Source organism: Trachurus japonicus, chromosome 2, assembly GCF_045865225.1.
Source record: "Trachurus japonicus isolate A0001 chromosome 2, Traja_1.0".
Lineage (NCBI taxonomy): Eukaryota > Metazoa > Chordata > Actinopteri > Carangiformes > Carangidae > Trachurus > Trachurus japonicus.
This window is the reverse complement of record NC_140908.1, coordinates 3,759,143-3,871,278: the sequence shown is the minus strand read 5'-3', so window position 1 is coordinate 3,871,278 and position 112,136 is coordinate 3,759,143. Positions and strand designations below refer to the sequence as shown.

The 112,136-nt window shown below is 42.1% G+C and overlaps 5 protein-coding genes across 5 annotated transcripts; 2 read left to right on the top strand and 3 right to left on the bottom strand.

Annotated features, from left to right (window-relative positions):
* Nucleotides 1–1,775: 1,775 nt before the first annotated feature.
* lig4 (ligase IV, DNA, ATP-dependent) lies at nt 1,776–7,381 on the bottom strand. The gene is made up of 3 exons (XM_085796018.1): nt 7,300–7,381; nt 4,561–6,634; nt 1,776–2,802 (listed from the first exon to the last, which is right to left on the bottom strand). The coding sequence occupies exons 2-3, from the start codon at nt 6,624–6,626 to the stop codon at nt 2,121–2,123; spliced, it is 2,748 nt and encodes a 915-aa protein (XP_085652144.1). The 5' UTR covers nt 6,627–6,634; nt 7,300–7,381; the 3' UTR covers nt 1,776–2,120.
* Nucleotides 7,382–26,517: 19,136 nt separating this feature from the next.
* On the bottom strand, nt 26,518–39,939 carry LOC146990617 (insulin receptor substrate 2-like). Its single transcript, XM_085796005.1, has 4 exons — nt 37,043–39,939; nt 36,189–36,700; nt 28,560–29,691; nt 26,518–27,950 (listed from the first exon to the last, which is right to left on the bottom strand). The coding sequence occupies exons 1-3, from the start codon at nt 39,661–39,663 to the stop codon at nt 29,687–29,689; spliced, it is 3,138 nt and encodes a 1,045-aa protein (XP_085652131.1). The 5' UTR covers nt 39,664–39,939; the 3' UTR covers nt 26,518–27,950; nt 28,560–29,686.
* A 4,329-nt stretch (nt 39,940–44,268) lies between these two features.
* On the top strand, nt 44,269–53,321 carry acp2 (acid phosphatase 2, lysosomal). Its single transcript, XM_085795992.1, has 13 exons — nt 44,269–44,437; nt 46,738–46,833; nt 47,555–47,641; nt 47,938–47,998; nt 48,422–48,513; nt 48,629–48,727; nt 48,958–49,047; nt 49,911–49,994; nt 50,097–50,145; nt 50,629–50,717; nt 50,872–50,978; nt 51,217–51,392; nt 52,256–53,321. The coding sequence occupies exons 1-12, from the start codon at nt 44,348–44,350 to the stop codon at nt 51,239–51,241; spliced, it is 969 nt and encodes a 322-aa protein (XP_085652118.1). The 5' UTR covers nt 44,269–44,347; the 3' UTR covers nt 51,242–51,392; nt 52,256–53,321.
* Nucleotides 53,322–56,484: 3,163 nt separating this feature from the next.
* gpr137c (G protein-coupled receptor 137c) lies at nt 56,485–68,856 on the bottom strand. Its single transcript, XM_085795978.1, has 8 exons — nt 68,000–68,856; nt 62,540–62,589; nt 62,103–62,210; nt 61,848–61,986; nt 60,778–60,927; nt 59,137–59,262; nt 58,916–59,040; nt 56,485–58,822 (listed from the first exon to the last, which is right to left on the bottom strand). Exons 1-8 carry the CDS (start codon nt 68,372–68,374, stop codon nt 58,537–58,539), a joined length of 1,359 nt encoding a protein of 452 aa, XP_085652104.1. The 5' UTR covers nt 68,375–68,856; the 3' UTR covers nt 56,485–58,536.
* Nucleotides 68,857–69,375: 519 nt separating this feature from the next.
* txndc16 (thioredoxin domain containing 16) lies at nt 69,376–88,321 on the top strand. Its single transcript, XM_085795964.1, has 20 exons — nt 69,376–69,826; nt 70,255–70,435; nt 71,050–71,132; nt 71,239–71,312; nt 72,009–72,083; nt 73,029–73,150; nt 73,330–73,420; nt 74,189–74,357; nt 74,853–75,022; nt 76,731–76,791; nt 76,886–77,015; nt 77,109–77,255; nt 77,396–77,455; nt 77,546–77,750; nt 80,438–80,574; nt 81,613–81,697; nt 82,693–82,831; nt 84,172–84,359; nt 84,452–84,642; nt 87,569–88,321. The coding sequence occupies exons 2-20, from the start codon at nt 70,282–70,284 to the stop codon at nt 87,820–87,822; spliced, it is 2,535 nt and encodes an 844-aa protein (XP_085652090.1). The 5' UTR covers nt 69,376–69,826; nt 70,255–70,281; the 3' UTR covers nt 87,823–88,321.
* The last annotated feature ends 23,815 nt before the right edge of the window (nt 88,322–112,136 follow it).

The following is a 112,136-nucleotide window of genomic DNA, read 5'->3' as shown; positions in this document are numbered from 1 at the left end:
ATTTCTGAACCTCATGTCCTCTTGTTTATGGAGCTATGAAGTGACTGATTTTATTTATTTTTTCTCATTGAGACTGGGCCGTGGCTAATTGCTGCGGACAAACCTTCCCTGCAGCCATGAGCCAGTGTTTGGTCTCTACAGGAGCTCATTTATATCAGCTGAGAGTGCACACCGCTCACCGTTCTCCTGCTTCTCCAAAAGCTTTGGCCAGGCTAATTAGGGCATTTATCTCATTAGGACGTAGAATTTCTGCTATGCTAGCTTTCAGCGGCTGTTTCTGCTGCTGCCTTTTTTTCATATTGGGACTAATAATTTGCGAGTCCCTTCAGAGCACTTGGATTATTCAAGACAAAACAGTTGTGCTGTGGCAACAGAATGCTTCACATTCAAAGACGACACAGGAATAAACACTGGTTGAGCACCTCTAATTAAAGCCTGTCAATCAAACGCTCACACTGCATCACCTGGAAATAGTCTAGAGTGGGCGACGGATTACAGGATGCTTAGTGAGGACATTATATTATCAGAAAAACAAACAATAAAGACAATTTGGGGCATTTTTGACAACTGACATAACTTTTATCTATCTAAAATTTTAAAAAGTAGAATGAATTAATCTAACGATGATGTAAAAATCTCTCTATAACAACTCAATAAGAGCCATTACTCACAATGCATGATCAGGAAGAGGCATCTCATTGCTTCTACTTTGAAAATGTATTCATACGACATTTGGGCACAACAATGCCCAGGACACTTCAGGTAGCCACCTGCACCCCAGAGGCAATGGTAATGAAGGTTATAACATATCAGTGATTCCCATGGCACATTGCTGACATTTTTCCAAGACAGGAAAACAGGAGGGCCTTGAGCTGAACCGGTTTTAACGTACCCCTGTTGTGTCCAACAACGCAGTCTTGAGCAAAACGCTACAGAGCCGACTAGGCCGTCGCTTCACACAGACGCTTGTTTTAGCTTAATTACCAATTTTAAAAAAACAAAACAAAACAAAACAAAACCCATTCATCACACAGACACAATACATGTAGTTGTTTCTGGTATTTTTTACCATCACAAATTATTTATTAGAGTTGTATTAATATGTAGTTAAAGAGACATACAATAAGAATGGACCTTATTTATGGTGGATTATTCCCGAGCCGTTTCACACTTCCCATCTGCTCCCCAGGCTACTGATTTACATCAGTCCACAGTGGATTACTGGATAAGTTCAAATCTAAAAACAGTGTAGTTCAGATCATTCAAGTTTTATAAGAAACAGTAGTTTCACATTCCCAGAATTTAAATAAAAGTTTAAATGGTGATGAAACCCTGAGAAAAACAAAAACGGATGACCCAACCCTCCTGTTTTCCTCCTGGGTCAAGGAAGGAAGGAAGGGAAAAACGAAGGAAAGATATAAGGAGGGAGGGAACAGATTGGGTCAATTGGGTCAAAAAGGAAGGAAGAAGTAAGGACGGAGGGAAGGAAGGAAGGAAGGAAGGACAAAGGGAAAGATGGGAGGAAAGAAGGAAGGGGGAAAGGAAGGAAAGATAGAAGGAGGGAGGGAACAGATTCGTTCAAGGAAGGAAGAAGAAGGAAGGGAAATGGGAAGGGAAGGAAAGAAAGATCGAGGGAGGGAGAGGGAACAGATCAGGTCAATTGGATCAAAAGAGGAAGGAAGAAGAAGTAAGGACCAAGGGAAGGAAGGAAGGAAGGAAAGAAGGAAGGATAAAGGAAGAGAACAGATTGGGTCAATTTGACCCAGAAGGACAACAGGAGGGTTAAATGCCATAATGCATTTCTAAAAAAAGCTTTCAGGGCTGAGAAAGCAATAATTTCCTTCTTGACTGTTAGTGGCCTATAAGTTAAAACCCATTGAAAGCAGCTTTATTTACCTATTGAAAAGAAAAGATAAAACTCGTCAACCTTGGATGAAATTAAGTGATGTAACATCGCTGTATCCCACAGGACAGTAATGTTCTGAATCAAACCTCTTTATGTTGACATTTAGTATTCAGTCTATAGCTTATTTTTAAAAAAAAGACTAATCTTATGAAAGGTTAATTAAAATTCTGACTAAAAAAGAGGTTTTTGTGTGTGTGTGTCACAAGAACCTCCATTAAACCAAGTAGCTGTTGTCGTCCATCAGATGCCCTGCTGCGATTGAATCCGTCACCCACGAGTCTTTTACAATCTTGAACTTCTTTCTAAAGCACCGTCGCAGAGTCTTCAGATCCAACAGTCTCGTTTCCTCGGCGATAACCACGTGAGAGACTCCCTCCTCCATCCTCTCCACCACGGTGCCTCCGTGGTAGCGAAACTCCAGCTCCCTGATGTGTAAACAGCTGGCCGGTATGGCACTTTCAGGCTGGCCTATGTCGGCGTAGCGATCCATGTAGACTCTGAGCGGTCTGAACATGCTGGTGGGAAGGTCGTCCCAGCCGTAGCGCTCCTCCACCCGCGCTGCGTCCACAGCTTCCGCCGCCGCCGCCGCCTCCTCGCCGCCGCCGATCCTGCCGAACACCTCTCGCAGCTGCTGCTCGTCCGTGTCCACGAAGTAGCTGTCGCCGTAGCTGTCGTACTCCTTGGCGAAGTGTTCCCTGGTGGACGGCGACATGTGGATCATGTGATGCGGTTGCCACGGCACCACTTCCTTCTGGCCCAGACACTCCAGCAGCCAGGAGGCCCAGACCACGTCGTGCTGGTTGGACGTGACCAGGTTCTTCACGCGCATGTTCTCCACTCCCGCGATCACGCAGTAGGTGTCCCGTCCTGGGTTCTGCACCACGATTCCTCCGCACCTAACATGGAGATAAATTCATTTTTATTTTGAACGTGACTAAAATAAAAAAATATGGCTGTTCGATTTTGCCCAAAAATAAAATCTCGATTTTCTTCTACGATAACGATTTTTTTGTTAAATGACAAATTATTTTGTGTGCTGTTTGTGTCTTTTTAAATGGACCTAATGGACCGTGAGAGCTGTAACTGTGTAGTGGAAAAGGGCCGTTGGTCTTTTTGGCAACAAAATCCTCACTGGTCTTAGCAAAATGCCAACATGCTTGTTTACAGTGTGTGGGGAGAAGCAGTGGGAGAGCGTGATGGGAGGAAGGAGGCAGCAGTCATTACCATAATTCAGCGCAGCCCAGATTCATGAACGGGGGCTTACCGTAATTACCCTAGTTAGAGTAGAAAATCGATTTTTACAATTCCAAAAAATCGATTTTTACAATTCCAAATAATCGCGATTACGATTTTAAATTGATTAATCGAACAGCCCTAATAAGTAAAATAAATGTTAACGACAAAGAAAATGCATGAGGATGGTTCTTGAACTTGTACAGAATATAAACCGTCTTTGCTTTTATCCTTCAAGTAGTTCAACAAGACACTTTCAGGCTGTTTCCACACATGCCGGTGCAAAAATGGCACCAGAAAATGATTATTGGGGGGGCGATGAGGGGGCCGGATTGTTTATAGGAGGTGCTAGTGAATTTTGACAACAAACGTCAATAAATAATACTATATGGATTTACTATTCCCAGGCTAATACACTACATATTGTGAAATGAATGTTTATCACATAACACTATACATACAGTACTATATAAATATCCATATCAATATACACACATATATACTACTGAATATCCATATCAATATACATATAATATACATTTAAATGTATAAAACATATACAGCTCTGGAAACAAATAAGAGACCACTTTCACAAATGTTTCTTAAAATCATCTCTACATGTATGACAGTCATTCTTTTCTTTTCTTTTCTTTTTTAAACACCAACACAAACACAACTCATTCTACTTAATGAGACACTGATGAGGTCATCACCTGAACCACATCTGGTTTTATAGGAAGATTATAAATAAAAACCACTGCTGGGATTAAACATTGATGTTATCCCACAAAAACTGATTCATAAACTCTTCCTGAGTTAAAATATTCTTGCTGTGTTGTTGAGGAATAAATATGAACATGTTTTCTTTGCATTATTATTATTATTCAAGCTCTGAAAAGACTTGATATTTTTTTGTTATTTAGACTAGTTTAGTCATTTTCAACCAATAAAAGCTCTAAATGACAATATTTTAATTTCAATTTTGGGAGAAATCTTGTCTGTAGGCTAGTTGATAGAATAAAACAAAAATAATTTAATTAAATTTTACTCAAACACATAGGCCTACCTATAAATAGTAAAACTAGAGAAACTGATCATTTTGGGAGTGGTCTCTTTTTTCCAGAGCTGTATATGTATACATACTATATAAATATCCATATCAATATACACATATATATATATATATATATATATATATATTTGAATGTATAAAACATACACTACATAAATATCCGTATAAATGTATAATATATATACTACTTAAATGTCCACATATGTTTAGCAATTTATTTTTATCCCTCATCTTCCATATATCTATTTAGCAATATTTTTTTATACCTATTTATGACATCAGTTATATAACATAAAACATTGATGAAATGAATAAAAAGTTTATAATTCATTCACAGTTTTCCTCTTACCTGGCGACGCCCTTCTCCAGCTCGGCCTTGGGGTGATCCTCGGCACCGTTCAAAATGCAGAACTCCACGTCCTCGAACATGTCCGTCTCCTTGGTAACCCCCGAGAGGTCCTGCGGTTTGAAGTGGTCGATGACCCCGACCACCTTCTTGGGCTTGGCCACCGCCTTGCGCTTCTTCTTTTGCGGCTCGTCGTCGTTGCCGATGCGAAGGTGGCGCGAGGCGAGCTTCCCCGACGCCTTGCCCCGGAACCGATCCAGCTCCGCCAGCGTCATGCACTGGTGCCACTCCTTGTCGTCGCGGATCTTCTCGATCCTGGGGAACCGGAGGGTGCAGTTGGTTTTGTACATGTCGCTGCCGACGATCTCCGCGGCCCTGACCTGTATGATGACGGAGTTGCACGGTTCGATGTAGACTTCGGGCTTCTCCGTCCCGCACAGGATGGACGCCGGCGGGTCGTTCTTGCGGTAGACCTTCCAGTGCTTGGCGAGCTTCAAACCCAGGTCGTACAGCTCCTTCATGGTGTAGCCGGAGCCGATGCGGCAGAAACTGTGGAAAACCGACGGTTTCTCGTCAGGCTTTGGGGCTTCTGCGATAGCACACAGGAAATGGGACATCATGCCGCCGCGTCGCCCTTTTCCCCAGTAGCCACCGACAATCAGCAGATCGAGCTCGTCCATCAAGCCGTCGACGTACTCCGGCTTGATTTTCAGCCATCCCTCTCCGCGTTTGTCGGGTTTGTAGATGGACGAAGGATCCTTCACCATGATCCCTTCCTCTCTGCTGTCGATGGCTTCGTTGAGGGCGTTCACCACCTCCTGCATGGTCCTGGCTTCGGCCTGTGGAACCAGGTGAATCCTTCCCTTCACCGGGGTGAAAACCGTCTGAATGGTCTCGTAGCGTTTCTTCAGCGTTTCTTTGCCGAGTTTCTGGTCGTTCACCAGCAGCACGTCGAACACGCAGAAGCACGTCTGTAGCTCCGAGTCGTCCATCAGCTTCTTGATGTCGAACTTGCTCCCTTTCTGCATGAAGTTCTCCGTGGTCGGGTTGTACGCCATCATCTCACCGTCGAGGATGCAGTTAACAATGTGGCTTTTGAAAACGTTGTGGATGTACGGAGTCAGCGAGCCCTCCAGTGGAGATCCTCCAAACTGCTGCGTGTATTCAAAAGCGTTTCGGGTGAAGTATTTATACACATCTCCGTCTTTATGCAGCTGGATACGCTCCCCGTCCAGTTTGGTCTGGATGAAAAAAGGGCTGTTGCCCATTTGTTTCTCCACACTGCGGATGTTAGCCACAGCGGCTAACATGGGCTTAAAGGCGGAGAAGAGTCCAATGGAGACATCGCTTAGAGACACAGACGGGTTGTGAAGCTGCTGGCACACTTTGTTCAAGTCTGTGTTGACATTGTAGAGCTCAGCGGCGTCTGGGTGGAAGACTTGGAGAACCGTTTCTTTGCTGACGCCGAGCTTCATGTCCTTCAGGATCATTCTGATCAGCCATTTCTGCTCCAGAGCCGAGCTCTGGGTGATGAGGTGCAGGAGACTCTTTTTCACAAGATCCTTCTGCTTGCTGGCGTTGTTGATAGCCACCGAGTCCAGAAAGTCATTGACTTCTTTAATGCTGAGGTTTCCTTGGCTGGTGCACCGTTTCTTCAGCACGAAGTAAGCCATGCCTGCAAAGTCTCCAGCTTCTCCTTGGGATGTGGTTGGAGCTCGGTAGTTCAACAGTTTATTGGCCTCTGGGCCGTTCTTTGGGAGGCCCAATACATCGATGTAGAGTTTAGCCAACATGCTCTCTTTGATGCCGTATGCCATCCGCTCTCGTTCAAAAGGGGGAACTATGAGGCGCATAGCTGCATAGAAAGAGTCTGTTGTTTTGGGTTTGTCTTTGTGCAGAGCAGTATGAAACTTCCTCCAGGACGCAATGAAATCCGCAAGGATCTTATATTTATCTGGACGGAGTTTGCACTTTTGGATTTTCTCCAAAGTGGTGCACAGGTGAAGAAAAGGAACTTGTGCCGCAACAGACGGCTGACCAGCAGCATCACCTTTAGAAGTTCCCTCCATGTTGAAATCTGTGGTACACATCAAAGATAAGAAAAATGATCCCAAAGGAAATTAATGAACATTTTACAGTTTGACCAAAGTTCATATCCTTCAATATACATGAATCGATGTTATAAAGCAAATATAATTACTTGGTTAATGAGAAAAACACTCTTATTGCTCTTATTGTTATTCCTCATCCACCCAAGTGAACATGTTGTGACATGTCTCAGTCTGTTTCAGTCAGACAGTAGACTTTAGATTTACACAATTAGTATAAACTCGCCCATGTTTAATCCTAATCACAACTTTAAATGGATAAATAGTAAATAAACACTAAAACTACCGTATGTGACAGGAAAAACCGACGAATACAACACCAGCTAATTTTCAAAATAAAAGTAGGCTATCTGTTATCATATGTGTTATCTCGGGGTATATCAGTACAGATAAAATACGTTTTGTTTTTTGTTTTTCAACAGGCAACACAACATTTACGGTTAAATTATACATTTTGAAATAGCGTTTAAATGTCACAAAACGTGAATGAGTAAAGAGTTCAAAGATCTCGGTGCTTTCATTTTGAAAACAGACCCCACTAAACTATTTAAGGTGTCATTCTACTGCTTCATTTGATAAACAGTAACGAAATGTGACAACTTTAAATAATAAATATAAAAGATTTCGCTGTTACCTTTACCTTTATATCCTCCAACTCCTCCAAGCTGTGAGCGACATGAAACACTTCCTTGTTTTCAAAGCCGCCGGGTCCGTGTGGGAAAACGCTCCGCCGGAAAGAAAGAGCGGAACCTTTGTTTTCCACACGAGGGAACTTTTACTTATCAACTAAATTAGAGTCACACCATATTTTAAAGACGTCACATTTTGTATATTTAATCTGGCATGAAATATTTTCACTGCAGTTTAAATGAACATTGTGTGGGTAGTTTTATACCTATAGTAGTCCTTTTTTTAAATTATTTTTTGTGTGTGTCTTTTTCACTAGTATCTACATAATCTAATGCTGAAATTCTACCATAGCGAACGTTTTATGATTTAATATAACATTATAACAAAATCTTTCCAGCATACATGTTGCTCTTGTATTCACCAGCAGGTGGCGACAGTGAGACGCTGCATGCAGTGAAGTTGTGTACATCACTGGATCTGTAGTATGAGTTTGAAATGCACACTTGTTGACCAAAGGAAGGTGTTTCTCCTAACAACAATGATCTTTGTAGGACATATCTGGGTCAAACAGGGAGTATTGATGTCTCATAACATTATACAATAACATTGCCATGACAATAGTATTAACATTTCCTCCAGCTGCCCCAGTTTCCTTCACATGATGCACAGGTGCCACAGAAGTCAACTTCAGCTGTGGGTTGTGTGATGCTTTGCAGCAGAAGAGATCATTTGCAAGCCGCTGCAATGTGAATACATCATGAATTTGTACAAACAACAGTGACCTGAATATATAAGTTGTGTTGACATGTAATGGATTCAGTTATTTAAGGCTGTGCAGGCTTATTTGTTGCCTAGACTGCCATGACTTTTAACTTTGTTGTGCTTTGTTGCCATTACAAACTTGTTTTGACAGACATCATTACTTGCCGTCTGGGGTAATTCCAAGTACATGCTATCGCTTGTGTAATCAAGGGGTAAATCATTCCAATGATGTCTTGTTACCGATCATAAGTATCTGAGGCTTGTTCCGACTTAGATACCACAAGACACAGGTCACATTCCTAACGGAGGCAGGGCCAGTTACACAAACACAAAAACAATACCTGATCATGATTGTTTCTCAAAAATGCGATGTTGAGTGAGGAAGATCTGTCTGCAATCATGTTTACTGGAATAGTTAATTGCTTTTTTGTGTGTACTGTAACATTCAATTTGGTTGTGAGCTTCTGTTTTTGATCCATCAAGTGTAATTTATCTGCAAATTACCATTACCTGTTTCTCTGCAAATGGACACCACACAAAATAGGAAATACCAAGAACACAGGCCTATATGTAAAACTATAGGTTATAAAAATATGTACATTTCAAAATAAGAGCATTAAAAAAAGAGTGAAAATGACCCACAAATAAGCATCTGGCCTACATATAATCACACTCATTACAGCCACTCAATTATTGAGCACAATGTGAGCTAGTAGTAGGATGAGTGGAGCAAAGCAGCAGCCACATAATTATTTGACAAACATGAATTAATTTATTGATTGCAGATACAGTATTACGGAAATGTTTTTAATCTAATCTAGGTGTAATGAAAAATACTTTTCCCCACACAGAATCCATATCAGTAAAAACAAAAAGTATAAACTCAACTCTTATGCCATTATGTCACTGGAAGGTGGCAGGCTTTGGGTTCAATCTGAAAAATAAAACACACTGGCTGCTTTTTTTTTTTTTTTTTGCCTCATCAGCAGCCCAAATTTGGTGCTGACTGTTACTTCCTGCTGCCAAAAGGGGGCACCACGTGTCTGTGCAGAGGGAGCGTGGACAGCAGTCACACGGCCAGCCAGGGTTGTTTACGTCTCTGCTGCTGCAGTGGAGGATCCTGGGATATGTGTGTGTGGGGAAGGGAGGAGGAGGAGGAGGAGGAGGTCCACTTGGAGCTACTATGTGCTCCAGCAGTGAACCCACTGTGTTTTTCACTTCACGCTCACAATGCAAGCGAAAGAGCTGCCTGTTTTACACTGTGTATGTCTGCACTGCACTGCACGTTGACGCTGCAGCAGCAGAGACTGTAGTGTACTGCTGTCATGCTGCAAGGCAGAGAGGGTTACATAAGCCCTGCTGGATGTGCTGCTGCACTGCAACGAGCCGCGACCTACAAGACAGTAAACAACTGACGTCACTGCTTCCGTGGCATGCATCAGCTCGCACTAGGACTGAGGGAGGAGGAGGAGGAGGAGGGATGGGGGGTAGCTTGTAGTGTACTCTGGTGGTGTAGGACTGAGTGAGATTTTGGCATGGAGGCACGGAGGGAAGGAGAGAATTGGGCCGCGTAATGGAGCTAAAATCCCTCTCGACATGGCCGATGATTAAGCAGAACATCAGCCTCTCCTCATTCAGAGAGTGATGACTGGCTGCACAGACTCATAGTCATAAACACTTCCTGCTGCCTGCTGGTTGCTGACACACTCACTGAGAGATGTGTTTTGCCAAAAAAGAAAAAAAAAAAAAAAAAAAAGCGCAGGGATTATTTACACAACCGACCGGTGTGTACGGGGGGGATCCAGGAAAGAAAAGAAAAGTCAATATTGACTTTTCTTTTTACGCTTGTTTTACAAATGCGTATCAGTCAAGAAGGACTCCTCAACCTGTGCGCAAACAGCTGCGAAAGTAACCCGGATGACGTCAGAGTGATGTCATCAAGGTGGGGTGGGGGTACACCTTTGACAGGTCAACCTCACAGCTCAGCTCCCGACATATTATATTATTCACATACATTATTATGATAGTTTGCATAGCTTTGTTACATACAGTATTATACTATTACATAACATAGATATTGTGTAATAGTTATTATAACTATAAACTATTATGTATAGTTTGTTCTTTATATTCTTATTCTTTATATTCTTATACTATATGTTGTTATCATCACTGTGTGTCTGTGTAATGCTGCTGCTGCACTGTAATTTCCCAGCTTGGGATCAATAAAGTATATCTATCTATCTATCTATCTATCTATCTATCTATCTATCTATCTATCTATCTATCTATCTATCTATCTATCTACTTATAATATTTAGGTCTATTCTGCTTTGCAAAGGCAAAGACTGTGTCCATCCATGTTGCTGCGACCTCTGCATTTCCCTTCCAGATCGATAAAGGCTCAGCTAATCCTTTTTACTATATATATCAAAGTGTACTATATAATAAGAAGAGCAACATGTATCCTTGGTGTGAGGCAGAGCAACGCACCAGCTGCTGACAACCACCTAAAGGCTGGGGCTGACACACATTACTGACAAGCACAGTGTTCATGTGTTTTCAGGAACAGTTTGTACGCACATGCCTAATGTGTGTTCCCTCGCTGTTATTTTATAAACAGTACAGAGAAACTTGTCAAAGCTGCTTTTGATGCACGCGTCGCCTCAAGGCATGATTGAACTTCTCACAACATAATCTTACAGCAAATGTGAAGAGATGAGGACAGGGAGATCCTGTTCTCCTAAATCACAGAACACATAATATTGTGCTGGGGTTTATTCTTTTGTTTTTTGTTTTTTTTTCAGCTTGCAGTGAACACCAGACAGCACCCAGTGACCTTCGACTAAAATTAGCTTCATACATCACTGCTATTTTCTTTTTCTTTTTTTTACCTGTTTCATAGCTGTCCATCTCTGTGTCTGTCTCCTGCCTTCACTCACTCTCTGTCATAACATGCTGTGTCATAACAGCTCTCTCTCTCCATCTCTCCCCTCTCTCTATCTCCCTCTCTGTGGTTATGAAATGAATTTCCGATAAAATCCTTGAGCGTTCTCTGTTTTGGCTGGACAGCCGGCTGACCTGTGCTGCTGCGTCCTGGCTGGGTTACATCATGTGGCGTAACGGCAACGGGGTCGAGAGGCTGTCATGGCAGCCCTTCGGTGACCCCCGACTCAGCCTTGGTTTAGCTTTGGGTGTGAGATAACAGCCTCTGAAAGCAATAAAGTGAAGCAGATGGACTCAACGAGAAGGTCAGGGTCAGATTATGAGCATCTCGTATGAAATAAAAATAAAAAATAGTGCTCTTGAGGTAGTTCAAACCAACGAGTCTCCAGATTTTAGAATTTAAAAGCCTTTTATTTACTTATTTGTTCATGGGACAACTGATAATAGACAGAAATTAAATTGTTTTCCTTCCTGAGCATCCTGTGTCTGTCATCGCTCCAACATAGAAAGCCTCAGGTTTCACTGGGGCTAATTAGACCAGGGAAGAAAACCTCAGATGTTATTGAATCCATTATTGGCACAGCAGATTTATATGTGAAAGAAATGTATGGCCACCCTTCCAGCAGTCGGTGTTAAGTTAAGTAGTTTGTGTATGGGCGGAGTGAGATCTCTAGCTGCTTTCTTTCATTATCAGTACCTGCCTATCCTTGGCTTAATATAAGATTTAATAAATGTAAACTATAGCTTCATATTATCAAGAAAAAACAGTTTGGCAAACCTTCACTATTAAGGTCCTTGTTGTTGATCCTCTTGGTTGATTGGCTGGATAATTATTTACCCTCATGAGAAAGTTCAAATTGACCTATAGGTTAAAAAAACTAAACAATTAACAATGAAATAAGACATATAGCGACCCAGATTCATACTATATCAGGTCACGTAGACTTTGAGAGTATTTTCAGAGCAGCTGCCTCATGTTACTGAACATGGGTTCATATGTAAGTAATATGTAAGTGTCCTAAGTCGACTCCATGAACCATGCACTTGCAGCGTTGGCATCGACACTGTGTGGTAATAAGGCTTCCCTTCCAGTAAGCTCGTGTTATTGATCCTACCGCTGCAGCAGCTATTATCTACCGTGGTCTCATTTTCAGACTGTTTTTCTTCCAACGCCGTGACTGATAATAACTTGGTGATAACTGCTCCCATCTCGAACTTTGACCCCAGCAGCACAACACCTACGCTTATACTGTCAACATGTGGCATCATCACACGCCGAGGAACGCTATCAGTGGTGGACAGTAACGGAGTACATTTACTTGAGTACTGTACTTAAGTACATATCCAGAGGATTTGTACTTCACTTGAGTATTAGATTTCTTTGGTACTTATTACTCTTACTTGAATACATTTCCAAGACAAATATTTTTACTTTTACTCAAGTTAATTTCTAGGAAGGTTGAAAAGTACTTGTTACTTTCAGGTCTGCTCTTTTTTTTCTAAAATCCTATTGGACACAAGCTGTGTTTGTCTGTGAAGGAAACCCTAACCCCTAAAAGCAGCACATCAGTGCAGCTGCTTTCAAAGAGTTCATTCTCAGAAACAAGAGTTAAAAGCTCCTTAAATTCATTTAGAAAAAATTATAGTAATTCATTGATGTGAAAAATAAGAAATTTACTCTTACTCTTACTTTTAGTAAATTTAAAAGTATGTACTTTTGGATACTTAAGTACCTTTAAAAGCAAGTACTTTTTTACTCTTACTGGAGTAACATGTCGACTGAGCTACTTTTACTTGTAACGGAGTAAATTTTGACCAGTAGTATTTGTACTCTTACTCAAGTACTGGGGTCGAGTACTCTGTCCATCTCTGAACACTATACAGTATCAGCAGTGACGGAGAACACAACAAGACTGCACCCATCATCTTATGCAACGTTACACTATCACCAACCCTGCATTAAGATATGGAGGAAAAACAACTCCTTATATAACAGTCAAATTAATGACATCGCAATGTTCTGAGGGAGTGGGACATCTTGTTGGACACCGGGGCCAAACTGCGATTCAAACCAGGGAACAATGCCAAGACAGTAAGCTGTGAAGTGTCATCTTAAACGCTGTTAAACGAGTCTTTTTCATCCTACCTGATGATCCTGACAACCAGTCAAACAACTGCACTGCTGTGTGAAAAGAACAGCATTTAGTTGACATTAACAATGCTTTGCAAATTAAATGACAGGGCAGTTTATTTTTATTGCACAGTGACTATTTGTGAATCACTAATGGACTCTTGTTTACTGCTGTGTGTGTTATCGTCACATGTTTTTGTTTTCTGCAGGCCAGCCAGGGACTCTGATCCTCCGTGTGTGGTGCCAAACTGAGACAATCAGCACTCACGATAATCCAATGAGCAACTGAGGCGACTACGGTCTGGTCATTTGTAAACAAACACAGCTCACAGCCTCTCCCTCTCCAGTCTGACCGCCTGAAGCAGCAGCAGCAGCAGCAGCACTGTGTCCACACTCATCTGCTGTGCAAGTCCAACACTTTATGATCACAGCCTGCACCAATCGATAAAGACAAGTCAAAACTATACAAACCCAAACTTGAGTGGCAGATGAAAAAGACTCTGTTAAAGGGATAGTTCACCCAAAATTCAAATTTCACTCATCTACTCACCCTCATGTCGACTAAGGGCTGGGAGAAGTTTCAGAGTCCTTCGTGCCTTCTCTGAGTTACAGCGGGGCTCCGTGCAGCACTGCATGTCCATATGACGGTTGCGAACGGGGCTCACTTTTCTTCATCCAAAAAGACACACCAAAAAACATCCAAATACCTCCATAGTGCTCGTCTGTAATGTCCCTCTTGTATTGAAGCTCCAACATGAGAAATTGTTCCGAAAAAAATTAAATAAGACTATATTTTAAGCTTGTTTGTAGTGGAAGCTCCCAGTGTCTCAGTTCACTGCTCTTCCTGTGTCAGTGCAAATCTCGCATGATTTGCACTGACCGACGGAACAATTTCTCATGTCAGGGCTTCAATACAAGAGGGACATTACAGACGAGCACTATGGAGGTATTTGGATGTTTTTTGGTGTGTCTTTTTGGACGAAGAAAAGTGAGCACCATTCACAACCATTATATGGACAAATACTGCTGCGCGTACCCCCCCGTAACTCAGAGAAGGCACGGAGGACTCTGAAACTTCTCCCAGCCCTTAGTCGACATGAGGGTGAGTAGATAATGAGTGAAATTTGAATTTTGGGTGAACTATCCCTTTAAAGGTAACAAACCTACCCCTAAAACTATAGGGATTATAGCAATGGGCATATCTGCCAAAATGTTGAACTATCCCTTTAACAGGTGACTTTTTGAAGTAACACCTTTTTGCTTTAATGGACATGCATTGATTTAACCAATGATGTGTTGCAATATAACCATAAATCCTAATCCAGTTCAGTGTTGGCATCTTGTTCTCAGAGCTGTAAACACAAAACGACTTCTGTAGTAAACTTTAGAGAGATAAGATAAGAGGATAGTACAGTTGGTGAGGATGAATGAATACAGTATTAAACAACAACAACACAAAAAGCAGACTCAGAGTATCAGGACTACAACAGCAGGCTCTGGTCCTCGTGGGGCTGAGACAACTAGTGTCAAATCCATGTTTGGTTGGAAAAGAAGTTTGCTAGTTGACAGCAAAGCAACTTCCTAACAGCTCTGCTCATAACATAACATATCACAGAGGTGTGTCTCATTAGTTGTGTGAGCACGGGGCGTGAACTGAAAGGTCACACTTTGTGTACAGTACACCTGCAATTAATTGTATGATGATAATCTAGTGTTTATTTTGTTCGGCACACCTACAGTATCAAAACTACCGGAAGGAACGTCTAATTTGCACCTGCTTGTTGATGTCAGGGGATCTTCTCCTCTTGTCCCAATTCAACCCCGTTTGGGTAGAGCACAACAGTTAATGCGGGTTTCTCTTTGCTGGATTTTATTTGGTTGTAAGGTTTTGGGGACAGCGTCTTTGCGTGCTACCACTCTCCACTAAGCCCCTCTGAATGTGTGTCTCCCTCCGACTCCTGTCCTGTTCTGTAAGCTTTAGCCCCATGGCTGGCATGTTTGACGGATGATTTACTTGGCTGCTGCGCACGCAAACATGCCCCTGGTGTGACCTCGGTTTGCTGAGTGTTGTTGTGCTGCTGACTAAGATTCCTATAGGCACAAAACCCATTCCTGCTAACAGGATTGGGCCTTGTTTCAAACTGCTGCAGACAGCTGCTGGTGAAAAGTTCATCTAGGGCATTTAAGGGGGTAGTTTCACCACCCCTGTCCCTACAGTATGTGGTGCAAAGAATTAAACTCATACCGGCTTACAGGAAGTAGGTGACTCAAGTTTTTTCTTAACTAACTAAACAGAACGACCTTGTATATCAGATCTGACAGGAAAATATGAATGAATTTAAGGTAATTAACTCAAATATAAAGTTATGTAATGTTCTGTAGAGTATTTTTATTACTTTACTTTTTATTTTTGCACAAAGTTAAAAGAATACAACATAAAACATGATAGGTAACAATAGGACAGTGCCAGGGAGAGGCAAAAAGCCACAATGGGCTTATTTTTAAGCCTCCACCTTATATTACAGTTTACTGTAAAAAAAAAAAAAAAACCCACACACACAAAATATCATGAAAAAAATGTATTTAAAAAATGACTGACAACAATAATATATATATATAAAAACATAAGTGTGTGTGTGGATGTGTGTAGTACATGTGTCCATTAGTAACTCATGAGCAATAATAACAATAATAGTGAGAATAATAATCAGTATTAAAATACCAACATAGACTATACATTACAAAACAGCAGTTAAATGATCTTTTAAACATTTTTTTAAACATTTCACAGAAGAACATTTTTTTTGCTAAATGGGAGAAACTGTTCCATAACTTAGTACTTCTATATCTAATTGATAATTGACCTCTGGTAGTGAGGAGTTTAGGGAGATGAAGATTTGCAGATTGGCATGTTGAGTAAGAATGAACCTTTGAATAAGTCTTGAATTGTTCATTGGAGAGTATCTTATAAAGAAAAACACATATTTGAAAAATATTAACGTCATAAATACTGAAGTCTCTGAAATAAATCTGAAGTCTCTGAAATAAAGCAGCAGATGAAATGTTGAACAGGAGCTCTGGTTTTATGTCTTTTATTGTGTTTATCACTGGTTCTGTAACAGCACACAACATGTTCTTTCTGTATGCACATGTCTATTTTTGTTCAATACACTGATATGTTTCAGGGTAAACATAAAAAGCCACATCCCATTGATTGTGGATGCGGTGGGTGACGGGCTGTCTAAAGGGAGGAGGCCGGCCGCAGACGAGGGGGGGGCACGGGGGCAGGATGAGCTCCACGAATAGAAACCTCTGGAAAGAAATATTGACCTCGTCTGCACGTCAGTAACTCACAAACATACAACGGAAATCACGTCAGAGGGCAGTTTTTAGCAAACATGAGAGGAAAATTTCCATATAATGGCCAAACACTCACAGTGGTTTTACAATGTCTGAGGTGTGTGTGTCTCTTTGCTTCAGTATGCGTAAGCTGAGTGGGTCTTTATCTTTGTTGTGTGACCATAAAAGCCTGGTTATTGGTCATAAAAGTGCACGCGTAAGGACACAGTGAGCCCAGAGCTCGGCACACGCGTTCTGCACCGTGCATGTGTGTATGTCATAAAGCTTAACGGTGTGTGTACACAGGGTTACGTCTCTTTATTTGAGCACAGTTTGGATATAGTGTAGTGTGTGTGTGACACCAGAAAGGCCGTGTCATTAAGCTGTTTGTCTGCGTCTGTGGACATTTGTGCGTTTGCTTGCTGTGTTGCCCTGTGGCCCAGGTAACCGAGGGACACGTACCTTCTGATAGATTAAGCCTTACATAACTCCACATTCCACTCAGCAGGTAAACAAGCACCGGGACTAAGGTCAGAAACAGCGAGACTATACAGAGCCAGACACCGCAGGCTGGAGCAGACCCGACCCGCACTGACCCACATGCTTACTAACTCAAGCTGTCATTAGAATCTGAACGGCTTAGAAACTCAGCAATCAACGACAACTGTAAACACCCATTTGTGTAGTCAGTTAATCACCACTGTAGCACACTAACTAACAGTCTCCACTGGGGGTCTACTGTACTGTAGGTATATGCTGGGAAATATGCTGCAAACATGAGGCCCAATACAGTTTCAATATGCAAAGTTAGAGCTGCCACTGTGCAGTTAATGTAAAGTAGCTGCAGTTGCATCTCTAAAAGTCAACAAATCTGCAGTGTTAGTCAATTAAGAGGCACAGTCAAGACAATACAGATAAGTGAGGCCCAAAACTATCTTACAATTTTAGGAGCGCAAGCAGGAAATCTAGGGGTGCACGCTGTAAATTGACTTGCAAAGCAGATTTTCTCTCATTATTCCAGATTCTTCGAGTCGCCTCTTCCACGTTTCACCACTGTTAAAAGAAAAATAGCAAATTTACTGGTTGCACATGCGCAAGTAGATGAAAAAATTTACTTGCACCGTCTCAAATTTTAAGATTTTAAGTAAATCTGTACGTTTTATTCAACGCATTAGGCCTATTTACTACACTGAATTGAGGAAACTTGCTCATATTCACCAAGGTTACTTAAAATGGTCTGTCAATTCCAATAATAATCATGCCAATACTAAGACGCTTAAACGACATCTCGTTACAATTGATAACTTATTATGACAATGACAATAAACTATTGACCCCCTGTTGAAGATCTCTGTATTAAAGCAGAAGTAAGTGATATATTTGTGTTAATATAAGTCTTAAATAGTTATATCTTCCAACAGTAATCACTTACATAGAGTGTTTGGACTGAAACACGGGTCTGTCAGTCCCTCTGCTCTGCTCTGAGCCGAGGAGAAAACATTTATCGTATCCTACAGTTTTTATCCAATGAGGAGAGAGAACGGCATGCAGGGCTGTGTGTGCAGCCAAGGGATGCGCCTGAATGTGGCGACGTAGGGACGAGGACTGTTATGGTGCGTTCAAGGCAACTCGTATTTTTCCGACCATGAAGTGGTACCAGTTCGATCTGGTACGAGTTCACCGGTCGGAAGTTACGAGTGGCCGTTATAGTGACTTTCACCGGTAAAACAGGTCGGAAAAACACGAGTGGGTTGCCTGGAACGCTACAAAGTCCTAAGTTGTGACTTGAAGCTGTAATTTACGATTTCAAAAGCCTGCATGGAACGCAGCATTAGCGAAAACGCCCGGACCACTTACTTCTGCTTTAAGTGTTCAGAGGTACAGCAGGCTATGCTCTTGTCCTGCAGGCAAGTAAAAGGTTAAGCACCAGAGGTTCATATTATAATAGCGGGATTTGGAGATTTTGCCTCATTTGGCAATGCGGTGAGAGCCAAAACATTTAGAGAAAAGTTCATAAAAATCTGGGGTTTAAAGAGGAATTTGAAAGGCACACATAAAATCCCACACTCTTGACAGGAGTGAACATGAAATGAATCCTGAAAAGTTTAAACATTGACGCCAATGGCAAGATAACATAAGCTTTTATTGTATCCTGAGGGGTAAACCGGGTTCAGACCCACTTAGCTGCTGCTAAAACAAACAGACAGACAGGTTACACTTCAAGAAAACAAGCTGATTCGCCCACATCCCATGCTTCAGTGTTAATGCTTAAATGCTTTAATGCATACTGATGCAAATCACATTTTGTAGGTGTTTAAATAAAGGTCGGACACAGAGGCAGCTGTAGTGAGAGGCTGCCTCACTAATATATTTACAGAGATGAGATTAGAGGAATGTAGAGGGGTTTGGACTCAGGCCAAAACTAGCAGGATAGCACAGCAAAGCAGGCAGTGCATATCTCAAGCAAATGAATTTCAGTTTCATTCTTCTTTTTCTTTTTTCTTTTGATCATTTTTGAGCAAAGTCAAATACTGTGAGTGCTAGGAGCTCACTGTTGAAGCTGAGTGGTTTAGTTTTTGGTGGCCTGAGCAGGTCATTCTGCTCCTGCAGGCTTCACTTTTCATCAAATGCATCAGGGGAGAGAGACAGCCACCAACTACTGCTAAAGCTGGGAGCTATAACAAAAGTTGAAAGTGCTTAACTAGTAAGTACAGTATTCAGTTTCTCTCTCTACTGCTGTGTTAACATGAAAAACAAAACATGGTTGATGCATGACTGAATATGGCCACTGTTATCCCTAAAGCAGTTATAGGTAATCAGTGAAAATAGGCTCATGCACGGGTTTCTGAAACCAAATTAAAATTGTGCATTGAGTTTAAAAAAAAAATGTAACTGTGATGTGTAGCTTTTAGGTCACCAGCAGCAGTATCATCCCAAATCCAGTGAGTCAGATTGGTTGTGTGCTGAGGGCCGCCCTCAATGTTGAACTGCCATGCTCCGCATTATAGGCTTAAGCTAATGCTTCATTAGCATCAGTGTCTCACTGACTCCACTCTGAAACAGCATCCGTCTCCACTACAGACCTGTTAGCATCACCAACGACGACGACGACGATGCAGGGCTGGAGGCTGAAGCATCAATAGTATAAAAGACATAAATTTAAATATATTTTGTTCATGTTATTACTCATCCAACCCGCACAGCAAAAAGGTTTGGAAATATTATACATGGCACCTAAAAAGTACTAATGTGTGCTGTCATTCATCTACATTTTTTCCCACATTGCTGGAGTAACTTAAGGGCGTGTTCACATCAAGCATGTTTGGTGTGGTCTGTTTAAATTCCTCAGTTTCCCCCATGTGAGAGCAGAGCCTGAACATGTGTCTCCAAACTGAGTCATGCAATAAAACTGCAGTATGTTAGAAGAGAGGCTGTATGCAACTTTTATTTACAAGGCCCAGTGTGACAACAAGAGAGAACAGACTGGTCGCACACAGTCGTGAAAATGCTCTTTATCTTTTTACAGCTCTGTGTTGGTCTTTCATTTTGTTTACTCTCAGGCGGTAAAGGTCAGACGAACATACAGATGGAAGCATGGATAAGCCGGCGTGTATGTGCATGACTGTATGTGTGCATCAAAGTCACCATTAGTCCTCCTAATCTCCCTTTGCGTGTTTTGGTTTTTGATTGTGACAGAAAACGCTGTGCTTAAAACTCTGATATCATGCAGAGGCAGTGTTTCATGACACGTGTGGATTACATCTGACTACACACATGATTCTGTTGGTTTTCCATGAATTTGAAGAGCTTTGTATAATTACAGGAAATAAAGCAAGAAATCTGCATTTCATGGTAAATATTGGATTAAATGACATAAAGACTAATGCAGTCCTTGATCTTTTTATTCATGCTGCGGTGTTGAAATATTAACTGCAAGAATTGACATAGTGAATGAGCCCTACAGACATTTTTAATGTAACGTCTAAATGCATTTTTAGTCTTCAGCTTAATGTAATGCCTCAATGGCATTTTTAACCTTTAGCATTTAGGTAAATGTCCAGATATTTTTTGCCTTTAGCTAAAAGCAATGACAAAAATTGGATGGGAAATTTGCTACACACATTTATTGTCACTAGAGGACATATTGAGTGCCATCCTTTTGTTTGTTTTTTAATTAAATTAATTTTCTTTTTTATGTTTATATCTTTGGCCACAGCTTTACTTTGTGTTAAGTGCTAATTAGCAAATGTTAGCATGCCAAGTTAATGCATTAGTGCAGTCGTGTAAATTTGAGTTCAAATTATGTTGATTTTTACGCCCTGAATGATATGAAAAACAAGAATGTGTTTTATGGGACTAATAGCGTTTGGTTTAGTAACACACTTCATGCTGTTAATTCTGTTCTGGATGAATCTGAATGATGTGCAAGGCAGAAAAACATCATGACATGGTGTTTTTGTATCATCAAGTATTAAACCTTAAGCAAATATCCATGTTTAAAGAGATCAGTTCAGAAATGCAGATGATTCTCATAAGCTTAAGGAAATATTGGATTACAATATTGGATCTGGAGAAAGAGAAAATATTTATCTTTCAGACGCTCATCATGATTGCAAACCATTATATCAAAGAGCCTAGCTAAGTTTCAGCCTAAGGTTGTACAGTGTAGTATATAATAGTTTTACCTCAACTCTTTACCCTCCAAACATTTAAAGCACGTGCAAACTCTTTGAAGACAACGCAGAGTAAAGGTTACGCTGTTTTTGTGAGACTGTGAATTTGCATATTTGCTTATTGGCCTGTGCAACCAGTGTGTGTTCACATGTTGAGCCCGAGGCCTTCAGTGACTTGTTTAACCCGACATGCTTCTGCTTTTCTAACCTGTTTGTCTCAGCAAAGCAAAGGCAGTCGCACACAAAAACATAAAGATCAGACTGAGCCTGCAAGCAGAACAATCCCAGACAAACCAGGACGTCTGGTCACCATATTTGACCCAACCAATGAGGGGAATTCTTCCTCCTGAGCAGCTTTGCCTCAAGAAACAAACACAATACCAGACTGAGTTTCCAGCTTGATAGGAATGGAGCCGAAGAAGAAAAACATGGGAGGTGCAGGTGGCTGTTATCTGTTACAACAACTGACTCCAAAACAGTAAATTCACACATATTGTTTCCTGCTTCCTTTATACTTTCAGCCTGCTCGTTATCATGCCAGCTCATCGGAGATATGAAAACATGAGTCATTTTATGTTTGGATCTTTTACAACAGTGTTTTCCTCCAGAATCATTTGTGCAAAACATGTTTATGAGCTGTGAAAGAGCATCGACTCACTCGGCTAATAATACAGTGTGTGTGTGTGTGTGTGTGTGTGTGTGTGTGTGTGTGTGTGTGTGTGTGTGTGAAGCAGCAGCAGGTTGGAGTCTTCCACTCCACTGCCAGCGTGGTAAACAGCAGCAGGAGTGTTTGCGAGCAGTGGGTGGGACCGAGGTTTCCACATGCTGTCCAAACACGTGGAGTCTGACTGTCATGGTCCAAGAGATACAGAGCTGCAGAGACTTGAGTTTTCCATTCACACACACACACACACACACACACATGCACTGAGTTTGAGAACTTTTTGACAAACAAATAATACTTATGAAGCATTAGTTATGATTAACTGTAGTTTTCAACAGCTAAAACTGAGAAGGCACAAGTCCAAGACAATTACTAGTGTTACCAAATGTGGTCCGGTCTCCGCTTTCAAGACATTTTTTATTAATAGCTGACAACTGAATCAAAGTTTCCATGAACCAAAATGACACAATAAAATGTTTTTTTTTTTAAAGTGAGGGCTGATAAAAGTCAACAGGTTCAGAGAGAAGACATGAATGCAGCAGAGTTGTTGTAACCTGTGAGACCTAAAGAGGCTGCAGGACATAATGGGACACAGTGTTCCCAGTCTTTTTGTTAGGATTTTTTTATTTCGAGACTATTGATGTTGATGCCTATATTATTTATATGCTCCTATTATTTACATGCACCTGTATTGGATTCAGTAGTGAAAGTCATTGATAGTGAACAAGATGGTTTTTCACTGAATATTCATTGTGTCTATAACTTTCCAGCTCATTATACAAACTAAACACTACAGTGAACACATTGAAAAGTGATGAGACAATCTCACTAGTTAGCATGTTAACTTTATTGTAGGAAAAGAAGTAATGCAAACAGGGCCGTTGCTAGGAATTCTGGGCCCCCTTAAAGAATACTAAAGTGGGCCCCTCCCCCTAACTTTTCCTTTTTTTTTCTCCTTAGACTACGTATGTATTATCGTTATTATTTAGCCTACTTTGTTTTGATGCTAATGCAGCATTACACTGCAAAAACTCAAGCATCTTAGCAAGAATATTTGTCTTATTTCTAGTCAAAATGTAATTTCTAGTCAAAACAAATCTCATTATACTTAAAATAAGACACATCATATTAAAAGTAGCTTGTTTTTAGACACTTTTTTACTTCTTTCAAGCATATTTTCACTTGGAATAAGTAGAAAAAATCTGATAGTGGAGCAAGTTTTTCTTCCAAAAAACTTACTTTCACTGGCAGATTTTTCTATTTATTGTGAATTTAAGTAAAAATTATCTAAAAACAAGACATAACAAAACAAGAAATAAGACAAATATTCTTGGAAAGATGTTGAGTTTTTACAGTGTACTATGAGTATTAGTCTTACGTAGAATAAATCAGTCATACAAAGATGGGCCCTACTGGGCACTGGGCCCCTAGAATTATCATCACCTTTCTCCCCTATACAGCGGCCCTGAATGCAAAACAAGGGTTTTAATTAGTATTTCCACTATCTCTGAAGAGTCTGCACTGGTAGATGAACAGCAGTTGATGCTAACCTAATGTAACAGCAAAACCTTCAAATAGCTCTAATAATATGGCTAAACGATAGTCTATATGACCTCATGGAGGTTAAAACTTCTTTATTTGCATGACAAACGCTATATATTTGATTAAATATGGTATTCTAAAATATATGTCAGTGTGTTATGTTTTCATGTGGGCTCAGCAGTGCCGTGCGCCTCTTTCCTAGCCACTGTGAAGAGCCAGAGCTGGCGAGTGTAAGTGGGTCACTGCTCCGCCCCGCTGCTGCGTGGCGGAGTTCAATGAGCCTGACTGAAACCCTCCTTAGGCTGATTCAGGGAGAAATAATGGGGCCAGCGACTCCCAATCCCCTCAAGAGCAGCAGCACAGCACGGCAGCAAGCTGGCAGGGAGGCCCAATGGAGCACAGGGTGGATGAGGAGGTTGCCAACGGAGCAGCTATTCTCCCTATAAGACCCACTCACATGCTCATAATAATCTATGGTGCATACCTCACATGCTGTTCTGGTGCACAGTACAAGACGTGCATTGAGTGCATACTTTTTATGAAGAGCATCGCCTTCTAACGCTCAGTTTCACGTGATTATTTGCTGCTAACCCAATTTCCCAGAAATGTCAGATTTCATATGACTGTTAAAACGTCATATAGGGAAGTTGTAGCTTTGTATTCCCATTGATAATGACATTTACTTCAGCTTGGACCGTTGTAATCAATGCTTCTACTGACTCTACAATGTGGTGCACATGTTCTTCTTCAGTAAGGGGGGCGGTGAAAACAACTCTAACTAATGAAACGTGATTGTAAAAGCAATAGCAGGCTCTGTGATCAATATCATTAATCACATCCAGCACCGTGATGCTGCTCCTTCACGTAAATGGAGGAAAACGACGGTCTCACTGTGTTTCACTGCTGTTTTCTGCACATTCATATCTGTTTAAGTCGGTGATTATAATGCAGTTGTTGGGTTTTAATATTGTTACGAACATCGCTTCAGCAAATATCTCATACAGACAGAGATGGACAGAGTACTCGACCCCAGTACTTGAGTAAGAGTACAAATACTACTGGTCGAAATTTACTCCGTTACAAGTAAAAGTAGCTCAGTCGACATGTTACTCCAGTAAGAGTAAAAAAGTACTTGCTTTTAAAGGTACTTATGTATCCAAAAGTACATGCTTTTAAATTTACTTTAAGTAAAAGTAAGAGTAAGAGTAAATTTTCTTATTTTTCACATCAATGAATTACTATATTTTTTTCTAAATGAATTTAAGGACCTTTTAACTCTTGTTTCTGAGAATGAACTCTTTGAAAGCAGCTGCACTGATGTGCTGCTTTTAGGGGTTAGGGTTTCCTTCTTTGACAAACACAGCTTGTGTCCAATAGGATTTTAGAAAAAAAAAACAAAGAGCAGACCTGAAAGTAACGAGTACTTTTCAGCCTTCCTAGAAATTAACTCGAGTTAAAGTAAAAAATATTTGTCTTGGAAATGTATTCAAGTAAGAGTAATAAGTACCAAAGAAATCTAATACTCAAGTAAATTTACTCCGTTACTGTCCAACACTGCATACAGACACACACACACACACACACACACACACACACACACACACACACACACACACACACACACAAGCAGCCACTGAGGGCGCTCCTCTGGCTGCTGTGTATTAATTAGCAGTATGACACTGTAAGTGGGGCTTTGCTCTGCTGCCAGGCAGAAAGCAGCCTTACATAAGACCCCACCACCGAGCCACCAGGAGGGACACAGTGTTCCTCACCCCCCGTCTGCACTGTCTGTCTGCCTGGAAAAAACAAAAAAACAACCACTTTCTCTCCCTTTTTTCTTTAATGAAACCTATTTCAGTGTGGAGGTAAACAACAGAAGACGACATAGAAAGAGGAGTCACTGGGTCAGGGACGTGAAAGTGAAATTTTCAGGCTTGTGCAGCGACAACAGTTGAAAAAAAAAAAAATGCAGTTTACAGGATGCTGCTTTGAAGTTATTGTGTGTGTTTGTATCTGATCTATTCTTGGATGTCCTAAAACTATTCCCCAAATTTAGAGTCACAATGAGAGAGTTCATCCGAGCTGTGCTGCTGCTCGGATGCAGACATGAAAAACCCTGTCAGCATCATATGATTTGGAAGTTTGATTGATTTGCTCTGATTTCTCATTTCAAATAACAAGCAGGATTGCTGTCCGGCTCTGGACAAGAAGGGTCTTTGTGGTCAGAGACGGGAGGTAAACGAGGGCAAACTCTGATAAAGCTGTGACAAAATATGTTTGGTTTGATTTAAAAGTGGAGTTGATGTGTCGTATTTCACGCACGTGCTGTTTCTTTACATAGCACAAACAAAATTCCCTTCACATGGGAGAAAGTGAAACCAAAATAATCTTAATGTGTGACTGGCTTGGGCTCTGTGCCATGTTTTGACCATTAATAAGTAACCATTGAGAATAATAACCGTCAGTGGTCAATCGTGCACACTAAGATAACTCCATAGGATCCCTGATAGCTGCATGTTGAGTGTGTGTGGGAGTCTGGACAGGTGAAAAGTGTTGTTTACTCCACCATGTGAACCTCCTGACCTCCCTGCTCTCAGTAACACAGTCTTTTGTGGAGACGCGTGGCTTGGCAGGAAGTCATTGGCTCAATGTGAGCTTCCTGCCTCGCTCTCCGTCGGCAATAAAAAACACTAACGGAGAGAGAAAGTGTCGCCTGGAGAGTCGAGCTCCTCGCTCTCCACAGGCCAAATGTATGATATTACAGTATGTTCCAAGTATTATGATACTTTTATGTTATTACATCAACGTATTTGAGTCTTCTAGAGAGAAAAATGAAGTGGCATATAGTAATATGACTTAAAACATATACAAAATAACATCGCTTTTACGATTTAAAACATAGAATAAACCCTTGTCCAATAAAATACACTTGGGTGGTGTTGCCTTACTTTGCTAATTCAATTTGCAAACTACTTGTGATAACATTTTACTGTTTTAAATTTGCCAATACACATTACATAGGGTTGTATGAACAATAATTGAATTAAAAATGTATTTTTTAATCCTAACTTCAGTGGATGAAATGTAATTCTGTAATGAAAAACACTGTATTTTTATTATGACAGACATAATCCTACTTGTGGAAATTGAAAAGTGAAGACAAGATTGTATCTCTTTAAATAAATTGATTTATTTCTGTAGGTTCCTATCCATAATCAGTACAGACAAAAGCAATACTTGACTACCAGATTTTTAAAAATCAGTATTATCATCTCTTGTGAGCATCACAATATATAACAGTATATTGATCTATGTACAATGGAAGACAACGACACATTCGAACTGAGTCAGTCCAAGATCGCTCTGTAAAAGAAGAATCTGTCCATGGACACAGAAGAAAAGGGAGAGGGAGGGGGGAGAAGCGCTCTGAGACATGTCAAGAAACAAAAGAGTTCCCAGCGATGAAAACAAAACACTTGGCAGAAAGAGAAATGTACAAGGAGCAAAAGAAAAAAAAACAAAAAAAACAACTTCTGCTCACCACGAAAAAAAGAAAAAAGAAAAAAAAATCATCGATGCAATGTTGCATTTGGTTCCACAGTTGTAAACTAGATTGTTTTTATGTCACTATTGCATATGCCATTAGGTAAAGTGTGTCAACAAGGCAAAAGAGATCTCTATAATAAAATAGACAGTTGTTTTTTTTCAGATAGTGAAGGAGGAAAGCATACAATACACTGTACACCCCAAAGCAAAAACCCCCGTCCCCTTCTTAAAAATCGGTAGCCAAAGTCTTTACACAGGAATATCATTGCAACAGGTAAAATCTAAGTCCATGTATTCTCAATAATCTTTTTTAGTTAAACTCTTTCTATTTACACAATATACACATTCAAGACTCTGAAGATAAATAGATACCAGCGTGGTACAAACTCCTATATTATTCACCTTTGTCAAAAAAAACAAAAAAAACCCATTTCCCCCCATGTTATTTATTTATTTATGTTTCTGTGGTGTTGCCACCAGCTCAGCGATACATTCAGACATGGTTTTAATTAAAGTTTTACAATCTAATGTACACTAGAAGGGTTTGTGAGCCAGGTGGAGTCGGCACAGAAGGATGTTGATGGAGGAGCTTTAAGATTTATACTAGTTAGAATTTAAAACAAACAAACAGTGGCAGCCATCATGGAGGTTGTGAGCTAATTTATGTGAAACCAACGTTTTACATTCATGTGATTTATCACATGTGGACTGGACACAGTTGCTGCTGTTGAGTTTACAGTTTCACTTTAAAAAGAGACTACTATGTAATGTTTAAAAAGAGGAAATAACACCAGTTCAATCTGATTGTCTGTGTCTCTTACAGTGGTTACATCGTGCGACTTGAACTTGTTGTAACATTACATAATTCTCTTCAGCCGGCTCTCCTTTCTTTACGCCGTCTCGTGTACAGTTCTATTTTCCAGACAGCTGAACCTCCATGATGGCGCCAGATGTGGCTCTTGGCCCCTCTTCTTCTCCTTCTTCGTCATCTACTACTATTTTTTTTTCTCGCTCCTCCCCTCAGTGCTTGTCCAGTACATGCTGATACCTCTCTCCCCTTAAAGGGATAGTTCACCCAAAATTGAAATTTCTCATTATCTACTCACCCTCATGTGGACTAAGGGCTGGGAGAAGTTTCAGAGTCCTCCGTGGCTTCTCTGAGTTACAGGGGGTCTCGGCGTAGCAGTGCATGTCCATATAACGGTTGCAAATGGATACCAACTGTCTTCGTAACAAAAAGACACACCAAAAAACATCCAAATACCTCCATGCTGCTCGTATGTAATGTCCGTCTTGTATTGAAGCCCCGAAATGCGAAACTGTCCCGAAAAAAATTAAATAAGTCTATGGTTCGTCCAAATTTGACGAACCGGGAAGAGGAGCTTCGAGAAGCCTCCGCTACAAACAAGCTTGAAATATAGACTTATTTAATTTTTTTCGGGACAATTTCGCATTTCGGGGCTTCAATACAAGACGGACATTACATACGAGCAGCATGGAGGTATTTGGATGTTTTTTGGTGTGTCTTTTTGTTACGAAGACAGTTGGTATCCATTTGCAACTGTTATATGGACATTCCCTTTGGACTCTGAAACTTCTCCCAGCCCTTAGTCCACATGAGGGTGAGTAGATAATGAGTGAAATTTCAATTTTGGGTGAACTATCCCTCTAAATTCGCCCGCTTGTTGACCAGAAAGTCGTCTGGATTGTGCCCTTTCTCACTGGCTCCACCCCTCTCTCCCCCCTTTTTTCCGTTTTCTCCTCAGCTCTACAGTTGTACCATCCTATGATATCACAGCAGGGCAGCCGGCGCTCAGCAGAGCAGAGCAGAGCAGCAGAGCAGCCGGCTGTAGGTTTGAAGGTAGGAGTGTGTGAGGTTTTTAGGCTCAAGTGACTGAGGAACTGTGGGAGGTACAGTGCATTCAGATGCCTGGTAGTTGTGGGGTCTGAGTTATAAAGACATGCATAACTCTTAAAAGACATTTAGAAATATACTTCTTTAAGTCCAGCGTTTTGATTGGACGAAAAAATAAACTAGGTTAGAATAAATAAGAAATTAGTAATTAAGAAAATACTTTACGATAAATCAGATCTGGAGCAGCCGCGCTTTACTGTACATTTCTGAAATAATATATTTTAATGGTAAACTATAGGCTTTTTACTTTCCACAGAGAATAACAATATAGAGATGTCGGTCCAAATAGACATACCATAATAGAATATTTATCTGTCATTTCATAGAAAACATAAGGACAATATAGACATTAAGGCATCGGGTAGGTCTTATCAGACATTCATCTTCCAAAAATAAATAAAATATCTAATCTAAATATTATTATATACTCAGTGTACCGTGGTGTCCTCGCTCTATAGTCGCTTTGATTGTTCGCTGACACACCAGTCGCTCGTACTTTCCCACACACGCACTCACACAGGTGGTCGTGAAAACCACCCTCAAGTAAATAAATAACGTCCGTGGTACCGTGTTATTGTCTGACTATCTTTGCTTCTGTGCTTGCGCCAAAAAAATGAGAGCGCAGGAAACATGACACACACACACACACTTGTCCTGCCTTTAGCAAACTCAACAACATGCATAGATGGTGGCATGCTTGCTCTCCAAGGTGTGTGTCTCCATGTGTGTGTGTTTGCCGAGGGTCCAGACAGTCTTTTAGGGGCAGCGTTGATCTGAGTTCTGTCTTTCTTTCTTTTTCTTTTTCTTGTTTTCCTATAAATGGAGCAGCAGCAGGTTGGTGAAGACGCCGAAGCCAGAGGACGGTGTCGTCGCTCAGTCTGAAAAAGACAAGACAGAAAGAAAAAGGGAGAGTTAAGACTCACGTTGATGCAGTTATTTCACAGATATAATCCCATAATGCGCATTTGTAGCCATTTTTTTTTAGTATACAAAACGTCATCACACAACATTTGCAAAGCCTAATTTTTAAGATATTGTGAAATCCCTGCTGCACTCGTCTGAACTATTGATAAGAGCCGGGGAAGCTGCTGAAGGACGGTGGTGGGGGGAGGATGGAGGATGGCCCCAGCAGTTGTTGTAATTACATAATCTGGGATGTGGATGTGGATGTGGATGTGGAGTGATGGGGGTTGGGTTAAGGGGGTCTCCTGTCGCGCTGCCGTGTTGCTATGGACACACGGTGAGCAGGGGAGGACCAGTTAGCAGCAGCAGCAGCAGCAGCAGCAGCAATAAGCCGTGCAGCAGCAGATGATGCTACAGACAGAGAGAGAGAGAGAGAGACTGCAGTAGCAGCAATGTGGATAATTACGTATAGGGTTGATTTGCTGTGTGTGAGTGTGAGTGGAGGAGGGGGCAAAAGAGCTAAGAAGGAAGGATTTACTTTAAGTCAAAGGGTGAGGACGGGGCACCAAGAGACGTTCAGGGCTCTCGTCTTCAATGTGAGACTAAACCTGCATCGCACTGGGACACTTGTATCACTGCGAGGCTGATGAAAAAAAAACATCGCTTCACCAAAAAAATGTGCAGCGGTCACAGGCTGAAAACTGAAGCTGTAAATTCCTGAAAAACTGCTGTTTTTTGTTTTTTTGTTTTTTCAGCCCATTCACTTATATAGAAAAAAGAAGGCAAATCCACATTTCTCTTTTATTATAATTACAGTACAGGTTGTTTTTTTTAATAGATGTGACGCAGGAATGACGGCTGAAATGCAGTGATGTGAAACCTCCTGTATCTTTTATATTACACTGTTTAACCCTCCTGTTGTCCTTCTGGGTCCTTCCTTCTTTCCTTCCTTTCTCCCTTCCCTCTTTCCACAATCCTTTTCCCCTTCCTTCCTTCCCTTCGTCCTTACTTCTTCTTTTGATCCAATTCACATGGTCTGTTCCCTCCCTCCACCTTTCTTTCCTTCCCTTGTCCCTTCCTTCTTTCCACAATCCTTTTTGCCTTCCTTCCTTCCTTCCTTCCTTCCTTCCTTCCTTCCTTCCTTCCTTCCCTTCGTCCTTTCTTCTTCCTTCTTTTTTGACCCAATCTGTTTCCTCCCTCCATCTATCTTGCCTTCCTTTTTCCTTCCTTCTTTCCCTTTGTCCTTCCTTCCTTCCATCTTTCCCTTGGTCCTTCCTGCCTGCCTTCCTTCCTTCATTCCCTTCATCCTTCCTTCCTTTCGTCCTTCCTTCCTTGACCCAGGAGGACAGCAGGATGGTTGTACTGTTACTATGTGGTTGATTATTGCTGTTATATTCTATCTATCCTCTTAGATTTCCATTGATTTATGAGTAAATTGCAATAAAACCAAACATGGACATGCCAAAGTGAACAAATGCCGACACCTTGAATTACGCAGACACCCCCCCCACCCCTTCCCCAGCTGCTGTCTGTGGAGTAGCCGCTGGCTCGGCGCTGATCTAACCTCCCCTGGCCGTCTAATCTGGCCTGCAGAGGCTGTAATCTCATCTGGAGCCGTGGCTGGCTAAATGTGGGGAACGCTGGCCACGCAGTTATCTCACAGCTAGCGCTTCTGTCTGGAACATCCCGGCCTACTTTAGCCCCCCGCCTCCCTGTGCCATGACACACACACACACACACACACACACACACACACACATAACCATATAAACACACACACACCGCCTGGAAACTCTGACACAGGAGCCTGCGGTGTTACGTGTGCATGTTTGTTCTCTATGTATCAGGCAACATGGCATTTCTGGATTTCTTTGTGGCTTTGACTTCCCTTTGTAAGAACTCAGCTTCAGTGCATCTGGATGCGAATAAACCATTTAACAGCTTATGTGTGTGTGTGTGTGTGTGTGTGAGAGTGTGTGTGCAACGGTGCAACAATCACTGGGTTTCTGTTAAATGTCATAAACTGATGGAATAAAGTGACGATTTCCTCAAAAATTCATTTTAAATGGATTTATTGTGCGTTTTGTCTATTTTTCATGTCATTATATTATCATATCTGCACTATTAGCACAATATCAATATAACATTTTGTAAATAAAGTTGTAATTGTAAGCACAGGTGTCACTATTCTGCCTCGTAAATCAGTGATGGCGCGATGACGTAAGAGTCAAACACACCTTCGTATCGCGGCCTGGTCTACTGAGCATGCTCAGAGCCGGTTAGGGATGCATGGCTGCTCAACTCGACCCCTTTCGCTCATTGCCTCTGCTGCTACACACACACACACACACACACACACACACACACACACACAACACCGGAAATGCATGAAGCATAAATAAATAAATAAATATATATAACACGAGCTGCCAGTAGGCTGCGTGCATCATCTCTGCAGTGACATCATCCAGTTGCGATACGAGAGGCCGAGTGACGTTCAGAGGAAGCAGGATTTGAGAAGATGGGCACGAATGTTTTTAATCTGGCCGATGAATTGCGTGCACACACACATACACACACACACACACACACACACACACACACACACACACATACAGAAACACTCACTGCTGATGGTCATGCATGCTCTCTGCAGCCTGTGGGCGCGGCAGATGGTGGACCGTCATTAGTGGAAGGATAGTGAGTAAGTACAAGAGTGTGTGTGTAGATGGTGTGTGCATGTGTGTGTGTGTGTGTGTGTGTGTGCATAAGAGCCATATAGTGGCATCATGTATGTGCTTACATGCGAGCGTGGGCACAGGCAGGGAAATCAGTGTAATGAGAGTGTTTGTGTGTGAAGATCAACCCGAGTGGCAGGTGTTTAACCCCCCCATGGCCATCTGCCATTATCACTAAAGAGAGACCCTCACCTGGTTGATTTATTTTTTAAAGGGATAGTTCACCCAAAATTCAAATTGCACTCATTATCTACTCACCCTCATGTGGACTAAGGGCTGGGAGAAGTTTCAGAGTCCTCTGACCAACTGTCTTCGTAACAAAAAGACACACAAAAAAACATCCAAATACCTCCATGCTGCTCGTATGTAATGTCCCTCTTGTATTGAAGCCCCGAAATGCAAAATTGTTCCGAAAAAAATTAAATAAGTCTATATTTCAAGCTTGTTTGCAGCAGTTCGCATGTTTTTTGGTGTGTCTTTTTGTTACGAAGACAGTTGGTATCCATTTGCAACCGTTATATGGACATGCACTGCTACGCCGAGACCCCCTGTAACTCAGAGAAGCCACGGAGGACTCTGAAACTTCTCCCAGCCCTTAGTCGACATGAGGGTGAGTAGATAATGAGTGAAATTTGAGTTTTGGGTGAACTATCCCTTTAAATACTTCATGCATCCATCCACACTGAGAATGATCTATGTTGGAGTGGTCACAGAGCAGAAGCAGGAGGCGAGATAGCGGTATTAGTCAGACGACGACGACGACGACGACGACGACGAAGGGGCTGGAAACTGAGACGGCTGACTTGGCTAATCTGGGTCTGGTACAGAACATCCACCTGGCTGAGCTGCTGCGAGCCGGGGGCCGCTGGAGGAGGAGGAGGAGGAGGAGGAGGAGGAGGCGGACAGCTCGGGTTAGGGCGGAGGTAAACAGAGTCACATGGCCTGGCTGGCTGGCTGACAGGACAAGAGGTAAACAAATACCTGACCCTTATGCCAGGCGTTAAGACATCTAAGCTGACCTGCAGGTGGAGCAGAGAGGAAGAGTGTATCCAGCTGTCAGCCGCTTTTTGTTGACCGGGGAGCAGCTCAGTCACGTTTCACATGGGTCTTGAGGGGGCGAGGGGGGGTAAATGCTAAATTCCACGGGGCAGCAAGGGGCTTTGATCCTGACAAACACGTCTTCCTTAGTCGGCAGCTTTTCATTCCAGCCAAAACTGTATTTTCACTAACGGTGGAGCTTGAACCTGTCTGGCGGTCTTCCTGCTGATTTTATATTGTTTTTTATTATTATTTCATATTATTTTTGATTAATTATTTCATTATTTTTCAATTAACTTTATTTTTCACCTCCCTAAGTTGTCATTTTGGAAACTTGCATTGTTATACTGTTGCTGTTTGCTGCAGCACAAATGTAAATGTCCCCACTGTGGGACAAATAAAGGAATCTTACTTACTTACTTTACTTGTGCAGTGGATTTTGTTTAGGTAAAAAAAAAAGAAAGAAAGAAAAGCAAAATAAATAAAAAGTTTCAAGAAAAAAGAGGAGGTGGAGAAAGAAAAAGAAAAAAACAGCGCACTTTGACCTGGTTCAACCCGCCTCGCCACACAAGCAGAGAGAGGGACTGAGTGTTCGGTAAACAAGCGGCCCCGGGTTTGCCGTCCCATAATGCACCTTGGCTGAGTGGAGGTGGAGGTTGGGGCTTCACCAACGAGTTTGTTTGTTACTTTAAAAAGCCCTTGCTGCCCCTACCTCCTCATTCTACTGCCCCCCTCCCCTCCTACCTCCTCCTCTGCTTGTCTTACTTCTGCTAAGTGAACAGCCTAATGAGGCGGAAGGGCAGCGGAGTGCACGTGCCATCCTGCCCCATTATGCACGCATTCATTCGCTCCCCCACAAACAGTCAGGGCGAGCGAGCACTGGAAAACAAAACAGGCCTCTCTCTCTCTCTCTCTCTCTCTCTCTGCACATCCCTGCCAGATTCACGGATGCGAGCTCAGCTACGCCACTGGAAAAAAAAAAAAAAAAAAGAGGCCAAGAGACGGAGAAAAACAGCCCCTGACTGCTCTGCATGTGTACGTGCTGCAGTCCACATGTACATGTATGTGCCTCGCTCTTTTTTCCTCTCTTCCCCTCCCCTTCCACATGTTCAAAGAGTTTGGAATGTGGAGACAGTGTGGAGATAAACAGACAAACATGTAATGTAACTGTATAATTAATTAAGGCAGTGCATTCCTCTTAATTATTATTATGATGATGATTATTATTATGATGATGAGCATCCTTTTCTGTCCCTGTGTGTTCAAATGGAAACTTGAGGCCTTGTGGTCGAAATAAAAGCCGCTTTCTATTCAAACGGCCCTGGAGCTGGTGGTAGGTGGGGTGGGTTTGGTGACACACACACACACACACACACATACACATACACACAAAAACAGCCCCTCCCCTCCCTCTCTGCCTGGAATGTGGACCGTGACATCCAGTTACCTGATGGCCGCATAGCAACTTGCCCGCTTTGTTGTTTTCCCTCACTTTCCCTACAAGGACACACACACACACATACACACATACACACTTGTGCAGGGCCTCACATGTCAGCGTACAACACACACACACACACACACACACACGGCTGTAGGTGCTCACAAACACACGTGCTTTCGCTTGCGTCCAATAACTGGCATGAGGGTCAAACTTGACTTTAATGTCAACACTCTGGCGTCCCTGTGTTCTCTGTTTACACCGTCTGCCTCTTCCTCCTCCTCCTCCTCCTCCTCCTCTTGCTGCTGCTGCCACGGCTTCAATTTGCCCAATTGGGATATTCTGGGATGTGCTATTGATCATGGGATGGTGGGAATAAGGGGGTCCACAGAGGTCACATTGATGTGCAACACACACTAATGCCTACCCAACTGAAAAACAACAGCCGGAAACGCCCGCAGCTCTGTGTGACATTACAACTGACAGGAAGCTTTGACTAGTATCAGCCCAGAGGCATTATGCTAATAACAGGCCCTAGTTAACCACTAGTTAAAGATAAACTCTTTTTAGGGCTTATTATGCTTATTTTTTTTGTTATTTTGGATTTAAAAAAACTTGAATTTCCCACTAGCGTCGGTGGAACGCTGAAGTCCACTTGTGTATTTTTGGTTGATCTGCAGCCCACAACAGAGGCAGCGAGCGAAGGCAAGGCAGCGTCCTGCTCCGTCATAGTGCTTGTTGTTTACTTCAGAGAGCCCTCAGCCCGGTCACGTTTCATAGCAGCCTCGTGCTGCGTTCACGTGTGCCGGAAAATACCAGGAATTAACAAATACAGATGATCAGAAGAGCGGTGAAGAAGAGCGACCGCATCTCTCCTCCTCCTCCTCCTCCTCCTCCTCCTCCTCCTCCTCTTCATTTGGACTCTGACTCACTAGAGTAAACACAGGGGCACCGCTCTGTTTTCAGGCGTTCAGGGGCAGGAGATTACGAGGGGCACCTGAAGGCAGCATCAGCACCACCTACTTGTATTGTGTGCTTTGAAAAATCCCCAGTTAGTTTGCATTTGAATCTATAGAGGAAATGCACGTTCGTTCGCCTCTCGTATTTGCCTGCGAACTGTACAGACAGCTCTGCGTCCATATGAAAACACTCTAAGACCTCCTTTAAAATAACAATACCCACAATGCAGTGCACAGAGCTGAAAAGTTAAGGTGAATTACTCAGCAGAAACACATCTGACATCGATTTGACTCACCTTTGGCAGTAGTGGCGGCCTCTTTGAATCCCAAGCAGACATATGGCGAGCTGTGTAATCCATTGATACCCCCTTTACAGCTGCTGGTGGGTTTGAAGCCAACCAGGTCTTCGCATTTCTCCACGTCCCTGTTGTCCAGCAGGTTCAAGGCGATGTAGTTGAGTCCGTTGGGGTAGCCAGCTGCCGCCGCTGAAGTCTGCCGGCTCACGGGGCTGCAGCCGTACTCCTCGTCGGAGCCCTCGCTGCTCCGGGACGAGATGTTCTCCACCGAGCTGTGCCTCTTCACCGCGTCGCCCCGGGCGAACGAGGGGAACACCGGCGTCACGGTGGCGGTGGAGGAGAAGGTCTCGGAGCTGTGGCGCCGGCGGCCCTGAGGGTTGGCCCGGATCACCTTGGCGGAGCAGTCAGGGTCGACCGTGGAGGACGAGGCGGCCCCCAACAGGAAGACCCCGATGCTTTCTGGGACGCCCTGGTCCTCCAGAGAGAGCCTCCTCTCCCTGCCACTCTGGTTGCTGGTGGATTTTCAAAATAAGATTATTATTATTATTTACATGTATTATCATGTAGTTTCCACTTTCTTATTGTGAATTCACACAAAAAACTGAACTCATCAGCCTCTTGTTTCCATATCTGAAGGATCACATCATCAGCGTTTATAGTGTTGACGCTGAGGCTGAGCAAAGCAGTCTGGCTTTTTTTTTATTATTCAGAGGAATTAAAATGCCTGTGAGCTGTTCTCCTAGTAATCGACTCACTATTTTCAGCCTGTGATAAATCCCACAGCCAGACTGTTGTAATAGATGATAATAAATCAGAAGACTTTCCCCCCTCCCTCCCTCCCTCCACAGACATACCTCACTGCGCTCTGAGGAACGAGCTGTGGGGGCGAGCTGGTCATCCCGAACGTCATCTCGGTGTAGTCGTTTTTCATCTCGTTGCTCAGGCCCTGCGACCCCTCCTGGTAAACCCCGTCTTCCTCGGAGCAGGGGCACATGGGCAACACCGGAAACGCGGCCAGACGCTCGGCAGCAGGAGCGCCGCCGGCGGAAGAGGAGGAGGAGGAGGAGGACTGGCTCTCCGTGGAAGCAGCAGCAGCGGCGGAAAGCGGCGGGGGGAATCTGGGGCCGCTGCTGAAGTCGATGTTGATGTATTCCCCGGGGCTCCTCGGCTCTCCGGGGGGCAAGGGGTGCTCGTGCATGCTGGGGAGGGTCCTCAGGGTGTCGAGGGAGAGCCGGTTGGGCCGCCCCAGCCGCCCCCTGTACGACAGGTTGTCCACACGGCCGTGCCTGACGGGAGAAGGGACCGAGGGGCTCAGCGGCGAGGTGGGCTGCATCACCGAGTAGTAGTCGGACTCGCCTCCGCCTCCGCCTCCTCTCTGCCTCAGGCTCTGGGGGCTCATCAACACGTACTGGCCCCCGCCGCCGCTGTCGTCGTCTTTCCTGGAGGCCTGGAGTTTCGCAGGTAGCGTGGCCGACCTCACCGGCGCGGGTTCGGCAGCAGCGGTTGCGGCGGCGAGGAGGCCCAGGTAGTAGTCGGGAGGCGTCTGGAGTGGAGGGGGGTTTCCAGGCGACATGTTCATGTATTCGCCGTTCCTGTCCGGGCTCTCGATGGAGGATTTGGAGCCGCACCACATCCGCATGTAGCCGCTGTCCTCTAGGGAGCTGCTGCAGGGCGAGTTGGTTTTGTAGCCACTGCCGCCACCGCAACCGCCGCCCCTGGGGTTCACGATCTGTTTTGGCGCCGAGACGCACATGGGGCTCATGGGCACGTAGTTGTCTCCCTTCCCGGACTGCGGCCCGACGCCGGGCGTCATCGGCATATAGCCGTCGTCGCCGAGGTTGCTGCTGGAGCTCCTGGAGGAACCGATCTCGATGTCGCCGTAGTCTTCGGGGTAGCACACTTTGGGCGAGGCGGAGTGCGAGTTCTGGCCGTGCGCCATCCTCATGAGCGTGTACTCGTCCAGCGAGGCAGAGGACAGCGGCGCCACCACCCTCTGCTGGCGCGGCGTGGTGAGGGAGTGCGTCCGCTTCCTGTAGGCCTTGTCGAAAGCGAGGCCACCATTCGCCCCCTCCATGATCATGTAGCCGCAGGGGTCGCTGATGTCGCGGGACGGCGGCGTGCTGCTGCACAGCGAGTCGGGGGTGTCGCTGCGGGTCAGCGGGAGGAACTTGGGGTCGCCCGGGCTGCAGCTGTAGTCGTCGCACAGCATGAAGCCGGCGGTGTCGCTGAGGGAACCGGAGATGGAGGCGCTGCAGCTGAAAGGCCGTCTCGCTTTGTCCGGAGTGGAGACCCCGGCGCCACCGCTACCTCTCGGCGACATGCTGATGGGGCTGGAGGCGACCGGCGGCGAGTTGGACACCGGCATGGACCTGCTGTGGTGCAGGTTGGAGGACGACTCCAGCATCCTGCAGGTGCGTCCGCTGCTGCTGAGCGTGTGCGACCGGCTCAGGTGGTTGGTCGGGCTCCCGTTCATGTCCACGGATATGGACATGGACACCGGCCGGGTCACGCTGCCGTCGCCCTCGCTCGCCGTTCTGACCCGGCAGGACGTGAACTTCCTCCCCGGGGACGTGGCCACCGCCATGCTGTCCGTCCTGGACCTCCGCACCAGGCCGGTCTGGCTCGGCGGGAGGTTGTTGAGGTTGCGTCGTGTGGGGACGGAGATGGGGTTGGTGCTGGCCGACTGGCTCTTGCTCCTCGGCCTGAACTCCGACAGCTCCTTCATGGCCTTCATGGCCTCCAGGATGGTCTCGTGGATGTTCTGGGCCACCACAGAGTCCTCCGCCTGCATCCAGAACTCCCCCGGCCCGGTGACAGCCGACCGGCCCACCTCTATGAAGAAGAAGCTGTCCGAGTGGCCACATCTGCGGATGTTCATGAGCTGCAGACTGACAGCTGCTGTCTCAGAGTTCAGTTTGACGAAGCTGATGGTCCGGCTGGACAGACACAGCCTGTACACTCCGGTCAGGTTCTTGATCTGACCCAAGCCCTTGGATTTCAAGTTGACCTGCCATACCTCCTTGTAGGCAGCTATAGCCGGGGTAATGAGTCCATAGCTGGCCTCCTCGAAGCCCACCAAGGAGGAGGTGGATGCTGGGCTGTCGTACACCTTCCCCTCTGCTATCAAATCAGTCAGCACCGTGTACCAGCTCTCCTGCTCCTGCTCGTTGTCCGCAGCCACGGCAAAGTACTCGTCCTTGGTGTAGAGGGCGATCAGGTGCTTGTGTTTGGCGTCGGCTCGTTTGTTTACGCACAGACACGAGTCCAAAGTTATCACCCGTTTGGCGGCGGACTTGTTTCTCCATTTCTTCTCGCTCTCATAGTACTCCAGCCGGGCAGGGCAGCGCTCCGTCACCTCCCGCAGCACGAAGAAGCGCCTGTGTCCGTGTTTCTGCTTCCTCAGGTACCCGCACTTCTTCACCCCGGTCGTCCCATTTGATAACAGGTGTCCTACCGTCGCCGGAGGACTTGCCATTTTCGATCCACTTCTCTTCTCAAGTTCAGATAAGCCTTTCCTCTCCTTTTTTTTCTTCTAAATTGTCCTTTAAAAAATATATATATGTAAGCCTATAGGCTATCGCAACAAAAACAAACTTAAAAGGTTATTATTTTCTGCAGCTAATCCATATCAGACAGCGATGTGAGTGTCCGCTGTCCGAGGAAAAACCGCAGAGCAGCCGGGGAGCAGAGCAGAGCAGAGAGCGATCTGATCCTGGAGAAAAACAACATGTGACGCTGCTGCTCTAAATACAGAATAAAACACAGAGTCATAAGGGGGCGGGGCTTCCTGCAGGGGCCGTGCCTGTCAATCATCAGGCTGCGGCGATGCCCATTGGCTGCTTTTCGTAAATTCGGTGCACGCAAGCCCCACCCCCCCTCCCCCTTTTTGCTTTGCCCAACTGTTCTCTCTCTCTCTCTCATGTAGAAACTGAAATAATGTGGAGCCTCATTGAATAACATTGAGTTTCTGTTTTTCCTACTGTAAGATAAAGGCACAGTGCACACCCACACAAACACACAAACACACACACAACTCTTGTTTATATTTATCTTATTGCATCTTAATTCAAATACTCTTCTTCTTTTAATAATAATAATAATAATAATAATAATAATATAATAGCCTGATAATTATTGGCAGTTTAAGATGAGGCCATTTGGATCAATGAGGCTCTGAAATGTGCAGTATAATGCTGTATTGTATTGTAACCCTTCATTTCTCAGGCACCAACATTGTAAACAACTCTGACGTCCCACTTGTTATATAAGGATTATTGTGGCCTATTTTTAAACCTGTGGGTATTCCTCTTCAACTGGAACCTGGCGTTGCCTCTTTCATTACCTCACTGTTTATTCTCTGCTTCAACACTACACGGATGCCCACATTAGGTAATGATGATAATAACCATTATCTAATCAAACATGTTGATTGTTTTCTATTTAAAATGAGAAAATATTAGAAGAGAGGCCACATTTTTATTGTGTATGGCTTTATACTATTTCAAAATTAGGCTGCACCTTTACACCTTGCACCTTTTTATTTCTAAATGTTGTTGTTAGATGAAAAACAACCATCTCATAGAAGGGGGAATGACTCGCAAGTGCGTCAGAGGCTTCAATGGAGCAAGAAGCTGCAGAAATGCTGCCATCATCTGGCTGCTGAGGTTCTCCCTGTGGATACAGTACAGTACCTGTCCCTAAACTTGATTTAGCCATCACAACAGAACTTTATTTTACAACAAAGCATGTGCACATCGTTGTCGTCGTCGTGTGAGGCAGGGAAGGGGCCCGGAGGAAGCTAACAGACATCTGCTCATCAGATCATCTCGGTAATTATGTGTTTAATTCTCCCTGTGATCTTCAGGATCATCAGTCATGTCCATGCTGGGGCAAAAACATACACTTGGATTGTTTTTTTTTTTTTTTAATAATCTCCCCACAAGCAGATTACACCTCCACCATTGAGGTGTCAGTGTGAATTAGAGTGTACAGAAACAACAGGGGTGGATTGGGGGGGTTTGCTTCTTAATGAGCATATCTACCCCCTTAAACAAACACATAGATACCCCAGATTAAGGGCAATCCTTTCCTGCTATAATCACTATTGTTCTCATTATTGTTATTGTCACTGTCAGTGTGTGTGTGTGTGTGTGTGTGTGTGTGTGAGATCTTGGGGGACATTTGGCCGCTGCTTATTTTTCTGTTGTTGCACAAGTGTTAATTTATGGGGGCTAAGCCCAACAGCAGCATGTGTTTTCAGCATTAGCAGTCACCTATAATCTGAGATATGAGCAAAAACACAAACACCTCCGCCAGGATTTAGCTGTGCATAGCATTTGACTGCAGATATAAACAGCCTGGGGGGCAAAAACAAGGGAATGAAAAGATTATTTCTGACATTTAACTGGCAAATATGTACAGTGCAATTATTTGGCAAAGACACGGTGGGAATATCGCTGAAGATTTTTGTTTTGCTGTCGTATGATCCATGAGATGTTGCGTACGGATACATTCCCACAGGGTTTATTTCCACACTAATCTGCATGTTTTCTGCCCCCTCCCCTCCCTGCAAGCCACAACTCAGGACTTTTTATTTGACTTATTACAATCTTCCCAACAATGATTTTATTATTTTTGCTGTACTTGTACTTTAACTTTTTGTCCACGAAAATAAACTTTCTGTTCCTTTTATGCACGTGGATTCAAATACCAGCGAAGTGAAACATCAGCAAATTAGGAGCTCTTCTAGCTAAGCGGGATATTTTTGGATTCTTTCCACTGTTGGTTAATTTTCAACTCCAGTGTGAATACGCCTGAGGACAGACGTAGGAACAGTTGTAGAATAAATTGATGTAATGACTGTAGTGGGCTTATTAGTACAAGTGGTAATAGCAGAGTTGGTAGTGTGAGTATAGGACATAAAGTACCAGTGTTATTTGTAGCCCAGGTGAAGAGTTTGCTGGCTGGACAACAGCAACAACCACAGGCCTGCATATGTGTGTCAAACTTCCTGTATTGATTGTCACTGGACCGACTCCAAATGAGCCTACCAAGCCACCACTGTTACCACCACTAACATAAAGCAATTCAAAATATTAATAAAAAAGTATTTAGCAAAATAGAAAACCATGGTATATTTATATGTATAATATGTTGTATATTTTTATAGATATATAATTATATATGTGTTATTATAATGTGTATGCTGCAGAATTAATCTATATGCTGTAGAATGAATGTATATGCAATATGATATGAAGTGTAAGTGATTGTGGAATAATGTATACATATATAATATGTAGATATGGATGTAATATGGATTAGTATGTGATTAATTACTAACAAAAAATGGATAAAGCACAGTAACGAAGTGGAAACGCTCACTTGTTTTTTGTTTTCTTTGTTTTTAATTTTTATAATGTTTCTGTTTTTGTATTTTCTTTTACTGTATAATTGATATTGCTGGACCCCAGGAAGAATAGCTGTGGCTTTGCTGCAACTAATGGGGATCAGAATAATGAACAAAACAAACCAAGCAGATGTTGGAGTGGTATAAGTCTTTAGCCAAGGGGGGAAATGCACCACATGCACCACCACCACTTGAGGAATCCAAGAGAAGTTGAATTGAGGGCATCTGGACTTTATCTCGTCACGGTTTCTGTGATTACTGAGATTATTGAGAATCTTCACAGAGACATCACAGCGTTCGCATAGAGTTAAATCATTTGATTTGTCTGGGAAAAGATACGTCTTACGCTGTAATCGCAGCGCTATAGAAAGGTCACGCCAGGGTCCTCGCTGGTGACCTCAACTGGTAACGCAGGCTTCCAGCTCTTCTGAGGATCATAGTAAAACTCTTCCAGGCTTAAATGCTTCTACGTTGCCAGATCCTGACACAACAAAGCTGCTTTTCACTGTGCACACATACAGATAAGCGAACCAGGGGTCATGAAAAAGGGGGTCAACTCGAGGTTTCCATGTTAGCCGCCTCTCTTGAGACACAAAAAGCTTTTCATACCTCAACTCTTTCACACATATGGTTTTAACTTTTAACACCTCCAGGATTATTATTCTCTTTAACAAGTCTGTTTATGACCGAGTGCTTTGTGGCACCTGTAAACCAGATTACTGTAGGATGAAAGGTCTCAGTGGTAAACACCCTCATGCATGTATGTAAACATAATTACCTGATCCTTTCACTATAACTCTGAGAGTGGATTTACACAGACTGGCAGACTTACTTACTGTGTAGTGTTCACATATGCATTTTTAAAAAACACCTCCTTTCCACAGGTTTGGGCTGAGGTTGAGAGCTTTGCATGTGACCGGTTACTTATTATTGAGACACTACTGATATCTAGTGGCTGAAGAGAGGAACTGCAAGTCCTGCAAATGAATGACCTGCTAATTCTGACCGGCAGTTTTGTGTTGAGTCACTAAATGCTGAACTAAATTACCCAATAATAACCTCTCTCTCTCTCAACCCTTATGAGATTTGATTACCTTTGTATTTCAAAGTTAACCTACTGGGACTGATTGCGTCACCAGGATCTGACAGCCAAATGAATAGGTTAAATACATAGCTACTATTGGCTTTATATTATATGTCATTTTATAACTCTTTTTGGGTTAATCTGCAATTGTTTTTTTGTTTTTTTGTCTTTGTGTGTCGCTTTGTGGTTTGTTCTGCCTCATTTTATTGTCAGTGTGCAACAACCCATGATCCATCTCAGTTATGTGTCGTATAATTTGTCATTGTGGGTCATAATCTAACACTACATGCTTCCTAAGCAAAAACACTGCGAGTACATTACCTTTGCAGACGCCTCCTGGATGTTCCAACACTTCCGTTTCCCATCTTTGTGTCCTTTCAGAATAAATCGAGCACTAAATAGCGTGTCATTTCATACGAATAAAACTGGGCAGGTGGCGGTGAAATATATACATACGATTTAAAATAACATATTACACATTGTCTTTTGAAAACTTTAAGCACTCTGGGTGTCGTGTTTAATTTGTTCGACTCGGCCGGTGTGTTTTATTTTTTCAACTTCCGGTTCCCACAACTGACAGGAGGCGACCTGGGGAACAACAGTTATCTGCTCTCTTTTCTTTTAGCCGTATGCTACGTTTAGCTCGTAGATAAACGCAGCGGAAACATGGTGCCCGCCGTGCTGCTCTCTCTGTTAACGCTGGGCTCCGTCTGTGGACAAGCTGGGGCCGAAAAAACACTAGTTTATGTGACTGTGGTGAGTAATTTTTCAGGTGGAGGTTGAGTTGAGTTGGACTCGCTTTAACGTTACGGAGTGCGTGGGTCAAAAACGAAGAGCGAGAGTGAGAGTTTTTTCTTTGTGTCAGTGACATTTATTATTTCTCTGAATGTGAAACAAGCCAGACAGAAAGTGTGGGAGTCTTTCAGCAAATTCGGCATCTTAAAATATTAGTCAGCAACACTTTTTGTTTCAAAGAAGCACCGTGTTTGTGTTGTGTTGTTGTCATGCTGCAGAAAAGCAGGTGAACCAGTTGATGTTATGCCCATGGACTGTATAGGTTTTACCTGACAGCACTGAGACAGCTCTGTAGAATAGGCATTAAAGGAATAGTTAAACATTTTGGAAAATTGGCCCATTGCCATTACCTTTATTTGTCGGTGCAAGCTATTTTTTAGAACGGTGGAGCAGAGCCGTGAGCTGCTCAGAGCTACGCTACGGAGGCTCATGGGATTTTCACAATTTGTCCACCAGAGCGTTTTGGAGTTGTTGGATTGTGTATTTGATGAGTTTGATGAGGGAAACCAAGAAATCCCATGAGCCTCCATAACGTAGCTCTGAGCAGCTCCGCCGTTCTAAAAATAGCTTGCACCGACAATTAAAGGTAATGAACCTACTGTTATGATTATAGGGATTATGGCAATGGACCAATTAGCCAAAATGTTGAACTATCTCTTTAACTGTTTTACATGATGCCTATACACTATTGAAGTACTTTCACTGAGCTACATCATTGTCCTCTAAGGTCAGCTGTTTCTACTTTGGAGGAATAACTTGCCTGATTGCAGTGTGTAAATACTGTTTTTCTTTATTCATATCTAATCTCTGAGGCAGAGCAGGTCAAACAATGATAATGCTTCGGGTCATGCAGAAAAAGTCAATTAATTCCAAGAAGACAGGAGCTCATATTAATGAAGGACTCCCTGCAGTATTTGCAGATGCAGCTGACCTGTCCTGAACCTGTTTGTCATTCATCAGGAGAACCAGGGGGGGAAGAAACTCAGTGTAGCCAAGCATACAGAACTTATTGTCTCGTCTCCTACTATTGTAGCTTTTTGGGGGGTGTAAAGGTTGTTTGTCCTTGGTTGCTAGAGTCACATGTAGTTAAAGCATTAAGTTACAGCTATTAAGTGAAGGCCAGAGAGCTCCACATGCCTGATTATTGTCTGTGATGGGCCTCAGTTCACTCCAACTTTGGACAAAAATCTCACAATAACAACTTCAACAGTGATATTTCATCACTTTTGAACCGTAAGATAATTTTAAGAGCATCCTGTAAATATATATAAAAAAAAACGCCACAAAATTGCATTATTAGTTAGATATTATATTATATGTAAGCCTCTTTATCAACCCTTGCTTGAGTGTGAGTTCATGAGGTTTACTGTTTTCTTAGCATGAGAGACATGGAATCTGCCACGGATGTGAGAATTGGAAAAAGCATTAGACACCCTCATGTTTACCTGTGTTAAAACCATGACACCGATAATGTTGCCTGTCACAGTTTTAAAATATGCTGCTGAGGTGAAGGCCAGTTATAGATTTACTTTACTTTCATTTGGTGACAGCTATAGAGGCAGCTTAAGTTCAGTTGTACTTCCTAGAAACCGTCACCCACTTCCCCACTCGAGTCGATAGCCATTCATGGATTGTGGAGCAGATAAGATTAGGAGTTGCAAAGGGATTATCCAACCTCAAAATAGTTTACACACTTTTTTCAGCTATTTTAGATCATGATCAGCCATGCATTCTCCTCATACCACAAAACCAGGCAGAAACACACACTTCTCTTTATTGGCTTCGACGACTGGAACTGTTCAACCTGAATAGACAACCATTGTGGTGGCATTGAGTCACAAGACCAAATTGACTTCTTTCAACCTATAACAGTAATAGTAGTGTTAGAGGTGAGTATGCTGTGACGGTTTCCTGCACTGTGGATCTTTAGTGTCCTATGTTCGGTTAATTGTGTCACAAACGCTCTGCTTTAGCTGTTTAGATAACTTAAGGATTACATTACAGTGGCTGAGAAACATCGTCTATCAGCTTACTGGGTTTTATAATCAACAATGACATAGATAAAAGAAGAACCAAGGGTTTGGCGTCATTGTGTTCACATAAGAAACACAGAGCAGCTTAGATAAAAGTCACATAATGGGGAAAAAAAAGAGGAAAATGTCCAAATTGTGCAACATTCTGCTGAAATCAGTCATTGCTTGAACAGTGTGTGTGTGTGCGTCACTTGTGCTGAGTTGACAGACTCCTCTCTTCCCCTCCAGTTGTTTCGCCATGGTGACAGGTCACCAGTCAAAGCCTATCCCACGGACCCGCACCAGGAGAGCAGCTGGCCACAAGGCTTTGGACAGTTATCACAGGTACGATGCCGGCTGACCTCACCTGTGTGAAATACATCTTCTAATGGATCAACACTCTAAAAAAACACAGGAAGGAGGTCAAATATGGGACCATTAAATTCTGTCGAGGCCCATTCAGTTCCATTTTATTTATAACACAGCACCAGTATGTCTTTATATGCTCAGTGTTGCTCACAAAATTTGGAAACATTCAAAATTGGAAAAAAAAAATCCATGAGAATTATGAAAATTTATGGAAATTGACTGGACAAACATAGATCAAAAGCAGACATCTATGCAAAAACTTTCAAAACTTTATTTGAACAGCAAAAACATGACAGTGGACCTGAGTAAAATATTTTAAATTAAAAAATTTAGTTCAGTTTTTTTGTTTTTTGTCCTGTTATAACACCCAGTTCAAGCACTTACATCATACAGTAAAGCAAACCAGCTGTCAGGTGTTGAAAGAAGAAGTAGTGCTGAGAAAAGGGGCAAATGCACAAACTCATAGCAGCTTGTAGCTAAAATACCAAAATAAGTCCAGACACACTGTCTAATATTATAGGTGTTAAAGGGTTGAAAAAAACATCACTGTGTTACTTTGCAAATGCTAAACTCTCGCTTTAATCAATCCGACTCACATTTTCTGCTCTGCATAAGCACAGACCTGTATTAAAGCTGCTCCACGCTGTGATGTCATCAGTATTGTAATGTGATGTTTTTGTATAATGTTTTTTTCCAGGAGGGGATGAGGCAGCACCTGGAGCTGGGCCAGTTCCTGAGGAAACGTTACGCCGGATTCCTCAACGAATCCTATGACAGACATGAGGTGGGAAAAGAGATGCGCTGTCACAGCATATGACCCCTCAGTGGCCTCTTTCTTTACACACACATGTTGATTCATTAATATTTAGGAGAAAGAACCTCTTGCCGTGTCGGTGTTATACAGAGTTCCCACTGTTTTCTAATTGGAGCCATGTGCATCTGTGCCGCTAATTATCCACTGTTTGCACTTGTATATGAACAGACGTCTTGTTATTATCACCTCCGTTCAAACTCTCAGAATATTTGATGTGGTCTATTTCAAGTCTGTGATGACCATGCAGCTCTGTCCTCTGTCCTCAGATCTCAGTCCGCAGCACAGACTACGACCGCACGCTGATGAGCGCCGAGGCCAACCTGGCAGGTCTGAGCAACTCCTCTTCCTCCCCTCTGTTTGTTTTCCCCCTGACTCTTCCTCACCATAACCAGGGTATCCGCGGATCCTTAAAAAGTCTTAAATTCTGTTGTGTGTATCTAAAATTAAGCCCAATTAACGGACCGCTGCACAGACATGCCCTTCCTTTCTTCCTTGGTGCTTTTTCTAGTTTTGTATTGATTATCAGTATGTTTATTAATAACAGACAATAAGTAAACTTGACTGATTGTCATTGAGGTTGTAGTACAGTGGGATCCCCAACTATCGCTTATATTTATAGGATTTTTTAATTCTTTTTTTCGATCTTAAATTTCATTCAAGGTGGCCTTAAAAAGGTCTTAAAAAGTCTTAAATTTGACTTGCTAAAACCTGCAGATACCCTGTTGTTCTAACCCCCTGTTGCCCCTCCAGGTCTCTACCCCCCCAGTGGTCAGCAGGTCTTCGACCCCAAGCTGAGGTGGCAGCCAATACCCGTACACACCGTGCCACAGCGTGAAGAGAAGGTATGGAGAAGGAGGTTTTTTTTTTCTTATCAGTGCAGTGAATAGAAAGTGATACAAAGAACTTTGTCTGAACTTTGTCTGTCTCTCTCTCTCTCTCGCTTTTTTCTTTTTTTAGCTTCTCTCGTTTCCTCAGGGAGACTGTCCTCGCTACAAACAGCTGATGAATGAGACTGAGCACACACAGGAGTTTATCAATATCACCACCACGTACCAGGTATATTTCTTTTTCTTTTTAAATTCAAAAAGCTAAATGAATAATGATGTGGTTTTTTTTAAATGTAACAATTTTATGTTTTTTATAGTGATACTTTCAACGGAAAAATAGTCAGTAACGGATCAGCCATGTGTCTAGATGGGTGTGTTTGTTTTAAAGTGGAAAGATAACAGACAAAATAATGAATAACACACTCAATAAAGAAAAGCATATTGTGTTCTTGGCTCAAGGACATCATAGAGCTGGTGAGGAACAACACAGGCCTGAATAAGACCAACGTGGAGTCAGTCTGGAGCGTCTATGACACACTCTTCTGTGAGGTGAGAGCACACACACACACTGGTGAAAACCCAGACTGTTGCTCTGTCTGGCGACTTGTTGCATTCAGAGAAACACAAAAAGTCCTAGTTTGTATTTCTCAAACTGACATTTCAGATGTGACTTACAATGGAGAATAGTTATTTAAATATTAAACTTGAAGCTCTGACATAATTGTATTGGAACAATCAAACAGACATCTACTTTTAAATAAAGATAAGTTTCTGAAGATTTTGTCAAGGCCAGAATATGTTTCAAATCAAATTAAATTGACTTCATTAAAAGCTGGTTTACCGCTCTCTTTCCCTGTAGTGGACAGGATTGACAACCTATCTGAATTTCAACAGGAGGGTTTATTGAATCTAAACTTTTGACGAGCTGATCTGTAACAAACCTCACGAGGTTTTGTTGGTTTTTTTTTTTGGTCTCGTGACTGTGCTTTGCCTCAGCAGTTCAGAGAAACACACGGACGTTGTGAAACCGCATCTGGCATCACAGTCTCGGTCTTATCTGGTTCACAAAGGAAACGGCGCTCAGATGTAATAAATCTATCAGAATACATTTAGTGGTGGTTTTACACCGAGATCCCACCACACTCTTGTTTATTTACACGCCTCCTTCCATATTTTATGTTAATAATTAATACCTTTGTATGGAATAAAGACGAGACATTCCCGCCTTTAACATGGTGTGTAACAGTGTTTAGTGTGAGCTGGGTAACTGAGTCCAGCTGCAGAATAATTAAAGCAGAGGTGCGAGGGAAAGGAAATGAAGGAAGAGAAGGTGCTGACACAAAAAAGGAACATTTGTCGACTTAATTAAAGCCTTTGTTTTTCATGATGTGTGTGTGTGTGTGTCTGTTCAGTCTCTTCACAACATGTCAGCTCCGGACTGGGTGACTCCCGATGTGATGGAAAAGCTCAGAGTGCTCAAAGACTTTGGATTCCAGGTGAAACCAGCGACACCAGCGACACTTTTATCCAGTTTTCTTTTGAGTCTTTTGATCGTTTTGTAATGTAATTAATTATAATTTAACGTTTGATTTTCACAGGTCATATTTGGGGTTTATGAACAACAGGAGAAGAGCCGCCTGCAGGGAGGTACGTGTCTGCAGTTCAGAGAAAGGAAGTAGATTCTCTTAAAAAAGACAAAGTATGTCATGTTTTGATGTTAATGATTCACAAACACATAGTTTCATTTATAAACAAAGCTCAGGAATTTCCTAAATGGCCGGTCGGTCCCGTTTCCTGCTAACGTAACTCAAACAAGACATTGCACATTTGCTGGGGGACTATTTTAAGCAGTGGATTAATCCACATTTGATGCCCTTGTGCTTTCGGAAGCAGCATGTGTTGCCATAATGAAGGGAACATGTCCTATTAAAGCTGTGGTGTGACTCATTGATTTGCTTTGGAGCTCTGTGGCACAGACTAATACATAGATCAGCTTTTCACACAGACACAATACACATCACAGGCAGCGGTTTATCAGGTTATTTGGTGTCTTGTTGACACTTAGAAAGCACCAGATTTGACTTTTAAGTCCAGGATTAAAATGGGGGGAAATTGCTCTCACGTTGCCAGGTATGCTGCTGGGGGAAATAGTGAAGAATCTTTCCAAGATGGCCGTCCCAGACCCAAACCAGCAACTCAAACTGAAGATGCTGTCAGCGGTGAGCCACGCAAAATACAGTACTAACATCAGTGTTTGAGTTAATACAGTAGCTGTTTGTGCTGTACTAAGACAACTAGCTTCATTTTTAATGTACAGACATGAGAGAGTGACTGGAGGTTATGATCTTGTGTGTGTGTGTGTGTTTTCCACAGCATGACACCACTGTAGCTGCTCTTCAGGCCAGCTTGAATGTGTTCAATGGGAAACAGCCACCTTACGCCTCCTGTCAAATCATCGAGCTGTACAGAGACGACAACGGGTAAAATACACATAAGTAGACACATGCTCAAACATAATAATGTCACAGAAGAATAGACTTTTACTTTGGAATTTACCACAACTGGATACTACCGTGTCAGAAATAAAAAGCATTTACTGTATGAACCAAGTGCTACCACGGCTCAGAATCAATCTGTTTGTACTTCTCTATCGTGGTTGTAACAGTGAATATTTATAGATTCATGAACCTGACATCTGGTTCCTCTTTCTGCCTCCAGCTCCGCCTCTGTGTCTATGTTTTAACGGAACGACAGCACGGCGGCTCCGTACCCACAGCAGTTACCAGGCTGCGCCCTTGACTGCCCCCTGCAGGACTTTGTGAGAATCACAAAACTCTCTATCTCGGACGACAGGGACAAGGAGTGTCAGCTGCCGTCTGCAGGGAGAGATAAAGGTGAGCTTTTCAGAGATACATTAACCTTCCTGAAGAAAGAAAGAAAGAAAGAAAGAAAGAAAGAAAGAAAGAAAAAAGAAAAAAGAAAGAAAGGGAACAGATTGGGTTAAGGGAGGAAGGAAGTGAAAAGGATGGTGGGAAGAAGGAAGGGAGAAAGGAAGGAAGGATGGGCAAAGGGAACAGATTGGGTCAAGGAAGGAAGAATAAGGAAGGATGGAGGGAAAGAAGGGAGGGAGGAAAGAAAGAATAAAAGGGAACAGATTGGGTCAAGGAAGGAAGAAGAAGGAAGGATGGAGGGAAAAAAGGGAGGGAGGAAAGAAAGAATAAAAGGGAACAGATTGGGTCAAGGAAGGAAGAAGAAAGAAGGGAGGAAGGAAGTGAAAAGGATGGTGGGAAGAAGGAAGGGGGAAAGGAAGGAAGGATGGGCAAAGGGAACAGATTGGGTCAAGGAAGGAAGAAGAAGGAAGGATGGAGGGAGGAAAGAAAGAATAAAAGGGAACAGATTGGGTCAAGGAAGGAAGAAGAAGGAAGGATAGAGAGGAGGGAGGAAAGAAAGAAAGAAAGAAAGGGAACAGATTGGGTCAAGGAAGGAAGGGGAATGATGGTGGGAAGAAGTGAGAAAGGAGAGAAAGAAGGATGGAGGAAGGGAGGAACAAAGAAAGGAAAGGAGTGGAGAAAGGAGGGAGAAAGGGGGGATGGAGAGACAGAAGGAAGGGGGGAAAGAAGGACCACTCGAAACAGAACAGAGGACAACAGAAAGATTAAACTCAAGGCTGCAAGAATGAGGAGAGGGGAAAAAAGTTGAAAGATTGTAACTGTACCACCATTGATCATCAGTTTCCCTCTTTTGCCTCCGTCCTCAGAGGTGATCATCAGCCTGGCAGTGTCCGGCTGCCTCCTCTTCGTCCTCATCGTCCTCCTCCTCGCGGTTATTTGTTGGCGGAAAGAGCCAACCAGCAGCCGGGGATACCACCATGTCATCAACCACGAGGGGGGAGACGAGTCCTGACAGAAGCACAAGCTCCTCCCTCGGAGATCCCCAAGCCTGGTGTCGGGGGACAGCTGCAGCGATGACGACGAACTCTGACAAAACCTTTTCCGATGTCGGCGTCAGCTCTGGTTCGGGACCTACAATGTTTTTTTTTTCTAAATAGGGAACTAAGAAACATTTGAAATTAAGTCTTTTTATCATCGCTCTGAACTAACATCGGCTGCTACAGGTGAGAAAATAGTGGGAGGACCGAGACGACGCAGCAGGGAACTGTTTTGAATCCAACTCTTTGTCCTGTAAAGTAACTGCTGCGCTCCCACGTGGTTATGAGACAGATTGCTGCTTGGAAAGACGCTTCATTTTGGGCTTTTTAAACACAATTTTCCTGATTATCGTTACACAGTTATGGTTTTAAATAATGTCACAATGATCTGGGAACTTCTTGGGAGTTCTCAGTTTCCACAACTGCTCCGTTTCTACTGGTTTTTAATGGGAAAGATTACATTATCTTTTTTTTTTTTAACTGCAAATTCATGTGCAATGTTTGTGTATCAACTTATGTGCACAGATTTACCCTGAATCTGCGTGTGTGATGGTTTCTCTTGTTCCTGTGCGTGTGTGTGTGTTAACTCTGAAGCCTAACGACCAAGATGCCTTAAATATTTTTGATAATTCTGTTGTCGTTATAAATCTTTTATAGGATTTTTTTGGGCCTTTTTGTCAGGTGGTGCTATTCATTAAGAAAAAGCTGATGATGAAAGCTTCTCCTCCCTGGTGTCCTGTAGCAAGACAGTAAAACACCAGCTCCGTGCGCCAAACCCACTGGATATCATTTCAGTTTTATTCACTTGTGAATATCTAGGGACTTTGGAAACACTGGAAACTCTGACATGTGTTTTTAAATCTGCCTTTTTAAAGAGTCAGCTTTTAGTTATTTGAAAAATAAAAATCTGGTACTTCTTTTTAATTTGGCATCTTATACTAAATGCTTGAAGTGCGCTTTTTTTTTTTTTTTTTACTATAAGCTCATGCAGCTGCTGAAAAACTTTTATTTCTATACAACAGGAAATGAAGGTTGCTTTTTTTTTTTGCTTTGGGACCATGATTACAAAACTGAAAAAAATGTAATATTACAAATCAGTATAAATCCTAATGCAGCCATAGAGGTACTAGTCAGATCCTAGACTGACTGAATTTGCACATGTTGTTTTCAGTTACATCAAATATGCAGAATAATTATCTGCTGAAAATGAAATCAAAACACTTGAACACTCGACTGCAATATTCAACACAACTGAGGTTATTTATCATTATGCTGCCGCCCCACTTTGGATTATCATGCTTTGTTATTGTCCTTCATGCTGTAAGAAATGATTGATCGGACTTCGAGGACGTGCTTGTAAATGTTATTTTGAGAAATAAATGATCAGTCTTTGCAAAGCTTGTCTGTAGAAACACAGTTTGTCAGCACAGAACTTCTTTCCCTGTGAATCACAAGATGGAACAGATGTAAAAAATCTATTTAATTAGTCAGCCAATCGCTTCTTCTCCACAGTACTGGTCGGTTTCTTAGTGTGTCGTTAAACCTTGGTATTCCTGCTTGAACTATTACACATAACTGAGGACAAAATTAATAACTAAATATGTAATTTATATGAGAAATAATGTTATGTTGTATTTTCTGTCACAGTGCCCCAAATAATGCTTCTGTCTAAAATGAAACAGCAACAGGACCTGGTCGTGTTTTGCAGTGAGCTGGCCAGCTGCTGTCTTTGACTTCATTCAGATGTTCCTCATAAACTTGTTAACTGGTAAATTCACCCACATGACCAGGGTTGGTGGGAAAAAGTCAGAGCAAGTCAGACCCACAGTAGCAAATCCATGTCTGCGAGTAGTCGGGAGTTGCATTTATATAAGTGCATGAATATTCTGGTTCACGTTTGTCTTAAAAACAGTGCAGTAGGCCTTTATTTAATCATGGTAGTGCTTTTCTTGCATACATCATTAGTGATCTGTCACACAATAGGTTACATTCAGTATGGCCACGGATAAAACAATTCATAACATGAAACAATTACCACTGCCTTTTCATAGCAGAGAGAGCAAATAACATTTCCACACAAATAATATCACCTTGAACGGAAAATATGACACTGAGTTGTTGCACTCTGATTCAGAAGCATGCACTGCAGATGTTGCTTCTTTGTTGTTTTATATTAAGTCAGAAGTGTACATGGTCATTTACAGATTGAGTACCACGCTGTTCAAAAAGAAAATTACTTAGCATGGATGCACTGGTTTTGGTCTGAGAACTGGGTCATATATGCAAAAAAAAAAAGAAAAGGTCAATTAAAGGATCATAGGGCAGGATTAATGAGAACGGCCAGTGACGCGACGGCCGCTGCGCGTAACTACAGCAACCAGCGAAGCCACCGGCACGGGAGCGCGCACAGACTTTTCACTGTTTACTTTACTCTTTACAGTCTTTCCTATCTGGGGAGGGAGGGGGGGTATTTTACTGTAGGTTCTCTCTCTCACAGACAGACAGACAGACAGACAGACACACACCCCTGCCTCTTCACTGTGCTGCAGCAGGAGGCTGCTTGTCTGTTCCTCTGAGCTCCTCATGGATCTGTATGGGCTCCTACTCCTACAGGCCGGTACCGAGAATTAACGCGCCGGGTCCGGGTGTCGGGCCGCATCTGTCAGGGTCCGCGGTCCCATGAAAACCAATCAACACCGGACATATTCATGATTTCATAAAAAAAAAAAAAAACGGACGCGTCGCGGACACGCCGGCCAGGACGTGAAAAGTGGACGTGTCCGGGCAAAAGAGGACGTTTGTCCACCTGCCTGATAACGTTGTTAAAGTTATAACGTCGGCTTTTAACCGCTAGCTGCGGCTAACGGCTAATAATAAGACAGTAGTGAAGAGGGAGAGGGTGTGTAGGTTAGTGACCTGCCTGCTGCTGTGTGCGTGTGTGAAGGGAGGGGGAGAGAGAGTGGCGGCGGGGGGGTTAACAGGGCTTTCAGTTGTGCTGGGTGGTTTGCTGGCAGTAACAGTAGGCCTAATTTGGATCCACCGTGGTTCAGAGCGATTGATATAACGGAGTGTCGCCACTCTGTTACTATATCGGCTCTGCCGCGGTTGCCCTCTTCTTCATGTCTCCATTCCATTGATCCATTCGAAGGCAGTCGTGGACGCGCTGACGTCAGGTCCGCCGGCCAGCGCGCGAAATTCACCCCCTGAATTGCAGCGCATTTTGCAGCACAGACCCCGTTCAGGGCAATGGAGAGATATGCGGGTGGGCTCGTTCTTTTTGGTTTTGAACGCTTCCTCACCCATTATTATTTAAAAAACGTAAAACGCATGGGTATTTTCCGGTATTTTCTCACAAATCCTGCCCTATGATCCTTTAAAGTAAATATTTCTTACAGACTGGAGTCAGTCATGAGATTAAAGCTTCAGTTGGTAACAATTATTCAGTCATATTTGCTGGAACTGTCACTATATTCTGATGGTCAGACATTAAATGAGTAATTTAGGACAAAATCCAACTCCTCTGGCTCCACCTACAGCCTGTAATCGTATTTGCCAAAATCCACCGCGCCCGACGATTCTCCACCAGTCAGGTAGAGGGAGCAGGAGGAACAGCCAATCGCCGCTCCTACACGTCGTGCTATGGATACGGTACATCTTTTTTTTTTTTTTTTTTTTCTCTGTGGGTGCGTTTATGGCTACTTTGTGTGTGTCTGTGTGTGTGGGGGGCGCTTGGCAGAGGTTCATAAAGGGACCTGACGGAGTATTGTCTTGAAATTTCCGACCAAGTCGCGGAGTTTACTTTCACTTTCGTCAACTTACCAACTGGAGCTTTAAGGAAATGTGTGAGATTATGAGTAACAACAGGAGGAGAGGGGGAGTGAAAAAAATAAACTATAAAATCTGTTAGACAGTAAAAATCAACGTGAAATAATAAAAAATAATGTATAAAACCATACTAAACTAATCTAAAATCACACACATACTGACTCAAAGTGTCACAAATCTCACACTTGGATTAGAAATCGATTAGCTTGGAGACACACAGACGATTCAATACATACATCAGCCCACCATTTCTTGTGCAAAAATATTGTCCTCAACGAATGAAACTCTTCGATATGGCAAAGTGTGATGGCACATTGATATTTCCTTTCTCAGAGGATAAATAGTAACATACAGAATACATACGACAGTAGAAGAAAATACATAAAGTAAGGAGATGAAATCCTACATTCAGGCTCCCGAAGCCTTTTTTCTCTGAAGGTGAATTTCTTTAAGTGCAATTTGTCTCACAGTTCACAAATGGATCTGACAACATGAAGAGTTTTTGGTCAAAAATATTGTTTCAGAGACTCTTTCACCCTGTCAATAAACAACAAACAATCTCAGGGTTTATTCTCAATGTAAATTAAATATTGCAACTTTAAAATGTGTTTTGACAGTGTAGACTAATGGTATTGGGGAACTACACTCAATTGCCGGGTAAAGAAACCTGCATTTGGCTGTTGTTGTTGTGTTTGCATTCAGTTAACATCCATAAGCAGCTACACGTAAATTACATTTAGGGCTGCAAGAAATTCACATGGATGATATTTATGAACAGTGAAGTAAATTGACCTGTATTTAGTTTTCTGTCAGTTATGAATATTGGAAAAAAAAAAAGAAGAAGCTTATTTTACATGTCAAATGTACAAGGATCCAAAGTACACAGTAGGACTGAGAGGGCAGGCTAAAGGTAAGCATGTGGCACCAAAGTTAAAGGGGCTATGTGTAAGTTTTCTCTGCCATTGAGCATCGTTTCTTATTGGAGGTGGTTATGGGTTTGCAAAAGCTTCAGCCACTGTTGCGTTTACAAGACGAGAGGTTATAATATGTCCTCAGGACAGACTGGAGGCTGCAGAGAGTTGCTATCGCAGAGCTAAGAGATGGGCTGGAGCTAGCTTGCTGGTTAGCATGCTAACTTCAGTAGCTGGAGAGATGTAGGTTAAAGCTGTGGTTGATTTTCACCACTAGAGGAAGCTCTTAGTGAGTGAGTAAAGCAATGAAACCCGGTGAATGAACCTGATGAACTTGCATCTTTTCTTCTGGTAAGTAAACAGCTAATGCTGTGAATGCTAATAATGCTACTACTAGAAAGCAACAGTCAAACTTACAAATAGCTCCATTAACTCAGTTTGAAACACATTTGTGACCAACTACAGCATATTGCCAAGCAGCCAGTGATGGATAACTGTCTACTGCTTTTTGTATTTGTATTTCAGTTTTGTTGGGTCTCTTTTTTGTTTGTTTGTTTAGTTAGTTAGAGAGACTGTGAGTGTGAGCTAACTGTTAGCTTTGGCTAGAAGCTAACCCCCAAAGGCAAATTAGCATGAACTAGGCTAATTCCTGTCATAGCGTGAGAAACACCATAAAAGTTGAGGTTCATAGTAACAAGTGTTTTTAAGGATAAAGATCAAGCTAGGACCCAGAATCCTTCACTACACAGCTTTTTTTTTTTAATGCTAATTAAAATGATTGTAGCTATGTGTACCCATTAAAAACAGTAACAACCCATTTTTGACAACTCCAGGTTTGACAAAATGCTGAGAGTTTACAACTTCCTGACTGACACATTGAAGCATTTGCCATATTAATGTGATAAACCCGCTACATTGGTCCTACATTGGCATCGCTGTACCTTCCGTAGAAGAGTAATTGATTAAAATTTACAAGGAATGCGAGAAAAGAGAAGATGAGAGTGATGATTATCTGGTCCCTGATGATTCCACATTTAAAAATGATAAACCGACCAAAACATCTATCAGAGATGGCTTGGTCTTAGCAGTTTTAGGTTTATTAGCCATATTTGTGCTAAAACTCTGGTCCATGGACTGCGTTTGCTTTTATTCTGGTCCGTTCTCGCCATTGAAAAGACAGTGCAAGTCCTCAAAAAGCAGTTTTGTCATGGTCCAGCAACTTCCCACCACATTTCCCATCTCCCACCCAACTTGGTCCTGCAGCAATCTTTTCAGATTTTCCCTCAAAAGTACCTGCCTTGATGTAGTCGGGGAAGCAAAATGGTGATGCAAATGCAGACAACCCTTTATGATGTTGTTGGTCTTTTTGTACGCTTAATTCTGTGGTGTGCAGAAATATGTTTGCGATCCACAGTAATAATTCTGCGGTGTGGAGTAGTAGTTACTGTGATGATGGTGGTGGTAGTTGTTGTTCTGCTGCGGGGTCGAGTAGTAGTTATGGTGGTGATGGTGACTCTGGATGTTTCCGTAGGCGAACAGGACGGGGGCGGTGGAGGATGGCGGCTGCTGGGCTGATCCAACACCTGCTGCCAGGGTCCCGTTACACTGGATGGAGCCGTACCAACTGGACGCACCCAGCTGAGGAGTTGTGGAAAGAAGGCTGAGAGGTAGGAAAAGGAGGACAGATAAGAAATGATTAGCCACAGTAGTGATTAATCCGATTTATCGTTGATACTGCTCTCTGTTCTCCTACCTGGCCCGATCAGCCCTACTGGTAATGCTTCTGGACAGGTCGTCGTCGCTATCATACCGTCGAGGATTGTCGAAGAAATAAGCTCTGGAGCTGAAACTGTGGCTGTTGATCATCCCTCCTGGAGCCTTATATAGATACAGAGATATTACAATGTCATTTAAAACATTCAAAAAAAGAGAAAAAACACAGCCCATTTGGTACTTTAAACGTGTTGTTTTTACCAAGTTTTGATTGGGTCTCTGGACTCTGAAGAAAACCACCACTAAGCTGGTGGGAAGCAGCTCCCAGAAGAACAAAATGATCCCAAACACAATGTAGGCTTCACCGCTGATCTCCTGCACGTCCGCCTGTAGCACAAACACACCGCATTCAGTGCACAGTAAAAAGCTGGATCATGCTGCTGACGCTCTTCTTCCCCCACGTCTTCTTGAATCTTTTTAAACTAAGCCAATCGCCTTTCATCTCTTGCCATTCAATTAAAGGGATATTTCACCCAAAATTCAAAGTCTATATTTTAAGCTTGTTTGTAGCGGAAGCTCCCAGTGTTGCTCTGCCGGAATCTCGCGCAATTTGCGGAGCCGTGAACTGGGTGTCAATGCAAATCGCGCGAGATTTGCACAGACACAGGCAAAGCAGTGAAGGAGCTTCCACTACAAACAAGCTTAAAACATATACTTATTTAATTTTTTTCGGAACAATTTCTCATGTTGGGGCTTCAATACAAGAGGGACATTACAGACGAGCACTATGGAGGTGGATGTTTTTTGGTGTGTCTTTTTGGACAAAGAAAAGTGAGCTCCGTTCGCTACCGTCATATGGACATGCAGTGCTGCACGGAGCCCCACTGTAACTCAGAGAAGGCACGGAGGACTCTGAAACTTCTCCCAGCCCTTAGTCGACATGAGGGTGAGTAGATAATGAGTGAAATTTCAATTTTGGGTGAACTATCCCTATAACAAACAAGTGTGTGATGTCAGTCTTATCATGTAACTCATCATGTTACAGGGAAATCAGGTTCCTGGCGTCAGCTCAGTAGTTACAACACACACAAGACAAGAGCAGCCTCAATCTTCCAATCTCTCGGCCACAAAGTGAATTAGTGAAATCTCCCAAACGTCAAACTTTTCCTCCTATCCTACCACGGCAAACAATGACCTGACCTTTTACCCTCTTGAGTTTTATTACCTAACACTGGCGATTCGGCTCTTTTGAAGTTGTGCACAAACTAAAGCTGTTTGAATTATTTTTTATACTACTTTTACTATGATCCTTAAATCAAACAAACAGGAAGTTGCAGTAGAGAAGTATATTTTTGAAAACATTACAGGCTTTTTACTTACTACTACTTATAGTATGTGACATAATAGACAGGGTTTGTTAACATTCATGGACATAAAAGCAAAGAGCATGGACATAATGAGACACTGGGCTCTCACAGCTGTTGCACAGACAGATTAAAGGAATAATTTGTAATGTCAGATTATACCCCACACCCCCGGCGTAGATGTGTGTGTGTGCACGTGCACGCCGAAACAGACACGATGGGAGCCCTTTCAGATGGGCTGCCCATCTCAAGGCCTGAGCTCTGATGTAGGTCAGCACACACACACACGCGCACACACACACACACACACACACACACACACACACACACACACACACACACACACACACACACACACACACACACACATAAACACACTCACACCCCCATAGTTATTTATAGCCAAACAAAGCCCTTTACCCCACTAAGCATTGCTTTCCCAAATCTCCTAAGATGGATTGTCCACACACAGACACACACTGGACTCTGGCTTTTTCAAATAAAAATCTTACTTTACACGCTCTAGTCTGTGCATTACCTGGTCAGACACGCTGTACCAGCCGTAATTAAAGGGGATGGGTCTGTCCTGTGGGGACAGAGCCACCACCACCAGGTTGTAACAGGCTCTGGACGTGTAGAGGAGAATCACCATGGCTCCGATGGCGGTCGCCTGGCACACCGACGTACCCTGGAGGAAGAGTTACTGCGCTTATTACAGGCTAACACTCATGTATCAGACTATTGGCCTGTAATTGAATGGCAGATACGGGCCACAGATGTGATCCACCAGTATGACTCAGGCTATAGGCTCGAAATTGAGTTTTAGGCAACGTAAATTTAAATTTACTGTTTGTTTCTTTGAAAATAGATGACAATGATTTCCAGTTTTTACATTGTTTTTGGCACATATGTAGTCTCTGGTGTATTTTAATAGTAAACCACAGCTCATGCTGATAACACCAACATCCACAGGCATGTTTTTGTACTAGGGATGTCACAATTACTTGTTTTCACAATTAATCGCGGTATTAAATGCCACAATTAATTGATCGCAAAGATTCCTAAATACCGTCACTTTCAAAAAAAAAGATCATGTATGAACCGTGTTGGCAGATGTGCGCCAAAGTAAAGGTAAATGCACAGATACTGGTCCATTTACCTAATTGAATTGGTAGGAATTTAAATGCTAGAGTGTCATTTGTAATTTTAAAAAAAAGGTTAAAATTAACTTAAACATTTGGTATCGATGACACTTCCCCTGGCGGATTAATAATTGGTAATATTTTCGTAGATATTTAAAATATGTTATAATTAGTAATGTATATTTTAACTGTATTTGATTTTACACATTAATAGTGTTGTGAAATTAATTCATGCATAATAATCGTGATAATCGTAACACCGTGATTATTTCTCTGACAATTATCATACCAAGAAAATCTGTAATCGTGACGTCCTTATTTTGTACTTTTAGCTTGTGCATGCAGCTGCAGCACTTATGTATGAGATTCAATACTAGGGTTTGCAGCAATGAGATGCATTATTATATACAGTATATATCATTCAGTTATTTTGCTATTGAGAAATACAGTCTAATTCTGGTTTTACCTTTGATTCAAGGTAGACGTTAGCGGAGGACATCTTGGCAATTTTGAAGATGCAGACAGCCAGAGAGACGGCACACAAGACAAACAGACTGTCGTTGATCACGACGCGGGCCAAGACCGCATGTTTGATCCCCCCATCGCTGCAGACATAAAGGTAAATATAAATAACATGTGGTAATAATAACAACACAACATCTTTGTATTCACACACCAATGTGCAAGAGGAAATGTTCAGTTCGTATTTTTTTTTGTTTACCTTGGTGATTCGGAGCGCTCCAGAGCTCCTTGAACTAACAATGCACATGTCAGATTCACCACCAAGAAAAATATACTGAGAGACAGGAAGAACAAACGTAGAGGAACCCTGGAGAGATGGAGATAAAAGGAAATACAGTCAGAAAGAGGAGGGCCAAAACAAATTTATTCGTATAGTTTCCAACAGCTAATTAAAATTCATATTATTCTGTTAAAGCTGCAAACAAACTCTGCGTGTGTGTGTGTTTGTGTGTGTGGGAAGACAAACAAAGTCTGGAGATAGCTTATTAAAATCATACAACCACATTCTGAATTTGTTTTTTAACAATAAAAGAAGAAAAAATAAAAGAAGGAAAAGAAGATGACATGGTATGAGATAGGAAGAGTTCCTTTGAAAGTCTAGTGAACACACAAAAAATAACAAAAACACAGACTTACTTGTATTTGTTGAGCTCTGGGGAATACTTGGCTTTAGCTTTAAACATCACCTAAACAAAGAAAAAAAAACATATACATCATTTTAATTATATTTTAATAGGTGGTGTTGTTATAATTTTATCACAGGGTATTTGATTAGTTCACCAAAAAAGACCAAATGAAGCATGTGGAGATACGGTAGAAAGACTGAGGACAAAGGGGCAGTGGATTCTTTTAGGAGCAGAGTGTGAACTTAACACAGCCTGAGGAGATTCCTGTGTGTCAGTGAAGTACACACAAACACACATTTATGCAGCCGCATTCAAATAATACAGGAACAACAAAAGAGCCCAGCAAGAGTCCACTTTATATATAGCAGCCAGTGTGTTTCCACAGGATTATGCATTCTGCATAAAAAAGCTCTTGGCTGATAGATCGCAAATGTTCCTTCAGCCCCTAGGCCTGCAGCAACAGGACAGTGTGTTGTACAGGCAGCTGAACCAGGAACAGTGGCAGAGACGATGTAAAGACATTTTAATCAGTCACAAGCTGAACTGTATGAGTGATTACAAGAAAAGGGGCAAGAAGGGAGAAGAATAAGAGGGTCGTATGAAGGACACAAGCTGCTGCAAAACAATCAAACTATAATCAAAACACTCATAATAAAGAACATTTTTTGAAATTCAATTCAGAAATTGTTCATGTGAAAAATAACCACATAAAAATGTCTGTTTTGGGCTAATGGAGTGAATCAAATACCTCTCCAACAAGGCCCTTAAATGAGTTACAAGTGAACCAATGCAAAAAAGAAAAAAAAAATCCTTTAAATCCAATAATATCATTAAGCGGCTGCATGTGCTCACTGTTTTGTAACGTCGACCATAACGTCCTTATACACTTGCATTGACATAGAAAACACAAGTCATCTTCCTGGTTTCCCAGCAGCCTCTTCTTCACATTGACTTTCATTTGCTTCCATGCGGACAAAAGAGACACTAACACGTATATATGAGGTCTTTTATTGTGTTGAGAATAAAATGTAATGTGGTAAAATGGTAAATGTCATGTTGCCAGCTGTGGATGTGATGAAGCCTGCGTCGGTTATGACAACAGTGTTGTTCCATTAACTTGTTCTTATTGTTGTTGGGTTTTTTTTTAAATTATAGATGAATGTTTTTGCGTTTTATGATTCATCGTTATCTCTGAGCCAAATTACCCATCTGGCAGAATAAGCAACCAGAGCCATTAAAAGGGTTGGCAGGAACATTTAAACAAATATCATCTACTATTATGTAACATCATATATCACCCAATATGAAGCGGGTATAAATCAGAGGCTGGTGTATAATTGTGGGTTTCATTTTGTGATTAATAAATATATGTTTTGCTACTTTTTCCCTCCGTGACTTAAGCAAATTAACATCCTGTTTGTTTGCTGAGCTAAGGAAAACTGCTGGATGCAAAAATGCAATGTGAACTGTGCATTTTTCCTCTTTAATTTAAATATTCATTAATCCGTTCATTGATTATTGTGTTTTTTTCAATACGATATTAGCAGATTTAAGGTTTAGGGTTAGAAAAATGATCTAATATTCAAGGCTGGCCAATAAAAACGGCCAGCTGCCTCGTTGCCAAGGTGTTATCAGCTGTGACCTTAAAACAACATCAAACTGTGCTCAAGTCCAGTTGAAGTGTACAGAAGCCGGGGCAGTGGCCTCCGCTGCTCTGGTTAAACACCCACTTCCTGGAATCACCTTTTTTTTTTTTTTTTTTTCCCTTGTTGTGTAGTTGTGTAGCTTGTTCAGTTGTGAAGCAGCAACAGACAGACTCACAACGCACACACAACTACTATACCTCTCACTCAGTCTGGATCAAAGTCTCTTGTCTGTTAGAGACCTCAAATGCTCTAAATTACTGCTGATGGTGGTTCAGTTTTGATATTATATTGCAGATGCAACGGCCACGGTGGCACGTACTCGTAGCGTTGCTCAACATTCAGTTTGAACACACACACACACACACACACACACACACACACCTACACTCGCACACATCAACACTCAGCCTTTTGTGAGAGAATGTAGGCCATGAGGAGGTAATTTGCAACCTAGAAATGAAGCAACCAGCCAACAGAGACCTACCAGATTACACACTGAATGTACACTTGTGTGTCTGTGTGGTTGTTTAAAGGGATAGTTCACTCAAAATTGAAATTTCATTCACTCATTATCTACTCACCCTCATGTGGACTAAGGGCTGGGAGAAGTTTCAGAGTCCTCCGTGGCTTCTCTGAGTTACAGCGGGGCTCCGTGCAGCAGTGCATGTCCATATGACGGTTGCAAATGGATACCACTTTTCTTCGTAACAAAAAGACACACCAAAAAACATCCAAATACCTCCATAGTGCTCGTATGTAATGTCCGTAATGTCCCCGAAATGCCAACTGCTGCAAACAAGCTTGAAATATAGACTTATTTAATTTTTTTCGGGACAATTTCGCATTTCGGGGCTTCAATACAAGACGGACATTACATACGAGCAGCATGGAGGTATTTGGATGTTTTTTGGTGTGTCTTTTTGTTACAAAGACAGTTGGTATCCATTTGCAACCGTTATATGGAAATGCACTGCTATGCCGAGACCCCCTGTAACTCAGAGAAGCCACGGAGGACTCTGAAACTTCTCCCAGCCCTTAGTCGACAATTGAATTTTTCGTGCAATTTGAATTTTGGGTGAACTATCCTTTTAACTACACATGCATAGATAATGCAGCTAAATCAACATTTTTATCCAAGTAGAGATGGATTAGGGGTCCAAATCTGATCTTTATCCTTATCTGAGTCTGCAGGGAACAGGGAACTCGCACCAAAGGGAACTAAATCACAGGTCAGGTCTGACGCCTGACTCATCACAAAACAAGTATTTCCTCACAAGCATGAGTGTGTGTGTCAGATGGTGTCACATGTGGCCTGATGTTTTTCAGCTCTCGGCTCACAGCGGTTTTTATTACTGTCAGCGGGTTCAACATTCAACAGTGCCGCCGTTCAACAAGTGGAGCTCTAATGCAGGAAGGAACTGTGCTGTGTGACATTGGGTAAACTAATTATTAATCAAAGTGGGGGGGTACAGCTGCTGTGCCGAGGGTCACGGTTTCAGTTTCAGACACAGAACAGCTCTGCACTCTTTGTGTTTAGCTTCTGGAGACAGAAAGTGAGTGATGGTGCTTTACGCTCTTTGATCAGACGGCGAGGGCACTTTAAGTTCCCCCCTACATTAATTAAAACAGAGTGCAGCCTCATTCTGCTTCATTGATTAACTAGAGTTTAAGACAGTCGTTCCCTTCCCAACCTTTCTGATGTGTCTTGTTATTTCAATTATTTTGAGTCCTAGAGGAGTAAAACAATTCAAGAAACTAAAAAGTTCCAGCAACTCTTGAGTTTAACAACAATTATTCATTGATTGCCATGCATTTTTACATGATTTATTGTAAAACGTTCAGACTTTTGATGTGGGTCAAAGTGTTCCAGCTTTGCATAGTTTCTATTGCAGAGGAAAATATGACATTTCTCAGGTCTGACCGGGCCAGACACAAAACCACAGGCAGGAAAACTCTGTTCACAGAGCTGGCCAGTCACATGGTTATCCCTGCCATAGATATAGATACATATTTTTAAACCTATAATGATAGGTTGAGCAGATATGGAAGAACACCATTTTGTCGGACATGGTGGAAAGAGGAAAGGCCGCATTCATGTGGTGCATTGTTGTGCACGGTAACACAAAGTGCAAAGGATTGCTATTCAAATGTAAAGTGTAGTTGCTTTGACTGGCTTGATGAGCTTATGTGCCACACCGGTGTTTATTCAACAGCGCAACATGACACCACTGGTTTCATTAGCTAGTCTCCACCTTAATGTGTTTGAGATACAGGCTGTGTTTTCCTTTGTTGGTGGTGTCACCAACTGGAGGTCTCAGAGTGTGTGTGTGTGTGTGTGTGTGAGGGACAAACAGGTCTTTGACATTTGGAGCAGGCAGGTGTTAAACTCCAGCGACTGACCAACTGTGCTCCTCACACACACACACACACACACACACACACACACACACACACACACACACACACACACACTGGGACAACATACGCCGACAGGGACATTTGCTTGAGTCTTGTCCACTTATTGAGCAGAAAACATCAATGGAGGCTGAGACTGAGGAGAGCTTCACATCTCTCACCCCAGCATACAAGCAGTCGATTTGCAGAGGTTTCTAATCAAAAGCAACTCCCCTCCCCAAAAAAAAAAAGAAACAGACAAGTCAGTAAACACATCACATGTTCCCATTGCATTGCTGCAGACACGCTTGGCTGAGTAATACTGCTACGACTCAATCTGTATGCGACATATATTTAGGTCGAGAAATGCACCCTCATGTCAAAGACTGAATAAAAATATCAATAACTGCTCATGTCCGTCCATTAAAGAGCCAGAAGATGTTATCCAACTACCACCACCTCAAAACCTCAGTACTAACATGTTACATCTTGTTTGTTTTGTATAAAACCACATTGAAAAACAAGTTGTGCTTAACCCTAACCCTTACACAGGGGTGTGTACATGACTATTTCATGGACCACTACGGCTAAAAAAAAAAAAAAAGGTATTCAGTTTGTAGTAATGGATGACCATGAACACAACATCCAAAGAAAAAAATTATCACATTTGAGAAACTGAAGAATCTTCAGAAATATACTTAACATTTTATTAAAGATTTAATTGAACAGGAAGATATTTGCTGATTAATCTTACTTAATCAGCTAATTAATCAGATAATTATATTATATTAAATTTCGCCCAGTGTTTTCAATTACTGGTAGTCTAATGGTGTATTCAATTTTAACCGGGATGCTGGTAATTCTGAGTTCCTAGTCCTGGCACGAACACCTACTAAAGTCAAAATTCCTGACTTGGATGGTCAAAAATCAACCTCAAAATCCAAGTTGGCTGCTCTGTGCATTATTCAGAAGTGAAAACTGTCGTAATTATACAATTTATTTTGCATTAATTCAGCCTTACAGATAATAGTGTGCATCTTCTGTATGTGATACATCATTTTTCTAGGATTGCTAAAAACAAAGTGCAAAAACAAGTTCCTCTATCTTCAAAAGAACAACTTGGATTAAACTAAAGGTGTACAAATCGATATAACAATAATTAATTCTTCCTTTAATGCTAACACAGTGGACCTTTAACCTGAGTTGATGACGTAGCTCTTGCCCACATTGTGTTGGGTGCTGATGAGTCAATAGAATAGACTAGAATAATAGTGGCATTTGCTTGCATTGGGCTTATATTGGTGTATTAGCCTACATGTGAAATGAATTAAAAATGAAATGAATACATTGGGAATAAAATTGCAGTGTCAGCTACTTTATGAAATCAGGTCACAGACACACAGACACACACACACACAGTCCAGTCCTACCTGTGTGAAGTAGAGGTTGAGCAGGCAGAGTGTGAAGAACTGCAGGCAGACGGGGCAGCAGTAGAGCAGCCAGTAGGCCAGAGGCTGCAGCTGGTTGGCCTGCACCACATTTTTAAAGTAGAAAGAGAAGAGGGTCGTCCTCAGCGCTGCCCACAGCAAGCACAGAAACAAAAACACACTCTGGTAGCTGAAGCGCTTGTGTCCGTAATGCAAAATGAGCCAGAGTTGCAGGTAAACGAAAACAAACAGGAAAGAGTAGAGGACAGTGTAGATGGTAGTTAGACTGAGCTCCAGTGTTGGGGAGATTGCAGCTCCAGGGGACTCCTTCAGTGAGGTAAACAAATGGGAATTAACCTCCTCTCCTGCCGAAAACATCTCCACTGACGGCTCGCACTAACACATGGGATGCTGTGAAGACTGGAGCACTAAAACTGGGTCAGACCTGGGCTAAATTCACCAAAAAGACGAGGATATTCGAGTGAAAAATTGCGATAATAGCAGTTTATTCTGAAAACAAGTGGCATACTGAAGCTGCGCTGGGCTTTAAATCCGACACGGTGCTGGAGGAAAAATAAAAATATAGCAGTCTAGTGTTGAGAGACGCTGAGGTTAAAGAAAAAAACAAAACAACAACAAGAAGGCGAGAGAGGGAACAAGAGAAGAGGTCCCCCTGTGATTCTCTGCAAAGCTGCTCACTGCAAAAAACAACTTGAGGGGGGAAAAACCTCCCGATCAGCTGTGATGCAGTTCAAGACCCGCCCCTTGCTCTGAATTAAAGCGGAAACTAGCGCTTCGTAAGCCGCCATCTTGGCTCAACACCAGTATCTTTTGCATGGGAACCAGCTGACTCCGGAGACACAGGCTGCAGCCAGTTTCCGAGCTAAATCTCACCCAAGTGAAACGTCTGACCACGCCCACTTTTCCCAGTACGCCCCCTCCCCATTCGTCAACCGCGCCGCCCAACCTCCACGGCTCTCTCACGCCATTGGTCAACGATGATGTCAGCTGTAGAACTGTCCGCCCATTTGTTCAAGTCGAAACGGCTCCCTCGTCTGATTGGCTCACGGAAAGCACGTGGGTCGTTTCTCGCGGAGAGCGAGGCATCAAAACAAGTTGCGAGCAGTGACGTCAAGGCGGTGAGAGCGTGAGCTAGCGTTACCGGAAATATGATGTAGTCGTCAAAATAAAAGCGTTACGTGATGCAGATTTGGGGCAACAGCATCGAAGATTAAAAACAAATTAGATCTATAAAAACATCTTAAATCGAATTAACCTAATTTTACTTACTGAATTATTATTGTTCTAACCCCACCAAGTAGAAATTTGTCAATTGAGCATTTTATTTTTTAAACCGTAACCGGAAATACAGCTAACTGCAGTAATGTGACACTTTATGGAGCATCATTCCTTTAAGACACTTTTCCCAGTTTCAGTGAGTGCGCAGCTTGCCGAAAAATAACCTCTCAAACTAGCAATGTCTGTGGCCTACATAGACAACAGACATAGGTCGATATGTTCATTGTCAAGTTAGAGGTGCTAATGCTAATGTCGGCTATTGCTAAAAACCCAGGGACGAATATAAATCACTAGGCAGCTAACAGGTCTAGCTAATGAATTAGCACCACTTACATTCCTATAACTAAAGCATAAAAAGCGCCATTTGTGGACTTTCTATGGGATTTTACATGACTAGGAAAAGCTCCAGCGCGTACACTTAGCGTCATAATGTATTTATGTCCTTTCACCAAGGCCGTAATTGTGGGTAATTGCGTTTTTACCACATGGAAAACCAAAGTTAAACCTTAATACCCACCTCGACTTTCTCAGGTAACTGTCAGCGAGCATCTTTGTTTTCACTGCTTTCTCCTTTGCTCACAACAACTGTGTTCCTATTCAGTTCCATTTAAAAGACCAACATAAAAACCAATCATATAGTAGTAAAATATGATGTGATTATATAGCCATTTTTAGTTTGTTTTGCACCCATAATTGGACATTCATAGCTGACATTACTGCAGCCTGTGCATTTTGATTAGACAATGGGGCCTGCTGCTTCATGTATAGAGATCCAGCTGTGTGACAGAGCAACATTTAAACACAGGGATGATAAGCATGTGTCCCAGCACTTATACAGTTTCTGTTTCTGTTATAAATGTTGGTCTTAGACATTTAGAACATGCAACATATCATTTTCCCATGATTTGTGCTTGTTGTTTATTCCTTGATGCTGATAACACGTCTGCATCTCTTCACAGAGAGAACAACACAGCCTGCTCTGCATCATGTGGATGTGTATCGCTGCTTTCCTGCTGTGGACAAGGTCTGGAGGATGCACAGAGAAGGCCAACACGTCAGACCTAATCGAATACACCGCTGCAGACTTCTATGAGAAACTGCAATCTGGGAAGATGATGTTTATCTACTTTGAGCATAAAGGTAGGGCACGTACGTACTATGTGGCACAAGTAAACAACTCACATTTGTATTGAGAACAAGTTCTTCTGCAGTGGTGCAGGCAGGCATATTGATATTTCAAACATATTCAAACAACAAAGGCAGCCACCAAACTCACATGACATCTCTTGACTGCATTGTGGAAATGTCTCATATCAGAGAGTTGACTTTGCTGAGCTGGATTAACTGTACCTTCAAGGGATCTGATGGGCTCTGTATATTAACTTGCAGGCGAGTGGAACAGGTTTTCATGCATGCAAAGACAATACACTCATATGTTAGGTAACCTGGCAGAATAATATCTTGGTGCAATTGGGCAGCAGGTGATGATGGATTCTTTTCAGCTTTCCTTTTGGACAGTCGCCACTAGAGCTCGTGTTTATCTGATTTTAGATTGTGCTGCAGGAATCAGACTGTTGTCAACTGAAAACATCAACGGGAATGATGTCTCATTTTCTTTATTCATTCACATTAAAATGCCATATAAGTGATAATCTTTATTTAAATGAAACAACCCTTTACCTCTGTCTTGTATCTGCTATTTAAAGCAGCTCGTCTCACTTATCAGCACCCGTCTCCGCCCTCTCTGTCTGCAGTCTCTCCGACCATCTCTCTCTTCTTGATGGAGCTGGAGAAGTCTGCTGAAGTCCTGCAGGATTACGGGGTGCTGGTTGGCAAGGTAACCATAGTTATATATCCTGCTCCACCCTTCAAAGACACAAACGTGAATCACTGCATTTAATGAACTGAAGATGAGACGTTTCTTTTGGTTCTTACTGTTTCAGGTCAACTGCAATAAAGAGCTGGTTCACACGTACTGCAAAGACGAAAGGCTGCTGCACACAGCTTTTCTCTTTAGGTAGGTTGTGTCGACATGAAGCGAGCGCTCAGCGGTGGTTAGTCACAAAATTCAAAAATAACCAGAGAATATATAACAGGACAGTTCATACACTAAGGATGCAGTAGGTTACACAAGGGGCTGCAACTGGAGCCATGTTTTTTTTCTTTTTTGCTTGCATTTATTTACATTTTGGGAGCATTAAAAGCAGATACTAGCATTTTATTTAACAACAATCATTAACTTTGATACTGGAGAGAAATGTAAAGATTTCTCAGGCAAATACATTAGTAATATTGTGTGTTTTTATCTTATTGTTATGTAGATTTATGGCTGTTGTATGTATGTATAACACTGAATATTAAGGCATGTCTGTCTGTTCAGATTGGAGTCATGACTCATTTATATTCCAGTGCTGCTGTAACTGCTGCCTGTCTGTAAAAAAAAACCCCAACACAATAATGAGTCACAGTAAAATCAGAAGTAGGCGTCACAATAGACACAGGAAGCATTATTTAACCTCACTGATAGGAACGTGGTGAACTAAATAACAGAAGCACCTGTCGGTACAATGTGATACACCCCCACGGCACCACAGACTACTCTGAAGGTGAATCAGCATGTTCTGTAAAACAGCAGCTGAGTGAGTTTGGTGCAGTGTGTTGTTGTTGCTGTTGCTGTGTCTCTTCTAACTCACCCACCACGTCTCTCCGTCAGGGCCGGCAGGGAGTTCTTGGGTTTGGATCTGGACACTGTGTTTGATGTCAACTCTATAGTCTCTGAAGTCCTGTTGTAAGTAAAGCAGCACTCCCTCAGGAACAAGGCCACACAGCTGGAGGAGATTTAAAGGGATAGTTCGCCCAAAATTCAAATTTCACTCATTATCTACTCACCCTCATGTCGACTAAGGGCTGGGAGAAGTTTCAGAGTCCTCCGTGGCTTCTCGGAGTTACAGCGGGGCTCCGTGCAGCACTGCATGTCCATATGACGGTTGCGAACGGAGCTCACTTTTCTTCGTCCAAAAAGACACACCAAAAAACATCCAAATACCTCCATAGTGCTCGTCTGTAATGTCCCTCTTGTATTGAAGCCCCAACATGAGAAATTGTTCCGAAAAAAATAAAATAAGTCTATGTTTTAAGCTTGTTTGTGGCGGAAACTCCCAGTGTTGCTCTGCCGGAATCTTGTGAGATTTGCACAGACACAGGCAAAGCAGTGAACTGAGACACTGGGAGTTTCCGCTACAAACAAACTTAAAATATAGACTTATTTAATTTTTTTCAGAACAATTTCTCATGTCGGGGCTTCAATACAAGAGGGACATTACAGACGAGCAGCATGGAGGTATTTGGATGTTTTGTGTCTTTTTGGACGAAGAAAAGTGAGCTCCGTTCTCAACCGTCATATGGACATGCAGTGCTGCACGGAGCCCCGCTGTAACTCAGAGAAGGCACGGAGGACTCTGAAACTTCTCCCCACCCTTAGTCGACATGAGGTTGAGTAGATAATGAAATTTCAATTTTGAGTGAACTATCCCTTTAAGCTTTCAGTTCTCACTTGTATCTAAACTAGTGATACAGACCGTATGGAGTGTAAATGTGCTATAACACCATTATGTAAATGATATTTCTCCTCTGCTGGATGAAAATATAGATTTATTTTTGTATCATCTCATTGAAATGCAAATAATAACCCCGGCCTTTATGTTTACATGACTGTCTTTCCTCTGTCTTCCAGTGCCATCCTGCGTGAGGAGGTCAAGTACGTCCACACAGACGCTGATCTCTTGGCCATGGAGAAGGCAGCCAGGGGCCAGAAGGACATGGTGCTCGGCTACGTCCGCAGTCTGGGAACACAAGGTGAGAAGAAAGGAGGAAAGTGAATATGAAAGTGGTCGTTTACTTTGTTAGTAACAGAGATAATGATGCTGCTGACGCATTTAACGGCTGATTAACTGGCTCATGTTGCGTGTGTGACGTGATTCTCTGATTGACTCATCACAGTAACTGTATTGTTCCCACTGATTGTATCACTCCAGAGCACCGGTCCATGATGGAGACGGCCTATGTGTATGGGACCAAATACCAGTTTATCCTCATAACAGGAGGACCGGTCCTCAAACATCTAGGGTAGGCTTTTCTTTTCTTTTCTTTTCTTTTCTTTTCTTTTCTTTTCTTGTGATATACAGCACAGGTGCATCTCAATGAATTAGAATATCATAGACAAGTTTATTTATGTCAGTAATTCAGTTCAAAAAGTGAAACTAATACATTTCATTTCATAACCTTTATTTAAACCCGGAGATACTGTTTATTGAGGAGTAACCTCATTTACAATATAACCGAGATGAAACACAAAACATATACATTTGAAACATACAAAAACATAACAGAATACCAGAATTTAAAGGTGACTAGGGTAAAGTGAAACATAGTTAAAAGCACGAGCAGTTAGAGGTAAAATAAGATGTAGTTATGGTTTTAAATTGTCCTATTGATAAAAGTGAGGTAAGTTTCAAATGATTTTGCAGAGTGTTCCAGGTTGTAGATTCATTATATAGATCCATTTCACACAGAATGAAACATTTCATGTCTTCATTTATTTAATTTCTTTTAAGTGTATTGATTATAGCTTACATTTAATGAAGACCTAAAATTCAGTATCACAATCAATTTAATATTACAAAAGACAGATTAAGAAAAGCATTTTTAAAATGGAAACGTTGGCTTTCTGAAAAGTGTATGCACAATACTTTGAGTTGGTTGGGGCTATTTGACTTGAACTACTGGAAATGGAGCGCTATATAAATGTAAGCCATTAAAATATGGTGTCAGTCAGTTTCCAGAAGTATGAAAGATTCGTAATGTTTACATTCACTCTCTGTCTCTCTCTTTCAGTGTGAATGAATCGTCTCACTCGTCTCAGGTGTGGTTCCTCCACTGTAGAGTTCACAGTGGGTTCGTGACCCCGATGACCTCGGAGCGCTGCCCTCTGACCCGCATGAGGAAACCCCTCTCCATCCTCAGCCTCCACTCCTTCCTGCAGCTCATGGAGGCTCCACTTGTGGTAAATAGCAAGTAACAGCAGCAGCAGCAGCAGAGAGAACCGAATACCTAAGCTTCAGAATAATTACAAAGCTGATTTCCTACAAAGTAAAGTCATGTTGGGCTTTAGGGATTTTGTCATGAAACAATAGATGAATTCAGCCTTTATTTAAAAGGATAGTTCACCCAAAATTCAAATTGCACTCATTATCTACTCACCCTCATGTCGACTAAGGGCTGGGAGAAGTTTCAGAGTCCTCTGCCTTCTCTGAGTTACAGGGGGTCTCGGCGTAGCAGTGCATGTCCATATGACGGTTGCAAATGGATACCAATTGTCTTCGTAACAAAAAGACACACCAAAAACATCCAAATACCTCCATGCTGCTCGTATGTAATGTCTGTCTTGTATTGAAGCCCCGAAATCTCGCGAGATTCTGAGGGTGAGTAGATAATGAGTGAAATTTCAATTTTGAGTGAACTATCCCTTTAATATTATATCGTGTGTCTCTACTTCCAGTCTGAGGTGTACGACGACCCCTCCGTGGTCCCGCCGCCACAGTTCCCCTACCAGCAGACGCCCCAGGTCTTCCTGTTCTCTCGTCCCGAAACCGAGCACCTGGACCTGGACACGGCCGCTGCTCTGGCCCGGCGGCTGCGCGGCTTCGCCCTGCTGCTGCTCGTGCACAGGTGTGTGGGAGGTAAAGGTGCACGTCCTGTACGAGCCTGGATCATATTTGTCTGTGCAATTTGGGGTCACAGCATTCACTTACTTTGTTAGACTCTTTTACATACAGTACACTAAAATAAATATATTCCATACAGTGTTTAAAGCAGTACTAAAGAACTTTCAGTTTTAGTTGAGTTTGGCGGCGCCAGTGGCCCAAAGCGGTAGTGTTTTGCCTGAAGGAAGAGTCCATTTCCCATGAGCACTAGCACGTAGCGCCGTAAACATCCTGATCTCCCGGTGAATGGAAATTAACAGAAGACGTCCAAACTAAAAGTTTCTGTTACCAGCAGAACATTTCTCAGTAAACAACACACATACACAATCCGACGGAAAGGTGCTGCATTGCCTGCTCCCTCCTCGTCATGACTCGCAAAAGTAAAAGTGAAACTTAAAGCAGAAGTAAGTGATATATTTGTGTTAATATAAGTCTTAAATAGTTATATCTTCCGACAGCAATCACTTACATAGAGTGTTTGGACTGAAACACGGGTCTGTCAGTCCCTCTGCTCTGCTCTGAGCCGAGGAGAAAACATTTATCGTATCCTACAGTTTTTATCCAATGAGGAGAGAGAACGGCATGCAGGGCTGTGTGTGCAGCCAAGGGACGCCGTGAATGTGGCGACGTAGGGACGAGGACTGTTATGGTGCGTTCAAGGAAACTCGTATTTTTCCGACCGTGAAGTTGTATCAGTTTGATCTGGTAGGAGTTCACCGGTCGGAAGTTACGAGTGGCCGTTATAGTGACTTTCACCGGTAAAACAGGTCGGAAAAACACGAGTGGGTTGCCTGAAACGCTACAAAGTCGTAAGTTGTGACTTGAAGCTGTAATTTACGATTTCAAAAGCCTGCCTGGAACGCAGCATTAGCGAAAACGACCGGACCACTTACTTCTGCTTTAAGTGAGAGCCGGGTTCCTACCATGCTCCTCAAAGCTGCTTAGTGCCAGTGAAGGCGATACAGACCCCCTCAGGCCATGACAGAGGTGTCATTCAACCTGTTGTAAGTCGATGTACCATCACAAAAGTTCTGAAAATATTATATGAAGGTTGAAAAGTTCCTTAGTGTTGGTTTAAAGGGATAGTTCACCCATAATTGAAATTTAACTCATTATCTACTCACCCTCATGTCGACTAAGGGCTGGGAGAAATTTCAGTCCTCCGTGGCTTCTCTGAATTACAGGGGGTCTCGGCATAGCACTGCATGTCTATATAACGGTTGCAAATGGATACCAACTGTCTTCGTAACAAAAAGACACACCAAAAAACATCCAAATACCTCCATGCTGCTTGTATGTAATGTCCATCTTGTATTGAAGCCCCGAAATGCGAAATTGTCCCGAAAAAAAATTAAATAAGTCTATATTTCAAGCTTGTTTTGTAGCGGAAGCTTCTCGAAGCTCCTCTTCCCGGAGGAGCTTCCGCTTACGAAGACAGTTGATATCCATTTGCAACCGTTATATGGACATGCACTGCTACGCCGAGACCCCCTGTAACTCAGAGAAGCCACGGAGGTCTCTGAAACTTCTCCCAGCCCTTAGTCCACATGAGGGTGAGTAGATAATGAGAAATTTAAATTTTGGGTGAACTACCCTTTAACGTAAACACACGCTGTAGTCTTCCAATTTTATTATTCCTGCAAAACTAAACTAAATCTACTGTGTGTTTTCAGGCAGAGTCCTGCAGTGAAAACCCCTGATGAATACAATGCTGCTTACAGGCTGCCTGAGAAGGTCTGATGCTCATTAACTGTATAAACAAATTGAATTGCTTGTTATTTTTGCCCACTTGTGCTTTACTTTCCTGCGTCATCTGTGTGTGTTTAAGAGTTTAGATGTGAAGTATATGACCTTACACAACCTGGATGAGGTGTTGGAGCTTTTTACGAATGAGGAGAAAGAGGGAGAGGAGGAGGAAGAGGAGGACGAGGGTCTGGAGGACGAGGAGTCAGAGTTTGGTAACGCGTTTCATTGTAAAAATGGAGTGGAAAAGAGGAAGCTAAGGAGGGATATGTTTCTGTGTGTGTTTATGTTTCTGTGTCTGTCTGCAGGAAATCTGGACGACGAGATCGCAGCATCTGTTTACAAAAACCGTGGCAACCTGCTGGACATGGACTCAATAACCCAACTCACCTCTGACAACTTCCATGCTGCAGTAGCACAAAGCAGCCTGACGGTGGCACTCTTCTACCTCAAATGTAAGACACAGTGGTGGACATGTGTTGTCTTTTGCTTTTCAATTCGTCACACATGTTTTAATCAAAAAAGGAAGCAAGTGAAAATAATTAAATGAATAAATGTGGATTGAATTAATTGTAGTTTGTGTGCTCACCACTAGGGGATGCTGTTTCCATGGCGTTTCTCAGCTCCTTCATTGAAGTTGCAGAGAGACTTGCAGGTAAAAGTAGGACTTTTTACACCTCTGTTATTGTCAGACAGAGTGATGATGGGATGTTGTTTGATTGATGAACGAACGCTCTGTCTTCAGACTCTGAGGTCGATGACGTCGACATGAGCGCGGTCGACTGCGGGGAGTGGACCGACCTCTGCGCCGCTCAGCCCGGCGGCTCCCTCCCGCTCCCGTTTCAGCCAATCACGGCCTTCCCCACCGTCTTGGTGCTCCGTCGCCAGGAGTCGGCCCAGCACTACAGAGGCATGCTGGGTAGTGGGGCGCTGCATCGCTTCATCATGCTGTGAGTTCTCGTCATCAGTGTGTCTAATCAGGAGTTTTTCTCATATTAAATTATAGCCATTACATTCTCCGCCTGCACTCCTTCAGCAAAGCATTACCGTTTCTATGGAAACAGTTGAAATATAGTGACGTCAGAGTCATGTTATTTCCTCTGGCCTGGAACATTACAAACACAAAGTTTAAAAAAAGAGTCGTATATAAAAGGAGTATCCCCTGAGTTACATATATTACAATTAAATTCTGATTTGATCTTTATCTGGGTTACAAATGTAGACAAACACAGTGTCTCCAAGCTAAAAACACCTAGAATTTATTGTGTTATGATGGTGCTGGTTGAAAAAGTAAGCAAACCCATAGATTTATAACTGGTTCAACTCTCCGTTGGCTTCAATAACCTGACACCAGCTCTTCCAACACCTGTTGGTCAGAGATGCACAGTGTTCAGGACGAATTTTTGATCATTTTTCTTGAAGAAATAGAGTTCAGTTCATTCCACAGCATCTTTGTTGGATTAAGGTCTGGGCTTCGGGCCGATCCGACAGGTGGATTTTCTCTGTTTGAAGTGAGTTTGGAGTTAAACTTATTCACTCACTTTGATGTTTAGCATCCTGGTCCACCTTCACATGATCCAGGAGAGACCGGCTTGACGAACATGAATTTATTGTGCTTTATGATGTGGAGCCACCACACATGTTGCTTCACACAGTTCAACCGAGGATCCGTCTGCCCCAGCGGTGTTGTTCAGGGTTCAACTGCTCTTTGACGAAACCTCAGGAGCGGCGATGTGTTTTTGGCTTCTTCTGTGTGGTTCGTGAACCAGCTCCTTTAGCCGTCGCTCTGAGCCTCAGTGAGGGAACTGGTCTGCTTCATGCTCTGGACTCGTTTCAGCTGGACGTCCACTTGGAAGCAGAAGTAGCCAGATAATTAAATCATCTCCATTTATAGACAGTTTGTCTCACTGAGGATGCATGATGATGTAGATTCACCTCTAACACTTCACTTTTTCTGTGAGACATGTTTCTTGTGAACAGGAAACTAAACATCTTTAGGTCCAAGAAAAAACTCTGATCCGACTGGACTCAATAAATTCTGACTCCAGTTAGATTGTGTCAGAGCCATTGGCCGAGGGGTTCATGTACTTTTTCCATCCGAATGTTTGCATGGAGAGCAATCTAATGATCAGTGTGTCATTTGAAAGATTTACAGATGAAGTGAGATAATGTTTAGTTACAGAGCAGAATAAACAAAAGAAGACTTGATCACCATCAGCAAAAAAACAACAAAAAGCACAGCGTCCGAGGATGTTGTAAATATTCCGATGCTTCCAAAAACTCTCCATGATAAAGAAAGTGAAGGAAACATCCTGCCCTCCCCTGCAGCGGTTTGTTTGTTTGGTTTGGACATCAGTGCAGCTGCAGGACATAAAAGAAAAGAGCAACTGATGGCAGAAAAAGACGGAACAAAGTAAAAAAGATTGACGATGATTCAGATTGACGTCAAGGGGCAGCGCGTTTTACCATAACCCTAAAAAAGATATTATTCTTCCACAATACCACAAAGACACAGGAAACACACTCATCAGAGATTGTCCACATGTTTAGCCGCATGCTGCCTGGAACAGCAGAGCAGAGAACAAGAACATCCATCCTGGAGAACATGCTCTGAATATCTGAAGTCGTCGTCGCTTATCTTCATGTGCAGCCATGTTTGTCCACTTCAGGCCCGAGCCCAAACACTTTATCACGTCTTGATTGTGAAGCCTCTCAGACCAAGCTGTTGAAGCCGTTTCTCTTGAACCAGCTGTTTTTTTTCTGATCATCAACATCCAGCAGGTCCAAACACAAAGACTAGAGACTTATGCCCTATTCGCACAGGATTAGTATTACCTGGGGACGTCTGGTAATTTGTAAATGACCCCCCCACGTCTGTGTTTCTTGCGGTGCATTTGCACGGGATAAGTGAAGTCTGTATTTTTACTTGAATTTACTGACATTAAGGCTCCGATATGACGTCAAAGCGGTGCACGTCGTAACATCCGCTGCTGTCACATCCATGTGCAAATGAAGCTTAATGTAAATAAAATGTCAAAGCAGCAACGTGACATCGCAACAGTGCAGTTGTTGTCGCAGTAACGGGCCGTCATGGCATTTGTATTAAGTCTGTTGAAAGCCGCCGTCATCCATCTCAATATCCTCCTAAATTTCCCTCTTTTTGTGGATCTGAGCTGTTTATTCAAAACAAAACGCCTTTGAAAATGCCGCTCATTAATTCATTAATTAATTTCCACCGCGGCCTCCATGTTTCTACCCGTACAGTATGGTTTCAACCGGGGAAGAAGTAGAAAAGGCGCGCAATAAAAACAATAAAAACAACAAAAACAACAAAAACAACAAATGCCCCTCAATTACTGAGATGCAGATTTGAACGGGACTAGTTTTACCACGGGACGTCGGTCTTTGGTGAAATATAGTAGGTCATTTGCGGGGGAATTTTTACTTTACAAATTACTGACATGGCGCATTCGCACGGGATTAAGATCACAGACGTCCTCCGCAATTATTACAAATTACCAGAGGTCCCCAGGTAAAACTAATCCCGTGCGAATAGGGCTTTATAGTTTATTTCTTGGTGTTAAAAACCTGCCTGTATGTCATGTCTATTTACTGACATGTTTTGTTCTTCAACCAGGAGCCGTCCTGTGTCTCCCGCTCTGCTGTCCACCCAGGAGGAAGTGATGTCATTTCTTCAGGAAGTGCCTCACCCTGAGCTCGCAGGTTATAAACCCGACAGAGTCTTGGGACTGTTCAACACACCTTCACATGCAGGTATGAGGCCGGAACATTAAAGGGATAGTTCTACATTTTGGCAAATTGGCCCATTGCCATAATCCCTATAGTTTTAGGAGTAAATTCGTTACCTTTAATTGTCAGTGCAAGCTATTTTTAGGAAGGCGAAGCAGAGCCGCGAGCTGTTTTGGAGTTGTTGGATTGTGTATTTGATGAGTTTGATGAGGGAAATCCCATGAGCCTCCGTAGCGTAGCTCTGAGCAGCTCACGGCTCTGCTCCGCCGTTCTAAAAACAGCTTGCACCAACAATTAAAGGTAACAAACCTACTGCTATGACTATAGGGATTATGGCAATGGGCCAGTTTGCCAAAATGTTGAACTATCCCTTTAATAGTTATTGCTGATCTGACACCACAATAAGTAGAGTTCGTGTGTTGTTATGTACTTGCATACACATTTGTGTGAAGCCTCCAACTGTCGTGCAAATTGTAAACAGCAGGTCACGAATATAAACTTTATTTCTCATTAAAGGCTCAGTAGTTGGCATCAAAAATCGCAGCAAATTTTACTCAACTTGTTTTTTTCAGCTGCAGATTTTCATTTTAATCCTCAATTGGAGCATTAACAGAAGTTCACATCTGCATGAAAAACAACACCACAAGCTGTGTCTGTGTGCAAAAATACTGTGTGGGTTTTTAACAGACACATTGAGAGGTTGTGGTGGAGCCAGGTTCATCTCGGCACAGTCTGGGCCTCAGTGAGTGTTCCTGGCACCAGGTGAGTTTTAATAGTCTCAGGAGGACAGTGGAGCTCTGAGGCCCAGAGCAATAAGAGACACCAGGCACACACAGTTAGCACGTGTCAGCAGAATGAATGAATTGTTGGTTTTGAGCTTACGATGTGGACGAGTAAATGTTATCAACTTTATCTTTGGAACTGGGAAGATATGAAAATAAAGTTCACATTTTAATGGAAGAGATAAAACCAGACAGAGAAGGCCAGGTAGTGAATGAAAGGAAAACGTTGCAGTAGCAGTAGTGTCTCTAACGGTGATGCTCCTCTCCTCTGTCTCGCCAGGAGTCCCAGTGTTCACCGAAGTAGCGAAGGCCCTTAGAGGAGACGTGCTGGCCGGACTGTTGACTGACAGGCTGGCGGAGAAATGGTAACAGCTTCGAAAGCCAAGATCCCAAATGTTGTGATTTATGTGCTCTGGTCTGAAGTGTTTCCAACAGCGTTTTCAGGAAGAGAGCGATGGGAACAGAGAAAGAGGTTTTGTTTTTGATCGGTAGAATTGACTCCAGCAGATTTGTGAAGACAAAAACATTAATGCATCATTAAAGGGATAGTTCAACATTTTGGCAAATTGGCCCATTGACATAATCCCTATAGTCATAGCAGTAGGTTATTTGTCAGTGCAAGCTATTTTTAGAACGGCGGAACAGAGCCGCGAGCTATGAGCCCATGAGCCCATGAGCCTCTGTAGCATAGCTACAGAGGCTCATGGGATTTCTTGGTTTCCCTCATCAAACTCATCAAATACACAATCCAACAACTCCACAACGCTCTGGTGGACAAGTTGTGACCTGCACATTCACCACGCTATGAGATAATAACACAACGTTACCAGACAGAGTTGTTTTAGAGGTAAATTCATGCAAAACCGCTGATGCGTGTTGCGTTCAGGGACAGTTTTTTATCCAGCAGTCTCTGCATTTCCCTCTAAAACAACTCTGGTAACGTTGTGTTATTATCTCATAGCGTGGTGAATGTGCAGGTCACAACTTGTCCACCAGAGCGTTTTGGAGTTGTTGGATTGTGTATTTGATGAGTTTCATGAGGAAAACCAAGAAATTCCTTTAGCCTCCATAGTGTAGCTCTGAGCAGCTCGCCGCTCTGCTCTGCCGTTCTAAAAATAGCTTGCACCGACAATTAAAGGTAACGAACCTACTGCTATGACTATAGGGATTATGGCAATGGGCCAATTTGACTAAATGTTGAACTATCCCTTTAAAAACTCCTAAACTGGCTAAATTAATAATTTTTAATGTCTTAAATTTTCATTTAAATTCTCATTATTTATTATAGTACAATTTTAGCTACATTTTTTCCACGTGTCATGTTGTGTAATGTGTGTGTATGTGTGTGTTTGCTGCTCAGGGCTGCAGATCTCTCTCTGGAGCTTCCCACAGTCTTGGTGTTTCCATCTTGGAGGACACACACTCGTCCGTCCACGCTGCCTGTGTCATCTGCCGAAGAGCTGCTTACGCACGTCAACACAGCACTGCTGCATCCAGTGGTAAATCCAGCCGTCTCCATTTGTCTTCCAGTGTTTGTCTAGAATTAAAAAATTCCAAAGTCTCAGCTCGTCGTTTAAATCTCCCGAGATGAAAATCGCCTGCTGTCAAAACTTGGTCTGTGTTTGTGTTTTTGCTGGAAGTTCCGAGAGAAACGTTCACAGTATGTCACAGATAACAAGCACCATATGGGAATTCAGTGTGTGTGTGTGTGTGTTCGTGTGTGTGGTTGCCCAGTACGTCCGACCGCAGCGGGATGCATGACATCTTAGTCATGTAAACATATGGAAGTGGGAGCAGCAACATTTCATCGAATGTTGCGCAACAAAACAACCTCTCTCCCTCTTCTGGTGCTGCTTTTGTCTTCATCTAATCCAACCCAGAATGCAGTGGGGCCTAATGAACCCGTTGGAGGAATCGTTTCTATTACCGTATAAAACAATTTGGCCCTCCTTCATGAGATTTATTAAATAAAAAACGCTCAGTTCCATTGATAAGATGCATATCATGTGTCTTGAAGGTGTATTTGTCCATGTGTAAAGGATAAACAAGCAGAGAAAACTTTATCTGTCTTTATCTGTCCCTCATCCTGCATGGTAACAGTTATAAAATATAACCTTACTATATAAAATGAAGTACGTTCAGACAGAGACGCATGTTGACAGCTGCTCTCATCATCCAGCGGCGGTCACGCTCTCCACGCCAGCTAATCATGTAGCCAAAAGTCTTCCACAACAACCACAGCTCTATAAAACACTCAAATCAAAACCACGACATAATTCACACAAGACCTACCCCAGCTCGCTCGCTGTGGGGTTGCCATGTTGGAAGGCCTTTCAGCCGCAGACTTAGATATTGAATTAGATGGAGTAAAGTAAAGTAAATCACTAAACTGGCAACTATCTGTTTTTTTTTTTTCTTCCCCCACTGCAGAGTCTCATGCGAACAAACATGTGGTGCATAAACAAGAAAATTGATTCTATGAAGTCTAGTCATAATCATAAAGTTAAAATGAAAATAAAAGAGCAGAGCAGCAGCTTATATTTATCCTCCATGGGTTCAACTTTTTGTTTTTCACAGTGGCTTCAGTAAACACCACTGTACTGATCACTGGCTCATCTTCAGCTTATGCTTACACATGCTTTAAATGATTACCTCTGCATTTTTCCAAGTGGTTTGTGTTGGTATTTACACACAGGGTTGATGCTGTAACGGCAGAAACCACTGGTGTGTAAATCTCAGTTATTTAGCAAAAACCCTCTGTGTTTTATTTTCACATATGTCATCAATCAAAGCATACTTGTCATCCGAAATAATATGAAACTCCTTTCTAACTCTGCAGCCGGAGCTGACGGTGGAGAACCTGCCGTCCTACCTCTCTCTGGGGAAAGCGCTCCTCCTCCTCTTCGTGGGAGAGGAGGAGGACGAGATCGGACGGAGGGAGAACCAGGCGCTGGTGGAGGAGATGAGGCGAGTGGTGGAGCTGGGGAAGAGGAGGACGGAGCAATATCTCTCCTGCTGGATCCACCTGTACGACGTGCACTGCTAACCGCTGCCGATCAGTCGTTTTTTCTTATGAATTGATGAATAACTATATGTTTTTGTCGGGTTTTGTCTTCCAGTGGCCGTACTCCAGCAGGCATGTCCGTCCTGGGGTCATACCTGGGCTCCATGCCCCCCCTCCCTGCTCTGGTCCTCACCCATCTGCCCTCCGGAGGTGAAATCTACCAGTACCCCCCCAACGCCCCCATCGTGGCCCGCTCCGTCCTGCAGTGGCTGCAGAGGGTGGAGGACGGAGCGGCATCACCTGCAGGTACAGAGGAGGAGGAGGTTTGCTCGAGAAAATAGGATGTATTAACTGTGCATAAGACATTTCAACTGATATAATTATGTTACATATTAAAGGACAATTCCGGGCAAATTCAACTCGGGGCTGTATTTTCCTAACATTTTAGGTCTAAAAGAAGGAATTTGAAGATTTTCAGTTTAATTGCTCCTGTTTTGTGGTAGTTGTGTCTGTCCCTGCATCGCCACAGCAGCGATGAATGGGAGCGGATGCAAGTTCCGCTGCTTAGGCTGTTTACATCCCTCAAAGCCACAGACAGCGTCAGATGGCTACTCAAACATGCACCGAGAAGTTTGTTCACTTCAAGCAAGCCGACATGTTTGTAAAACTAGATCTAATTCAAAGTCTCGCGCGAGACCCGAGTTGATGCGCTCGGTGTGTTCATATGCAGTTGGAAGCTCCCGTTTGTGTCATAAACACAGGAATATCAACTCTTGACTTGCTTGAAGTGTACATTTTTTTCCACAGACAGCATCAGATGGCTACTCAAACATGCGCCGAGAAGTTTTTTTTACTTCAAGCAAGTCAAGAGTTGATATGTGTGTTTATGACACAAATGGGAGCTTCCAACTGCACGTGAACACACCGAGCACGGCAACTTGGGTCTCGCGCGAGACTCCGGGAGACTTTGAATCGACCATTCAGTTGCACTCTGGTTGATGCAGACAACAGGTTTTTGCTTCTGTGTTGCAACGTTTTAACCAGTGACTAACTTGGCTGAACTTCTTCTTCCTCTTCTTCTTTTTTAACCCACAAGTTAAACCACAGCTTCTGAAAGTGGTTTCTTTGGAAATCGGGAAACTCCTCTCAGTAAAACCTACATACAGGGACTAAGTCAGCTGTGTTTATGGCTCTGGACATCCCTCCACAGGCCAAATAGATTCCCTAGATCAGTGATTCAGTTCACACTGTGACACAGGGTGCTTTCTGAGAAAAAAACAAAAACATTATCAACCTCCATCTTTTCTCTCTGACTCATTCCCCCCTTCGTGCTCATTGTAATCGCTCTATAAAGTCAGTAATTTGTTTCACAGCTTGATTCTTGTCGGCGGTGAGTTCCCGCTCGGCACCTGCGGTCGACATGCAGTTTGCTTCTGAATGTGTTTTCCAGCTGGTGAAGTATACTGTGCGTAATAGTGGAGCACGCACTGTACCTCCACCCAGGCCGGATCCATAGGTTATATCTGAGGAATTTAAAATAAGAAAAAAGCCTAGCTGTGAGCGAGCTGCACCAGTCCTCTGTATCTAATTACAAAGCTACACAGATGTTAGATTTACCACAACGACGGGATCTTGCGTCATTTAACACAACCTCTGCATGCACACTGTCGTTTTGTTCGTTAATGTTAACTTTTATTATCCATGTTTGACTGATTCGAATTATTTGACTTCCTCTTTTTAAATTAAGTCTGTTTCTCATCTTTAAAAGTAAAATGAATGAATCCCCGTAAATGTTACGAGTAAAAACACACATCGAATGTTTGTGATTAACAGGGTTTCATTAACTTTTACCAAATAAAGAGGGTGTGTGTGTGTCCCATGAGTTCCTATAAAAACAGAAGAGTTAAAGGACAATAGAGAGAGACGTGTAGGTGAAACCAACAGATTTGAGTTTGTGGCCTTTCCGTCTGGAGAATGTGAACGACAAGCGACAAGAGGCTTCAAGCTACAAATGTACTGGTAATTACAGAGTCTTTACATGGAGGTGATGATTGTTCAGGCGTCTTCAGCCTTTAAGCCACAGTTATCTGGAGCCGTTAACCTTTTCACCTCAGATCACTACGCTTTGTCTCAGCGAGAGCCCAGATAAGAAGACGCCAGTGAGTCTTTGCTGCAACACGCGTCGAACTATGTGAACATTATTGTCTGATGATAGGGCTGCCACAAACGATTACTTTGATAGTCGACTAGTCACCGATTATTTTTTTTCGATTAGTCGATTAATTGGATCATACGTAAGTTGAATGTAAAACATACAGCTTATCGCACCAGCATGCAGCTGCTCTTATAAAACCATCATTAGCTTTCAGCTTGAAGTGTTTAAGGTATATGCTAACTAAAAATAAAGACAATTAAGATCATAGTTCATTAAACTTTTAATGAAAAATGCAGCTTGTAGCAACAAACAATTCTTTAAATATAGCATAAAGTGCAAACAGCTGAGTAAAATAAGCATAAGGCACTGGCCTAAACAACACCACTTTTTCTTTCCTTCATTTGTCTCTCTCTGGCATCAAACATAGCTACATTTAAATAAAACGAGGTAGACACCTGAAACTATACTAAGGAATTATTCACAATAATAAAGTTTTGGTCTCATTCAAATATAACAAAAGTACAACACCGGTGCTGCTTGATGACGGACAAGAGAGGTAGAGAGAGAAAAGAGAGAGAACACCGAGTATGCGTACGCGTAGGCCTACTCACCTTGAGTGAGTGCGTGCACGTTAAGTTAAAAAAAAAAAACGACGCGTCGACTATTAAATTAGTTGTCGACGATTTTAATAGTCGACATAATCGTGGCAGGCAGCCCTGTTGTGCAGGACTTGTCAATCCATCCTCCAAGGACACACTGGAGATGTTGCAAATGTTAAAGCTGCGAAATTGTGACTTATTCTTCTCTCTTTCTTTAAAAAACTGTTAAACACTTGTTATTCGTTATACTTTCAACTTCACAAGTTACAATTCGACAGTGAACAACAAGTCCCAGCCACGTTTATTTATTAGTTTTTCATCTGGAAACACCTCTGCTGTTCTGTTCTGTTCTGACTGAATTTGCAGCCGAGCATTCTCAGTAACGGTCATAATAATGCAGACTTGGAGATGAATGAGATAAAATCTTTTCAGCCTGTATCACATCACATGGTCTCTGTGTTGGTCTGTGTGTCTGCAGGGATGTTGGCTGAGGACAGCTGGCCTCCTGCAGCCAGGTTCTACGACTTCCTGAAAGTCATGGACGTGCAGGAACCAGGCTCCACGCAGCAGCTAACGCCTAGAGAGGAAGAAGGAGGAGGAGAAGAGGAGGAGGAGGAGGAGGAAGAGGAAGAGGTGAATGCGGGAGATGATTTGGTAGTCGAGGAGGAGACAGATTCCTCCTCCTCTTCCTCCTCCAGCTCTCCTGGTCCTAACCCTCACTCTGAACTGTGACGGATCAAGAGCAGAGGGGAATTGCACAAAACCACTCATTACATTTTTTGACTACTGATACAAACTTCAGTTTTTTTGCCCTTTTGTTTAATATGAGTTTTTTATTTTTATTACGCTGTTTTTCAATCAGTTGCTCTTGGACTTTTAGTGTCAGATTCTCTGTGATGTGAAGTTTGTTTTTAAACCTATTTTATACTGAGAAATATTTTAGTTTTCTATTTATATTTTCATATCACTGAACATTATATGGATATTATTCTGAAATCGCTCATTTTGGTACCTTAGCAACAGTCAGATTTTAGAGCGCATACATTTTTCCTTTGGTGTTTACCTGATACAACTGAATTTTGCCAGTTATTTAACTTTTATTTTGGTAGGTCTGCCAAATGTGACACACAGACTGGCTATTTGTGAACAGTACTTTGCTTTAATAGCAAAGTTTGACCATTTAAAAAGTGTTAACTGATGATAAACTTGATGGTAGAAATAAAATAACAATGTTTCCTTTACTATTTTCCATTGGTCACATCTCATAAAACAAATACTGAAGATTCCTTATACCTGATATTGAATTCTTGTGGCTTAGGAAAGGAAACAGCTGATTTACTTACATCTAAATGTTCAATTTATAAGGAGAAACACAGAGACAGTTTCATTAGAGACCTTAATGAGAAGCCTTTTAAATGGATTTATCAGCCTCAGCTCCCTCTGTTTTTTTATGTGTATTAAGTCAGCTGTTTGTCTTTGGCTCAAGTGAATCTGCGTCATATTACTGGGATTGTGAATATTTGAACCTCTGTCAGAAATTTAGAAAGAATTATTATTTTTTTTTAAATAATCAAAGGCATGTTTCCAGTACCAGTAAACCCTGCAGCGTCCTAATGAGTGATTTTAATTTGAATGGCTTCTGGCTTTTTTGCGGATTTTCCAGGTTAATGACTGCAAACAGTGCACTTCTTAAGTTTGAATTTTTGCCATGTCTGCCTGCTCTCTGGTAAAATCACACCATGCGTGGAAATTGCAGTGACTGAAGTTGGTGTCTATATCCTGGAAGTTTCTCTGATTTTTTATTCTGACGTTATTTTCCCCTTCATTCCACCTCCTGTCCCGTAATAGCAGTATAGCATCAAGGCATGCCTGTGTAATTGTTCCCAGCAGTTTAGATGAAGAACAAAGACACCAATTATTGTCTATTGTCTAATGGGACTGTGATTTAGAGTCAAATTTCTTTTTCAGTCCTCATCCATTTTCATATAAATTACCAGTTTAGTCTTTAATATCTTATTGGATATACCTACTGAGAATAATACAAATCATAATGTTTCATATGAATTGAATTAAGGAATAATAAGTTTTGGCCCCTGTGTGGCCTTTATAGTGTCATTTTAATCATTGATAAAGGATTTAATAAATTAGTTTGGTCATTTATTATGCGTTTATTACAACTATCTCGTTGTAATATTTCACAGTTTCTTCAAACGAGGCAAGCACCGCCCCCCTGGGGTGCAGCGGCGGATAACTGCGGCCTCCACGGTGTCCAAGTTACCACAGGTGCAGTTAATTAATTGATTAGTAAATTGATAACGACGCAGTTAACGGAAACAACGTGGCAGGAAAAGAAACTTCGAAATGAAGAATGAAGAAGTTAATATTTGCCGATATTAGCCAGGTAACCAGTGAGTTAGCCAGTTTTCTAGTAGCGCGGGAGGAGAAGAGGACATGAAGGACTTTTCAGTTTCATTAAAACAAGAAGACGGGATTTGAACTTCAAATGATGTAAGTCTGTATCTGTGTGCTTGTTTGCTAGCTGCTTTTTTGCTAAATCTGCTAACTGGTTCTGCTATGTTTACTTTTTTTTATTCACTTCCTTACTGTATGAGTACATTTAATGCAGAAAACAACTTAATGTGCTATAGGTTGTGCTAATGTGCTATGCTATAAAAAAAATAGCTATGCATGTAAAATAGAGGGAGCACAAAAATACCATACAAAGTAGTAGGCCTAACTGTCAGACCATTCTGCATTGGTTTGGGGTCAGTAGGTCCCATGACCTGGAAGCTATTGAAGGAAAATGTTTCCTAGAAATATTCATATAAAATAGAGTAAGCACTAGAATACCATACAAAGTGGTGTGTCTTATTCATCTAGAGTAGGCTAGTTAGACCATTCTGCATTGGTTTGGGGTCACTCAGTATGACAGTAGTATGACTTGAACGAAAGAATGAAATACATATGAAAGTAGTAATAAAATCAGCAACTGTCACATATATAAATGAAGAAATATTTATTAATACTCCTTTGGCAGAACATAGTGATGACCATTCAGTCCTGTCTTGGTGGATTTCTTCTTCATGAAGTCAGTGTTGAGTTTCGTGTGTGCTGTTCAAGTTGATCAATGTCATAGCTGAAGTGAGCAGAGTGAGAACACATGATTCAAATTCAAGGCCAGGCTAATTAGTGTGTGTTTATTCATCATTGGCGGCTGGATTTTCGCCCTACACTATCTGTTTGGGGTTTTCCAGTGGAGCTAGTAATTGGAAGGATTAAATCTTGAGGTGCTGCACCACTTTTCCCATTTGACAAAATGTTATTTGATTTTTTCCCCCCTTTTTTCCCCCCAGAGTTCTGGGATTAAAGGCTTTATCTGATCTCAACTCATGTGTCAGCTATGTGATATATAGGAGTATAGCAGCGCCAGCATTGACTTAGGAAAATGAAATAAACTCTGTTATTGACTTTTAGCTCTCCCACTGTTGGCAGGTATTTCTGGTAAATACATAGTGCTGCCAAAGGATCAGACAACAAGTAGTAAACTCGTAAAATAATGTGTTTGAATCTGGTCTGAGAGGTATTTTAAGACCCTCCGTGCAGTCAGCCAGATAACTGATGAAATTATCTACTGTATTTAGCTGCAGATTGTGTTTTTTTGTTCATTCAGCATCTGCCTTTTCTCTTAACTCTGCTCACTCTTGACAACCGTAGTAAACAACGTGAAAGTATTGGTTATATCTCAGATTAAGCACTGTGTGTGTGGCGATCCAGGCTATTGGCTTTATTTGCTTTCTTTGTAAGCGGACACTAAACCAAATTAATTTTAGTTTGTAAGCTGATTTATAAACACTGACTCTTACCTATGTGTATATGTAATATATTATCATTAAAATATGTAGTGCAATATACTTGTTAGAGAATGAAATGGCCCCTTATCAGTGCCATAGATAAAAGTAGATTTAGATGTTCTTATATTAACGCTGATGTTTATCTTGGAAGTTGATCAAATTGCCTCTTTCCATCCCTGATGTTGACACAGGAAGTTAAAAATACTGCAGTGCTCTTTATAGTTGCAGGGAAACAGGAAGTGAATACAACTATAGTTATTATTACAGTCCTCTGTTGTTGAGTTAAACTTTCTTGTCGGTTCAGATCCCTTTAGATACTGTAGACGATGTTTCCATGAGCTATACTGTATGTGCTATGTGAGTGCTATATGTGCAGTGAGTTTTGGAGACAGAAGACAGAGTAGGCGTCGTGTTTGATGTGTTTTACTGAACTGCAGGTTGGATGCTCGGCTCGCTCATGATGGAGAGGTTGTCAAAATGTGGATTTTATTTATGGTGCTGTCTCTCGTCTCGTCTCGTCTCTGCATTGGCTGCTGTGGTTTTTCATCTTTTCACTGATAAATTCTTAGTTGCACAAGCTCAATAATCTGAATCACGCTCTGCTGGGAAAATATAACACTGATATAGATGCCACTGTTTGTGTATACAGTGTGTGTGTGTAGGATAATTGCATTTTCTGCATCCTGGAAAACCTTGAGTCAGCATAATCAATCAGTAGGGAAATGATACTGCATAAATCAGTGTAACCAGATTGCAGAGCAACCACACACCCCTGTGTTACATGTGAGTTATGACATTAGTGAACCCAGACCATGTGTATCATTCAATTTCCGTCGCACATGACACACACAGTAGACCTAGTACCTCAAATTGTATGTGCGCTGTTTCCTTTTTGCACACAGTAGACCTAGTACCTCAAATTGTATGTGCGCTGTTTCCTTTTTGCACAATCTATCTAGTAGCATCATTTTTTGAGATTTATTACATGGTGTTTTGGTTCACTTTGGCTTTCAGCTGGTGCAATGTGTTGATTACTAAGCATCATACTGAGTGAAATCGTTGTTAGAGCCATGCAGTTTCACATGAACAGTGTTTATTATTCATTTAAAATAGTTTGAAATTGCACAATACACAAACCGCAAGGACTGGTTTCATCTCAGCCGTACAAGTCGACGGTTTGAATCAGTCACGAGAGCAAGTCGGCACACATGCAGGAATCTGGCTTGATTACAAGGCCGTTGTATAATTGCATAATGGCGGCATAATAACGCACAGATGTATGAGTGTAAGAATGCAAAAGGCATGATGGGTAGGTAAAAGGAGGCTCTGACCGTTGGTTTATATTTATATACAGTTGATCGTACATTATCTCTATTGTGTGTCATTTATATACAGTATATGTGTGTGTGTGTGTGTGTGTGACATAGATGGATGATCCCACAGCCACGTGGGAGCAGGAATACAGAGATATGCAATTATCTGTGTAGGGAATAGATTTGGAAAGAGGCTCACTCGGCTCACTGTGAACTTGATTTGACTTTGTGGGAATACAGTATATACTCCCCAACGTAGCGACGATTGGTGATTCGAATCGTAACAATAACTAACATAGACTCCTATGGGGGATCCTTTTCATCTGTGTTCTCACAGACACATACACATGCACACAAGGAGAAAAAAATACATAATATCACTGTTTAAAAACCAGGTTGCTTTTCTAAAAAACTGCAAAATAGACAGATGGAGAAAACTCAGACATTAGTTGTGAGGGTCAGAGCCGTGTGGTTATCTGCACAACCTGCAGCTCATATTAAACTGTCATCATTTTAGACATTACGTCCCTTCAGACAACATGAGTGCATGACAAACTCTAACTTTCCACATTACGATAATCCAGGCCACATGAAATCGATAAATTATAAAAATGTTACTTTTTTTTTTTTTTACTTAATTTAAATAGTGGATGTGTAGAAAATGATAGGACATCCAGTATTTCACTATAACATAAGCAGAACATCTTGAAAGATGATAAAATGTGTGTTTTTTGTCTTTCCTGTTCAATTTAATCTTATGAGCCTTCAGACTTTCCTTGGAGGGGTCTTGACCTCTAAGTTAGTACTCTCTGCTCCAGCCAGTGTGTTTTTAATATTCTAATATAAATCATAGTCTATTTTGCAGCACAATAATGATTCACCCCATAGCCAGGTCATCCCGAGGGTAGACCTTCTCCCTGGTACGCTGCTCCTCTCCTCCTCTGCTTTGTTTTGGATTTGTTTGCAGAAACGAGAAAAACCCTTTGAACACCTGGCTGCCAGATCCGGGGCCCTCGGGGGCCACGGTGCATTCCAGAGATTGTAGATATTATATTTTTTTATATCACAGCAGCCTTTCAGGTGAGCTGTCCTCTGCCCAGTTTCCAGGAATCAACATGGTTCAACGTGTGACTACTGTAATGGCTCCGATCTTTACATTTCCTAATCTGTTCCTTTACTGTGCTCACTTCCTTTTTTTTAATTATTATTAATCAAAACAAATTACCAAGCAATTAATTGTGTAAATCTTAATCTTGAATTTTAAAGGCCATATCAGTCGTTGCCATCTTCCCGTTCCTCCGACCTCTTCCCAGTGAGCTGCTTCAGTTTACTGCAGTTATTAAAGCAGGAATGCATTCTGTAAAAAATATAAAGTGTGATATCTGCAGTGGAAAGAATGAGCTGATGGGAATAACAATGACTGGATTACTAAAAAAAAAAGACTTTATAAGATTTTAAGATCCCACTTTTCCCTTTTGGTAAATTCCATTTCTTCTCCCGTGGGAAACTCATCGTCGTCACACTGTGGTCACCGGGAACTGAGCTCTTATGACAAATGGATGAGTGGAAATCGGCTACATTTTTTAAAAATTAATATGTTTCATTAATCAGTTCCAGGGGTCACTGCTAATATCGGGCAGGTTGCCATAGGTTACACACTGTTACCATGAGAACCACTTGGTGGGTTTCCTGTCTCTCTGCTATATAGGAGGAAAGGAGAAGTGGGAATCAAACCATGAGGGGCCACGGGAGTCGGATGAGTCAAAATGAGACGAGTCAGCGCTGAATTTTTAAAAAAATTTTTGGGGTTAATGGTCATGTCTGAGGAAAATTGAGTCAGTTATGACCCTGCCAGTGGTGGACAGTAACGGAGTAAATTTACTTGAGTACTGTATTTAAGTACATATCCAGAGGATGTGTACTTTACTTGAGTATTAGATTTCTTTGGTACTTATTACTCTTACTTGAATACATTTCCAAGACAAATATTGTTACTTTTACGCGAGTTAATTTCTAGGAAGGCTGAAAAGTACTCGTTACTTTCAGGTCTGCTCTTTTTTTTTCTTTTCTTTTTTCTAAAATCCTATTGGACACAAGCTGTGTTTGTCAAAGAAGGAAACCCTAACCCCTAAAAGCAGCACATCAGTGCAGCTGCTTTCAAAGAGTTCATTCTCACAAACAAGAGTTAAAAGGTCCTTCAATTCATTTAGAAAAAATGATAGTAATTCATTGATGTGAAAAATAAGAAATTTACTCTTACTTTTACTTAAAGTAAATTTAAATAATGTACTTTTGGATACTTAAGTAACTTTTAAAAGCAAGTACTTTTTTACTCTTACTCGAGTAACATGTCAACTGGGCTACTTTTACTTGTAACGGAGTAAATTTTGTACTCTTACTCATGTACTGGGGTCGAGTACTCTGTCCATCTCTGACAGTAATAAAATATTCAGTCTTATAGCGGGAAAAGTACAGGTTTTATCTGTAATATTATTGCTCCATCCTGCAGGAGCATCATAAAATAACAGTCCGTGCATGAAACTGAAGCAGCAATGAGAGTGATTCATTTTATTACTTACATGAAGCTTGGTGACCTCATGTTATGCCCGATCTTCCAACACAAATCTAATTAGGGGGAAAAAACCCTCCGTGACTCGGCAGACCCTTTTACTAATTGATTTTATTTTGATTTGCTGTAACATGTGAAGAGAAACAGAGGCCTGCTGCCGTTCAGGATGAAAGATATTGATCGCAATAAGAGGCAAATGATATTTCATAACTTTCTGTAGAGCTTTTAATTCACAAAGTGAGCTGAGTGACGACAGTATACTGTATGCAGTCGGCCAATAGGGGGAGCTAACGGCATTGTTGAGTCGACTAACAATAACTGCCGTGTGTCTGTTTGTCAATGATCCTATGTATGAATACAAATACAATATATAAAACTTTTACTTTTACTGTTTATTCAATTATATAAGACAAAAGCCCTTTTATGGAGAATATCATATCTTTTCCAGCTTAGATAAAGACAGGGACCTCAGAGACTTTAAATACTGCAGAGGAGCCATCTCTAATTTCAATGCAAAGCTCTTTTTTTTTTTTTTTGCTTTTTTAATAGATTTGAATTGATATCAAAGAGTTCAGATTTTTATATAATACCTGAAGGAGATGAGTGAACCGTTCAAATTGCACCATAATAACAACCCTGGAGATTTGTAGCCAATAAGTCAGCGTGAATATTTGCTGACAAATAGTTCACCAGAAAATTGGTTAAGGCCGAGTCGGTAATTGAATTGTTTTGAAATGTTTGCAATAATGATTTCCTCACTCTGGGTGCTTCCCTATCGCACAGAACAGTTGTACAGATTTGTTTTAGCAAAAACTAATTAATACACTGAATTAAAAGAGAAGTCTGGGCCAGTATATCTCATTTATTCTACCTGAAGCCTGTTTTCTTCACCACGGGAGAGAAATTATTAAAATAGAGAGAGTGAAGTATGGATCCCTAGATATTTAGACCTGTTGAGCTGAGATTGAAAAGCATTTTCTGATTATACTACAGTATTTCACAGAGCCAATATATATTTATAGGTCGATACTCGCTCTGAAGAAGATTCACACAGCCAGATCAACTTTAACATGAATGAGATCAGCAAAATGTAGTTATTTTTTGCTTTTTCAGCAACTTTGACTCATGATGATATGTTGAAATATCCAAGACTCCACAGAGACAAGAAGGTTTCATGTTTCTCACTATGGGAAAGGAGTGCATGACTTTTTTTTCCCCACATTGAGCTAAAATGCCCTTTGGATTCTTCCACTAAAAGGAATAAAGTCCGTAAAGTAAACGGCAGTCTGAGCAGACAGACATCCACATCAACAGCCTGACTCGATGCCAATACATCAATATACAAAATGCATTACAGCCTTTTTTAAAAAAAACATAAAGAAGTGACCCCAGAGAAGAGTCAACCCGAAAGTCATAACACGCCTGTAAAGGCACGTAGGCATTCTCAAAGTGCACGTTAGCAGCATTATCCATGGAAGTAAAACATTGTGTGTGCGTGTTTATATCTGCACTGATAAAGACTGAGATAAATGATGCTTGTTTGCAGATTGAATACTGTTTGTGTGTGTGTGTGTGTGTGTGTGTGTGTGTGTGTGTGTGTGTGTGAGAGTAAGAAAGAAGAAGTGAGAGAGGCATTAAGGGGAGACTCTAAGAGGCTTTTATTGGGTTTATTGTTCCATTCTGGGAAGAGAAACACAATCGCTTGCCGTAGAGTAGAGAGTAGATGTCAGGAAATTTGGTGTTTTTGTTGAGTGTGTGGTGACACAGAGAGAGAGAGAGAGAAAATACAGCAGACAGTAACTCAGCTCATGGACAAATCCTCGCTCACTTTTCCAGGGTTTTGTGCATTTTTTCTTCCCGTAATATTAGAGACATAACAGACACGGTCATACAGTACTGCACTGTGGAGCTGCCAGCCCGGGAGCCATGTTTGGGATTCGCAAAAATACACTTTTCTTGAATACTTAACATGTTCATTATTGAGTATTTGATGTCTTCCAGTCATTTTAACCCCTTACCAACGCACTCAGTTTTGTGATATCGTGGTTAATTTCTTGTATTTAACTAGAGAAAGCCCTTTGTGGCTTATAGTGTGTTTGAGCCAAATTAATTCTCTGCACAAACTGCATCTTAAATCACCTTCTATCTGTGACGGTAGCAGCAGAATAAACGCTCTTGGCGTCTTTCATATACAGTAGTTTAGATATTGGTGTTGTTCCTGAGTCTGATCCACCGTGGTTGCATCATCCTGCCGTGCCTTTCTTACGGTTGCTGTTTCAGCCCGAGACAAATCTATGATCTATGTGCGTATAGAATCTGTCGGTGCAAACAAACCCAGGTTTGTAACGGACGGTGAAAAGGCTCGAGTCTCATCTGTTGCTCATTGTCGACCACAACACAAAGAAATTCCCTCACTCCTCCAGCTTCTGGCAGCTGTACAATGCAACACCTTTTAGCACCTATTGGAATGACTAACAAAAGCTGTGAGTGTGTGTCGGTGCAGGTCTTGGACAGGTGCACAAAGGCAGCGTGTGCGTCAGAGACACAGAGATGAAGATAAAGTCTCAGCTCCGCTCTTTTAATTTAGAGATTTTCTGCAGGAGCTTGCAGCCAAACACAGACAGACTGCTCAAGGTCATGTTTTCCTCCTCGTTCTGTTCAAACAGGGAACAGTCAGGAGGATTCATGCTCAGTGCCGTCCTCAAAATATTGTGGAACGTGTTGCTCTTGATTTAGAAAATCCCACTTGATAGATTGGACGTTTTGACTTCTTGCTCGTGGTTTATTTTTGACATTTATTATGGTTTTGAAACCCAACGTTGATGAAATAAATCTTTATTCAAATATCTACCAGTATCCCATGACTGATGCTCAATTTTGTATTAAAATACACAACCATAAGATGTGGTCAGTTTGAGTTTTCCCACAGTCGTCCATTGGCTGCTAATCTGCAGTCTTTAAACCCAGCTGGACTGTGTGTGTATGTGTGTGTGTGAGAGACAGACTGTCTTTGGCTGTCTGTCAGTTCTGCATTTTCCTCCAAAACCACTGATTTCCAGCGTTCAACGCAACAAAAGGAAACAGGAAGTTGTCATCCCGACCCGTTGCTGTGACAACACAGTGAGGGAGAGACACACATAACAGTTGTCTGTATCTGTCTGGCTCACAGACGCCACAGTCGGGTCAACAGCTCCTAATAACGAAGGGATTTGAAGATATTATGCACTTCCTCCCTGCAGGGGACTCAAGTGTGTGGGACGAGCTTTAATAACCATCACATATACACAATAAACACTGTTAATCCGCTGTGAAACCCCACTGGTCCTGTATCTCGTGTGACAGTTGCTCACTGAATTGGTTTGATGTCCTACAACTGTTGTGTTTTGTTTATCGTGTTATAGAGTTGTTTGAAGAGTTGTTTGCTGTTTACTGTATATTTTAAGGCTCTTTTTTATTTGTCCCATTCTCATGAACTTGACATCTTGATGGAATTTCTTAAAATTTGGTAAAAAAAAAACAAAACAAAAAACATTTGCTTGGATTCAGAAATGAACGGATTTGGCTCGGGGTCACAAAGCAAATTTCATGACCTCCCGCTGGGATTCGGCGTGTCAAGGACTCGCTGACCTTGTTTCCTTGTGAATGCGACTCATTAGGAATGCTTAGAGGGAATTCATTACGTCTGACACAAACGGCCATTTGCATCAAGGATGAGCTGAGTAGTATTTGGTCGTCAATGGTCACAATTTACTGTAAATGTCTAATAGTATCCATAATAATATCCAAAGAGTCAAAGTTCAACTTCACTGCAGCATTGTAATGTTACGCAAACACTCTTAGGCCATTAGTCAAAGCTTTGATTTGCTTTTATTTTGTAATTTTAGTCTCATATCATTTACAGCTCCTGGAAATCAGTGGTGATAGGTATGATGGCGTCTGGCTGAAGACTGAGACGTGGTCTGGTGGTCTGGAGGAGGAGGAGGCAGCTCTGGTCCGGCTCGTATCAAGGAATCAGAAGAAAACCAGGTTAGCAAAGGGGCAGGAGGGGGAAACAGCACATGGAGGCCTGGAGAGCCACTAACCCCTGAAACAGGCTGAGCAACCAACTGGGTTTCATTGCCATCGCAGGCGTGTGGGCATTTTTGATGCCAGGAGAAGGAGACAGACGCACACCCCAAACACACACAGACACACACGCCTCGACAAACGGAGGGAAGGAGGAGACGCGAGGGAGAAACACATAAAGGACAGGCAACTTTCCCAATCCCTTCTGTTATTCGCCAGACATGTCCGTAAGAAACGTTTCCAGTGGTGGACAGTAACGGAGTAAATTTACTTGAGTACTGTACTTAAGTACATATCCAGAGGATTTGTACTTTACTTGAGTATTAGATTTCTTTGGTACTTATTACTCTTACTTGAATACATTTCCAGTGATGGCAAGTAACGAAGTACAAATACTTCGTTACTGTACTTAAGTAGAATTGTCAGGTACTTTGTACTTTTAGAAGTATTTATTTTTCTGACAACTTTTTACTTTTACTCAGTAAATTTTTAACGCAAATATCGGTACTTTCTACTCCTTACATTTCCCCAAAAGGCTTGTTACTTTTTTAAATATACACATCAGGGTTTCCGCGGCAAAATACATTTACGGCAAAATAAAATTACAGCTCGACTTGAGCTGAGTCTTCATAGTTCCTCCTCAGCGGGGTCGGGGTCATCATATCATGCTGCCGGGTCGTCTCGCTCTCTTTTTTCTCTCCTCTCATCAGCTCCAAACTCACTCACACAGCAGTCAGTGAACTCAGGTGACAGAACAACAACAGTCTCAGTACAGATCAGTGGCCGCTGCTGCCACTGGGTTTTTAGAATTAGCAGGTTTGATTCTCGTGTTGGACGTCGCGCTTGAGTACTAGTGGAAAAGCCAAGCGGAGTCGCGCTAGTGGAAGAGGACCATAAATAATAACCTTCCTAAAGTGTCTCAATCCACTGAGCGCACGGGGGGGGGGGGGGGGGGGGGGGGGGGGGGTATTTTTTTTTACCAGATAGCCTAATGAAGCGTAGTTATTTTCATATGTAGTCCCTAGGTGTGCCATTCACACCACCTGTAGTGAGAAACAATTGTTGCCTTATGTGATATTAAAAAAGTTGATTAATTGGTATACGAGCCAATCCTGGTCCAAAATGTAATGTTCATAAGTGTGATGTGTAACCTGAAGTGTACAATACAAATGCCTACAACTGACCATAGTGAAGTACTAGATTAGGATACATCTTGTGTCCGGCAGGTAAACTTAGGCTATGTGAACAATGTTTGTTCAAACAATAACATTGATGAAATGGATTCAAGATAAATTATCATGTGGTTATTTGTTTTGCAGTGAATAGTGTAATAGAAATACTTTTTACTTTTAATAATACTTTTGAGTAAATTTCAAAGCCTGTACTTTTTACTTTTACTTGAGTAGATATTTGGATCAGTACTTTCACTTTTACTTAAGTCGTTTTTTACACAGGTACTTTTACTTCTACTCAAGTAAAGAATCTGGGTACTTTTGCCATCTCTGTACATTTCCAAGACAAATATTTTTACTTTTACTCAAGTTAATTTCTAGGAAGGCTGAAAAGTACTTGTTACTTTCAGGTCTGCTCTTCTTTTTTTTTTTTCTAAAATCCTATTGGACACAAGCTGTGTTTGTCAAAGAAGGAAACCCTAACCCCTAAAAGCAGCACATCAGTGCAGGTGGTTAAACTCATTTAGAAAAAATTACAGTAATTCATTGATGTGAAGAATAAGAAATTTACTCTTACTCTTTACTCTTGGATACTTAAATACCTTTAAAAGCAAGTACCTTTTTACTCTTACTCGAGTAACATGTCGACTGAGCTACTTTTACTTATAACGGAGTAAATTTTGACCAGTAGTATTTGTACTCTTACTCAAGTACTGGGGTAGAGTACTCTGTCCATCTCTGAACGTTTCCTCCTCAGGTAGTGTTACATTAGATTTCTCCTAAACATGTTTATGGCCACAGGGATACATTTAATGTGTAGGGGACCAGGTTGTACTGTATTTACTTCATTCTTTATAGTTTATCTACTCTGTATAAGAAGCTTTCAGACCCAAACCTCTAATGATGGATGATTGACTTTTATGAGAGTGCCTTTGGGTTCCTCCTTTCATCTCATGCCTCTTTTATTGTTGTTTGGTAGGCAGCTGCGTCATTAAAGGCCTGCTTTTGGTTTTTTTTATCGTCTATGCATCAATTTTGAAGAAGGTGAGTTGAGCTCAGCTGCTGTAAAACTGTGCGATGAAGTTGTAAAAGCTGGGATGTAAACCTTTTTCTTTTTTTGAAATCTCCAAACATGGGTAGATTTTTCGTCTTGAGGAGCAGAGAGGTCTGAGTTGCCAGACTCTGCTGCAGGGAGGTGAAATGTTACAGGGTCCAACGTGCAGTTTCTATTCTGGTTTGATCGTCTGTGAAGAGTCTGAAAGTCCTCCCTGTTGAATTGTCCCTGAACTCTGATCTTACTGTTGAGGGAAAGCAAAGGGTTATCTCCAAAAAACCTGAAAGTCAGAGGGAGTTTATCTGATTATTATGTTTTTTTCTCCTCGTGGTTTGGTTTTTCCAGTTTATTTCTCCATGACTGATGATGTTGCGTTCTCAGTTTCAACAAAATTAAATGTAGGATGACGGATCGAGATCTCTGACTGCTTTCCAAATTCAGCGCATGTTTTCATCGGAAACTAATTACAAAGCAGGGAGGAGACCCAGAAGAGCAGAGAGGTCAGCATTCCCTGCTCGTCCTCAGAGACTCGGAAACACACTGCAGACAGAACACAGCATCCTGAAAGTTGCAGAAAGCACAGGGTGTCCCGAAGCGCTCAACTCTGCCAGAGGTCAGTTTACTACACAAACTGCCCCGAGCTGCTCGGTTCAAACCCATTCACAGTGACAGAGTCGAACTTCCGCTGACTGTAAAAGCACAAATGTATCAGCAAGCATGCGTCGTTAAGCAACACTCGTGATCTACTGTACTCCCTGAGGAATAATAATTAGTGTAATCAGTCTGAGAAATGTCTCTCATCAAAAATCTTTGATCCCCGTCCAAGATAAGTTTTACATGGCAAGATGATGGATTTGTCCAAACACACATGTGCGCATGAGTAATCGCGATAAACGCCGGGGTATTTCAGGTCGGAACTGTTGATCGATTCATGCCGACAGGTATTGAATGGAGATTTAATAACTTATAATCCATCAGTTTGAATTATTTATACAGTAGATATTTACGTTTGTCCATTGCATTCATTTCATACAATGACGTTTATTGTTGTTAAGAGTCAGATGAGGCGGAGACAAGAACAGCATCTTCCGACGAAACCCATGTTTGCGTCGCAGTTGTTATGTGCAGTGTGCGCAACAGTGCATAATATGTACACACGGTGCGTTTTTGTGTGTCTGGGTGTGTTGAGGTCACTGGTGGTTTTACTTCCATGCAGCGTATGAAGCTGCAGTAGAGAAAACATCCTCCTCTTTGTGCCCCTCTCTGCCTCCACATGTAGGACCTGGTAAACATCCTCCTCCCTTCTCTGCCTCGGCTCCTCAGGAATGTCCTGCAGCGTTTATGTTCTTGATGAGAGAGGTGCGCGCGCGCGGGTGTGTGTGTGTGTGTGTGTGTGTGTGTGCCACCCATGATGAGCCTGGACAACTCGGTCCTGTCAGAACCGTGTGTGCAGTAAACGGTGTGTTTAATGACGTCAGCGCTCTCATCTCTCCTTTGTGTCTAGCACTCCTGCTCAAACACACTCAAATGCTCTATTAATACAGTACAGTGCTGTGTCCCAGCATGTGTGAGTCCTGCTATACCGTGTGTGCACGATCGCTTTCTCTGTTGTTTAGTTGTTGAACATCGTCTGCAATGTTGGCAGATAAAATTACAGCATCACACTTACTTTAGTTACAACAGCAGCAACACTGAAAACAAGGCCGTTGTGTAAAACTCTCCAGTTGTTGCACAGTAGAGAGATAGGGATAGTTCAACATTTTGGCAAATTGGCCCATTGCCGTAATCGCTATAGTCATAGCAGTAAGTTTGTTACCTTTAATTGTCGGTGCAAGCTATTTTTACGGCTGTTTTTGTTTTTTAACGGCGGAGCAGAGCGGCGAGCTGCTCAGAGCTACGCAATGGAGGCTAAAGTAATTTCTTGGTTTCCCTCATCAAACTCATCAAATACACAATCCAAAAACTCCAAAACCATTTCGTGGACAAGTTGTGACCTGGACATTCACCACGCTATGAGATAATAATGGAACGTTAAGAAACTGAGCCGTTTTCGAGGTAAATACAGGGTAAATACAGAGTCTGCTTGCTGAAAAACTGTCCCTGAAGGCAACGCGCATCAGCGGTTTTGCATGAATTTCCCTCTACAACAACTCTGTCTGGTAACGTTGTGTTATTATCTCATAGCGTGGTGAATGTGCAGGTCACAACTTGTCCACGACAGCGTTTTGGAGTTGTTGGATTGTGTATTTGATGAGTTTGATGAGGGAAACCAAGAAATCCCATGAGCCTCCTCCGCCGTTCTAAAAATAGCTTGCACCGACAATTAAAGGTAATGAACCTACTGCTAAGACTATAGGGATTATGGCAATGGGCCAATTTGCCAAAATGTCAAACTATCCCTTTAATGCACATGTGGGCAAAGAGGTGGAGCCTGTGTGGATCTGAGACTTTGAGTGACAGGTGTAGGTGAGCTGTGGTGCATGTCAGTTTGTGGCTGGCATGCACCACAGCCCGCCACACCCTCACTTATATATACATTTTAATAAAAGGTTGTTACCCTCTGTAAAGCTGAGAAGGACAGAATCGGCTACAGAAACTATCAGTCTTCGGAGCTGGAGTTGTTTTTATGGAGCTGCAGTTTTTGCCACTTGTTTCACATTTGCTTCAGTTTTCAGGTTGGCACTTCGATCTGGCACTTGCACTTGTTTTCTGACTCACTGTGAGCGTCACTGCAGCTCATGACACACACAAGAGGCTGCAGTGCATACGGCCAACTTTGGGCTGTTACTTGAACATAAACCATCTTTTTGTGCGTCCGATATGCGGTCATATACGAGAAGCTGTGGCAGGGTAATTTGAATTTAATATTAATTTAATGCTGCAAATAATTATAAGCTATTACATTAATGGGAGACAAGTCAAATCTCAGCTGACATTTCCAAAGGCACAAGCTGAGCAACAATTTGTGGTTATTCTGCTGATCATCAATCACCGATATCACGGTCCATCGGCACAACCCCACTGCTCACTGACGTATTCACTCTGACCGCCTCTGACGTATTAATGTGTCACTGGGATGGCTCATTATTAGCTGGGGTGAGAGGTTGAGCTGTGAGCCGCAGCTAAGAGGCACAAAACAGGTTATTTCTGTGAGGACGGAGTGGGGGCGGAAGATCAATACAAATGTTGATCGATGCAAATCCTCTGCAGAGTGCAGAACCAGAGGCCATTAGCGCTCAATATCGTTGTCATCTGCGTCTTATTTGAAGCCTTTCATTTCATCCCAGTCCTTCTACAGTAGTAGTAGTTCTCATTACTCATCCTGTTAATAGCACGCTACAGCAATAAGAAGGTTTCCTCACTCGCTTCAGAGTCTGATTCATAGAGAAGAAAAGACTCGAGGCTTTAAATAACTCAGAGTGCTGACTGCACAGGGCGCGCGCACACACATTAACACACATTAACACAACTAAAATGATGTGTTTATGATCGATATCAGAGGTCTTTCTGTAATCGCTGCTATTCAAGAATGACGTGGGGATAAAGACATGTAAGCTGGCTTTAGTGTGTATGCGTGTCAACTGACTGGTACAAGCTCATCTGTCATCTCCTTTGGGCTTTCGCTTCACTCTGTCCTTGAGAAAGGGCACACACACACACACACACACACATGCAGTGTTGATGAAGTGGCTGTCGAGCAGATAAATCAATTGAATGTGTCGACTCTGCGGTGATCTCACTCAGTCATAATTTTAAGAAGCACATCATGAATTATTGTTCTTTTCTCCAGCACATATGTACAATCTCTCTGCAATACTTCTGATAGATGTGAATGCCATTCTTTGGTGTGTGTGTGTGTGTGTGTGTGTGTATGAATGAGATCATAACAGAAGAACTGGCCTCAGTGACAGCGTCGTTAGTCGGGCTGAATTGCGACAAATTGCCAACAAATCATGTTCTGTTGTGTTAACTGGTTTTGCAGCAAGGGAAAAACGTATAGCAGACTTTGTTCATCACAGAAAGCAATTTCAAAAAAGGCACAAGTTTTTTTTTTTCCCTGAACTTTTTGATTTACTCAGTTCGGGCTGCACAGGCACAACAAAGTGCAAAAACCATTTACAAACATAATTGTTTGAGAAGTAACATATCCCTCGGACAACAAAGTAAAACTTGTAATTATCCATCGTCGCCTCTTATTAAAAAAAACACCTGACGCTAGAAAAATATTGTGCTTATGCAATCGCAATCGCTTTTTTTTTTACTTGTTTGTCAGCTGTCAACATGTTGTCAAGCTGTTGTTTTATTGAGAGGGTTGAGCAGCACACACACACACACATGCACATGCACACACTCACTGATAGATCAAAAGTGTTGATCAAGTGGCTGCTGTGAAGTGGAACAAACAAGTAAAGTGTGAATCATGTGACTACAGATAACATCAACAGACGCATGCATCGGAGAGGAGCTCCACTGTACTAACACTAGTACTAATGACTATAGTACTCACTGTATCAGCTGTATTCATGCTGCTAATACTAAGACTACAAGGTCTCATTCAGAGCATGAATAATACCTGTACTTTAGTTTTATTATCAGAGTCAGTTTATTTGCCATTTGTGGAAAGGGACCACATTGGAAAAGGATTTGCAAGAGCTCAAACAGGAACACACAAAGACAACATTTTCGTTCATAAAACAATCAATAAACAGATACAATAGATAAAATAAAAAAGGACAATTTGCCCCCATGGATAGGCTGACGATCACCAAGAAAAAGTACAGTACACATAAAAAAATCATACTATAAAGTGCAAAAGTACCTGCCACTGGTGCCTGCAGGAGCATAATTTAACATGGGAAAAACAAATTAAGTGCGCGATTTTTGTTCAGCCTACGCACAGCACTAGGACAAAAACTGTTTGCATGCCTAGAGGAAGAGCATTTTATTGTACGATACCGTCTGCCTGACGGGAGAGGAACAAAAAAAGTACTATTGTGCAATAATAGTCCGGTATTTCTCTGCAGATGACAAATGTATATGTAGTTTAAAAAACCACAGCGTGCTCTCATACACATTTACTCTGTGACCTTTTCACAACCACAGTGTTTATTTGTGTATGAACAGGTTCGTCTCAGTTCCTCTGCAGTGATGTGCTCTGTGTGTGTGAAAAGTTAAAGTTACTGACAGTAGAAATGGTTGGAATCAGTAGTTCAAGGTAAAGGGTAAACCGTCTAAAAGTTGTGGATGCACGATTGAAAAAGCTTAAAGGGATAGTTCACCAAAAATTCTAATTTCACTCATTATCTACTCACCCTCGTGTCGACTAAGGGCTGGGAGAAGTTTCAGAGTCCTCCGTGCCTTCTCTGCGTTACAGCGGGGCTCCGTGCAGCGCTACATGTCCATATGACAGTTGAGAACGGAGCTCACTTTTCTTCGTCCAAAAAGACACACCAAAAAACATCCAAATACCTCCATAGTGCTCGTCTCTAATGTCCCTCTTGTACTGAAGCCCCAACATGAGAAATTGTTCCGAAAAAAAAAAAAAAAGTCTATGTTTTAAGCTTGTTTGTAGCGGAAGCTCCCAGCACTGCTCTTCCTGGTCCGTCCTAATATCGCGTGATTTGCATTGACACCCAGTTCACGGCTCTGCAAATCGCGCGAGATTCCGGCAGAGCAACACTGGGAGCTTCCGCTACAAACAAGCTTAAAATATAGACTTATTTAATTTTTTTCGGAACAATTTCTCATGTCGGGGCTTCAATACAAGAGGGACATTACAGACGAGCACTATGGAGGTATTTGGATGTTTTTTGGTGTGTCTTTTTGGACGAAGAAAAGTGAGCTCCGTTCGCAACCGTCATATGGACATGCAGTGCTGCACGGAGCCCCGCTGTAACTCAGAGAAGGCACAGAGGACCAGTGGCGTCATTTCAGTTTTAGACAAGGTATGGCAAGGGCCAACCGCTGCCAGGGGGGTCCGGGGGGTAGACCCCCCCGGCCAAAAAATTATGTGCATTGTAAATTGAAATGCAGCAATCCGGTGTGATTTGAGAGCAAAATCACAAAGTTTCTCAAATCATTAGTGGTGTCTGAAAAAGTCAAACAGAGCTCTGGTAGCGGATGTAACAGTGTGTAACAGGGAACCCTGATCTTCTACAACGATTTTTAACAAGTATTTTCTTGTTAAAATCCATATAGCCTAAATAATCTCTGGAGACAAATGAATAGGCTATTTGAAGTTTATCCACTCTGTAAAAGGTGTCTGTATCCTGTCTTAATTGCCATTTCTTTTGTGTCAACAAATGATTGCCAACATGAGTTTATTCACTGCTAATCTACAGTAGGCCTACATGTTTCTACAGTAAGAACAGCAAAGTTTAACAGCAAAGTCAGAATAAATTTAATCTGGAAACAAATTAAAATTTTAACAAGAATTAAGTTGAATGAGTGATTCCTCCAGATGCTGCTGTGTTTCTCCTTTCTCACACTAATAAAAACTCAGATCAGTAGTGTATTCTTTTTTTTTCTCCAGCAAACACATTCCCACGTTAACAAGATGACTGCAGCAGCTTCACAGTGTTTCTCAAATAAGAGCTTTCATTTTACTGTGCTCTAAGTAGCTATCCAAGCAAGCACTGAAATATGACTCATATTTAAGCATGTGGAATAAGTGGTAGGCTAAGTTGTTAGCAGGCACCACTGGGAAGTCATGTTGATGGCTTTATAACTCACAAAGGTTTTAGTCGCTCCACATTCACGTCTGCAGCACATGGAGAGAGTTACATCTATGATGCAGCGGCGTGCACTCGTACACGCGCTCTCACAGACACAGCGCACGGTGCGAGGCAGCCCCGCCCCTCAGTGAGACAGAGAGAGAGGAGCAGGAGCGACAGCAGCATGGTTCAGTGAGAAAGAGGCAACACTATCGCAAATCGGTCAGAGAGAATTACAACAGGACACAGTAGCCTACGCCGTCCCGGTACGCGGTATAAAGTCCCGGTACGCCAGGGGTTAAAATCTATAAGTGCCAGTACTCCGAACATTTTCTACCAAAGGTAAAAGGTATGGCGAGTGCCATACACCGCCATACCCAAATGACGCCACTGCAGAGGACTCAGAAACTTGAAATTTGAATTTTGGGTGAACTATCCCTTTAAAGTGATGGACAGATGTTTGGACAGATGGTTGATGTTATACGTACGTCAGGATGGCATGAGATGATATTGTTGCCTGACACTTGGAGGTCAAGGTTTCTCTCTTTATTGCACTTAACAAGAGTTGTTACCCCGTCTGTCCTGAAGTGAAACAGGAAGCAGAGGAGAGGGATTGACATGGCGGCTGAAATGAAACCGGCGCTCACCACTTCATACTTCATGTCGCTGACAGTTAAATGACTAAAGTTAAAATTTTCAAGAAGATGTATTAGAGTTAATCTCACCCAGCTGTGGAGACGTGATAGGAACATCTTGATTCCTCTTTATTGAAAACAAAAGCGTACATTGTGAGCTGAAGTATCTGTATGACTCACATACTTCACAGCTGTGGTTTCCTTTAAGGTAGCATTGTTTCACTTTTACACCTTAAAGTGAATTACAGGAGCAATGTGTATTTGCTGACACTCAGTGTAATACAGCAGTGCAGCTTTCTAGGAATTCAGATGGTGAATTAACATTTTCTCTGCTGGACAGTTTGGTATTTTCCATGTTGAAATTATAGCTAGATGTAGAGATCGGTGAGCTGTTTCAGCTGCTTCAGAGACACTGTTTTCTTTCCCTATCACTACAAACCCCAGGGAGCAATGAGGGAGGGAGAAGAGACAGGGCAGAAAAGGAGAGATAGGGAAAAGGTCTATCAAAATGTATGGATGACGAGAGGGAGTTTGACGTAAGGAGTAATCAGAGGAAGGTAGATGTAGATTGTGAGGGCAGAGTAGAGGAAATACCTCGAAGGGAGTGAATAAACAGAGATAAATTGAGAAAAATTAATGTTTATGATGGATGGGAGGGGGGGTGTAAGTCAACATTTTTTATTCCGGTGAAAGTTCAACCAAAGTTTGAGCTCTTCCAAGTTTGATCTTTTATTTGTTGTAGCAGTTTTACATTACTGACTTTCAATTGTTAACGCACAGACAAGTGAAACTGAAGAAGCATCCAGCTGTCAGGCGTTATTTACTTTTGACAAAATAGTCGGAAGATCATCGAACTGTGTTGTTTACGCAGGCTGAATCACATGCAAGTTAGTCCGCTGCTCTGTGGGGGGTTCTCTTGTGCTACATCTTACTACAAGCCATCTGTCTTCTTCTCAATAACATTATCTCCCAACGACATGTGGATTATTCTGAGGAGAGAAGGGATCAAATCAAACCTCTTTACTTACGTCTGGACAGAAATATGAGCTGCCTGATCGAGGAGGGCCTCTGCTCTGTACTCTATAGGGGAAGATGAACAGGCGATAAAATGAATAATGCATGTTTTAACAGCTCGGGGATCGTTTTGATAGTGTTTATAATGTACTGTCGGAAAATCCAAAGGCAGGCACCGCACATTAAAAAGGAGACATTATGTTTCCCTGTTAAGAAATATGAGGCCTAATAGAAATACTGTGACAGCCTTATCCTTAGATATATGTAGACAGTTAATCTTATGACTGATGCATTATTGGCCTTTGAGGAGTGTAATCTCTACATAATTCATGTGCGCAAGAATCTAAAATCATTTGGCCCATTGTTTTGTGTCGTTTCAGTCTTATTAGAGACGTACCTGTTGGCGCTGTGGTTTCTGTAATATATAAACTCATATAACTGGCTGAGGTCACAAGAAGAAAAACTGGATTTTTAAACTGGATTTTCTCCTTTAGACTGGAACAACCTTGCCACATCATCGACCTTCACTTTATTGATCCTGAGGAAACCAGCACCAGGGAGCTGCCTGCTCTGAAGCATTGTCTCATAACAACAGTATGACCAAGATCCAACAAACTGCACAACAGCAATCAGTGAAGATGTTCCCTCCAAAACTAGATTTTAAAAGACTTTTGCTCCACAGGAGAGATGGTGAACCTTAGTAGATCATTCAATAACCTCTTTTCTATTGATCGTTACAACAACAAAGAGACAGGTTTCTTAAAAAAGAAAGGAAAAACAAAAACAAAAGTCATTGCAAGCCTCAACGATGAGGTAGTTCATTGAAAAATCAACAGAATTGTTGTTAAAGTTATGAGACACTGAAGTAAAATGTCAATAAAAGTTTATAAAAGTCAAAATTAAACTTGAACTTATTTGTTTTTATTGTGAGACCTTTTGCAGGCCTCCATAAAAACTTTGCCTTTATTAGGACAAACATCTGAGGAGAAAGTATTGCGGTGCTGGAAACAGTGAGGGATAGAGAGGTGGTTTCTGGGAAATGCAGTTAAAACCAAGATGAAAATATAAACCAGCCGTGCAGATGGAGAGAATAATATGTGTATAATATTCAAGCCAGACACTGACGACTCATCACTTGATGCCAGGAAGTCGCTGCACAAACAGTCTTCTTCCTCTATCCCTGTGGGGAAACTAATTGACTTAATGCATGCTGCTTACACTAACCTCTACATCTCAATGCACCGCACCTTTAATGCTGACTCTAATCTCAACCAAACTGTGACCTCAGCTCTAAACCAAGTCTTGACCCTCACAAAGCAGCGTCCAGCCACACTGACAACGTGACCGTGTGTGTCTGGCCGGGATGAGAGGAGCGTGGGAAACTGGGAATACTGGTCTGGTCACGTTTCAGGCCTGTAATTATGCTCTGATGTCAGGGAGATTATCTGTGACAAATTCCCAGCTCTCTGTGGTTCTTCTCAAATCAGTCGGGATCTCCTATACGAAACCAGATAGCTTTCCTTTTTTTTAATGTTGACATGATCTCCTTTTGAATAAACATCCCACAACTTTTGCATGACAACTTCATTGCACGACTGCCATGTGAAAGTGTTTTATTAAAACCATACACTGCAAAAAGTCAAAATCTTACCAAGAATATTTGTATATATTGCTTGTTTTTAGACACTTTTTACGTCTTTCAAGCATATTTTCACTTGAAATAACCATAACCATAACCATACTTATAATGAGTTATAATGCAGTTATAACACTGTATAACTATAATTATAAACACTCATAAATGATCATAATGTTTTATAGCAATAATCATAACACACTATAAAGCATTTTATCATGACTTATAAGGTCAGATATATATATATATATATATAAAATTGGCTTATAAACGTGTATGTCTATCATTATAAGCACTCATTAATTGTCATAAGGCTTTATAACAATAAGCATAATAATAGATAATAATAGAGCATTTTATAATGGCTTATAAGGTCTTAGTATTATAATAGAGTTATAATGCTCAATAATGTGTTATGCTTATTGTTATAAAGTCTTATGTGATATATGAGTGTTTATAATGATAGTTATACATGTTTATAAGCCAATTATAACTCACACACACTGGCCCTCATTTATCAAACTTGCGCAGGATCTGGTGTAGATTCTGGTGTAAATATCAGTGTACGCCAAGTGTCACGTGTGATTTACTAAAAGTGTGTACGCTGCTGATTTCGGTGTAGAACCGGCGTGGTGGTGATAAATCCGTCGGCTGAAAACGAGCGTAATTTAAATGTCACGCCCCGATATATTCCTGCTTTAGAGGCGTCGCCCTGCCCCTTTTACGACACGGAGACTCGGAAGACGGCCAAGAAGAGGGACTTTACTGGCGTTACCGCGTTGAACAGGGAGAGGGCGGCAACATTAAATATCTGGACATTGATAGAGTGATAGTTTTTGTGATTGATAAGCGTCATCCCGGTGGATGGAGGCTGCAGACGCACGTGTCACCGACCACGTCAGGAAACCCAGCGATCTCATGAAATGCTCCTGCAGTTTACTAAACACAAGTGATTGAGGAGAAATCATATACCGGTAGGCATATTACTGCTGCGAACGCGACTTTATGACCATCAGCACCGCTC

Coding starts and splice junctions, on each gene's coding strand:
- lig4 (XM_085796018.1), bottom strand. CDS start 6,626: ATGGAGGGAACTTCTAAAGGTGATGCTGCTGGTCAGCCGTCTGTTGCG. Junction 2,803..4,560: donor CTGGAGAAGGGCGTCGCCAG/GTAAGAGGAAAA, acceptor TCTCCATGTTAG/GTGCGGAGGAATCGTGGTGC.
- LOC146990617 (XM_085796005.1), bottom strand. CDS start 39,663: ATGGCAAGTCCTCCGGCGACGGTAGGACACCTGTTATCAAATGGGACG. Junction 36,701..37,042: donor GTTCCTCAGAGCGCAGTGAG/GTATGTCTGTGG, acceptor AAAATCCACCAG/CAACCAGAGTGGCAGGGAGA.
- acp2 (XM_085795992.1), top strand. CDS start 44,348: ATGGTGCCCGCCGTGCTGCTCTCTCTGTTAACGCTGGGCTCCGTCTGT. Junction 48,728..48,957: donor ATATCACCACCACGTACCAG/GTATATTTCTTT, acceptor TCTTGGCTCAAG/GACATCATAGAGCTGGTGAG. Junction 50,979..51,216: donor CTGTACAGAGACGACAACGG/GTAAAATACACA, acceptor TTCTGCCTCCAG/CTCCGCCTCTGTGTCTATGT.
- gpr137c (XM_085795978.1), bottom strand. CDS start 68,374: ATGTTTTCGGCAGGAGAGGAGGTTAATTCCCATTTGTTTACCTCACTG. Junction 60,928..61,847: donor ACGTCTACCTTGAATCAAAG/GTAAAACCAGAA, acceptor CTCTTCCTCCAG/GGTACGTCGGTGTGCCAGGC. Junction 58,823..58,915: donor AGTAGGGCTGATCGGGCCAG/GTAGGAGAACAG, acceptor CCTACCTCTCAG/CCTTCTTTCCACAACTCCTC.
- txndc16 (XM_085795964.1), top strand. CDS start 70,282: ATGTGGATGTGTATCGCTGCTTTCCTGCTGTGGACAAGGTCTGGAGGA. Junction 71,313..72,008: donor CACACAGCTTTTCTCTTTAG/GTAGGTTGTGTC, acceptor TCTCTCCGTCAG/GGCCGGCAGGGAGTTCTTGG. Junction 75,023..76,730: donor CTGCTGCTGCTCGTGCACAG/GTGTGTGGGAGG, acceptor GTGTGTTTTCAG/GCAGAGTCCTGCAGTGAAAA.